The following is a 106758-nucleotide window of genomic DNA, read 5'->3' on the forward strand; positions in this document are numbered from 1 at the left end:
GAGGGGCCCGGGCCCTGCGGGGCAGCCGCCGCCCGCCAGAGGGGGCAGCGGCGACCAAGTTGCTCAAGTTGGCGGCGCGGGCTGGGGCGGCTCCGGCTCCGGCGCCTCCTCCCGCTCCCCCCGGGCCTCCTCCCGCGGCGCTCCTCCCCGCCGCCGCCGCCCGCCCGGTGCGCGCCCAGCCCTGCCCGCAGCCCCGCGCCGCGCCGCCGAGCCGCCACCGCCGCCGCCGCCGCCGCCGCCGGACGGGACGGGCCCCGCCGGGCCGGGCGCGCCCCCCGGGCCCCGCCGCGGGCATGGGCGCGCAGGCCGGGGCGCTGCTGCTGCTGCCCCTGCTGGCCCAGTGGCTCCTGCGCGCGGCCCCGGCGCCCGCGCCCGCGCCCCTCACGCTGCCCCTCCGCGTGGCCGCGCCCACCCCCGGGCCCGGGACCCCCGCCGCGCCCCGCGCCGACGGCCTGGCGCTCGCCCTGGAGCCCGCGGGCGGCGCCGCCAACTTCTTGGCCATGGTGGACAACCTGCAGGGGGACTCGGGCCGCGGCTACTACCTGGAGATGCTCATCGGAACCCCCCCGCAGAGGGTAGGTAGGCGGGCACCGGCGCGCGCGCCCCGCCGCGCCCCGCGGCTTCTCCCTCCGGGGCTCCTCCGGGGCTCCTCCGGGGCTCCTCCGGGGCTCCTCCGGGGCTCGGGGAGCGGGGTCGCCCCGACACCCCGGCGGCGCAGCGGCGTGGGGGGACGCCGAGGGGCCCCGCCGGGCCCGGAGCGCGGCGCCGCCCGCCGAGGGTGTGCGCGAGTGTTGGAGAACTTGTGGGTCCTCCCCTCCTGCGAGCGGGCAGCGGGCGTTGCGCGCGCTGCTGGGGCTCCCCGGGGCTCGCCCTGGGGCGCGGGTGCTGCCGCGGTGCTGCCTCTGGGTGCTGCGCAGCGGCCCCCGGGCGCCGGGGGGTGGGCGCGGGGGCGCGGCGCGCGCGGGGGGCTTGGAGCGCGAGCCCCGCGGGCAGCCCGTGCGCCCAGGCTCCCGGCTGCGGGCGCGGGGGCCGCGCGGCTCTCCTCTCCCGGAGTCGGCTCGTCCTCCCTCCCGCCCGCCGGCCCGGCCTCTCCGCACCGAGCCCGGCGTCTGCACACGTGTGCGTGGAATGTACTAAATGCGCTCAGGCTCCCGCAGGAAAGAGCAGGGACCGAGCGAGGCTGCCGGGGACCCAGTGGCCTCCCGGTGACCAAAGGAAAACAAAGCCCAGCAGCTTTCTTTGTATCTTAATCTGATTTCCACTTATTCGCACTTTCTGGAGGAGCCAGAAGCTGATGGCCCCGGGCTCTGGCATCTGAAACAAAATATCAGGAGTCGATTTGGCTTCCCCCTCCTCCTTCCACACGACCTGATCGAAGCGCGATCTGAAGTCAGGTTTTTCCTATCAATTGAGTACAGTCTCAGGATACTTTTTTTTTTTTTTTTTTTAACGTTGTCATTTGAGTTTGAATCCAGCTATGATTCTGCCCTAAATAGAACATACTCATGACTTTGGTGTAATTCTAATTATTCAAGGCTTTCTTAAGAGGAAAGGCGCGCCATGCTAATTCTTTTAAAAAAAGAAACGCTACTGAATAACTTCTATACTTGCTTAATTAGTTTCAAAAGAAAAAAAAAGACCTTCAGAAATGTGTTCTGCTCTGAACTTTAGGGCTGGTTGCCTTTCAGCTAAGCCTTGTCCCTGCCTGGCCTTCCAGGGAGAATGATGGGCAGGGAGAGGCAAGGAGTCAGCTGAGCCAGCTTAGCCTGGCCCCAGAGGTGGGCGCTCGGTTAGATCCACCACGTGGAGCCACGCGCTGGGGGTGAGAGCCTTGTTCCTTGTGCCTTCCCAAGATTTCACAAGGTTTTGAGGATGAACCTCCTCTGTGGTCTAAGGATGATCTTTTGGGAACCGGAAATGTGCCTGGAGGGGAAGAGCTCTTGTGAGTTTTTGAGTGGAAGGGAAGTCTTTGTGCAAAAGTAAAGATGTGGGTGGTTGGGTGCTGGGATAAAAGGGGTCCTTGATGTCTGTTTCCCCCCACAGAACAGGGGAAGGGAAGACAAGCCTTGAGAAAAATGCAGGGGGGTGGGGGGTGAGGAGAGAAAAAAAGATTTCTCTTGGGCTTTAAAAAAAAAAAAAAAGCTTTCATAAATATTAGCTTTTCTTTATTAATTAAGCCAGTGACCTTTACTTTATTAGTTTTGTAAGTACGCTCTAGGCCCACCATGGGGCTTGAACTCAGCTCCCGGGGATGGAGAGTCTGTTGCTCTACCCAGGTACCCCAGTGACCTTTACTTTAAAATGATGAAGTTTAATTAACAGGAAATGTATTGGATGCCTCGTGCTTGTATCTTTACCTTGGCCAAGGAAGTAGTTCATTCAAGGTTATTTCACAGTTAAAGATGAGCATGTTTCCAGGGAAGGCTGTTTTTAACAATCCAGATTTAATTTTTACATTTGACGGGGAATGAAATATTCTGTTCCTCCTTCTTGGCCTGATTTAGTAATAAGCTGTTTTATAGCAAAATCCGTGTGTACGATCTTTCCAAATGCCTACTATAAACTCTAAGGTGTTAGTGACAAGTGCACCGGGATTCATTTCTTCCCTGTCTGCTCCTGAAATGTCTCTGACCACCAGCAGGGTGTCTGCAGCAGGCCCCGGGGTGACTTCTGAACTCTGTACTGAGGTTTCCCGCTCTATTAATGGCCAAGAGTTATGCATTTATTCTCTGCTGATTCTCCTAAGCCTAAAATAAAACATGCTTAGGTGGAGAGAAAACTGAAATTGTAAATTTAGGCATTAAATAACCAAGAATTTTTGGAGAAGTGATAGTCCTAGATGGTGTGGAGGGCTCCCCTCGTGGCAGGCACCATGCTGTGTGCTCCCATGTGTGCTCTCCTTGGGGATCCTCACAACCACCTCACGGCTCTGATACCCCTTTAGGGGATGGGGAAAGAAGCTTAGAGACGTTGAATGACTGACCCAGGGAACAGTTGGATAAGAAAGAGGGAGCACCAGAAATCCACCCCAGGTAGCTAGACTCCAGAAGCCAAGTTCCAAGTTACCTTTCCATCCTGCCTCCTTTTCTTTTCTTTTGCCTTTATCTAAAATTTTTAAAAAGATTTATTTACTTGAAAGAGAGAGATGAGTGGGAAGAGGAGGGAAAAGCAGATTCCCCACTGAGCAGGGAGCCAGGCACTGGGCTCTATCCCAGGACCCTGGGATCATGATAGAAGCTGAAGGCAGATGCTTAACCCACTGAGCCACTCAGGTGCCCCTATTTTTCCCTTAAATTTTTTTTGGGGGGGCCTTCAACTACCCTGTCCAGCCAGAGGTCCCTGGATCTTCAACCCCAACGTGTCAGGGACAAAATGAATGGTTGGATACAGATATGCGTGGAATAGAGTGGTCAGTCAGAACCAGAGCCATACAGATCCCTGCTCTCCCATGGGAAAGCCAGCTGTTGGACATGTGCTTGTTTCCCTGGATGCTTTAATCAAGAACTGGGGGTCCGTCGTTCTGCATGACACTGTTGAAGACATCACAGGCATCTGCCCCGAAGCCTGAGCAAGAGCAGGACCACGTTGGCATGGAGATGAGTGCCAGGTGTTTGATACCATCACGTGACTCCTTTCTAACAGTAGAGAACCAGCATCCGCTTGAACCATGCAATTTGGTCTTATTAATAATAATAATGGTGTTCTAAAGTGATTATAATTATAGCAATTTCCATTATTTAAAAAAAAAAAGGCTTTCACCCTGACACAATAAATCCAACTGGAGATGCTACGGGTCTGCAGCTCTATACCTTGTAATGGCCTCAAAAGAGGCCTTAGGGGTTTCTGTTGAAAGATTTTTCTGTCGTCTCCGCTAATATGGATGAAACAGACAGCAACACGATTTTCATATTTAAACATTCGAGTGTGAGGAGCTAAGAAATTATTTTGGGACTCACATTTTAATCATGGCGCCTTGGCTTACCACTTCTTAGTACACAATTGTTTGGAAGACTTGGGATTGAAAATATGTGCCAAGTATATGCAATTTAGGAGTTTGTCTTTTTTAGAATAAGCAATCCAGTGTCCCTAAATTACATGAAGCTCACTGCAGGCGAGGCTGGAAAAAGGAAGACGATGAGCACCGAGAATGTATTTGATGGAACACAGTGAGATGGGAAATACTGAGGACAATGGGAAAGATTTCTGGGGTCCAAAGAATAAGAAAGGCAAAGCGAGGTTCCCACCAGCTCTTGTGAGTGGCTCCTGAGCTTGAGTGGAGGAATTCAAGATCCAAGTCCTCCTTCGGAAGGCGGCAGGGCCAGGCCGAGGCATCTGCTCAAAGCACTTTAGGGGGCACGTTCTGAGAAGTCACTAACAACCGTTAATATTAATAGCTCACCTTTATTTCAGGCTCACTGGATGGTGGGCACCATGCTAAGCATTTTGCACAGATCACCTCCTTTACTCCTGCAGACAGCCTTGGTAAGGACGTCTGAGTTACTCGACCTGACTCTCAGAGGGAGAGAGCAAGGTGCGGAGAGGCCCAGTCATCTGTCCCAGGTCCCCTTTGGTGAGAGGCCAAGCTGGGGTATCGGTCTGTGGGGTCTGCTCCGTTCTGCAATCTGAGCACTTGTGCACTTGTTACAAAACAAAACAAAACCGTTTTCATTTACCTGTGGATGACTTGGGTGTGGCGGGAAGCATCCAGGATGCTGGTGGCGTTACACAGGTGGCCGTGGACAGGTGATCAGCTGCCGTGTGCTGCCCTTCCCTTATTGCCTGGTGATCTTTTGAGCTTAGGTTCCAGTGGCTGGTGTCACAGATCACCACAAACCAGGTGACTTAAAACAGAAATGTATTCTCCTGCAGTTTTGGAGGTCAGCCATCCAGAGTAAGATGTTGGCAGGGTCCTGTTCCCTCTGACGCCTCTTCCAGCTTCTGGTGGCTGCCTGTAAGTCTTCCCTGCTCTTTGGCTCTAGGCTGCATCTCTGCAATCTCTGCAATCTCTGCATCTGCCTTCAAGTGAAGATCCTCCTCGTGTGTGTGTGTCTAGGTGCAAATCTGCTGCTTCTTAGAATGATGCCAGTAATTGGATGAGGGGGTTTCACCTTGATCTGGTCTGACGTTGTCTTAGCTTCATTATGTCTGTAAAGACAGATAGGTTTAGGGTTTCAACACATTTTTTTTTTTAAGTTGTATTTACTTTAGGGGCACCTGGGTGGCTCAGTTAGTTAAGCGTCTGACTTTTGGTTTCAGCTCAGGACATGATCTCAGAGTTGTGACATCGAGCACCACATGGGGTTCCCTGCTCAGTGGGGAGTCTGCTGGAGATTCTCTACCTCTCCCTCTACCCCCCCCCCCCGCCCCCGGCAAATAAATCAATCAATCCAAAAAAAGTGATTTATTTAGAGAGAGAGAATCTTAAGCACTGAGATGGACTAAGCCACCCAAACACCCTGATTTCAACATATTTTCTGTGGGGGGGCTATAGTTTTTTAACCCACAAGTTCATTCTAAGTTTATCGTTCTGTGGATTTTCTTTTCTTTCATTCTATCCCATCTTTTAATTGCCAACAATTTTAATTTGGAATTCAAGTCTAATTTTCATTAAAGGCGGTAGCAGATGGTGGTTTTGGTGCTGTGTCAATGTGGAGCCTGCAAGAAGCCAGTGCACGAGGAGGGGACGGGGTGGGAGAAGGAGGCAAGGAGGGGTTCAGCGTCTTCTCTGTGTCTCTGTGTCAGTTTCCTCACTAGAGAGTAATTGCTTAACATTTTTAAGACCTTTCTTGTAAAAAAAAAAAAAAAAAAAGACATTTCTTGTCATGTTACACAAATTCTCAAATTGCCAGAATCACCGCCTAACATGAGCAAAAGTTGGGACGCCTGGGTGGCTCTGCGGTTGAGTGTCTGCCTTTGGCTCAGGGCGTGATCCTGGGGTCCTGGGATCAAGTCTCACATCGGGATCCCTGCGTGGAGCCTGCTTCTTCCTCTGCCTGTGTCTCTGCCCCTCTCTCTCTCTCTCTGTGTCTCTCATAAATAAATAAATAAGATCTTTTTAAAAAAATTAAAAAATAACTTGAGCAAAAATCCATTTGCGCTAGCTCGGGTCACTGGTGTTTTAAATATCTGCGACTGGCAAATACATTGGGAACAACAGAGATGTAGATGGCTGAAAATGTGTATTTTGTGTTTTAAAGACTGTAAGGTGGGGCACCTGGGTGGCTCAGTCGGTGAAGCGTCTGCCTTTGGCTCAGGGTCCTGGGATCGAGTCCTGCGTCGACTCTCTGCTTAGTGGGGAGCCTGCTTCTCTGTCTCCCTCTGCCCCTCCTCTTCCTTTGTGTGCTCTCCCCATCGAATAGATAAATTCTTAACAAAAAAAAAAAAAGACACTGTGAGGCATCCGTCACCCCTCTTTATTGAGTATTTTTGATACAGAATACACACCTCCAGTACTTCTTCTAGTCCTATCCAGCACTTTCTTGACTTCTGATTTCTTTTGTTCAAGACAGGTGGGCATAACTTACTTGAGGCTTCCCGTCTCCTCCTCCTCGGCCATTGCTGGCTTCTCCTAACTAAAAACCAAAAGGGGGGGGAGGTTACGGTTGGCTCTCGTGATGAGTGATGTCTCCACGTGGTAATACCTGCCTTGCTGGACCCGAGGACAGAAATTTCAAGGCTGTGTTGTCCTGTCCTGCTGGTGCCAGGCAGCATGCCTTGGGCTTTATTTCACAGCACCGACCCTGAATGATGGAGCAGGTCAGGCCTTTGGCCCCTGGATTCAGGGCCCTCGTAGGCTGAAGGTCAGGGCTGGTGGCTGCTGACTTTTGCCCCAGCCCCATGCAGGGTGCAGCAGGAGTAGGTGGTGGGTCCAGTGTGATGATGGACGCTTCTGTCGCCAACCCAAGAGCCTCCTTTTATGACCAGCGGTGGGGCTTCTGCTCACACTTGGCTCCATTGCCATATGTCATGATTCCCCTGCTCGCTCCCTTCTGGCCCAGCCTGGGCGTGATGTGATCCTGGGGCTTACTGTGCGTTAGTGACAGCGGATGCTGTGTGGAAACATAATGCAGCTGGGAGGCAGGTGGACGGCCTAGCCTGCCTCTGTGACTTGGTGTAAATGCATTTACGGGTGAAATGTGAGTAAGGGTGTGTGCCCCGTATCCTGGGCTAGGTTCCCGAGCCTTGGAGACTGTGTGTGTGATGCACGGTTGGGTTGCCTGTCAGTTGGCGCCCCTCCGTCCTCTTCTGGCCCAAACGGACTATTGCCTGTTGCTACTCAGTTGCTTCTTCTTGCTCTTGGGATCCTGGAAGAGGGAAAAAAATCACTCTTGGTGTAACATATTAAAGAAACAGAACTGGTGTAACCGCATTAAAGAAACAAAACTAGTAGGTTTGTGTATGAGTTATGCATGCTAGCCGACACAGGTCTCAGGCTGGATGTTCTTGGATTTTTTTATATGGCGCATCATATAGCTGTACCTGGAAATACACAGTCTCAGCACTGCCATTTTCAGAAGATAAAGAGGACTGTCTGAAGAGTAAAGCGGGTGCTGCCCTGGGCCAGCTTCATCATTCGGGGGAGCCATAAAGGGCAGTGGGAAACCTCTCTCCTTCCATTTCACACTAGACCGAGAATGGCCCAGCAGGAGGATTTATACCTGGACTCGCTAACGTGCTTCTACTGCGGAGCCCCTCCGAAGCCTGCACTGGATAAATGGCTTTATTGGCATTAAGCAGGGAACTATTTCAGTTCTCCAGCCGTGCAAACCCCCTGCAGGAAACAAAAACAAAACAAAACAAAGAACAAACAAACAAAAAAAAAACGCAACACTGCAAAACCCCGAAAACCCAGCCCACAAGCCAGGCCCTCAGAGACTGGTGCCATGGGGGGACGAAAGGTGGAAAATAGTGAATCAAACATTTTTCCAGATAGCAGAGAGGTTGGGACAATCAGGATGCTCACAGGAAGGGAAGCTGCCGCTCGGGGAAGGTAAGTGTGGATTCCAGAAGCCTCACTCAAGCAGGCTGCACCCTGGAAACCATAAGCGCTGGGCGGACAAGTTGTTGGGAAGCCAGCGGAGCTGTGCAGTCGTTTGGGGATTGGGTGCTGATCCTAGAGGTGCTGCTTGTTGAGTGGTTGGTGTGGGACAAACCTCTTGGCGCCTCAGTTCACGAGCTGTCCATTAGGAGATTTGGCCAGATGGCCTGATAGCCCTTCGCGGTCTCTAACGCTCAACGGTTACAGTCTGCTTTCGTTCTGAGTGCTTTCCAAAGTTCTAATTTTGGGGGCGCCCAGGTGGCTCAGCGGTTGAGCATCTGCCTTTGGCTCAGGGCATGACCCTGGGGTCCTGGGATCGAGTCCTGCATCGGGCTCCCTGCATGGAGTCTGCTTCTCCCTCTGCCTGTCTCTGCCTCTCTCTGTGTGTCTCTCATGAATAAGTAAAATTAAAAAAAAAAAGGAGCTCTAATCTTCAGCAGCCGTGTGCAGGTTAAGTCACCTGGGCCTCTGTTAAAATGCAGAATCTGGCTCGGCGCGCTGGGGTAGGGAGCGGAGGATGGGTGCCACTGGCTTGGCTCACTGGCCACAGCTGCGGCCCTGATTCCCAAAACAGCTGGCCTGGGAAGGACTAGGAGGTGCTGGTGGAGCTGGTTAAAAATAGTTTCCCAGGACCCAGCCCAGATGTACTGGCGGAGACAGTCTGCACCGGGCCTGAGAATCTGCATTTTACCACGTGCCCGGGCTCCCCCTCGGGCCCCAGCCCCTGGGTGTTATTTGGGAGCCACAGGAGAGAGGGGCCTGGTTCTCCTCTCTGCCTGGTGGTTTCCTGCGTGGAATGGGCAGGTTCTTTTCTCTTCCTGGATGTTGTTGTTTGGTTAGCGTTTCCTCCGCGGGTTTAGCAGATCTCTACCTCAAGCAGATTGTGTTCCAAAAGCTTCCCTGTGTTTGGCAGGTTGGCAACCTGGCGCGGGTTTTCTCCGGGGAACGTGCTCTCCAGGCGTGTGTGTATGTGTGTGCTGACGGCGTCCTTTTAAAATCTCCTCCTGTTACAGAGCAATAATTTATCAATCAATAAAAATGAATTAGGAGGAAAAACCAAGTGAAAACAAACAAAAAACCCCCCGAATAGATACAAAGTGCTGCTGTTTAAGTTACTGGGTTCAGCAGACATCCGGTGTCCCTGGGGGCCGGCGGGGGGTGGGGGTTGCCCATGTCAGGGCGTCCAGTGGCTCCCGTGCTGCCCACCGCACTGTTGGTCGGTGGAGGGTGCAGCCCTGCTCTAGAAAGTGTACTTGGCTCTGCACGAGGCGGGACACGTCGGAAGTTCTCAGGGATGGTTCCTTCCAGTCACAGGTTGGGTTTGCTGCCCCTCCCCTTAGTGGGATGGTGGTTATTTTTGTTTAAGCAAAAAGGAAATGTGACTGTGGCTTTCTCTGCTTCCTGGTCCTCTCCCGTGGGGCTGGGAGGAGAGCTTTGACACCGGGCAGCAAGTAGGTCTGACTCAGAGGCTCTCCGCCCCAGGAAGTTGTGCCGTCTAGGGGACACGTGGCACTGACCTGAGACGTGTTTGGTTGTTGCAGGTTCGATGGCGCCCGTAGCTTCCAGCAGAAGCTGCTCAGCGTCCTTCGAAGGCACAGGACAGCCCCTGCCCCACCCCCTGCCCCTATGACAAATAATGATCTGGTCTCAAATGTCAGCAGTAGCGAGGGGCCAGAAATCATGGGGATCACTCAGCTGGCCTGGGACAGCTGTGACACCTGTGGATCACCCCTGATCTTTATAGCCCGGTCTTTTTTTTTTTTTTTTTTTTTAAGATTTTATTTATTCATTCACGAGAGACACAGAGACACAGGCAGAGGGAGAAGCAGGCTCCATGCAGGGAGCTCGATGTGGGACTCGATCCCGGGACCCCAGGATCGTGCCCTGGACCAAAGGCAGATGCTCAGGGACTGAGCCACCCAGGCCTGCCCCTACAGCCCTGTCTCATTCCAGCATCGTGCTTCTTCTCATTCAGCGCGTTTATGGAGCACCTGCTGCGGGCCGGGCCCTGGGATGCAACAGTCAACAAAGACGGGCATGGTCCTCGATGCTCTAGAACCTGCGTGCTTGTTGGCCAGACAGATTTTAAGAAAGCAGACTTCGTTTCAGGTCATTGCAGAGACCGCACAGCCGGGTCGTGGGCACGGGTGGAGACAGGCTGGTGCTTCGGCCTGGCGGGGCAGGGACGCTCCCTGCTCCCTGAGGAGGGGCAGTTGGGCGTGAGCAGCAGCAGGGGAAGGCCCAGCCTTGAGACGTTGGGGGGTACCATGGTCTGGGGCAAGGCTGGCCAGGTGAGGGCTGCACCTGCACACCTGGCGGGGCGGGTGCCGCGATTGCTGCCCCTGCCCTGCAGGCTTTGGGAGCAGCTCCTCTTTTAAAATGGTGCTTTGGGGTTAGATTTTATTTGAACAAAGTCTTTACAGAGGCAGCTTGTGTGTGTGTGTGTGTGTGTGTGTGTAGGGGGTGAAGAGTTGGGGGAAAGGAGCTGAATATGGTCAGCCAGGAATTTCAGAATTGAAAAGAACTGGGGACGCCCGGATGGCTCAGTGGTTAAGCACCTGCCTTTGGCCCAGGACGTGATCCCCTGGGTCCTGGGATCGAGTCCTGCATTGGGCTCCCTGCATAGAGCCTGCTTCTCCCTCTGCCTGTGTCTCTGCCTCTCTCTCTCTCTCTCTCTCTCTCTGTCTCTCATTCATAAGTAAATATTTTTTAAAAAGGAAAGGATGGACGCCTGGGTGGCTCAGGGGTTTAGCGCCGCCTTCGGCCCAGGACGTGATCCCTGGGATCGAGTCCCACGTCGGGCTCCCTGCATGGAGCCTGCTTCTCCCTCTCCCTGTGTCTCTGCCTCTCTCTCTCTCTCTCTGTCTCTCATGAATAAATAAATAAAATCTTTATTTAAAAAAAAAAAAAAGAACTGAGCTCCGTGTGCCCAGGGGAGGCAGGTGCCAGAAGACCCCTGCCTGTCTTCTCACGGCGTCTTCTTCTCTTCCATCGGGTTCCCAGCACCAGACTGAGGCCCGGGTGGGTGGGAGCGGGTGGTTTATTCAGGAGGTGCACTCAGGAATCCCGTGTAGGGGTGGAGAAGTGAGAAGGCAAGGGAAGCGTGCAGGGAGAGGCTGCAGGTGTGGGCAGCAGGGGCACGGGCCCCCTGAGGATCTGAGACAGGGTGCCACAGGACTCGGTGGTCCCAACTGCAGGGCAAGGGCACTGGGCACCCCCGCCGCCCACCCTGCTCCCACCAGGTGTGGGCCCAGGGCTGGGGCCTCCGCGGCCCTCCTGCCGGAGCCGGGGCTGGCACAGGGAGGCTAACACTCAGGGCATGAGAAGGAAGGAATGTTCTCTGTCACCGAGTGCATTTGAGAGGCATCATTTCCACCGTCCATAAAACCACGTCGAAGCCCCACTTTATTTATTTATTAAAAAAAAACTCTACTTTAAAATCCTAACTCCCCAAAGTGCTCTAGAATCTAACTCCCAGGAGCCTCTGTGATGAGTCAGTCCAGAATGTACTTTCCTTGATATACTTCTACTTTGAACTTTTTTTTTTCCCCAGAAGATGAGGATGTGGGCAGCGAGCAAGAGACAGAGAAATGGTTGGGGGGCAAAGGGAGATGATGTTTGAGGTTAAAAACAACCACAAAACCTCCTTTGAAGACCGAGTGCTCTGAACCTAAGACTCTCAATACCTTTTGCGTGCCTGGCGCCCTGCGGTGCCCGAGAGCAGTGCGGCCTAGGTCCCTAACCCACCGACACTCACGTGTGATCCACAATTTTCCTGATGCCCAAGAATTTGTCCTCCAGGTGCGTGCATATTCTTAGAATATGTAAGCTACTTGTTTATCGCCCTTTGGTCAGTACACGTAGGTGCGTTTTGGCTTCTCAACCCTGTGGGACGTGGCACTTTCTGGTCCCGACCTCCTTGCTTGCTCGGCCCACATGGAAGAGACTGGGGGCTGGTCGGGCTGCAGGCCTCGCGATGGGCCAGGTGGAGCCCCGTGGGCCTCACCTTCCCCTCCACGTCTGAGCTGTGCCTCGCTCGGGGCCTGCTCATCCCAGGGTCGGTGAACACACGCCTCACTGTGCTGGGTTTATGAGCCATGCTGCCGGCCAGAGAATTGAAACATCCTAGTGCTGGCGTTCAGGCCTTGGGGGGTGGGGGGAGAGGCAGGGGCCTGCCCAGCCTCAAATCTCGGCCTCATGCTCCATCCCAGCTTCAGCAGAGCTGTTCATGGAGCTCCCAGCAGTGGCATCATCAGCGGCACACATTTCCCCTGGCTGCTGGGGGCTGTGCAACCTCAGATCCCTGACCCCACGAGGGTGTGTGGGCCCCAGAGCCCCGCAGTCCCGGGTCCTCTGGCCAGCATCCCCCAGCATCCTGCAGAGCTTAACGTTCTCTTAGCCGCTGAGGCTCTTGACAAGCCTGATGCAGTTGTGATTTGTGGTTCTTTGTATACAAAGCGTATGGAAAATGGTGAGCTACGGGAGACACCGGGTACGACATATCCTTAGAGCTGGTGTTCTGAAATTTCACAACAACGTGTCTTAGTTTTTTGGTTTTGTTTTTGTTTTATTTTTTTAACGTTGGGCATTTGGTCTTGTCTGTCTTTTTTTATTTCTTTCTAGTCATGAGAGACACAGAGAGAGGCAGAGGGAGAAGCAGGCTCCCTGCGGGAAGCCCGATGCGGACTCGATCCCAGGACCCCGGGGTCACGCCCTGAGCCGAAGGCAGGTGCTCAACCACTGAGCCACCCGGGCGTCTCCATTTGGTCTTTTCAATCTAGAAGCTCCACATGTTCAGTTCTGAGGAACTTTCTAGTAAAATGTCCATTCTCTTTTTGGACCTCCTGTTATCCGGAGATTGGCCTTCTAGTTCGGGGTCTCTTGGTCTCCGGGTTCTACTCCGTATTCATTTCTGCCACTTACTTGCGCTTTAACTTTTCAGGAGCACTTTCTTTTTTCTCTGAATGTTCCTTTTCATGGTTATACTTTATTCTCGTTTCAGAATTGTGTGTCTGCTATCTCTCTGAGGAAATAACGCTTTTTAAAAAAAATTTTTTTTTTCTTTCCACTTCCTGCCTTATTTCTGTTGGCCCTGAGTCCTTTTTTTGGGGTGTTCGTCTGGGACTGTGTCTCACACCAGTGATTATTGGCTGACTGTTCGTATTTAAAAAGGAACTGTTAGGGGCGCCTGGCTGGCTCAGTCGGTAGAGCATGTGACTCTTGATCTTGGGGTGGTGAGTTCAAGCCCCATGTTGGGTGTGGAGCCTACTTAAAAAAAAAAAAAAGTTAAAAAAAATAAAAAGGAAGTGTTAAAAGGCCAAGTGGAGGGCAATGCGTAGGCCGGGTGTAGAGTACATTTCTTGGTAAAAATTTATTTATTATTTTAGAGAGAGTGGGGGGAGGAAGGGGCAGAGGAATCTCTAACGTGGGACTCAGTCCTGTGACCCTGAGATCGTGACCTGAGCTGAAATACACCTTCCCAGCCGCCTTCACTCTGGCCTGGAGCTTTGCCCTGTGTGATGACGAAGCACTGGGCGGTGCTCAGTGGGACCTGGTCGGGGCCTCCTGGAGGATTTCAGGGAAGCTTATTTTTCCTGATACAGGTGGCAGGTGTGGCTGGGGTGATACTTTCTACTCTTTCCTGCCTTTGATGCAGATGAAAGCCGTGAACGGGGAGCCAACTTTTTTTTTTTTTAAAGATTTTATTTATTTATTCATGAGAGACACAGAGAAGCAGAGACACAGGCAGAGGGAGAAGCAGGCTCCATGCAAGGAGTCTGATGCAGGACTCGATCCCAGGACCCCAGGATCACGCCCTGAGCCAAAGGCAGACGCTCAACTGCTGAGCCACCCAGGCATCCCAGGGAGCCTACTTTGACCTTGAGCGACAGGTGGGGGGAGCTGCAGTGATCTGATGCCAATTTTCTTCGAGGTGCTGACTTCGAGGTACCAACTATCTCCAGACGCATCTTGATGTGGAGAAGAATCCCTGCTTGTTGTTTGAGCTGCTCAAAACTTAGTTTTTACTTGCAGCCAGAAACATTCCAAATGATGTGCCACCATCACTCTTTGGGGAAAAAAAATAGCTTAATACTAAAAAAAATGCTTTAAGGTAATTTATCATTTCTTTCTTCTCCTTGCAATCTCCTGGGAAGAGGAGGACAAGTCTAAAAGTCCTTTTCTTAGTGTCTTTGTTGCTGTTGCTGGCGAGATGCTTGTTTCCAGTGGGCCACAGGTGGACTCTGTTACCGGGACGTAGGCTTTGGCCGTCACAAGGGGGACCCCGCAGGAGATGACTACCGGGAGGCGTTTGCATGGGGCAGACCAGGGTCAGCATAGTGAGGCCCATGGACCAAGTCTCCTGTTTCCGTAAGGTTTTCTTGGAATGCAGCTATGCCGGTTTACAGGCGGTCTGGGAGTGCTTTCATGCTACAGTGGCGGAGTTGAGAGAGATACCGTGTTGCCAGCCTCTAGGATTTTCACTGTCTGGCTCTGAACACAATAAAAAAAGCTTGCTGACCTCTGGGTTCCACTGTCAGATTCTAGATGCCAAGGAGGGAGCGTCCGTGGCCAGCAGGCTGGCAGTGCTTTTGTCCACACCAGCAAGAGCAGGTGGGCGCCCTGTGTGGTGGGAATGGTGCGGGGGAGAGGTGGCTCCCAGGAACCTACTGAATACCCCACAGGAGGAGGGTTGAGTGTGCAGACATCAGCCACACCCAGAACGCACCAGGCATGAAATCAGATGAGCACGTTCTTCCCCCGCCCCTTCCTTCCCTGGTGTTCCAGGCATTGTTGTGAGTCTGGTGGGGAAACAGAGAAAAATCCCACAGCATGCCTCCCCTTCCCCGCCGTGGATTTCTGAGCCTCAGGTGGGCCCATGGTAGTGGATGTCCGAGAGAAGCTTTGAACTTAAGCTTTGTCTTTAGAAAGGACCGGACTTCTAATGTGCGGAAATAAATGAATTTTATTTACATTTACAAAGCTTTTGAGAAAATACAGTCTTTGCCCAAGATTTCATTCAAGGATGGGGAGGAATGATTTACAGAGCACGTTTGAAGGCGGTTGTAGGACAAGAGAAAGTTCTCCTAAAGTGTTATCCCGTCATGCAAAGGCCATGGAGGGGAGTTTGGAAATGTCTAGTAAACTCATGTCTGCATCTATCCTCTGACTCACAAATCCACTTCTGGGGGTTTACACAAAGTTACATCGGGGAAAACTGTGAAAAGCTTCCCCAAGGCTATTCATGTGATGCCACCCGCACCAGCATACGGTTGGAGACGACCCGGATGTTCATAGAGAGGGGCCTGGCGGAGGGAAGGGTCGCACGTCTACACTGTGGGACATGATGCATCTACACTGTGGGACGCCATGCGTCTGTGAGTGAGTGAGGGTGATCTTTAAAGACTTCCAAGTGAGGAAAGCCAGGTGGAGAGCACGCATCTAGCAAAGCAGGTAGACACGTGTAGGCTCCTCTTCCTCGAGATTGTCCAGGACTGAGGGCCCCAGAGCCGGGTGACTGCAGCGCAGCGATCGCCACCTCTGCTCCTGCACCTGTTCCTCTCTGACAGCCCGCCGAGCAGTTTGCAGACTCCAGCACATTATTGGTCTGCTGTGTTGGAAAGGTCAAGACCTCCGAGGATGAGTTACATGCTTTCACTTCCCAGAGAGCCACTGTTCCAGGTTTGCTGGCTTTTACTGTGGTTACAAGTGGCTGGCAGTGGCATGCTGCTGAGCAGAGACTGGAGAAAAACAAAATCAACAATTAAAACAGGTTCCTTTCAGGTGATATTTTCACACCGAGTTAGAAACTGCTTTTTTGTAAGAAACTCCTATGGAGAGAAGTCTTTCAAAGGTGATATCTTTGCATATTCCCATCATCATTTGATCTCCATCGCCAGGAATGATAGGTTTGCCACGTACATAAATACTTTCGGACTCTTAATTTAGAATTTACTACCTGTGTAAAAATCTTCCAAAGATTTTTAGTTATTTTTTAATAAAGATTTATTTATTTATTTATGATTTTAATTTATTTATTCATGAGAGGCACAGAGAGAGAGAGAGAGAGAGAGGCAGAGACACAGGGAGAGGGAGAAGCAGGCTCCATTCGGGGAGCCTGATGCAGGACTCGATCCTGGGTCTCCAGGATCATGCCCTGGGCTGAAGGCGGTGCTAAACCGCTGGGCCACTGGGGTTGTCCAAGATTTATTTTTTTATTGAGAGAGGGAGGGGGGCGTGCAGAGGGGGAGAATCTTGGAACAGACTCCCCACTAGGCCTGGAGCCCAATACGGGGCTTGATCTCACAATCCCAAGATCATGACCTGAGCTGAAACCAAGAGTTAAACGCCCAACCGATTGAGCCACCCGGGCACCCCGAAGAATTTTAGTTCTTTAAAAAAAAAAAAAAAGCCAAAAAACCAACAAAAACCTGGAGAAAAGTCATACCTTCTGGTCAGTTTGCTAGAGGTACTGATGGACCTCAGGGAAGATGAAATTTTAGGATCCATGGCCCCCATTTCACAGATGAGGAGCCCGAGGCACAGCTGGTAAAGTCGCACATTGCATGGGGACAGGGCCAGGACTTGAAAACAGCTGGTCGGGTCCCACCCTCAACCACAGCTAAGCTGCCTTCTAGCACAGAAGTCATATATACACGTATGGGGTTGAGGCCTCAGAAATATTCTTCTTGATCGTTATCCAGAAATGTTCAGAGTCGCTAGTCCGTGAGAATTTGGGAGTCCCATAAGGACTGAGGGGCTGGCTCGATTCCAGAGAAGCTGCTCGCCGACGGGCTGAGTTCACATGCGTCCCGGAATGCACAGATGCCCAGTAAATCGTCACCTGTTGGTTTTTCCCCCCAACCCTTCCTGACACCCGGCCTTCTGGAGGGTGTACCGGCTGTCTTCTTCGGTAGGCTCCCTCCAAAGCAGCCCCAGAACAGCACTGCACAGTTGAAAGGTTTATCTAAACCACAAACATCGCCTTGGCCCTGCAGGGCCTGCGTGTGGCGGGTCTCTCCCCTCTTTCCCGTCGGCCGATGGGAGTGACGCCCGCTTGTTTCAGTGCTGTCCACTCATTTATGGGCGATCTCCGACGTCAGGGTGCAGCTGGGATCTGCTCATCTTCTCCCACCCGTGCATGTGGGGTGACGGGTGGGTTCCCCCTTGCTCGCTCTCCTCCATCCTCGATTCTGGTTCTTGCCCTGTTTCCCACCTTCTGGGAGGTGCCGCTGGAAGCGGGAAGAGGAGGCAGCCAGCTAGGAGCAAGGTGCTAGGGACGCCTCTGTGGGTGGACTCTGGTCTCGGTGCCCGAGTGCAAATGGCACCACACGGGGGGTCCCAAGGAGGAGGGGGTCTTCCTGGGACAAACCCTTCTGTCCTGCCTGTGTCTGCGTGGCCGACTTCTGTGAGCCGCACTGCTCAGGCTCCCTTTTCCCTTGGCTGGGGATTGGGCTTGTTAGGATGAGAGAGAAGCAGGTGTGTAAATCCCACTGCCCTTCCTTCTGGTCTTAGCGTGACTGTGGTTCCCTCCACCACTGCAGCCGCTGGGACACGGTCCACTCTGCCCCTTCACACCCTGGTCAGAGGGTTCCCTGGGCCCCTCAGCTCTGTGATCCTGCCCCTGCCTGCACCTCCGTGGATGGGCCCTCCGGCAGCCTCCTCCCATGAACCCTGGAATAGAATCCCCTGTCCTGCTGCACTCCGCTCACGCAGCTGGTGAGGATACAGCTGTAGCACTTTCCTACTGTATGAGTCTGTCCAAATCTCTGGAGCTTCAGGGGCTCCCGACTGGCTCAGTCAGTAGAGCATGCGACTCTTGATCTCAGAGTCGTGAGTTCGAGCCCCATGTTGGGTGTGGAGCCTACTTAAAAAAGGCAAATCTTTGGAATGTTCAATTCAAGCTAAGCTTGCTGCGGTTGGTCTGTCCTTATAAGAAGAGGTGAGGACACACTGATACGAGGGCACTTGTGCACGGAGGATGGCCATCTACACACCAAGGAGAGAGGGCTCAGAGGAAGCCAGCCCTGCCCCATCCTTGATCTCAAACTTCCAGCCTCAGGGCTAGGAGAAGTGGGTTTCTATTAAGACGCCAGCCAGCGCCAGCTAACACTTGCTATCTCCATCCCAGTTCATGAGGGGAGTCGTAGCCCACGTGGCCATCTGGAGCCCACCCCCCCACCACCACCACCAATCGACTTTTCCCACACTGCTGTTGCTCACCAGGCTATTTTATGTTGGCCAGGAGGGAGGACGAGGTGGGTCTTCCATGAAAGAATTTTCCCTTTGCTCTAAATTCCCACCCGGCTTTATTTTCTGGACCATAAAAAACATGTTAAGTGTTCCTCAGTAAATGAATGCTAAGGTATCCCACCGTGCACCCACCACCACCTGCTCTGGGCACACGGCGGACCAGAGGGAAGCACGTTTAACCGAGTTAAGCTTATTTATTTTTCTCAAATCAAGACACATCCACTTGGGGTAAGATCGTGACATTCAGGTGCATCAGAAAATTATGGCTTCTTTTAGAGCCGGTTCCAGGGCCGGCTAGCTGCCTGCCTTTCTGCACACTTGAGACAAAAAGGATTGGGGTGTTTTGTCCAAGACCTGGCACTTAGGCGCACGAGGCTTTCAGCTGGACTCTTACGGTCTCGTCTCGGTCTCGGCGGTTCATTGATCTCAGACCTGGAAGCCTCCTTGGGGAGAGGAGGTGGAGGACGCAGCGGCCAGCTCAGAGGGCTGTTGTGTCCAGGAGCCCTGGGGGGTGCGGGGGTGCGGCCTAGGTGTGCACTGCTGCTCAAGGCCGCGGCTGCAAGCCCTCGTGTAAATCAGTGCAGGAGGTCGGGAGGTGGAAGGCTTTTCTCCAGTCCGTGCTCACACTTCTTTTCTGACAGTGGAGGCAATAAAGGTGGAGTGAGTTTAGGCAATTTTATTTATTTTTTTATTTTTTAAAGATTTTATTTATTTATTCATGAGAGACACAGAGGCAGAAGGAGAAGCAAGCTCCATGCAGGGAGCTCGACGCGCGACTCAGTCCTTGGACTCCAGGATCATGCTCTGGGCCACAGGCAGGCACCAAATCACTGAGCCACCCAGGCGCCCCATTTTTTTTTTTTCTTTTAAAGACAGTTTAGGCAATTTTAAACAGTAATCAGAACCTTCCAGGTTAGCAAGCCCAGCATTCTTTAGGATCGTTGTCAGTAATTAAAACTAAAAATGGATTGTTTTAAAAGTTCAGTTGAGGGGTGCTTGGGTGGCTCAGTCGGTGAAGCATCTGCCTTCAGCTCAGGTCGTGATTCCGGGGTCCTGGGATCGAGCCCCACGTCTGGGCTCTCTGCCCAACAGGGTGTCCGCTCCTCCCTCTGCCTCTGACGTTCCCCCTGCTTATGCTCTCTGGCTTGCGCGCGCGCTCTCTCTCTCTCTCTCTGTTAAATAAATAAATAAAATCTTTTTAAAAAATAAAAGTTCAGTTGGATGCTGACAGCAACAGGCCCTGATGGAACAGGGCAGTGTGCCTCGGAGGCTTAAAAGCCTTTATTGAGTACAAATCCTATCTTTGATGGTGGCTTTTATATCATTTTTAATGTCTCCAGGAGTTGTGAAATCATGTAAGACAGTTTCTACTATGAGTTGCTTTCATGGGTATTTGTGATAAATCAGCGGAGGTGACTCATCCAGTGTTTGTGGTGTGCATGATGGCACGGAAGTTGAGTTGACAGGTATGGAAATGAGAATCAGATTTTTTTTTTTTAATTGAAGCATAGTTAATAGGCAGTGTTATCCCAGTTTCAGGTGTACCATGTAGTAACTCAACAGTTCTGAAGGTTACTCAGTGCTCATCATCATCACTTTTTTTTTAAGATTTTATTTATTCATTTATTTGAGAGAGAAATCTAGAGAGGGAGCACGCACAGGAGAATGAGCAGGGGGAGGGGCAGAGGGAGAGGGAGAAGCAGACTCCCCGCTGAGCAGGGAGCCCAGTGCGGGGCGATCCTGGGACTCCAGCATCGTGACCTGAGCTGAAGGCAGATGCTCAACCCACTGACCACCCGAGTGCCCCGATCAGTGTACTTTTAATCCCCTGTGTGTTGAAAATACGGAACACTTCATGAATTTGCCTGCATCCTTGCTTAGGGGCCGTGCTAAGTGAGCACGATAATTAGAGGTTTGATTAGCAGATAACTGGAAAGTGATATGAAGGCTGGATATTGACTTTCAGTGGGGTCCTGAGAAGGTACCACGATGAGGAAGGGGTAGGAAGTCAAGTCACGTGACCAACACTTGCAGGCTTCCAGGGAGATGTACGGCCCATCCGCCTGTCCTGGAGGAGGGCTCTAGGGAGGCCAAACCCTCTCACTTCAAATAATCCACAGGCTGCCCCATGGAAGGGGGCATTGCTACAGAGCACAGGCGTGGGTCTGCTGGGAAGTAGGGGTGCCGCGAACTCTTTAGAAAGTTCCATGAGGACAGGCACTGGATCCATCCCAGGATGGAGCATTGCACCTGCACGGATGGGTCCTCAATAAATATTTGTTGAATTAAACTGAGAAAGGAAGCAGGTGCCAGAACGGATGCTCTAGACTTATAACAAGTTAGGACATCAGGTAATAAGCTTCTCATCCCTGAGGATTGTGGCAGAAATGTCAGCGCCTTTTTGGGTGGCTCCGGGTGGCCGTGCTGTGTCATGGGGGATTTGGACTGCGCTGTGGTCCCCAGACCCGGGTTAGTTGTCCGTCACCTGGGACCTGGTTAAAAGCGTGGATTCCAGGTTCTCTTCTTGGGGTTGGAGATTACATAGAATAGTTCCTGGGGTGATACCAAAGGACATAACAGTGACCTGTCAGATTCATTTCAGTTCTTCTTTTTTTGTTTCTTTTTATTTTTTTAAAAATATTTTATGTATTTATTCATGAGAGACACACAGAGAGAGAGGCAGAGACACAGGCAGAGGGAGAAGCAGGCTCTGTGCAGGGAGCCCGATGTGGGATTCGATCCCGGGACTCCAGGATCACGCCCTGAGCCGAAGGCAGACGCTCAACTGCTAAGCCACCCAGGTGTCCCTGTTTTTATGTTTCCTAATTAAAACCTAGCCTCGTGTCCAAGTTTGGTGATTATTTTGTGCAGGCAGTTACACTCATTGCTGCATGACTAACCACATCCAACAGAGAGGCGACGGCTACTTGTACTTGCCAGGCCCTGTTCTAGGCACAGGGGGCTTGGCAGCGAGCCACAGCGGTAACAGATCTGGCCTTCCCGGATCTATGTTTGATGAGAAGATACAGACAAATCTGGTAAATATGCAGTTATTTGGAAGGTGGATTAAAATGCAGACGAAGGCATGCTGGGAGTAGGCAAGTGTTCCTGAGCTCTGTAGGATGTGCCAGGGAAGGGGTCTTCCTGCAGTGACGCACTAGAGTGGAGGCCCAGAGAAAGAGAGAGAGAGAGGGAGTGAGTACGCGGGCAGGGGTGTTCCAGGCCATGGGAACAGCTGGGGCACAGGCCCTGAAAAGGATGTGTGCTTGCATGTTGGAGGAGCCCCAGGGTGGCTCCAGTGGGAGCACGATGGGTGAGCTGTGTGGGACAGGAGGGGAGAGACAAGCTGGAAGGGGGGCCTTGCTGCTGCTGAGAGGTATGTGGTCGAGAAGGTGAAATGAGGAGCTTGGCTTTGGAAATGCCAAAGTGAGACCCCTTTTGTGCCGTGCAAGGTGAGTGGTCCCGGAGCAGCTGAATATGCATGTGGGTCTCCAACGAGGGGTCCCAGACAGACGGAAATCTGAGCATCGACTCCAGAGCAGCTGTGTGAAGCCTCAGTTAGAGGTAGCATCCTGGGGCATGAGCCTGGACAGAGCGGTGAGGTCCAAGATCAGGGCCCGAGACATCCCAAACCTTGGAAGCTGGGGAGGTGAGGAGGCATCGTCCCGGGACCTGAAAAGGAGCAGCAGGGAGAGAGGAGGGGAGCTCGACGGTGGTTATGTCAGGGGACATAGAATCAGGGGAAACAGAGTCAGGAACAGGCCCTCGATGGCCAAAGGATGCAAGGTCTGGCGGTTGGCCTTGGAGCCCTGTGGGTTCAAATGAGAAGGGACATGAGGACTTGGCAGCCGTGAGTGCCAACACCTCTTGTAAGGGGCTTCACTGCAGGAGCATGGCGGCATGGGGCCATGGTTGGAACAAGCTCTGGGGTTGTTGCCTGTTGCTGTCTTTCCTAGGATGGGCGATAGAACAGCCTGTTTGTAAGCAGGCATGATCCGGGGGCGGGGGGCGGGGTGGGGGACAAATAGATGATGCAGAAGAGAGTTGGGGGCATTGGTGGTGTGCTGTCCTGAGTGGGTGATGGTGGGATCCAGAGTGGGTGGCGGGAGTTAGGGGATGGATGGGGTCTTTCTCTACGTTTGCTGCACCAGTGACCTTGAATGATGGTACAGAGGAGCTCTCAAGTCTCTGCTGGAGATCTTGCCAAGGTCCATATGTTGCAGCCTTTCCAGCCAAACCTTGGTGTTTCCTGTTTCTAGAATGTTCTAGAAGGTTTCTCTGTGGCCGTGCTGTACCCTAATTGGGAAAATACTTGTATTTTGCAGAGGAAAAACCAAAGAGGGGTGCATCTGTCATTTCTCGTTTGGGTTAGCATTCTTTCAAAATATCTGGACACCATAAAAATGTGGAGATCTATGGAGATTTAATGTCTTTCCTGAGAGGAATTTACTTGGAAGGGCTTTAAAAAGTCTTTTTTAGCAGAGAATGATCTCTTTGATCACCATATGCCTATTAAAACATTTTTTTCTCCCCCTCATGGGTTTAACGAGAAAAAACCATCAAAGCCTTTTACAAACCGCATAGAAGTAGCTGGTTTCTTAAATGGCTGGCCTGGAATGAGCAAAGGCTGGCAAACCCAAAACAATGGCCTTTCTGTGTCACTCATTCCAGGTTTGGGCCATCAGACAGCAGGCACAGAGAGGATGCAAAATGGAGATAACACTTCAGATTTTTAAGAAGAGGTCATTGTAAATTGGGCTACGTCCCGTCCCGCAGTGAGATGAACATGAGGATTCTTGGATCGTCACTCATTGCGTGTAGTTGTCCGCGTTTGCTAGAAAGTGTTCGTACCTTTGTGACACTGAGGACTTAAGTCACTCTTTCTGATTTCAAAGTCCTTAATGGAGGTCTGGGTGGCTCAGTGGTTGAGCATCTGCCTTCAGGGCGTGATCCTGGGGTCCTGGGATCGAGTCTCAGGTCGGGCTCCCCACAGGGAGCCTGCTTCTCCCTCTGCTTGGGTCTCTGCCTCTCTGTCTGGGTCTCTCATGAATAAATAAATGAAATCTTAAAAGAAAAAATAATAAAGCCCTTCGTGGTAATATTGTATGTGTCTTTTCATAAAATAAACTGTGAGAGGCTCACCTGGCAAACCCATTTGGCTGATCAGTTTTATTTTTATTTTTTAAAGATTTTATTTATTTGACAGAGAGAGAGAGGACAAGCAGGGGAAGCAGGAGAGGGAGCAGCAGACGCCCCACTGAGCAGGGAGCCCGACGTGGGACTCGATCCCAGGACCCTGGGATCACGACCTGAGCCAAAGGCAGACACTTAAGCACTCCAGCCACCCAGGTGCCCCAGCCCATCAGTTTTATTTTTTTATTTATTTTTTATTTTTATTTTTTTTGCCCATCAGTTTTAAATGCAGTACAGGGTGTAGACAAGTACGGGTTGTGTGATCGGCAGTCTGTGGCCCTGTGCTAATTCTTTTGTGTTTCACACAGTATTAAAACTGATTATAGTAGCTTGACAGATCGCATCATAAAACAGAGGGACTTGTTTTTTTTTCTTTTCTTTTTTTCTTAAGATTTTATTTATTTATTCATGAAAGACACAGAAGGAGAGACAGAGTCACAGGCAGAGGGAGAAGCAGGCTCCACGCAGGGAGCCTGATGTGGGACTCGATCCCAGGACACCGGGGTCACACCCTGGACCAAAGGCAAACGCTCAACCACTGAGCCACCCGGGCGTCCCAGGACTTATTTTTTTCTTAAGTGTGTCGAGTGGCAGGGGGCAGGGGCTTAGAAATTAAACTTTAAATTCAGTGGATCAACGTCATATAATTAATCTCTCGTTACTTAGTGTCTCCTTCCTCACTGGTCTCATAGTCAAGTCAGAGACTGAAGATCATGATGAAAGAGAAAGTTGGTTTCCTGTCTCGGTCCTCGGTGGTGAGATCTGGAAAGGGCACCGGAGCTTCTTTATTATCTCCGTGGCCCCGGGGCACGTGGTAGCTGCTCACAAATTATTTATTGCAAAAAATAATCTTCCCCAAAGACTTGAAACAGAATTTTGAAGAGATACTTGTACACCTGTGTTCTTATCAGCATTATTCAGCCAAAAGGTGGGAAGCAACCCGAGTGTCTGCTGATGGATGAATGGACCAACACCGTGTGATGTGTCCATACGGTGGATTATTATTCAGCCCCACATTCTGACACCTGCTACGACGTGGGTCAAGCTGGAGGGCACTGTGCTCAGCGAGATATGCCAGATGCAGAAAGAGAAATACTGTGTGGATTCCACCGGAGTAGTCAGATTCATAGAGTCAGAATGTCAGATGGACGGTGGGTGCTGGGGGCCGGAGGAGGGAACGAGGAGCTTGTGTCTCCTGGGGATGGAGTTTGGCTTAGAAGAAGATGGACAAGTTCTGGAGGTGGACAGAGGTGACGGCTGTACACCAGCGGGAGTGGTCTTCATGGCAGTGACCTCGTATCCTTAAAAATGGTTACGATGGCAAATTTTATGTGTATTTCACCACAATTAAAGAAATGAATCTTGGGCACCTGGGTGGCTCAGTGGTTGAGCATCTACCTTTGGCTCAGGTCATGATCTCGGGGTCCTGGAATCAAGTCCCGCATCGGGCTCCTCGCAGGGAGCCTGCTTCTCCCTCTGGCTGTGTCTCTGCTTCTCCCTGTGTGTCTCTCATGAATAAATAAATAAAATCTTAAAAAAAAAGTCTTTAAAAAAAAAGAAATGAATCTTAATGCCTAGAATAATAGCAAAAAACAGCCATTTTATGAAAACAGTAAGTTGGCAATCTTGCCTCTTGCTGCAGCAGGTGCATATAGGCTTTGTCTTTCTTTTTTTCTTTTTTTTTTTTTTAACATTGAGTAAAAACAGACGATATTTGAATGTGAGACCTGGATGAAGTTTATTCTGTGTCTCTTTTCTGAAAGATGGGATCTGAAATAGCTTTTCAATTGCGGTTACCAACCCGTGAGCAAAAGGGAGCATTTAGCGAACCTCCGGAAATATCTTGAGAGTTAAGATATTACACCTTTGATGAGAATCTGTTTAAACTCCTTTTGGAAAATGTGCAGAAAGAGCTGATTTTTAGCTAACACGACGTCTCCTAAGATCCCTGGAAACCTGTAATGGGTTTTGGGGAGTAGTCAGTTACCTCTCCGGAAGGAAGACGCTACCTTGCCGTCTGGAAATAGAAGTTTCCCCTCCCTCCACAGTCAAATATGGAGACAAATCTGCTTTGGAACTTTTTGGTAGTGCTTTCTGTAAAAAGCACTGTTGGGGGCACCTGGGTGGCTCAGTGGGTTAAGCGTCTGACTTTTGGTCTCGGCTCAGGTCATGATCTTAGGGTTGTGAGATCAAGCCTCGTGTCAGACTCTGGACTCAGCAAGGAGTCTGCTTGACAATCTGTCTCTCTCCTTCCCTCCCTCCTCCCCCCCTCCTCTTCCTACCCTCTCCCCCTCTCCTCTCCCTCTTTCCACCATTTGTACGGACATGTGCACCTGCATGCATGTACTCCACATGCTCCTTCAAATAAATCTTAAAAAAAATAAAAATAAAAAGCACCATTTAGTGTGAATTTTCTTGTCCATGGTAAAGGAGATCATTATTTTCATTGGCATCAGTGAATAAGGCCTAACCTTGTGACTCTTACACAGGACTGTTGAAATATCCACCTTCATTCCTCTGGCAGTGGGGTTGCATCCTGCCACAGGTGGATGACGTAAACCCAGAGGATGAGGAAACTCCAACCAGGGAGGTCTCTAGGCAGGAGGTGGAAACCCGCAGACACAGCTTCATTAGGGCGGTGGGTTTAGCACACTGGGGGAGACCCACATTCCAAATGGCCTGCCTTGTTTGAATTCTCTTTTCTTTTCTTTTCTTTTCTTTTCTTTCTTTTCTTTTCTTTTCTTTTCTTTTCTTTTCTTTTCTTTTCTTTCTTTCTTTCTCTTTCTTTCTTATTTATTTATTTATTTATTTATTTATTTATTTATTTATTTATTTATTTATTTATTTTAGAGAGTGTGCACCCCCTGGAGGAGGGAGGGGCAGGGAAGAGCCAGTGCTCAGATCCAGGTCGAACAGATCCTGAAGTCACTGCTCGCTCCTGCTGCTCCACTTTAGAGAAAGTGCAGAGTGTATCCTGGGACCAGCGGCAGGAAATGAACTTGAGGCCGGCATCCTGTGAATGGACGTCGTTGCTGGCACGTTTCAGGGTTGCGGGCTGTGGGTGTGTGATAAAAAAAAAAAATCTCCCCCACTCTTGGCCTTCTCAATCTTCCTAACAGGGATGGGTTATCTGGAAAATTTCAAAACTCAAAGACCATCCCGTCCCGGCGGTAGCCACCCTCACCACCCCAGGGATGGGTTTTCACTGCAGAGAGAGCAGCAGTGACTGTCATGCCCAGAAGGATTCAGAATTGGGAATGGATGACTTTTAGGGTTTTTTTTTTTTTAAGATTTTATTTATTCACAAGAGATGCACAGAGAGAGGTAGAGACACAGGCAGAGGGAGAAGCAGGCTCCCTGCAGGGATCCCGATGTGGGATTTGATCCCATGACCCCAGGGTCACAACCTGAGCCGAAGGCAGATGCTCAACCCCTGAGCCACCCAGGCGCCCCATGACTTTTAGGTTCTTAAGACAGGGACCCTGCCCATCAACCCTCCTGTGCCCCACATTCTGCTCTTTTCCACCTCCACCTCCAGCATTGACCTGCCAAGCCCTGAGCATTCGTGGGAAACTTCACTGTGCCATCCACTTGTGGCTCCAAAAGAAACTGGGGAATCCATGGGGCTCTTGGCACGTGGTTTTTGTTTTTGTTTTTTTGGTAGAGGCCCCCTTGCAGTCATGAAAGCACAAGTGTGCGTGCACCCGGAGCCTGAATACATTGCGTAATCAAGCTCCTCTTAGCTAAAGTTCTGTAACATCTGGTTGTGTTAAGTGGAGCCCTTTGAAAAATGATCCCCCCCCTTCTTTATACAACAACCTTAATTTTAGATTGTGGAGAAACAGCGTGTGGCAGTTACTCTTGCTTTCTTCCACGAGATGTGTTTAAGTAAATGGGATTCGTCTGCAGAACCGAAGCGTAGGAAGAACCTGATTAACAAGATCAGCGCCTGTAATCACGTGTAATAGCTGTGGGCAAGCAGCCCCGCCGGGCCGGGCTGGAAAGCGGGCGGGCGCTGCCCGGGTCTGCGAGCCGGGCCTGCGGCAGATGGGCTGCTAATGTAATTAGGAATCGTTGTGTTAAATGAGCCATTATTTAAATTATCTGCTAATTTTCCTATCTATTAACCTGCTGAAAAAGAGACAGTGATATCTGAGAACTCTGGCTGCCAGTCGCTAACTAGGCGCGGAACTCACTCCTCTTTAATGCAACAGTTTGCCTTATCGGGTGGCATTCGGTGAGGTTATTGCCCCCGTGCATGTGATGGAGGAGGGACAGACCGAGGGAGATGGGGACAGCCCCTGTGTCGGGTTCAGATGATGTGGAGATCTGCGAGGCTCTTAGATTTCCAGACCGCACGTGTGTGTTATGATCAGGGTCTCTGAGTTTAAGGATATTTGGTGTTTGGGGTGCACGAAGCAAGGTTTTTTGTTGTTGTGTGTGTTTTTTTTTTTTAAAGATTTTCTTTATTTATTCATGAGAGACACAGAGACCCAGGCAGAGGGAGAAGCAGGCTCCCTGTGGGGAGCCCTATGCGGGACTCGATCCCGGGATCACGACCTGAGCCAAAGGCAAGTGCTCAACCACTGAGCCCCGAGGCCCCAAGGCAAGGTTTGCATGAGTCCACCTTCCCTGGTTTCTCCCTGCCCTGGGAGGCTGGTGGGGGCAAGGCAGTGGGGGCAGGAAGGAGCCGTTCCAGCGGTGAGCCGCCCAGCCCCGCGCTGCCGGGACCTCTGGGAGGTGGCGAAGCACGCTCTCCAGCTGTCCACGGGGTGAGGGAGCCAGCGACTGGAGGTCTGGATCTGCCAGATGTTGTATATTTTGGCTCGAGGGGGCTCCCAGGGGCCTTTGCTCCTTGGCTCTTCAGGTCTGCCCTGGATGTTGCTGCGGGGTCTTGCTCTTGATTCTGGCTTTGGTCATCCTTGGCTATCTGAGAGGTAAGCGTGTGCCTGTTTGGAAGAGCCACTGGGACATTAGTAGGCCCGCCCAGGCCATCTCTAGAAAACCAAAGTACTGGGCACACGTGTATCGGGAGCTTGACCTCTGGAACGCCCTCTCCCGCTTCTTCCAGCTTCTTGGCCGCCGTGCCTTCATCTCTTCTCCCAGGTGTTAGCTCACGTGCGTTCTTGCCCCTGCAGGTCAGGTGATTAGCAGATTCCTGTTAGTTGTAGTCATGATGGGGACCTTCAAAAAGACACCAGAAAATGTGTTTTGCTTTCCAGCTCATTGAAAGAAAAGGTATGCAATTGGGCGGCACCTGGGTGGCTCAGCCGGCTGGGCATCTGCCTTCAGCTCAGGTCATGATACCAAGGTCCTGCCCCACGTTGGGCTCCCTGCACAGAGGGGAGTCTGCTTCTCCTTCTCCCTCTGCCGGTCACTCCCCCTGCTTGCGCTCTCCCTCTCTGTCAAATAAATCTTTTTAAAAAAGAAAAGAAAAGGTTGCAGTTTGGAGGAATGGGAAGCCAAGTAAAGACCCAGACCACCAGGAGTGCCTGTCAGAATCACGCCAACACAAAATGAGGAAAATAAAACCCCACACAATGGGCCATCTTAAAAATGAGTGAGCTTTGTCTAGGCAGGGCCTGAGGATGAAGTCCTGAGTGTCCCCGAGAAGACTCCTAAAGAGAACGTCCTGAAGAAACTGCTAGAGTCAAGTTGCTCCAGAACGAGCCCTTGGCCGGAGGTCTGTTGGGTGTCATGGAGTTTGTGTTGGTGGCCACCAAGGACAGTAGAGAAGCTCCTTGACGTGAAGACAAACTGCCCGTTCACATTCGAAACCTGCCCAGTTCCCGCCCACCGGTAACTTGTGCAGAATGGCTGTCCCTGTTTCAGGATTATTTTGTAGGATGGCATCGTGCAGGTCCAGGCAGGACTGGTGGGGCTGGAAGGTATTGTTGAAAAAGTTCATGTCTAAGAGGGAAGTGTTTGCTTTGGGGGTGGTGGGATTCTCACACATCTCTCGTCTCTTAGAATAGATGGTCTAAGAATCTTTTGCCTTCTTGACCTTTTTGTGCATAATTCATAGGTGTGCAGTACAGACTTGTCTAATAAATGAATAACTTTTCCAAAAAAAGAAACCTGTTTCTTTAGCCCAGAATATGCAGATCTGCTACTTCGTGGCCACTCAGTAAAGGTTTCTCTGTCCCCACCATGACGTAGTCAGTGGCTGTTTATTGAGCACCTACTGTGTCCTGGCTGCTGTCCAAGGTGCTGGAGACGGAGCACAAACCACACCCAGGCCCCGCCCTCCCACAGGGTGCCCTGTGCTGGGGAGTCATCTGGAGAACACAGTTGGACTCCATCCAGCGTGGAAATGGTGCACCAGGGTCTGGGGACCCAGAATTCCCAGGAATGATGTGTAAAGGGTTTCCAAGAGCACAGAGGAGGGAGATAACCACAGGGGGGATGAGAATGGAGGGGCTATGGTGGGAAACCCAGGAAGGTGGTGTTTCTGAGGCTTCCAGAAGGCTGGTGAGTAGGGGCTGGTGCTGCTTGTAGCCTCACGAGCAGGCTGGGACCTCGGGGGTCACCAGTGAGCCCTGCCGGCGCTGGCACCGTAAGGCAGAGTTGATGAGGGAAGGGAGGTGAGGAATCCAGACCCCAGCTAACTCACTGATGCTTTCCAGTGACCGGGGTAAGGGCAGAAGCTCCAGAGAGTATGTTTGGGGTTTTGCTGAATCTAAGAAGTGACCAAAAAAACAAACAAACAAACAAACAAACAAACAGACAAAAAAACTTGTCCTGTCAAGTCCTGCAGTTCTGAACTTTCCTGGGCCTTTTGACCTGGACCGTAGGCAGCTTTGAGGACAGGCCTGTGGACATTTCTTTCCTCCCTGCTGGGTTCCTAGCTCTTCAGGGCCTGTGTCTGCTGCTTACCCTCCCGGAGGCCGCTGTGCTGAAGGCCAGCGGCCCTCGGAACACAGGCCCCAGCTCCTCACGTCACACGTGGCTGTGTTCTAGAAGAAACAGAAGGCGACTTCCCCACCATTGGGAGGGAAGAGGGACTCCTACCTCTGGGATGGGCATGTCTGCAACCCTGGTGTGAAGTGGGACGTGGTCTTTCTTCAGCACTTAAAAAAAAAAAAAGATTTTATTAGAGACCAAGGGAGAAGCAGACTCCCCCCTGAGTGGGGAACCTCGATCCCAGGACCCCAGGAGCATGACCTGAGCCAAAGGCGGATGTTTCCCCGGATGAACCACCCAGGGGCCCCTATCTTCAGCCCTAAGTCATTTCCTGTTGTGTTTTGAAAATGCAAACGTTCCCTGGGTTTGAGAGACAATGTGTGCATTTTCAATGTCCCGTGATGGGGCTGGGCGACATGTTCCAGGATTAGGCCATCATATGTGTGGACTTGAACCCAAGGAGGTGGGAGATGATTCGGGAAGCTGGGGATGAAGGAAGCCGAAGAGGTCGGTGCAGGCGTGTGCAGTCAGGCTAACAGGACTGCACCCTGAGCCTCGGAGGTCCAGCCCTTTCAGAGCATGTGGGGGTGAGATGTATAGGGCAGGGGGCACTGAGCTTCTTCCTCTGTGGTTGAGACTCCTACCCGGAGGGAGGCTTGGCTCTGGCTGGAAGTCAACTCCGCTTCTGGCGTCGGCACACGGGAGAAGGTATTGGCTTGTCTGGTGTGCAGAAATGTCACTTGAAACACGACCCGTGGGGTTCACCCTTGGACATCCATCCCTTTCCTGTCTTTGGGCTGCCTCATCTTTTGGGGCGATCTCTCTCCTCAAATCTTAACACTCTAGCAACAGCCGGGGTGGCCTACTTTGCCAAAGCCATGACTCCAAAATGAATTTTCTTGCAGGGTGGCCCCTACTGAAGGAGCTGTGTTGTCCCGAATGCCTGGGCTGGACGGTTAGGATTTGTGCATGTGTAAAATAATACAATCTGTATTCTGGTGCAGCTTTCTCCGCTTTTGTGTTCTCTGCTTTTGCACAGGGGGGCATTGTGTGTTCTGGTAGGAGTAAGGGTGGGGGTGTGTGAAAGCACCCGGTTCTGGTATGATGCGGAGGCTGTGGGAGGGAATCTACCCAGAAAGTCCCTGGTCACTGGGGCCATTATGTCAAGGACAGTCGTCTTGTGTCCTTCTGACCACACCGTGTTGTGCAGGAGCATTTGGTGTAGATGTGGGATGCCCCAGCGGCTGGCCTGTCTATACACGGCCTGCTGGGGGGCGGTGGGGTGCACGGGGACCCAGAAACACTCATGGAGCTGGCACGCTTTCCTGATCGACCACGAGCGTGGGCAGGAAGGATGCTCATGTTCAGGAATCTAGATCTTTGATTGTCTGTGACTTTTAATACTGATGAAGCAGTCCTCACTGTTGTGCAATTGGTTTTTGGTTTTGTTTTGTATTTTTTGGGTGATTGATGTGTGTCTTGCTGCATATACTCAGTCACACTCTGCTTTTTTTTTTTTAATTTTTAAAATATTTTATTTATCTGAGAGAGAGAACGAGCTGTGGGGAGGGGCAGAGGGAGACAGAGAGAGAAGCAGCCTCCTTGATGAGCAGGAAACCTGACGCAGGACTCGATCCCGGCACCCTGGGATCATGACCTGAGCTGAAGGCAGACCCAACTGACTGAGCCACCCCAGGTGCCCCCACTTTCTTCCTTTAAAGGTGTGGAATTCTCTGTTTGGCCTCATGAGGGAGTCCTGTTGGTTTTTCCTTTCTCAAACTTCACCCGCTTTCATCCAGGCCACTTGGAAAGCTCATCTTGCCCCCAGGAACCCTTTAAATCTGGACACAGGACCCTGTGAGTTGCATGGATGAACTTACGTACGCTTGCATCCAGTGTCTGCTCTTGGGACTAAAGCCTTGGTGCTCGACAAGCTGCATTTTGGAACTTGATTCCCCAGATGGGTAAAGGTCCCATCGTGGCTGTTCTCACATTGGCCATATGTGATACTGTGATTTACAGGAAGAAATCTATATTTGGTCTTATTCTAGCTCCTGGCTGAGCTCCAGAAACCTTAAGAATTCCCCCAGGGAGGGGACTGATTAAAGGATTCTTTTGGTATGCATACCAAGCCCCTTTGGACCACACCTGAGTGACTTGGGAAAGCTCCCAGGTTGGGAAACCAGCCTGGGAGGAGAGAAGGAGTCCAGCCTCTCCTCTGGAAGGGCAGAGGTGCTGGAGGTTGAAACCATCACCACCATGGATTTCATCAGCCATCCTAAGTGTGAGGCCCCCGTGAAAACATAAACCACAGGATCAAAATGGAAATGTGACGTGGGAAGCCACAGGATTAAGAAACATGCTTCCATTGGATGTAGACGGGATGAACTCATCCCTCAAAAGAATTGAAGTTGAGGGGATTAAAAAAAAAAAAAAAAAAAACCTGCACAGAAGGGTGCTTGGGTAGTTTAGTGAGTTCAGGTTCTGATTCTTGATCTCAGCTCAGGTCTTGATCTCAGGGTCATGAGTTCAAGCCCCAAGTTGGGCTTCACATGGGGCAGGGATCCTACTTAAAAAAAAAACCTGCACAGAGATTCTGATGCGCTCGCTTTGAGGATCATGTCATGGGGAGCCACTGAAGACGAGAGTGTCCAGGAGCAGAGAACTCTGCCCTGTGGGAATATCTGGCCCGTCCCACTGACCTGCATGCAGAGGTCACCTGTTCTGACTGCTGGGTGCTCACGAGATCCCCCTGCATCGCCAGCTCCTCTCCCGTCAAATCCAAGTACGTGCACACTTGCTTGGCACCCCTTTGCACGTTGATGAGAAACTCAGATGCAGTCCAATCCACGTTGTAGTTTGGGGGCTTAGGGCTGTTGGGCATCAAATATTTGAATGGGGAACCAGGTCATTTTTATTCAGACTACGTGCTGTCTGAAATATGCAGACCTCTCTGTAGGGGAGTGAAGCTTGCACCTCTTCTAGTGACTCTGTTAGTAAATGCAGATGAAGAGCAGAATTCACCTCTAAGGTTAAGGTGTAGAAAGTGACTTCTATCATCTTTTTTTTTTTTTAATATTTTATTTACTTATTCATGAGAGATACAGAGAGAGAGGCAGAGACATAGGCAGAGGGAAAAGCAGGCTCCATGCAGGAAGCCCGATGTGGGACTTGAACCCAGGACCCCGGGATCACGACCTGAGCCAAAGGCAGACGCTTACCCGACCGAGACACCCAGGCGCCCCTTGAATGTACCTTCTTTTCAGGCCTAGTGTGTATTGGAAGCAAAGCCGATCCCCCTCCCTGCTCTAAACTTCTTAATGGATCACGTTCAGATTTCTATTCCAAAGCCGCATTTAAAAAGAATTTCTAATCCAAGTTTTTTCCCCCGAATAATACATCGTTCTTGGGGCTTAGTTTTTGAGAGAATTATTCAAGAGCGTTGCCTTATTCACGCCACCTGATCGTGTCTGTTTTTCCCTTGCAAATCAAAGCTGCAGATTCTCGTTGACACTGGAAGCAGCAACTTCGCCGTGGCGGGCGCCCCGCATTCTTACACAGACTCGTACTTCGACGCGGACAGGTGAGTGAGGGGTGAGCGGCTGGGCATGGCGGGGTTTCGGGGCGCCACACCAGTGCTTGAGAATACGCGTGGACAGGAGAAGCCCAGAGTCTGCATCACTTGAGGGGGGGTCTGTGTATGGCTATGTTTGTGTGTCTGTGTAGATAGATGTCTGTGTGTATGGTTGTGTGCATTTTTGTATGTGTAGGTATCTGTGGGGACGTGTCTGTGGTTGTGTGCATATTTGTGTAGACATCTGTGTCTGTGTGTATGGCATACGTATTTGTACGTGTAGATGTTTGCAATGGTTTATGGTTTTGTATGTATTTGTCTGTGCATGTGGTCGTATATCTGTGTGTGTATCTGTGGAAATCGGCATATGTGTATTTGGTCGTATATATATTTGTATATGGTGGTGCGTCTATTTGTGTGTCTGTACACATCTGTGTATATGTAGATACTTATGTGTGTGTGATTATGCGTTTATTTGCATGCATGTGTGTGTTTGTGTAATTTGCATGTACATATATGGTTGTGTGCATATTTGTATGTATTTGTGTAGACATCTCTGCGACTGTGTGTGTGGTGTACGAATTGTGTGTAGATGCTTGCATGTACTTATGGTTGTGTATATTTGTGTGTATGTGCATGTGGTCATATGTCCGTGTCTATGTATTTGTGTATGTGTATAGGTATCTGCATATGTGTATATGGTTGTGTGTCTGTGTCTCTGTGTAGATCTCTGTATATGTCGATATCTGTGTGTGTATATGATTGTATATTTGTGTGCGTGTGTTGATAGTTTGCATATGCTTATATATGGTTGTGTGCATATTTGGATAGACATCTGTGCATATGTACATATCTCTGTGTATATGGTTGTGTGTCTGTGTAGATGTCTGCATATGTGTGTCTGGTTGTGTGTTTGTGTAGACGTCTGTGTATATGGGTAATGTGTGTGTGTGGTTGTGTTTTTCTGTGGCTGCTGTAGTTGTCCGGGCATGTGTGTATGCATCTGTACGGGCTCCTTCCAGGGCATTCCAGGGGAGGATTCTCCTAGTGGCTGTGGTACGTGCTCATGACATTTACCCTCTGAAAATGCGAGTGTGCTGGAAGTTGTGTAGTTGCACCTGACTGCAGAGCGCACACCGTCCTCTGATGGTCATTGAGGGGCGGTGAGCTGGAGCAGGGACAGGGCATCAGGTGTGAGCACGAGGCTGTTCTGGGCAGCGGCCTGGGGTTCTTGGAGAACCACCTTTGTGTTGCCCCGAGGTTCAGCAGTGGTCAAAGTGTGGTTCATTGAAACCACTTCTGTGCAAGGAGGGTTCCTGGTGTGAGAAATCTGTGGCTCACAGGGGACGGAACGCAGAGCATTCAGGCCAGGGACAGGCTCCGAGCCTGCCGTCCCAGGGCGGGGTGTGCACCTGGACGGAGGTCTCTGCATGGTCTGGCATCGGGGAGCCCGGCATGAGCTCGGGGGAAGCCCACTAGGACCTCGAGGCATCCTTCAGCTCCTGGGGAGCCCGTGGGGCCAGAGTCACTGTCTCCCGGAGGTGCAGGGTGATTTCACATCTGTTTTTGTGACCCTAAAATTGAAACTCAGATTAAACAAATTACCAGTGGTTTGCTTTCCAGGGGTGTGAGCTGTTGCGAGACTCCGAGCTTCCTCACTAAAGTCCCTGCCGTCCCTTTCCTGTCTCCCGGCTCACTTGCCTCGTCCCCCGTCTTTCTTCCAGAGAACAAACCCCCACTTTCGGTGGGGGAATGTAACAACTGAGTAATTGGCCTTCTGGAAATGGCAGGCCACTTGGACAGGGCAGGACAGCTAGCCTGGGGTGGGAAGGGCCCTTCTGTCTTCTCCAGGTAGCACGTCTCGGTCTCTGTTATGGTGGCACCAGAGACGTGGTCTCCTGTATGAACAACTGGAGAGTAGTGGTGGCAGGTGCTAGACAGGCCTCCGGGGGCCACCACGTACCCGGTTAGCCCTTGTTCGAAGAGCCTGTCATTTAGTGTACGACTCTGTGTGTTGATGACCCTTCGTCATTGACATTCCAGGATGAACTTCCTGGCCAGGGACTCCTTATGACAGAGAAGACTCAGATGTGCCCTGAGCATCACTGTGGCCACAGATACCTGCGTGGTGGGGGAAGGGCTGTTTCTGTGTGTGTGCAAGGGGAGGGAGGTCCCCTCTGCCCTTTCCCATTCTGTTGGGCGGTCCTTCCACATCCCCTGCCCCTCCACAGCCACCTGTCCCCAAGCTGGTTCATCATAATCATGGAGCAGAACTTCCAGTTGGTCGAGACCTCGATTTTACTCTACTCGCATAGCATGGGAGATCCAAGTTCCAGCTTCTAGGTCAGCGGTTCCCAGACCTTCAGCCCTGGTGCCACCCCCCTTTTGTAGCAAGTACTCTGTAATGCCCTGAATGAGACGCAAAGGTAGTATCACTTGCCTGCGTACGTACGTCTAAAGGCCCTGATGCCATAATTGAGAGAATGAGAAGAGGTCACGTGGAGGAAGGTAGGTAGCACCTTGATCTGTGCACGCTCTGCACGCTCTGAGTCGACTGCAGCAGGGGTCCGTGAGGTAGGGGTGCACGGGCCGTGAGCATCTCCGGGGGCTTGCAGCATTTAGCAGCTTGAGCCCTGGGAATGAGCATTTGCTCCCCAGTGAGTCAGCCGTAGTTCTTTGGCACACACCTGCAGCCTGGAATCCGTCAAGGCCAAAGGGCACTTTGCAAGCCAGTCACCCTTTCGTCACACGGATGCAGGCACTGAAACACTCGAGGGCAGATCATAGTGTTACAAATACTGTGTACGTTTAATACGTGTGCAATATTTAATCGACTGGAGGCTACTGGTGGCTTATTCACCTTCTACTTTGTTCATGGTTTGGTTGAACTGTGGTTCTGTCTCAGGCTTCAGCGGGACACGTCTTTTTTTTTTTTTTTTTTTAATACTTATTTGTGGCTTAGTGGTCTGCCTTCCGCCCAGGGTGTGATCCTGGAGACCCGGGATCGAGTCCCATGTCGGGCTCCCTGCACGGAGCCTGCTTCTCCCTCTGCCTATGTCTCTGCCTCTGTCTCTCTCTCTCTCTCTCTGTGTCTCTCATGAATAAGTAAATAAAATATTTAAAAAAATACTTATTTGTGAGAAAGAGAGAGTGAGATGGGGAGGGGCAGAGGGAGAGAGAGAGAACCTCAAGCAGACTCTGTGCTGAGCATGGAGCCTGAGGTGGGGCTTGATTCCACGACCCTGAGATCGTGACCTGAGCCGAAATCAAGAGTCAGATGCTTAACCGACTGAGCCACCACTGAGCCACCCGGGCGCCCCCAAGACATGTCTTTCTGACTTAACCTGCTCACCTTGCTGGCCAGGTGTGTGGTCAGGTGGTTCTTGTTTTTCATACTTAAGCGTCAAGCCTGATTAAACGTGAAAACTCATGGGAAGGCCTATAGTTCCGACGATGCCTAGGCCTTCCCTCTTGCTAACTCCACAGGAGAGCTGAGGGCTCCCTACCAGCTTTTGGGACGGTCGGGGTTCTCCTGGACTCCCCGTGCATGGGCAAATAGAGAAGTCCCAGAACCCACTGGGGGGTGCAGGAAGCCCCAGGCTCTGCTGCCCAGATGTCAGCCCGCCTGGTGCTGGCAGGTGTTGCCGAAATGTGCTTAGTACCCTTATGGGGCCGCGCCCTGGGCCTCCGTCCTTCTTTTAAGAGAACTGTTCATCCACAGGGCTGTCAGGTGTCTTCTTAGCCGCATCAGAGGGGAAGCATCACGGTTCTGAGTCTGGGGCAAGTTCCGTTCCATCGGCGGCACCCCTCCTGACGGTGGGGGTTTCGCAGGTGAAGTGCCTGCTGCGATTTGCGTTAACTTTCTTTTCTCTCCCTTTCTCTGTTGGTTCTTTGCCCCCCAATCCCGTGCTTCTCACAGGCTTCTACTGGACACAGATGTCATATTGCGAAGATGGGAACATTTTCTGTGTAAATGATGTATCACTGGTTTGCGTATTACTCTCAGCTGACTTTCCAGTTGGCCTAAGGCATGTGCTTTTCCACCACTGTGTTTAACGGAAGCCACGAGAACGTTCTCACTTCCCTTCCCGATTTCTGACAAAGGGTTCTTTTCTGAGCCGTAGCTCCCTGCCCTGTGATGCTTCTGTGTTTGCTTGTCCCTCTGATCTCCCTTAGTTATAATAAGGTTTCTGGTTGGGTTTGTCAGCTTCTGATTCAAGTCCGTCCCCAGCCCCCCCACACCTCTACCCCCCCCTCCCCCCAGTATCTGGATATTCAGGTTTAATGCTTCCTGAAACATTTCCCAGTAATTGGAGATTTGGCTTGGGGTTCTTTGACAGGAGCTCTTTGATTTATGGAATGAGCCGTCAGGCTACCCATTCATCATTTGTGTAGCTTCTTCCCATCAGAGGCCCTCTTTTCATGGTGGTGAGTGTTCCAATGAATTTCTACATGGCAAAAAGAAGATTGTGTATTCCTTTAGATGTACTTCTTTTTTAGCCAGTAAAATAGCCGCCAGCCAGTTGGCTTGATTGAAGATCCAATATACCCGTTCCCCTGGCCTTGTAGTAAACTATTCGGGGAAATTAAAATGTCTCCTCCTCCCCGTACGCCATCTGGGGGGAAAACCCACAGAGTAGTTGTGGCAAGGGACCAGTTTATTTTCCTCAACTGATGCTTGGGCGTAGTGTTAGGATGTTAGGGAATTACCCGGTGGCCTTCTTAAGGATGCTGAGCCGGACCCCTGAGCCCCCTGAGAAATGCCTCATCTCTCCTTGTGATGATGGCAGGCATTTGTGCCTGATGATTGAGATCATTTCTCGGACCCACCCATTGTTTGCTTGTCCCAGAGGCGACTGTTGGAGTCCACCCAGCGTTGGCCATTGTTGAGGGTGTTGATGAACCTCCAGGCTGGGCAGGCATCAGTGGCCCCGTCCACTCTGGTCTGGTCACTTCTAGACCCTGAGCGGAGAAGAAGGGTAGTATCCGGTCAACGTGGGCCAGTCCACTAACCCTGAAGATAGGTTCCAAACCCCCAAACATGCACGAGAGCCCCTGGCTGCATTCTTTAGGAGACTCCGCGTGCCCTGGGTGGGGCGGCTTAGGAGGACCAGAGCAGACCCCAGGACTCCCCTCTTCTGAAATCGGCCCTTCCACCTTCTCTTTTTTTTTTATGTCCTCTGCAAACAACAGTGGGTTTCTTTTCAAACAATAAATTGTTCAGTGGCGCTCTTCTCCTCTGTTCATTGATTTCACTTTTCACGCCTGTGTGTCCTCAACCCTCCTATCAGAAGCAGAATGCTGCTTGAACTTGGTTCTGTGTGATTTTATTGCTGTGAGTGGACTTTTTCGTGGCTCCCTGCATCCTTGATTGATTGTTGTTTCTGAGCACCCGGAATGAATGCCACGGGAGGAGGCAATCTGGGGTTCTCTCTCAATATAGTTAATTAACGTGCAGAGCAGTTGAGAGCCAGAGCATTTCAGTGCCAACAAGTAGGATGTTGGAGCATGAAGACGGAGGAACGTTTTTGTTTTTTTTAAATGTAGTGCTGGAAACTATACGTCGATAACCCTCAGAGTTACTTACAATTCATCACTGGGGTTTTTGCTCTTTGAGGTTTCGTTCAAGGAGCTCAGAGAGTGCACGTTCACTTTTTCCTCGCGTTATCTAGAACTCTGCTTTCTGCAAGGGTAGCCGCTAGCCACACGTGGCTATTTAAATTTACCTAGCATTAGATGAAGTAAGAAGTTGACCTCTTCAGTCACTGTGTGATCGTATTTGAGGGCTCAGTGCACCTGTGGCTACCGTGTTGGACAGCGTAGATAGGTAATATTTCTGTCACCGCAGCCAGGTCTGTTGGGCGGCACCGCTCTGGACTGTGGGAGAACTCTGCCTTTAGAATCCGAGAAGACCCCTCCACTGCTCCCAGCCACCTTGACGGAGTCAAATGACAGATTTGCCCCTTCCTGTGGGAATGGTTGGACTTCTAAATGAGACTGTTTTGGGTATTCAGTAAGAGTAACTACAGGAGCATTTACAGGAAAAATAATTTTTTAAAGATTTAGTATTACTATTTAAAGATTTTATTTATTCATGAAAAACAGAGAGAGGCAGAGACATAGGCAGAGGGATAAGCAGGCTCCCCATGAGGAGCCCGATGTGGGACTAGATCCCAGGACCCCTGGATCATGACCTGAACCAAAGGCAGACGCTCAACTGCTGAGCTACCCAGGCGTCCTGATTTATTATTATTTTTTTAAAGAGAGTGCATGAGGGAGGGGCAGACAGGGAGGGACAGTCTCAAGAAGACCCCCCCGCTGAGCGTGGACCCCCCACCCACACACACACTCAGGGCTCGATCCCATGACCCTGAGGTCATGACTTGAGCCGAAATCAAGAGTTGGATGCTCAACCAACTGAGCCACCCAGGCACTCAGGAAAAAAACATTCTTACATTTTCTGATAGTAGTTCATAGGTTGAATAAAGGCAGCAGGTGATTGGGTAATTATAACAGTGGTTTTTGTTGCACACCTGCTGTGTCCCCGGGTTTTGTTCTAAACGCTTTCCAGAGCTTACTCTCCTGGTCTTCAAGATTAACCCCATGAGAGGTGTGGTACTACATGGTCTTCCTTTTTCACTTGAGGCGGTGGAGGCACAGAGAGGTTATGTAACCTGGCCCAGGGTCACACAGCTGAGTTGTCGAACGAGGGGTTGAACCCGGGCCGTGTACCATCCATGGCCTCTCAGTCCCGCAAGTGGCACCAGGAAATCCAGAATGCTCCCGCTGTGAGGGGACTAGGGAGCTGGTCCGGATAGTGTAGGAGACACACTCCACATACACCTAAGAGGCTGCGTCAGGCTCTTAGATGTTAGCAGATGCTAACGAGTGTTCTGTAGTGTGGGCAGAGTAAGAATAAAACAACTTCTCCAAAGAAAGTCATGGTAGTTGACACTGTGTTGGGGAGAGAGCTAATCTTTCAGATCAGGGGTTGGCCAACGAGGGCCCATGGGCTACGTCCAACCTGCCCTTTCTGTTAATAAAACCTTATTAGAGCACAGCAGTGCACGTTTGTTCTATGTATCGTCCGTGGCTGCTTCCTCCTCATACTTGCAGAGCTGGGGAGGTCACACGACCCACAAGAGGTAAAAGTTGTTTTCTAGCCCTTGACGGGAAAAGTGTGCGCACCCTGGGCTGGATCCCGTTCTCTGAGCATTTCCAAATCGCCTCTTCTGTTAGCAGTGCTGCGTTTGTGGCCCTGAGGAATGGCCCCACGTTGTCCCGATTCAGTAGGTTCATTGCTGTTCGTAAATGTGTGAAGCCCTGGATGTGTAGCACATACACCTGAATTGGTGCTGGCAGTAAAGTTGGCAATACAGCGACCTTCCAGTCCCCTTGGTTGACTGCCCTGACTGCCCTACCAGTGTGACTTCTGATGGGTGACCTAGCTTTCTGTGTGCCTGGACCCATCCACTCCCGCTCTTCTGTCTGTGACTGCCCTCATGCACACACTAGGCATTCACTCAATGCTGTTGTCTCCCCGCCTCCTTTTTTTAAGATTTTATTTATTCATGAGAGAGGCAGAGACACTTGCAGAGGGAGAAGCAGGCTCCCTGCAAGGAGCCCGATGCAGGACTTGATCCTGGGATCCCAGGATCACGCCCTGAGCCGAAGGCAGACGCTCAACCACTGAGCCACCTGGGTGCCCCCAGATGCTCTTTAAGATCATGGCAGAGTGAGCTAAGACGGCAAATATTAAAATTTCTCATTCTTCATATACTGTATCCCATTATGAAGTTAGCATAAATTAAATTTCTCCAAAATGTGTCTGCCAGACGTTTTTTTTCCTTCTGATTATGAAAGGTATGCAGAAACCCTATAGACAGCCCTGACCACAAAGGGAGTCTTCCTCACTATCCCCACCACCCAGAGGGAGCCGCTGAAAAGTCTTCTTTCACCTTATTTCTGTGCCATTGAGAAGAATGACCCTTTCCATCACATTTTGTGGTGCTACATCATAGTCCATCATCTCGATGCACTATGGTTCCCTGAACTGTTCCCTTTCTCCTGGGCATTGAGGTTGTTTCCAACTGTTTGCTATTATAAATAAAACATAATGACCGTCTTTGTCGCGGGATCTCCATCTGCATCGTGGGTGTTTCCCTTGGGATCAGATTCTCGGAAGTGCCGCTACTGAATTAAAGACTGTTAGCATAGTTAAAGCGTAAGCAACGTGCGCCCCAAGAAGGGGTTGTATCATCTCTGACTTCACTTCCTTCCGGACCCCGGGCAAGATTGCCCTGGTTCTTACAGTCCTATGGCAAAGACGTCGTGTTCAGAGGCTCAGTGTTAAGGCAGTGAGTGAAGACGGCGGGCAAGCAGGAGCACTTGACAGTGATCTGTTTGGTGACCTGACCCTTCTCTTAGGAACTTGACTGTTTTTCCTCGGGTGAGTTCGGTTTTGAGTGCTTAGATACTTGCCTACAGACGTTCTTTGGGTCCCTTCCTATAAACCAGCAGAGTTTTCAAACTCAGATGGCTGGAGGTTTGGATACCCCAGGGCCCTGACACCTACTGTCCTCCCTCCGGAACGTCCTTCCCACGGGACTCACTGTGTTTATGCAGGGCTCACACAGATGTGGTTGGATTGCAGAGGCCTGGGCGACCGCCAAGTCCCTGCCTCTGGGGAGTCCTTCCACTCCTTACGCCCACTTTACGCCCTGGGGAGTCCTTCCACTCTTTATTGCTACCCTGAATGGAATTTTATGTATTCGTGTGTTTACTGTCGGTCTCTGAAAGCCCCAGAGCGGGATTCTCATCTGTTTCAGTAGCTCTTACGCCTAGGGCCGGGTGCATGCAGGACTGCAGATGGTGCCACAGCAATTGGTGTCACAGTGCACACATTCGTGTACGGCCACTAGCTGTACCCCCCTCCCCTATTTTGGTGTTTGAGTGTAATGCGCTTCGGGGCGTGGGGACAGCAGTGAGAAGGAGCCTGTGACATCCGGAGGAAATGTGGGCCTGAGGAGCAGTGCTGTGGTGGCGGAGGCTTGGTCTTTACTTGTCACATTGGTTGCGCGTGGGAATCCGAACCCGAGGCCGCTGCGGGCCCCTCCCTGGGTCACAGAGCAGCAGCGCAGGGACCCTGCAAAGCCACGGGGCCAGACGGGTGCCCAGACTGGCTTGTGCCTTCAAAGGCAAATGCGGTTAAGTAAAGCACCTGGCTTACGGCCTTTACTCGGGCAGATGTTAAACTCGGGGTTATGTGTCGACCCCAGTCCCCCACCCCACCCCACCCCACCATGTGGCACAGAAATACTCCCAAATGTTCGTGATGGTGTGTTGTGGGATATGTCACTTTGTCGACAGGAACACTATCAACTATGAAGGGTTGCATGTGGTCGCTTTCCTGTGCTTTGGAGGGTTGTCTTTGCCATGGGCCCGGCCACCTTGTCTGGACACGGACACGCGGGTGAGGACCAGGCCTTTTCTTTTCCTTCTCCAGGTCCAGTACATACCGCTCCAAGGGCTTTGATGTCACCGTGAAGTACACGCAAGGGAGCTGGACCGGCTTCGTCGGGGAAGACTTTGTCACCATCCCCAAAGGCTTCAACAGCTCCTTCCTTGTCAACATTGCCACTATCTTTGAGTCTGAGAATTTCTTTCTGCCTGGGATCAAATGGAATGGGATACTTGGACTCGCATATGCTGCTCTGGCCAAGGTAAGGCCAGTCTGTGGATCTAAGTAAATCGAAGGTGGGACGAGTCAAACCGGTCATCAGACGGGCGGCAGGTGGGTCCCGGCTGTTGGGAGAGGGTCAGTCAGTGAGAGTCGTGTGGTGGAGACAGACTGTGGTCACACAGTTAATTACGTGTCTAGGCATCGTTAAAATTTAAGGTAAAGGGTGCAGTTCTTTGAACCTTCCTGCCAAGATATACCCGTAGCCTTCCCTTTTTTTCCGCTGGTCTTTGTTTTTGCTAATTTTACTTCTGTAGTTTAAAAAATGTTAACAAATTCTGAATCGCTTTAATTTTGGTGTTTAGGAGCTTTTCTGAGGGGAGGATTAAAAAAAGAAAACACATTTATTAAATTCGTATATTTGCATGAAGACATGGAGCCTGTAGGTGGCCCTGGAACCTCGGCCAGGGAGGCATCCCACTGGGGGTTGGGGGAAGGAGCATCGTGCTGCCTTCCTGTGGCTGCGGACACCCCAGAGAGCCACCTGGAGCCTCACCAGGTGGAGGAGGGGGCCTGAACGTGCATCCTGGGGACCCCCAGCCATTGGCCCAGGAAGCACCAGGGGGAAAGCAGGGGAGCCCTCTCTCTCATCAGCATTAGAAACTGCACCGATGGCCCAGATAGAGTCTCCAAACAGGTGTGCTCAGGCCAACCCAAAGGAAGTGACGTCGGTGTGCCTGAGCGGGGAGGCCAGCTTGCTCGCAGGCTGGGGAATTTCCACCAGGAAGGGATCCCGAGGCATGCAGATTGGATACCAGGGTGTGCCCTGGGCTCAGGCTGGACACACTTGAGCAGAGCAACAGGCGGTCACCCCACCACCCACTCCCCGTGGTGGTGCACTTTGCCCTCTTGTTCAGAGCTTGACTTGGAGCCAGAGCAAGCGTGGAACAGACAGAAGCAGGACTGCAGGAGCTGCAGCCCCGGTGCCAGCAGAGCCCTCCGGCGGGGGCTGTGGGGATCCGGGAGGAAAGGCCTGTCTTCTCTGCCCGCTGGGATGTTCATCCTGGCGTGGGCTCACTAGTAAACGGTGCAGGGGGCGAGGTGGGGAGGGAGTGTTCCCTGACCCCGTGGCTTCTCAAGGAGAAAGGGCCTGTGAGGACATCCTAGGATGTTGGCTCCCGGGGTTCTCATAGCCTCCCCGGGGCGGGGAGGGGAGAGCGGGGGAGCGACTTGTGAGGCCACGCTGTCCTGTCTCAGGATGCTGCAGGCTGAGGGGCAGAGGGGTTTACCCTCCTCGCCCAGAGCCTGTCTGCGGAGCCCGGAGGGTTCAGGGGCCCCTTTTCTTCTCAGTTCCATGGGGTGAGCTTCATATGGAATTTCATATGAAGCATGTTATATCCTAATAAACTACATTCCTTAGTATCGACCGGGCGACCGAGGGCACATTTCATTACCTGACTTTGACAGTGAAAGGTGTGCGTGTGATTGGTTTGATGCTGACCGTTGGGAAGATGGGAGAATAAAACTGGATTGCCCGCGACTGTGATAATACTGATAATAAGCTTCCTTGCAAATATTGACTTGAGAGTCCCCGGGGGTGTCCGGACTTGCCACGTGGCCTCCTTGTGTACAGAATTCTGAGATGACGGCAATCGGCTTCCCATCCCGGGTTTGAGGACAAAGTCACAGGATGGGTCGGATGCGGCGCCGGGGCTGGAAACAGGCCCAGCGGGGCAGGGTGGCCTGGTGGCCCGGAGCCGTTTCAGAAATAGGCCAACTGAGCACACAGTGGTGGCTGCAGCGAGGGGCGGCCCCTGGTCAGTCCCGATGCTTCCCACCGAGGATGCGCCTCAGACCCTGCCCTCCGGGGGTCTCTCTCACCGGGAGGCCTGGGAGCCACTGCACACCTCCGAGTCGGGCTCTCTGGGGCTGACCCTGGCACCTGGATGTTCTTAAAGCTCAAGAGGGATCCCACGGGACGGTCGTCCTGAGGATGACAATGGATCCCTTATAGTGAGCCAGGCCCTGTTCCAAGGCCTCTGTGTGTATTGGCCCATTGCGACCCCGGAGCAGCTCTGGGAGGCTACTGTTTCCCCATTTTGCAGATAAAGAAACAAAGGAACGAGTCACACGGTGAGCAAGTGGTAGGGCCAGAATTCAGTCGCAGGCGGGTGGCCAGAAGAACGCCAGGCGGGGTCAGCACCACACCCGGCCCACTTCGGGAGGGGGGCTCTGTCTCTGTCGTCTGCCCTGATGCCAAGCGTGCTGCACGTGTCACAGACAGGAACTGTGCCGAATCCTGCTCAAGATTCGACGGAAGCAGGAGGCGGCCAGACACAACTGAGCTAAATAAATGGGACAATTTGTGTTTGCCGAAGGGCTGGGCTCTTACTCCCTCCAGAATTACAGTTTTGATTCTTACAACTAGTAAATAGTGGTTCCTGATACTGACCGTTGGTGGTCAGAATCTGCCGACGGCGTCTGTGCCACCACAAGTAAGTTTCCGTCAGGAATCAACAACTCGGGAGTGCTTGGTATCCCCCAGGGGTCATAGTGAAAATCTGTGCACAGGTCCCTGCACTACCCTCGGGTATACCAGCCCTGGAGGCCCACCCCCCAGCTCAGAGCTGCTCGCACACCACGCCTCTTCCTTTGGGTTCCTTTGAGTCCCTGGGACGTGGGGGCGCCCCGAGTGAGTGCTGGCTCCACGGAAGGGAGGCACGGGCCACTTCGGTCCACTGAGCGGTGGCGGCGAGGAATCCAGGCTTTTAAACCCCCGGGGGCGCAGGACTGTCCTTCCCTTCTGCTTCCCTGCTCACCAGAGTTCAGCGGGGCCTGGGGTCTGAGAGGTCTCGTGCTCAAGACCCGTGGTTGGTGTAGTGGACAGCCACGGCCGGGAGACGTGAAGAACATTCTCTGAAGCCACGAAGGCCGCTCCCAGCGACAGTTCTCTCCTTACTTACTCAGGCTGAGGTGCGAGTCCACTGCCCATGTCGGTGACCCACTTGCACACCTCGTCGCATCAGGGTGAGAGATGCGACGACATCCTAATAGCTCTAGAAATACTGTCTTGTGTTTGCGTGTCAGCCTCGCGCAGCATCCACGCGGATCTTCTCTCTACTGTTCCAATTTTAGAAATACTATCTTATTTTTACAACAGAGCCGTACAGACAGGGAAAATAACTGCGTTGTAGGAACAAGGTCTGTTGTAGGCTTCTGCGTTACTGTCCTTGATCAGAAGCTTGTGTGTGGTTGAGCCACGAAAAAGATTAAACGCAAAGAGAAACCGTTTTGTACCTCGGGCCCGGCGTCTCCCTGGGGTCACTCCTCATCTACACCGTGAGTCACGGGGCTGCTGTCCTTGTTTCTCCTACAGCCATCCAGTTCCCTGGAGACGTTCTTTGATTCTCTGGTGGCGCAGGCGAAGATCCCCAACGTCTTCTCCATGCAGATGTGCGGGGCGGGGCTGCCCGTAGCTGGATCTGGTACCAACGGAGGTAGTCTTGTGGGTATCTTTTAGTCTTCAAGGGGGAAAAAAAAATCACAATTTAATCGGGCAGTTTTTCTGTTTTATTAACACCCTGGTGGAAGAATTAGACATAGAAGCATACTTAAGTACTGTGGAATTTGGATAACCCTCGTTTTACGACATTTTTAAAAAAATGGGTAAAATTAGGTATTATTTTTATCTTTCCTAATTATCCTGCCACCCACAAGATGATTCTCATGGCTTCCTCAAATTCCATTAGAGCATTTTGAAATTTTTTCCTTTGAAGGGTGACTTTTTTGATGGGTGGAGGAGGGGCAGTGAGGAATGAGGAACAGTAGGGGCTACTGAGGCAGGTGGGCCTCACTCGGGGTTGGCCCTCTGGTGGAGGGTAATGCCGGTGGTTTCCTAAACTGGATGGGGAGACAGGGACACCTGTGTGTCCTTTCTCTGCACGTGCACTCGCAGCAGAAAGTTTTCTAGTGAAACAAATGGATTGAAGGCATCAGCACTGTGCATGTGCTGTAGCCTGAGTGTCCCCTCTCGATGGACTCTGTGCCCAAATGTTCTAAACCAGGAGGTAACAGGGACAGGAAGGGCCCCTCAGAGCGGGTGCTGACAATCCCCTAATCATCCAACTGTGAGAAACAAATACTGTTACTGGCATTTGCCTACAGTGCACCCAATCTTAATACCTGATGTACCCCCTTTTCAGGATAGAGGACAGCCTAGGATTTGTGGGGTGATGCTTTATAGTGTTGCAACATGAAGTTTTGATGAGGGCAGCGCATCTGTTCTGCTTTCCGTGCAGGTGCGTGAGGTTGTAAGTCCTCCTAAGTCTTCCGAAGAACTAAATTATTGTGGGTCAATGTGGCTCCTCGTTTTACCTCATTTGTTTGGGGGCGAATCTCGGTATTGGAAGGCTACAATTGTATGTACTTCCTTTACATGAGGGAAACCACCAGAGCCTCTTGATTACATGAGGGCATAATATTGTTCAACCCTGGGGTACGTGGCCCTCAAACGTTCCCTGTTTAATTTTCAAGCATGTGTGTTGTGTAACATCATCACAATGGGAAGGTACTGATTCCAGTGAGGCTCCACCCTTCTGATTGTATGCTTCTCTGTGTATGTAACCTGTTGATGTGCCTCCGTATATTTATTCTCTTAGACCCGTCAATATTTTTCTTCTCAGGTCCTGGGTGGAATTGAACCGAGTTTGTACAAAGGAGACATCTGGTATACCCCTATTAAGGAGGAGTGGTATTATCAGATAGAAATTCTGAAGTTGGAAATTGGAGGCCAGAGTCTGAATCTGGACTGCAGAGAGGTATTTACCCTTGTGATGTCTTTGTGTCTCGGTACCTGGGTCACTTTTTAATACTACAGCGGGGACCTGGATAGGAAATTAGAAGGTACAGGGGCGCCTGGGTGGTGCAGCCAGTTTAGCATCTGATTCTTGGTTTCGGCTCAGGTCGTGATCTCAGGGTGTTGGGATTGAGCCCCGCGTGGGGCTCCGCAGTCAGCGGGGAGTCTGCTTGGATTCTCTTCTTTCTCTGCCTGCCCCCCACCCCCCGTGCACACTCACTCTTTCTCTAAAATAAATACATTAAAAAAAAAGAAAATTTGGAAGTACACTACATTATAAGACAAATGAAAGATTCATTATACTAAAAGTTATAGGGCCGTGATAATGATGAACTCCTCCTTCCAGAAAATTTGCTTCCTTCCAGTCACTTGGCTTCATAGGGAGAAATTAGCATAAGATGGTATGTGTGAAGAGCACCGTTTCATTGTTCATCTGGGCCTGATGGTTCCTGGAGATGGACTAAGCAGGTTTTCATCAGTGCAAGGGAAAGAACAGGGACTAGAAAAAAACAAATGAAACCCAAAATGAGTCACCAGCTTTATCCTCCATTCATCCCCCTGCCTCTCAGCTCTCACTCCAGGACAACTGATGCTCTGAAGAGCGGCGTGTCCTGACTGCCCTGACTGTCCTCTGACAGGAGCAGACATGCAGAGCTGAGGCATCGAGTCATGTAGGAACCCCATTCTCACCCTATATACATCTGGCTTATTTGTGGTCATAACAGCATTATGATGAGGCCAGTTTGAGGGAGTCCATCTCCTACAATGTCTGCAGGATGGTTTATAAAAACTGCCAGCATTTCATTCTGTTCCTACCTGCATCACTTCCTTTCTCATGAGCCATCCCCTTCTACCACAGTTCCCATATACACAGATGCTTCTGTAAAACCCATCAGAGCTCCAGGGAGCAGTGCTCCTTCCCTCCGGGGTGCTCCCTCCCAGCATGGTGCTCCCTCCCACTGCAGGGGTTTCCAGTCCTAAGGCCACGAAGCTGGGTTTATCGTCAGAGGCACTTACTTTCCATTAAAGAATCCAGGGGTCGAATCAAAGGGGAGGTCCTGTAACACGACACAAACTCTGTGTGCTGATTTTGTAGGATTTGTATAATGGTAATTAGTGTTGTCATTTTGATCTGGAAAGACAAATGGCTCTTCCATTTGTCTTGCTCTTGGGGGATCCTCGACAAGGACATCTGGGCACCTCCAAACGAGGAAGTTTCTGCATGGGGAGAGCTGTCGATTTTGGTCATGTCACTTCCCTTTCCTCTGTTTCCTTATCTGGGAAGCGAGAACACTGGGCTAGATCCAAGTTCTGAGAAGACACTGTGGGTTTAGCCGGGAGTGAGGTACCCTGGCTGCGGCTGCGTATGGCAGACCCACAGTGACAGCAGGCTGGTATCCCATGTCATGTCGCTCACGCGCCTTTTCCCCACCAACTCTCCTCTGTTGTAGTATAATGCAGACAAGGCCATCGTGGATAGTGGTACCACGCTTCTGCGCCTGCCCCAGAAGGTGTTCAATGCAGTGGTTGAAGCCGTGGCCCGCACATCTCTGGTGAGTCCTCAGAGTGCTCGTCAACCTCGGAGAACACCACCGGGTTATGACCACATCCGGGGGGAGTACTACTGTGTATTCTCATAGTCTTCATCTGAGCATTTTGAGGAGTTGAATTTTTTTTTTTTTTAACTATTACTTACTAAGTTCAGTCTTACTTTTAACTAGCACAGAATTTCTTCACATTAACCTCAGGGGACTTGGATCTGAAGGTGCCATGCTGTTTAGTATTTCAAATAATAGTGTAGTGGATGTAGTATTTTTTTTTAATCTAAGAAAAAAAAAGCCATTTGGTAATGTTCTATATTAAATAGTGAACCAGGAATACATTTGTGGTCTTTAAAACAAAACACATGAACTAGAAAATCGTACTATTTTTTTTTTTTTTTTGATTTTCATCCAAGCCGTGCTGGGGTTTTAATCCTTCTGTAAAAGAATGTGATTCTTTTTACAGAAGACAAAGGTCAATCAGCCAGTGTAGTAATTATTAAAATCACGCTCAAGGGCAACATGCATTTTGGAGAACTGGCTGACAGTATTCCAGTATGGCCCCAACTTTCCAGTTGGTTCGGGGCAAAAGGTGGACCAGAGTTATTGATGGAGAAGAACACAGCTTCAGGGGTCTGGTGGACTTGAACGTAGACTGGTTTCTGCTCTTTCCTAGCTGGGTGCCTGGGGCGGGCTTCGGGCGCCCCGAGTATCCACGTTCTCATCGCGGGGCTGTCGGGAGGGCTGAGGTAGGGTGCGCCCCACACGGTGGTGCCCCCAAAGAGAAGCATCTCATGTCCCAACCACGGTGCTGCTGCTCTTTGTTTGAACGTGAGACAAACATCCCTCTCAGCTTCTTGGGTGTTTTCATAAGCGTCAGTCTGTACAGGGCCACCCTTGCAAGGTCACCAAAACCACTGTCTCCTCCTGTCCAAAGTCTCAATCCTGGTCCTAACGCGGGGCTGACTGCCCCACTACTCCACTGGCCGAAATCAAAGAATGAAGGGAAAATGCACAGCGGCTGCTCTGTTACAGGTTCCAAGCAGAATCATGGGAGGGAGGAGGGGGTTTTTGGTTGTCTTGAACCAAACTTCAGAAGTCTGAAACTGCCCTGGGAAGAGCAGCAGGCAAATCAAGAGAATGGTGAGTGGTGGCAAAAAAGCAGCAGCACAGAGGCCCTTTCTGAGCTTGAAAGGACTCCAAGGCAGCGGTGGTCAAAAGCCAGAGTCAAGCTCTGATCTTGTCTCATATCTGCTGAATCAGAAAAAAACGGCAAGTAAAGTTTTTAGTGCCCTAAATTCAGAATGCTGGCTGAAAAATCAGACCACGCTTAAAATACGAAGCCATATGCTGATCTCCTTCAGTAGTGAAAATGTCCTCAGCAGACCTGACACGAGCATCTTGGGGCTGAGTATTCTGGGCTGTACGTGTGTCAGGACCATCCGCAGGAATGCTCAAGGCGAGCGTGTGAGCCCCGCACGCCCGTGGGCTGCCCTGCCTCTGTGCAGCCCGTGACTCCAGCCCCGGTGGGAGCTGGGTGAGCCCCCCGGGGGGCATCACAGCCCCTGGTTAGTGGCGGCTGACTTTGTGAGAAGGCCACGAGGGAGAAGACATGAGATTGCAGGATTTGTTGGCCTTGTCTAAAATTATCCTCACATTTCTGAGCGTGTGTCGGGAAGAGGAGGACCCGAGAAGGCTCTCTGTCTTGGGCAGGGAGAGTGCAGCCAGTGTGGACTGGGTCCCTGCCTGGACCAAAGATGGGCATGGTCTTTTTCTCCTGTGGTGGAGGAGGGTTTCTTTCTAGTTAAGGGAATGACTGGCTTCGGGGAGTTAGATGCAGTGCAAATGTTGGGCTCTGTCTCCTGGTCTGGTTTGTTCAGATGGGATTTCAGGAATGCATGGTTTATAGGTCTGTATCTTGAAATGGGCCTTGTGGGGAGTTTTGGGTATAGGAACCTGGGCTCCCCCTCTTCATAGCTGTAGCCCCCTTGTGTTCAGACCACTGCTCCCCCATCTGTAAAATCAGATGCAGGATGACACCTGCTTTCAGATGACTTCTGACTCTAAACTCTGTGACCTGAGGGTCAAAACTGTCCCCCAATGACATGTGGCTTAGCCTCCAGGGAGGCCCTTAGATGCACAGACATCTCTTTGGAGGCAGGTCCCCCATCTGATTGGGAGCTGTGCCCCTTAGTTGAGTTACCGGGGCCCCTCGGCCTGATCCTTTATCTGCGAATTAGAGCTGTGCACGAGCACTGATGGGGGGCTCCCTGCCCTGGGTGCAGGCCCAGCCACCCTCATCTTAGCCCATCCTCAGGTCCAGCAAATGACTGCCCCATCCTTATCAACTCATCTGGCAAGGGATTTTGCCCTCTGATAAATATGGTTCAAATCAACGTAACTTTTACAAAAAGTAAAGATATATTCACGCCAACATTACAAATTTTACTAACTGGTCACTAACAGTTTTCATTATGGATGTTCCATGTAATGGATGAAAAACCCTAAGGCATTTTCTCCCCATTGTCTGGCCCAGGAGGGTGGGAGGGTAGGCGGGCTCGCAGCTGCCATATGTGGTTCTGCAGCACGGGGCACCCAGAGTTCGTCCAGTGACCCCTGGTTTTCTCAGTTCTTGCCCTGCTTGGTCTCCGCACCATCCCTGCTTACCTGTGTTACCTTCTCTCCACTTTCATAGCAGCCTCCTTCCTGACTTCCCATCCCTGCGCCCTCTTCATGGGTGTCTCCTTTGCTGGCCTGATCCAGGGTGGGTCCTAGGCCCCTCACTTCTTCCTGTATTCTCTCGGAAGGGATCCCACCCGAGCCACATCGTCACTTCCCATCCGCCCATCAGTGACTCCAGGGTGCGCCTGGCTAGACAGGAGTTTAGATTCAACCGGTGGGTATGCAAGTCCCACTTGGACTCCTGAGTCACACCTGCTTGCCGCAAAGCTCAGATCTCTGACAAATGATTTCTGATGAAGACACCAAGGCCATGAAGATACCCTCGGACCCTCAGCTCCTGCTCCTTCCTATTGGTACACCAGCCCCCCCAGCTGCCATCTGTTTTATCCAGTGAGGCAGCTTCCATGCTCTGTCCGCCCTCCCTCAGTCTCATCTCCTACCACCTCAGGCCCTTAGCTCAGCTTCCTAGGGATGTTCTCTTGACTGTCACCCCTTATTCCCGGTACTTCTCTCCTATCCTGCCCTGTCCCAAGCTCTCCTCGCCCCGCCCCGTCCCCTGATCTCCTAGCCCCACCCCATCCCCTGCTTCCCTAACCCCGCCCCATCCCCTGCTCTTCTAGCCTGCCCCATCCCGTGCTCCCCTAGCCCCGCCCTGTGCTCCCCTAGCCCCGCCCTGTGCTCCCCTAGCCCCGCCCCGTCCCCTGCGCCCCCTAGCCCCGCCCCGTCCCCTTCTCTCCTAGCCCCGCCCCATCCCCTGCTCCCCTAACTCTGCCCCATCCCCTGCTCTCCTAGCCCCGCCCCTGCTCCCCTAGCTCCGCCCCATCCCTTCTCCCCTAGCCCCGCCCCATCCCCTGCGCCCCCTAGCCCCGCCCCGTCCCCTGCTCTCCTAGCCCCGCCCCTGCTCCCCTAGCTCCGCCCCATCCCCTGCTCCCCTAGCCCCACCCTGTGCTCCCCTAGCCCCGCCCCATCCCCTGCGCCCCCTAGCCCCGCCCCATCCCGTGCTCCCCTAGCCCGCCCCATCCCCTGCTCCCCTAGCCCCACCCTGTGCTCCCCTAGCCCCGCCCCATCCCCTGCTCTCCTAGCCCTGCCCCTGCTCCTCTAGTCTTGCCGGGTCCCTGCTCTCCTAGCTCACATAAGCTGCAGGATAGGACTGCTCCAGAACCTTCCCTCACCCTGGTGAGATGGCAGGAGTTATTTGTAGTTAACTTGGCGCCTTTGAGACTAGTGGGCATGTGCAGGTGGCATCACCTGTCCTGGGTTCCGGTAGACCTGTGACCTGAGGCTCAGGTGGGCACGCTTGTGTTCTTGGCTGTTCATTTTCCCCACAGACGTTTCCTGAGCTTCTCCTGCGGGCAAGGTGTCAGACCTGTAAGCTCTAAGACAATACAACCCGTGTCCTTAGAGGTCCTGAGACAACACGATCTCTGGCCTTAGAAGACTCAGATCCTAGTGTGCGAGAGAGACCAGAAGCAGTTACACCCCTGACTGTGGAGCTGTAACTGCTATGAGCAGAAGGACCTGGGGGACAGAGCTACGTGTGGGGTGGGTTTCCTGGAAGGTGGCATCTGAGCTGATGCCTAGAGAAAGAGAAGGATGTTCCAGAAGAGCAGAGAGCCCCAGCCCCCAGGGCTCAGTACCAGGAGGAAGAGTGCTGCGCTCCTAATTCAAAGGAGAGGTGATGCCCAAGAGGGCCGGAGGGCCCCGTGTAGGATGTGTTCCGTCTTCTAAAGGGTCACTGCGCAGTACTGAGACCCTGGGCGGCCTGCAGCACCTCTGTGTGCTCTGGTTTCCTCAACTATGAAGGTGGGGGGTCAGGGGGTGATGTTACTGCACCCACAGGGCTTCTGGAGGAGCATCTGGGGCAGCAGAGGGCTCCCAGCCCGACCCGACACCCACAGGTGCTCTCCGTGCCCGGGGAGCTGAACAGCTAAGGATTTGTCATCCCCGTTCCCCTTCCCGAGGCCGGCTGCCTCGGCCCCACCGTCCGAGGGAAACACTGCTTACTGCTGCAGGCATCTGGCACGGGATGAGGGGGGCCGGGAGCTGTTTCCTGTTGATGCGCCAGACTAGTCATGCTTTCTCACGTGATCTCGTTTTGTCCAGATTCCAGAATTCTCTGATGGTTTCTGGACTGGGTCCCAGCTGGCTTGCTGGACGAATTCGGAGACACCTTGGTCTTACTTCCCTAAAATCTCCATCTACCTGAGAGACGAGAACTCCAGCCAGTCGTTCCGCATAACCATCCTGCCTCAGGTATGAACGGGGACCTGTGCGTCCCTCCCTAACCACGCGGCACCCAGAAGTAATAAGGCGCTTTGTGGGTACTGCGCCCGGGTGGGTACCGCATCTGTGCTAGGTGTCGATGGCCACATGACGCCGTGTAACAAACGGCCACAAAACCGGCGGCCCTCATCAGCTCGTGAGTCCGAGCAGACGTGCTGCTCTCGGGAGGCTGGTCGACACGTCTGGTCAGCTGGTGGCCCACCAGCCCTCTAGGGTGGCCTTGCTCATGGTGAGGCCGCTTGGCGGTGGAGCGATGGGGCCGCTGACTCCCACCTTGGGGGACACGTCCCCTGCACCACGGGCCACCCTGTCCCGCGCTGTGCACCCTCACAGGGTGGAGGCATCCCAGGTTCCCCGGGCTGGGGAGGTGGACCCACCTGCCGGCAGAAGGGGCTGGCCGCACAGTCACATCCCAAGGGCCTGACGGCACAGGAGGCCAAGAATTGAGGACATTTGTGCAACATCCACCGTGGCACCAAAGTATGTTCTTTTATTTATTTATTTTTAAAGATTTTATGTATTTATTCATGAGAGACAGAAACAGAGATAGAGAAGCCATGGGGGGAAGCAGGCTCCCTGCGGAGCAGGAGCCCAATGTGGGACTCAATCCCAGGACCTGAGCTGAAGGCAGATGCTCAGCCGCTTAGCCACCCAGGGGCTCCAGGATATGTTGTTTTAAAGAGGGGACTAAAACTGGACCCTCAGAGAGAGGAAGACGTCCTTTTGTTTTCCACGTTCAGTACATCATTGCTGCCTCCTCCTCAGCGTCTCTCAAACAGAGCATGTTGTGCCCTGCTCGGCCATGCTTCTCGCCTCCCCCCACGTTCCCAAGGCTCTGGCTCAGGTCCCCCTCAGGGACGTTCCAGGTGCATGCCATGTAGTCCAGTCCTCTCCTCACTGCCCTTAGTACCGTGGCAGCCTGCGGCCTCCTGTCGCTGCTATGAGCCAGCACTGAGCCCGGCTACGTGCGTACACGTGCCCTTTCCCTGAGGCACCCCACTCGCCCCCCGGGCCTCGGGGGACCCTTCCCCGGCCTCCAGCCTGCCTTCTGCTGTGCCCCTGACCCTCCACTCACTGGGTCAGCGTCCTCCTGGACTTCGTGCTCGCTCTGCTGCCCTGACCTTTGCTTGTGCCACCCCCAGCCTGAATGCCCTCTCCCCCACACGCCCTCTGCATATCCAGATTCTTCCCATCCTTCAACATCCAACTCAAACAACCCCTCTTTTGTTGAACGTCTGCTGAGCAGAATAACCCATTTGTGAGCCCGCCCTTCAGACGGGTAACGCGTGTTCCCCGGTCTGCTCACCCGGTGTGCGGTCATCCCTTGAGGGGGTGTTTTGTGCTGTTGCCTTTTTCATTTGACTTCTGTTTTTGCTTTTTTTTTTTTTAAAGCACATACACATGCTTAGAGCTCTTCCTCGGTTACATTAATTCCTTGAAGATGAGAACCCTGAGATTGAAGGTCCTTGCTCCTTCCCTGGCATGAGCGCACAGTGGAGGCCAGGGTGTAATCGTTGTTTGTTTGTTTGTTTTAATATTTTTAAAATTTATTTATTCATGAGAGAGACAGAGACACAGGCAGAGGGAGAAGCAGGCTCCCTGTGGGGACCCGGATGTGGGACTCAATCTGAGGACCCCGGATCACACCCAGAGCCGAAGGCAGATGCTCAACCACTGAGCCACCTAGGCGCCCTCACTGGTTTCTTTCTTTCTTTCTTTTTTTTTTTTTTTCTGAACACACAGAACAATGTGTCTTTGTTATGATTCGGTGACTTTGGGATAAAGGGGATGGAATTGGGGGACAAGGAAGGAGGAGTATTTTCAGGAGAAAAAAGGAAGTGCTACTACCACCTTTCCCCTTGTCCACTTCCTACGTGGGGACACGTGCCCTCCAGGAAGGGCGGGTTCCTGGGGAAGGTTGCTTGAGAGGCTCAGGAGAAACAGGGCTGGACAGAGGACACCCGCACACCCCGAGAACCCGAGGCTTGAGTTTCATGCTCATTTCCGCCCCTGACGCATGCTGTAACTCTGAGCAGATCACTGAGCCCTTTCCCCGTCTGTCCCTTTAACCATAAAGGGAGAAATCCTAATACTTGCCAAAGACATTTTCCCTGCATACAGCGTTATGTTCTCTGCATCTTTAAAATAATTTATTTTTATGATTACATTTTGGTGGGTCGAACAGCACGACGTGGACATTATTTCCTCAGTGTGGTTCGTAACTAAAGTCAAAGCCTCACTTCGGGACAGAGATGAGCGTGTAATTGTAAATAAATGGCAGGGGGGCTGGTTGGCAGACTCGGGAACTCAGGGGAAGCAGAAGAAAACACAGGCATTTGGGGGCAAATCTGTTCCATTCGGGGCAGCTAATAGCCACCAGGGCGGGAAGGTCACTGGGGGCTCAGCAGCTGGTCCCAGGACCCAGCACGGCCGAGTGTGGAAATACAGTCCTGGAGCTTTGGGAGCATTGCCTTTGCTTTTTGTTATCTCTGCGTTCTGAGAAATCAGTAGTATTCTCATGAGACTGTAGATATATTTTGGTTGACTTTGACATGTTCACATTTTTGGTTTTTAAAAATCTGCTTTCCCTGCTGTTTTCCTGATTTTTTTTTTTTTAAGATTTTATTTATCTGTTCATGAGAGACACAGAGAAAGAGGCAGAGACACAGGCAGAGGGAGAAGCAGGCTCCCTGCAGGGAGTCCGATGAGGGACTCAATCCCGGGACCCCGGGGTCACGACCTGAGCCAAAGGCAGATGCTCCACCACTGAGCTCAGCACCCAGGCATCCCTGTTTTCCTGATTCCTTACTCAAACTTTACCATTTCGTTTTCTTTCCATTGCCTCTTTGGAAAAGGCTTTGTTGGGCAGTTGTGAACCATCACGTGCCAATAACCTCACAAGCTCCGCGTGCCACTGACACAGCCCTTGGGGTCAGCGCTGGGCGGGGTGGGGGGGTCGTCTCCTAACACTGCAGCTCTGCCTGCCTGCCATCCATCCCTCACATTTAGGGGCAATCATCAGGGCCCCTTCCCTCCAAAGTCTGAGGATGAGGCCCCTGCCTAGGACCTTTTTGGCATCAGCAGCCCTAGATTGGCATATGCTCACTAGTGCAGAAGGGAGCTGTGTCAAAGGCAATTATCTTAAATTTCATCTGTCTCCGTTCTTTCCCCAAAACACATGGGCTGAATCTTTTCTGGCCTGTTTACAAAAGCAGCCCCCAACCCCAGCCCACAGGCAAATTCTGGTTTTCTTTTCCACATAACCCTAAAAATGTAAATAATTTCAGTCTACCACTGGTTGGTCTATTTGTGCTATTTTAGTTTAAGGCAGACAGTTTATTCTGAGATCCAGCAATACTTCAGCTTTCCCAGCGTGTTACAGCATCGACAGTCTGGAACTTTTATTGGCAGTCAGCTGGGACGCACATACAAAGAGTAAAAGATACAAATTCAGTCTGCATATTTTTGCATTGGTATCATCAGTTACATGCTATGTGATAATTGACTGGGTTTTATTATAGAATTAGTTCCTTCTGAGGTAGGGGTGTGTTGTGTGTGTCTGTGGGTCCATGTACATTCCTAGGGTTTGCTTGCAGAGAGGTAGGGGAAGGTGCTGTCGCAGCCCCCAATGTATCCCCGGCCTTTGCCTCATTCATGTTGATCCTGTGAAGTTGCATGTTTCATTTGATCAAGCTTAGGGCTGCTTATTCGTGTCACAGGCACCCTTCGAGGCCCTCCTGTGTGCCCACCATACCCCCGAAGCCTAGACACCAGGAGCAGAGCGAAGCATAGAATGAAGGATTCCTTGCCTCGGAGGAGGGCTTGCAGACAGACGAACCACTCGGGCAGGGTTCTGACTGTGGGCGCGGTTCCCTGGACCCAGCCACCGGCCCGTGTCCAGCCATTGACGACGCCAGGGGCTGCCACACTCTGTCCTTGCTCACCCCCTGCCTGTCAGCCCCTGTCTCTCACATCGTCCATATGCTGGCAAGGGCAGTGAAGCTCATCTTCCTCGGGTGTCAGTTTGATCGTAGGTGCTCTCTCCAGCCCAACTTGCTGGTTTCCTTTCCTGCTCGGGACGTTAAATAGTGCTCCTGTGTTTCCCACTCCTCGTGGCCGGTGCTCCATCTCGTCTGTGCTTTCCTTCCCAGCTGGCACCCCTTCCCTGTCGCCCCTCTGCAGCCCCTAAAAATCCCCACCCCTCGTGCTCCCTCAGGCCCCAAAGCGCCAGGTTCCCAAGCTTGTCCTCCAAAATCTTTCTTTGTGCTTTTACCACTTGAGGGCTGGTCAGTGCTCACAAGAAAGTCCTTTTTTCCTACTCATTTTGCCCTTTATTGCCTTTTTTTTTTTTTTCCAGATGTTTGGTATTTTGCCTTACTAAGCCACTCTATTCTCTTGGTTGCCTGCATTTGAATACTTTGCTGTTAAAAAAAATAAAGGGATTGTTCTTACTGGTGTGACTTCCGTTTGCTCCCTGGTTGTTTAAAGTTTTGACCTCCCCGGAGGACCTCACGGGCCAGGTGTCGTGTTTATGGAGCATGCACAGCCCGTGCAAGAAATGGTCTCCATCCCTGTCGGGGCTTCCTACGTGGGGATGCTGTGTCTTCTCTTTGACACAGCTCTTCTCTCTCCGACTGAGGAAATAAATCATCCTTGCTTCCTCCCTGCTGCCTACTCTTAAGCTCTCTCTGGCAGAGGATGACAAAGACGGCACCCTGGGGCCAGTTAGGAGCCATTGCAGTCTCTCAGAGAGAAGGGGATGCTAATGGTCCAGACTGGGGCTGTAGCCATGGGGATGGGAGTAGTGATTGGACTCAGATTCCATTTCAAAGGAAGGCCTGCAGCCTCTGGTTATGGTTTCCCCGTAGGGAATGAGATACTGGCCTGGTGCTATAGGGCCTGAGTAAGTGGGTGAATCACAGATTTATTGAAACGGAAGACCTTGAAAAATAGCAGATACGGGGAGAATGTCCGGAGTTCAGTTTTTCTAATATTGCATTTGAGATGCCAGTTGAGTGGCGAGTAGGGCAGGTGGACATAAAAGTGTGGCCATGGCGGCAAAGGTCTGGCTGGAGGTCAAGATTTGGGCATCAGCATAGAGCCCCGGAGTATCTTTAGGGCCATGGGGCCACAGGTGGGGGATGGCCACCAGGATGCCGGAGCCCTGGGGGTCCTCTGATGTTCAAAGGTGAGGAAGGCAAAGCGAACCCTACACGGGTACCTGAGAAGGAGCAGCCAGTGTTGGGGTGAAGAAGAAACAATCCCCTCTCAGAGGCCAATGGAAGGAAGGGTTTGGAGGGGGGAGAATTAGCTGGTCCATGGTACCATAGAAGGGCCCATCAGAGCACTTCCCACTCCACATTTACTTAACCTGCCTCCTCCCTGGATGGGAAGCTTCTAGGGCGCAGGGAATATGTGTTCCTCATCCCTGTTGCTGGTACTGAGGGAGGCATGTCTTGGCGATGCCATGTGCTAGATGGATGGACTGATGGATGCACAGCTGTATGGATGCACCTGTGAATATTTACAGGCAGCACACGTGTTTTTTATCCTCTCAGTAACGTCTATCACCACGCTTGTGATGTCGTCTTCCAGATGACAATGTGATGTCATCCCCTTCCCTCCCTGTGTCCCGCCCCCGCCATGGCACCTGGGCAGGTTTGAACACTCCGCGGCCTTGACAACTTGGTGATATTGCCCGATTCATGCTTTGTCCTGTTTGTTTGCTCTTTCCTCGTAAACAGCTCTACATCCAGCCCATGATGGGGGCTGGCCTGAATTATGAATGTTACCGATTCGGCATTTCACCTTCCACGAATGCGCTGGTGATTGGTGCTACCGTGATGGAGGGCTTCTACGTGGTCTTCGACAGAGCTCGGAAGAGGGTGGGCTTTGCAGCAAGCCCCTGTGCAGGTAAGCGATGCTTGCACTAGACAGGGAGCCCCAACTACAGTGCATCATGTCCCTTCACTAACTTGGAAGCAACTCTTGATGATGGGTGAGTTGCCTCTGAATTGTTCCCTGCAGGCCCATCATCCGTGGTCAGTCTTATCAGTGAGACACACCACAGGATTGCAGAAAGGAGTACGTGAGGCCATCTGTGTAAAACGTTTAGTTCCGTGCTTGACACCTGGCAAATGTGTGATCAGTGTTAGTATTACAGTTATCTTGCATTAGACTTAAAACAGTATCTCACACCCTGGAATAAAGGTGGGGGGCCTTGGAGAAGAGTTACAGTTTTTTGATAGGAAAACCAAAATAAAGATCAGGGATAAGCTGTGTATTTTTTTTCCCCTCAAAGAAATCTTGGTTGTTGTACAATAAGGAATAAATGCTTATCATTGCTATTTCTTGAAATCCTAAAATGATGAGATCGAGAAGCATGTTTTTCTCTTACAACCCCATTGAAAAGCTGGTGTGAGGGTGAGTCAGCAGCATTGTTTTGCGGAGCCCAGCTTGAGGGTTGGGCCCGTGTTCGGGAAACCAGGAGGGAGGGCAGGAAAGCTGATGGGTGGGGAAACCCCCAAACTTGAAAATGTCTATGCATGAACAGTTTGCTGGAATGGAGTGTCCACACAGCTCCCGGGTCAGCGGGAGGGTCGGGTACTTCGGGCAGCAGCCCAGGCTAGCACTGCAAAGGCCAGTCCTGGATGTGGGCATGAGCTGGGGTCACTGGGGACGTGTGGAGGGAGCGCGTGAGCCGGGCTTCTCAGTGGGATTTCAGGGGACTGACACATCCTGGCACATGGGATTCAGAGTTGGCGGGGAACATGCCAACGGAGAGAAAAATTAAGCAAATGTGTGGCAGCGAAAAGTACAGGCAGCGAGGACGTGGGACAGGAGAAATTTAGAGGCTGTGGGGCGGCACAGAGTCACCACGTGGTGTGGGGATGGAGGTGCGACTTGGATGAAACGGTCCTTCAGGGACAGGAGTAGTGAGCGACAGGCATGAATGCCAGCTGTGCTGGTCACCTCAACCCCGACTAGGCCTTCAGGGGGATCTAGAACCCACAGGGGCGTCTGGGGGAGAGCCACGGAGATGAGGGTGTGCAGGCAAGACATCAAAGGAGCTCAGCTGATTTATCCCTGAGGGGGACATTTCAGGTCTTACCACCTGACTCAGGTGGGGGTGGAATGGGAGTCGTGGTAAGCAAAGCAGGTCGGGCATGCTTCCTATCCTTGTTTGGACACACCGGCGTTCCTGGAGGATAAAATAACAACTTGGAGCTTGGAAGGAGAGAAATATCGAGGGGAAAATGTAACATCTGGAACATGAGCCCAACTCACGTGCTGTAGAAATGAAACCACTCAACCCCATGTACATATTCGATGGTTGCAAGTTCTATTTTTTTTTTTAAGATTTTATTTATTTATTCAGGAGAGACAGAGAGAGAGAGAGAGGCAGAAACACAGGCAAAGGGAGAAGCAGGCTTCCTGCAGGGTTCAGGTCCCAGGACCCTTGGATCCCGACCTGGGCCGAAGGCAGCTCAACCGCTGAGCCACCCAGGCGCCCCTGCAACTACTTTAAGTGTTAACGCAGCTCCCTCTGACTTTGTATTGGTGGGGAGGCTTGGAATCCTTGAGGTTTGTCATTTTGGCATCTTTGGTGGGAGGGAATATTTACCTTTTCAGAGTGCATTACCTGTTTTTAGCACATGAGGTATCCCTGGGAAAGACCTTTCTCTGTGGTGGGACCTGGGACTGTACAGTCAGAGACGCTACTCTGTCTCCCAGCTGTATTTTTACATCTTGTAACCCAGAGAACTAAGCACTAAGGCAATTTCCCCCACAATTTCTGTTCTCTTGTTAAACACTATTAAAGTAGAGGCTACTATGGCAACAGCCGTCATATCGTCCACTTTACTTAATACCGCAGAGCGCGTAATCGCCGTGTCTCCTTAAGTGAATTGCTGTTGGAAGTAGTTTAATATTAAGTGTCTCCAGGCAAAGCAACGTTCACACCTGCATTTCAACATGAATCCTTTGTGAGGTGTGCTTATAGAAGTTTATTATTATTATTTTGCTACTGTTTAAAAAAAAATATTTAAGATTTTGGTACTTAAACATTTGATTTTTACCAGCAGCGGGAATATACATGGATATGTCTCCTCTTCTGTGCAAACTGTTTAGCCATTAAAGTAATTACTTCCCTCCAAGCTGCAATTAGGAGCCAGACAGTGGTCTATAGCGCTGTGATAAATGGAAGAGGTACACTGCCCTTTTTTTTTCTCTTTAAAAGTGTCTATTTTTAATTTATCACTTGCTTTAAATAACAAAATGATTTAAGTCCTAGGAAATCTCATGTGCTTTGTGCACACTTACGGAACACCCAGATTTAACAAATGCTAACATTTTGTCATATTTTCTTCAAAAATTTATCATAGAAACAGAAAAGAAATACAGCTAAAGCCCCACCCCACTACCTTCCCCAGAATGACCCTTCATCCTGAAACTGGTGTAGATTCTTCTCATAATTACTAGACACTTAAGATTCCACAGCATGGGGCACCTGTGGGGCTCCGTCGGTTAAGCATCTGCCTTCGACTCAGGTCGTGATCCCGGATCCCGGGATCGAGTCCCGCATCCAGCTCCCTACTCAGTGAGGAGTCTGCTTCTCCCTCTGCCTCTGCTCCTTCCTCTGCTTGTGCATGCTATCAAATAAATAAAATCATAAATTTTAAAAAAAAATCACTACATAGTTGTAAGTGCCTTGGATTAGTTGTCTATTGCTTGGTAACAATTTAGCCCCGAATTTAGCAGCACTGTGTGACCTTGTGCAGGCACTGAGGGTCAGGAATCGAGGGGGCTTAGCTGATGGTTCGGGTCTAGGGTCTCTCAGCAGGGTGGAGGGGGTTTCTGCTGGAAGCTCACTCATGTGGTAGGTGAGAGGAGCCCTCCATTCCTTGCCATTGGGACATCACGCCAGGCTTCCCTACACATCCTTTTTTTTTAAAAAAAAAAAAATATTTATTTATGATAGTCACACACAGAGAGAGAGAGAGAGGCAGAGACATAGGCAGAGGGAGAAGCAGGCTCCATGCACTGGGAGCCCAATGTGGGATTCGATCCCGGGTCTCCAGGATTGCGCCCTGGGCCAAAGGCAGGCGCTAAACCGCTGCGCCACCCAGGGATCCCTCCTACACATCCTTAAGATGGGCACCCGGTCACCCCAGAACAAGTGATTCCAGAGAGTGGAAGTGCAACACAGCACCCGGGACAGAAGCCACAGTCTTTGCTCACCCAATTTTTTAAGTGGCATGCTATCACTTGTGCCCTATTCTGTTGCACAGAACCACCCTGGCACAGTGTGGGAGGGGATTATACAAAAGTGAATACCAGGGAGCTGGGGTCATTGGAGTCACCTTAGAAGCTGTCTACTGGATACCTATAAATAAATGCCATACAACAAAATATAGGGTGGTTGGTTGTGGGGTTTGGCATTTTTTAAATATATATGAATGCTCTATAGTACTGTGCCTATCCTTTTTCAGTCTGCCTTATTACTCAGCATTACACATTTACTACATTTTCTGTGTTGGTGTGAATACTAGGTCACTTGTTTTGACTGCTCTATAGTATCCTCTTGTATGAATATCCCCAGGTCACTTACCATTCCTGCCTTGATTACCGTTTGGATTGTTTCTGATACTTGCAATTATAACTTGCAGTGAGCATCTCCCTGCACACTATTAGGATCTTCTGAAGATGTGATTTCTAGATGGTTTGGTTTGCCAGCCATCAGTGTTAATGGCTCCTGTCAGAGTTGTCTTCCAAGTAGCCGGACCATCAGATTACATAAGAATGTTCATTTCCTCAAAGTATTATATTTGTTTTGTTTTTGTTATTTTGCTAATCTGTATGTATGAAATTGTGTCACAGGGTGATTACTTCTGAACTGATGGAACTTTTTTTAAAAAAAAAAAAAAGGATTTATTATTTGAGAGAGAGAGTGAGAGAGCTTGCACACTTGGTGGGGAAGGGCAGAGGCAGGGAGAGAATCTCAAGCATACTCCCCACTGAGTATAAGGCCTTATGGGGCTCAATCTTAAGACCCTGAGATCACGATTTGAGCCAAAACCAAGAGTCAGGGAAGCCTGGGTGGCTCAGTGATTGAGCATCTGCCTTGGTCCAGGGTGTGATCCTGGAGTCGCAAGATTTGAGTCCCACATTGGGCTCCCCGCATGGAGCCTGTTTCTCCCTCTGCCTATGTCTCTGCCTCTCTCTGTCTCTCATGAATAAATAAAATCTTAAAAAAAAAAAAACAAACCCAAGAGTCCGATGCTCAACCTACTGAGCCACCCTAACACCCTGAGATGATGCGGTTTTTATAGGTTTATGGGGTGTTTGAGCTCTTTCTCTCATGGTGAATTTTTCTGCTAATAGCTTATGTACATTTTTCTACCAGTCTTTTTTTAATGTCTATACATTCTTCTTATTTGATCCATTAGGTATGGGGGGCTTATGTGTGGTGAATATCTGCTAATCTCTCTGGATTTCTCCTACCTATTTTTGTTGTCTTTCATTTATATATATATTTTTTTAATTTAGTGAGATAAAATATACTGATCTCTTCCTTATGGCTTTTACTCTGTACCTTATTTAAGATTTTTTTTTTCAATCTAAGAAAATAAAGATTTTTTTTCTCTAAAGATACACTGTACTTTTTTCCATATTCTCATAGAATATGAAATGGGAATCCAATTTTTTATAAGAATTCAATTTTCTCAGTATTATTTATTGAAGATATTTTCCTCTCTAATATTTTCAGTATTATAAAAATTTTAATATACAGGAAAGACTAAAAATAATACAATGATGTCTTACTATCCACCATCTAGATTTGATAATTTTTGCATTTTGCCATATATGTCAGTATACATGTATATGTAGTTTTTGTTGGAACCATTTGCAAGTAGGTTGCAGATATCACGACATTCTACCCCTAAATATTTCACTCTATAACATTTCATTTATAAATACATCTTAAAAATATGGACAGTCTCATACATAACCATAATACCATTATGATATCTAAAAAATCAAAAATATTTACATCGTAGTATGTATTATATAGGTCAAATTCAGATTTCCTCAGGTACCCCAAAAAAATGGTTTCCTTAGCTGTGTTTTTGTTTTTGGTATTTTTGAAGGCCAGTTTTGTAGACTATATCATATTCGGATTTGTCGGGATTTCTTGTAATAGTATCATTTAATATGTTCAACATGTTCATTTAACCTTACATTTCTGTAAACTTGTTTTGCTTTTTTAATATTTGTTTACTTGAGAGAGAGCAAGAGCTAGAGAGAGCACAGAGGGAGAGGGAGAAACAGGCACCCCGCTGAGCAGGAAGCCCGATGTGGGACTTGATGTGGGACTTGACCCTAGGACCCTGGGACCACGACCTGAGCCAAAGGCAGATGCTTAACTGCCTGAACCACCCAGGTGGCCTGCATTTCTGTAAACTTGAACTTAGGTCTGGAGGCTTGGTTAGATTCAGGTTAAATTAATTTTGCAAGATATCTACAAAATTTTAATAACATCTTTGTTATATACCAAGACCCAGTATATACCTGGATCTGTTCTTTCTGAGCATTCTCTTCTACCCTACTGGTATAGTTGCTGTCCCTGTGCTATAATATATGGCTTAATTTCTGTAGTTATAAGACTTAATTTTCAGCAGGGGCTCAACTCTTCTTTAAATGCCCTAGGCTACTTTTGTCCTTTTTTTTCTTAAAGATTTTATTTATTCATGAGAGACACACAGAGAGAGGCAGAGACACAGGCAGAGGGAAAAGCAGGCTCCATTCAAGGAGCCTGATGTGGAACTCAATCCCAAGACTCCAGGATCACCCCCTGAGCTGAAGGCAGATGCTTAACCACTGAGCCACCAAGGAATCCCTTGTCTTTTGTTTCAACTTGTCAGGATCTCTGAACCCTATTGGGATTTTTATTAGAACTGCATTGGATTTAGAGATTAATTTGAGAAGAAATCAAGTCTTTGTTATACAAGTCTTTTCCCTATAAATGTGCTAATTCTCATTTGTTTAGGTCTTTTTTTATGTCCTACAGCAATTTTGTAGTTTTCTCTAAGAAAGTCTTACACACGTAAATTTATTGGTAGATACCTGTTAGCTCTTATTGTTACTATAAATGATATTTTAAATTGCATTTCGGTTGTTTAGTATATAGGCTTGCAGAGTTTTTTGTATGTTAATCTTCTATCCAGCCACCTTGCTGAATTCTCTGTTTAAAAAAAAAAAAAAACAGTTGTTAGAGTTGCTTGGATTCTTCTATGAAAGCAGTCATATAGTCTCATGTACAGAGTAGGTTTGTGGAATTCCCTTCTAATCCTCAATTAAGGGATTCTCAGTTTGCTGAAATTGTTTAGTATGAATGGAAAAACTGACATTTTTACTAATGTTAAACATATTCCTACTCTATGACTCAGCAACTTCACTCTTAGGTATATGCAGTGGGGAAATGAATGTGTGTCCACCCAAAGACTTGACCAGAAGCAGCTTTATTCATAAAATGAACTAAAAGGGATCCCTGGGTGGCACAGCGGTTTAGCGCCTGCCTTTGGCCCAGGGTGTGATCCTGGAGACCCGGGATCGAATCCCACGTCAGGCTCCCAGTGCATGGAGCCTGCTTCTCCCTCTGCCTATGTCTCTGCCTCTCTCTCTCTCTCTCTCTATGACTCATAAATAAATAAAAATTAAAAAAATAAAATAAAATAAAATGAACTAAAAGTACTACATCATTCAGTTATTACATTGTTACACAAAACCACCATTTTCATCAAACTAAAAACAGTCCAAAGTATAATGAAAGGAGAATGGATACATTTTGACACAACAATTTTCCTTATGCTGAAAAATATGCTTTAGGATCTCTCTTAAATTTCATTTTGGGGGCAGCCCGGGTGGCTTAGTGATTTAGTGCTGCCTTCAGCCCAGGACATGGTCCTGGAGACCCGGGATCAAGTCCCACATCAGGCTACCTGTGTAGAGCCTGCTTCTCCCTCTGCCTGTGTCTCTGCCCCCCACCCCCTCTGTGTCTCTCATGAATAAATAAAATCTTTAAAAAAAAATTTCATTTGCCCTGATCCTTGAATCATGGTTTAGCCCTAGCATTCTAGATTGCCCATTTTCCCTTAGTGTTTTGAAGATGCTATTTCAGTGTTTTCTGTCCAACATTATTGCTGGTGAAAAAAACCCCAGTTTCAGGTGTTGTACCTTTAAGGGTAATCTGTTTGTTTTCTCTGGTTCCTGTTCAGACTTAAGTTAAATTTTTCATCTTCTAAAGTTTCACCATGATGTATCTAGACCTAGATTGTTTTTCATCTTGCTCAGGACTCTCTGAGTCTGATAATTCATGTTTTTTTTAATCATCAAGCCCAGAGAATTCTAAGCTGTTACCTCCACCACTCTTGCCTCACGCTCATCTTTACTAGTTTCTCCTGGACTGCTGAGATAAATTTTGAGATTTCTCTTTGTTTTCCTTTACATCCCATAACCTTTTATTCATAGTTTCCTTTCTTTATCTTTGCTGCATTCTGTGTAGTTTCTGCAGACACATCCTAGGTTGTCCTAGTTCTCTCAGGGTTTTTTTTAAGATTTTATTTCTTCATGAGAGAGAGAAAGAGAAGAGCGCATGTGTGAGAGAGAGGCAGAGGGGCAGGGAGAAGGAGAGAGAATCTCAGGCAGACTTCATGCTGGGGCTCCATCCCACAACCACAAGATCACAGCCTGAGATGAAACCAAGAGTCCAATCCGATGCCTTACCTCAACCAACGACCTGTGGCACCCGGGTGCCCCAACCTATTCAGTGAGTTTTAAATTACATTGGCTGTATTTTTCATTTCTAGAAATCCCACTTTGTACTTTTTCAAATCTACTAGTGTACTTTTCTGTAGTGTTCTGTAATAATTTTGTTGTGGCTTGTATTTACTTTGTCTCCATTATTTTATTTGATCTTTGAAAATGGCCAGATAATGTTCCAGTGATACAAGGCATAATATAGTGCCCCACACCCTCAGAGGCAATCATGTATATTGTATACATGTATATATACACAGTGTTCCCACATTATTTTTTGAGCCTTATAATCTTCTGTTATGTGGATGTTCTCTGATTTAACAATTCCTTAATGATATATTTAAGTTGTTTCTAGTCTCCTGTTGTTATTAACAGTAATACCATGTTTCACTCACACATATGAAAGTATATCTCTAGATTAGATTATTGGAAGTAGAATTGCCAGGCTAAAGAGTATAAGCATTTGTAATCTTGATAAATATTGTCACATTGCTTTCCAGGGAGGTTGTACTCTTTTATACCTGGTTGTACCAGTTTTCTAAGAATGTTATATAATGGCCTGAGTTCCCAGTCAGCATCACCAACAGGGTAGTGTCACACTTTCGGGAATTTTGCCAATCTGATAGGTAGAAACGATTATCTCGGTATAGTTTTAATTTAATTACTTTATTACATGTGTGGTTGGGTTTATTTCCCTGTGTCCAAGGGCATTTGTTTTTCTTTTCTATGAACTATGTGCTCATATATTTTCCCTATTCTATTGGGTTTTTAGGTTTTTATATTGATTTGTAGAAGCTCTGTGTAATGGAGTAATTAACCATTTGGAGAAAAAAGCTATAATCCATGTTTTAGTTATACATTATTTAAAAATTTACTTTGCTGTTGAGGAATTTTATTGTAAAAATGGTTTGAGGTATTTAAATATATCAGTCTTTTGTTTTAAGTATATCAATCTTTTAAGTTTTAAGGCTCTTAGGTTTGAAGTCACATTTTAAATGACCTTCTTTATTGAAATTATTTTGTGATTTGTGCAAATACTTTCATGTTTCATTTACCTTGACATAGTCTGTATGGATAGCTTTTTTGCCCCCAAGCTGACTACCACATTGTTCCTGTAATATTTTTCAGATAATCCACATTTTCTCCACTGATCTGAAATTCCATAATTATCATATTCCAAATTCCAGTAAATATTTAAAAGATATATATTTATTTCTGGACTTTCTGTTCTGTTCAATTGATTTATCTTACAGTGCTAGTTTCTGTTCATTACTCTTTTTTTTAAAGATTCTATTTATTTATTTGAGAGAGAGAGAGAACAAGAGAACAAACACAAGCATGGGGAGTGGCAGATGGAGAGGGAGAAGCAAGCTCCAGCTAAGCAGGGAGCCAATGTGGGACTCGATCTCAGGACCCTGCGATCATGACCTGAGCCAAAGGCAGTCTCTTAAACCAAGTGAGCTACCCAGATGCCTCCCATTATTCTTTTTTATTCAGAACTTCCCTGCTGTTCTTAATTGTATTTTCCTTTATGAACTTTAAATCAACCTGTTACAAAAAAAAATCTTGTTAGTATTTTCATGAGGTTTTAATCACTGTAAACACAGCTATAGTATAATCTCAAGCATATTCTGTGTCCCTATCATTTATGGAGAGCTAATCTCTTTGTTTTTGTATCTGCTTACAGTTCTCTCCTGGTGGAGTTTCTCACTTGGTTTTGCAAGTTTTTGTTGTGAGCTTATTGTTAGTGGGCATGCTTTTTTTTTTTTTTTTTTTTCCGCCTTTGGAGAGAGTTCAGTGCACCTTGGGTTGTAAAAATGTTGCTGTTAAAGCAACTCTGCATTTATTTCTGCTGAGTGTGAGGCATCGAGAACTTTTAGGATTTCTACCCCAAGCTGTGTAAATGTAGATGCCCTCCATGCGTGACACTGTGGTTGGGAGACTGTCTTTCTCATGGGAGATTGTTTCTTGCCCTCCTTGCCCTCTGCCCCTCTGGCCTCAGGCAGAGTCAGATTTCTGTGTTGGCAGAATTTTCCCAGCTCCCTCCACCAGTGAATCAGTCTCTGTCACCCATCCATGTGGTGCTGGGGTCAAATCTGCCTCCCTCCCTCCCCCTGTCCCTGGGCATTGGATCTCCAGTTCTAGGGCCTATTTCTAGGCTCATCTACATATTTAAAAATACGAGTTTATCATCTTTTCTATGTGTTATAGTAGGAGGAAGTTCTACCTTGGTGCCAGCTAGCACTTGGCGGAGCCCAAATCTTTGGGAGCTTCCCTTTTCTCTTGATGCCTTTTATTTGGTTTTCGTAATAATTGGTGTTTGTCAGACAACACTTCGCGATAGGATTAGGCTTTTCTATAAGGGTTGGGGCAGGGTGGGAAGGAGAGCAGTGAGTGGGATCTCTTTGAAGACTTTTCCTGGGGAGCTTTTCAAAATACATTATGGCCCACACCCTCCCCTCCTTTTTCAGCCAGGGTGTATCAGAATGGTGGTGGGTGGGAGGGTGATGGTTATTTTGGAAAAAGATCCACAGATGCTTCTCTTATGCTGCCCTGCCTCTCCTCGCCTCACCCACCCCCCCCCCCAACCCCTACGAAGCGTCACTATTCTAGTCTCAGAGCCACATAAATAAGGCGGTGGTCACCATGTGCCATGGAGCTGGCCAACCTGGGGCGTCCGCAGATAGAGAGCCTCCCATCCCAGGGGCAGATGTTAGAGGCTGCAGCACTTTCAGCTGCCTCTGTGCTGCCCGGGCCAAGTATCCTATAACTAGGAAGATAATAGAGTGTTAAGAGTGACAGCTCTCTCTTAATGTATCCAAAGCTTCTGAAATACCACCCATCTCTTTTTATAGATTGAGACATTTAGCACCCAAGAGCCGTATAGATTTCAGCTTTTACAACTTGAGACTCATCATAGATTGTGGCAGTCATTTCACTGCGAATTTTCCTTGCTGCAGGTTGAAAGTGGATCATCTGGTACATATTCATGTTTAAAAATAGGAAACTTAGCTGTTAAGAGCAGAGTTGCAGAGATAGGCCTCCTCCACCTACTTAGAATACAATGAAAAGATGCCAACGCCAGGGGCCCCAAAGACAGGGTTTAGGTCGCCCTCATTCCTCATTTTATAGAAAAGAACCGTGAGAACTGGGGGTGCTGAGTGGTTCTCATGTGGTTGCACAACAAAATGGCCCCGGGCCCAGAATGCCTGTCCTGTAAACTCCAGAACATTCTTCCAGGTGAAACCTGGCTACTCAGAAGGCATCTTTGTATCAATTTAGTCTGTGTGAGGAGATCATTCACTTTATTTTGCATACTGTGGCAAAAAAAAAAAAAAAAGTACCCAGCCATGATGATTTTTTTATGGTTAGCAGATTAATGTGTCTTCCTCTGGTGCTTATTATCAACTGGGTACTGATCTTCCAGGAGGTAAGACAGAGAAACCATAATTAAAAATCGTAACCCAAGATATCGATGAGAGATTTAAAATAATGATTTATTAACAGGAGATACTGACGAAACACCAAGCTTACCCAGGCACGGTGCTGAGTGCCCTTCCGGTTAGCCTAGTGATCCATTGAGCAAGACTGATTCGTGGGTGCTGTTAATTTCTCCATTTTACAGATAGGGAAACTGAGGAGCAGAGAAGTTAAAAATATTGGCCAAGGTGACAACTTCACTACGTGGGAACTTGGACTTGAACCCCAGCAGTCTGACCTGTGCCCTTCACCCGTGCATAGGGTGGCCTCATCAATAATTCCAGTATAAAAACTTAAAATCTACTCCAGGATCATAGAATTAGTAGTATAGGTAAACAAGTGCACAGACCAGCCAATGAATGCCATTTCCTGAAGATATTCAAGAAGTAATTTAAAATCAACTCTAATTTAAAAATATATATATTTATTTATTTATTTAAGTAATATCTGCCCTCAATGTGGCGAACTCAGGACCCCGAGATCAAGAGCTGCCTATTCTGCTGGCACGCGCCCCTCCTTTGATAGGAAGTAGCTGTTGAGAAAATGTGAGGGCACGGTTGTTTTCAGATAAGATATTTTGACTGACAACCTTAAATTGGTGCTATTTTTCAGGAATGTAAACAAATTTTTTTTGAATATAAAAGTAATAGGTGTACTTTGAAGAAAATTTGACTTCGGCAAGGGTTTTGATGCGTTTGTATTGTAGATCTGTTTGTTATTTTTTTGTTCTTGTTTTTGTTTTTTTGTAGATCTGTTTCTGTGAAAACCTGTATATAAACTTGAGCATTGAACAAACCCCCATGTACCTAGCGGAACTGGGCTTGGGTTCATTTTTCTTCTTCTATTTCTTTTTCTTTTTTTCTTTTTCAGCCTGAGTGCAATCCTGTCACATGTGTTGTTCATTGACATACTTTTTTGACTACCTCATTTGTTGGATTTTTTTTTTAATGGTTTTATTGACATATAGTTGCTATAAAGTGGACAGTTTGTGTTTTGGGGACCAGTTTGCTGAATTTTACATATGTATGTGAATTGGAAAAACTCCAGTCCCCTCCAGTGGTTCTCCTTTGCTCTGGGGCTTGCCGCCTCGCTCACAGCGCAGACCACTCTCTGTCACTGACTTCTGACTAAATTCCACTGTGATCAGAGAACATAGCGTGGATTTTAGTTCCTTTAGATTTCTCGATATTTCGGGTTTTTAAAAGATTTTATTTATTTATTCACGAGAGACACAGAGAGGAAGGTAGAGACACAGGAAGGGGGAGAAGCAGGCTCCTCATTGAGCAGGGAGCCCAATGCAGGACTCGATTCCAAGACCCCGGGATCACGACCTGAGCTGAAGGCAGATGCTCCACTGATGAGCGCCCCCTCCCCCCAGGTGCCCCTCACTCCACATTACCTTTGATTAGCATTAGCTTCACGCATCTTTTTCCATCCTGTGTCTTTCAATGTAGTTGACTATCTACATCTAAAATGCGCTGCTTGGGAGCAAATAGTCAGGTCTTGCTTTTTCTCTAATTCACTTCAACAATCTCTGCTTTGTCTTTGGGGTGTTTAGACCAGAGATTGGCAGATAACAGCCTGCAGGCCAAATCTGGCCTGTCGGGTTTTTTTTTTTTTTTTTTTCTTTATATACAGCCTTTGTAAAAAACAGTTTTACATTTTTAAAGGGGTGTGAAAAAAAAAAAAAAGAAATCCGGGAAGAATGTGACAAATCCTCCATGGCCCAAAAAGCCCTAACACGTTTACTTTCTGATCCTTTCTGGAACAAGTTTGCGGACCCCCGGTGTAGATTATAACAAGATGATTGATTGATCGGTACTTTTCCCCCTTTCCTGCCTCCTTCTGGATTGAGCGTTTTTATCTCTCTCCCCCTCGGCTGGTGTCCTGGCTCTCACTCTGGACGTGTGATCGTAGCGGTTGCTCTAGGGTCCGAGCGGGCACCATGGAGAGACCTGGTCTGCTGCTCTGTACAGTATAAGGACCCAGAGCGTGCTCGCACTTCTCACGTCGCCCCTTGTGATGTTGCTGCGCGCGTTTTACTTATGCGTGTGTTACAAACCACCCACGACACTGGTGTTATTTTTACTTGACGCCAGTTATCTCCTTAAGTATTTAAGATGAAAAGTGAGATGATATAATTGCCTACATAGTTACCGCGTCTGGTGCTCATCGTTCCTTTGTGTACATCCCGGTCTCCAGCTGACATCCTTGACCTTCTGCTTGAAGGCCTTCTGTTAGTGTGATTTCAGTGCACATTGATTGGCGATTTCTTCTTTCTTTCTTTCTTTTCTTTCTTTCTTTCTTTTCTTTTTTTTTTTTTCAGCTTTATGGAGGTGTAACTGACACAGAAAAGCTAGGAACATTTAAGGTATACAACTTGATGTTTTCCTGTATGTACGTGTTGTAAAATGATCACCACCAGCTGCATATCCATCATCTCACGTGGGTACCATTGTCTGTCTTCCTTCCTTTCTTTTCCGTTTCTCTTTCCTCCTTTTTTCATTTCTTTTCTTTCTTCTTTCTTTCTTCCTTTCTCTTCTCTTTCTAATTTCTTTCTTCTTTCCCTTCCCTGTCCTCCCCTCCCCTCCTCTCCCCTCCCCTCCTCTCCTCTCTCCTCCCCTCTCTCCCTCCTCCCCTTTCCCCCTCTCCTCCCTTCCCCTCTCCTTTCCTTTCCTGTCCTCTCACTCTCTCTCTCTCTCTCTCCCTCCCCCCACAAGTGAGAACACATAAGATCTACACCCACCATTCCACTCTCTGCTGCTGAGTTGGACTCTTTTAGTTTCCATGTACAGTGAGATCCTACGGAATTTGTATTCCTCTCTCTGGCTCATTTCGCTAGGCATTGTGTCCTCCAGGTGTATCCACGTGGCCACAAATGTGGCAGGATCTCCTCCTTTAAGGCTGGACAAGACTCTAGTGTGTGTGTCTCTTCTCGTGATAAATCCTTTCAGCCTGTGTATGTCTCAGAACATCTTTTATCTTTGCTTTGAAAGATACTTCTGCTTGGTACAGAACTCTGGGTTGGTGAGGTTTTCCCTTCCAGCCCTTAAGGATGTCACCCCCACATTCTTATCACTTGTGTTATTTCTGAGATGAAATTAGTTCTAATTCCTGTACAGAATATTTTGTTTTGCTTGTATTTTCTGTGCGTTTAAGATTTTCTCCTTATCACCAGTTTTCAGCGGTTCACTGGCATCATCTAATTCTTGTTTTTTCGTGCTTGGGGATCTCTGAGCCTCTTGGAACTGTAGGTTTATGGTTTCCCTCAAGTTTGGAAAGGTTTTCGGTATTATTTCTTCAGATATGTTTTCTGCCTCCTGCCCCTCCTATCGGGGTCCTCTGACTACAGGGATGCTGAGCCTCTTCATATGTTTCCACAGTTTACTGCTGTTTTCCCCTTATGTTTTCAGGATTTTGTTCTGTTTCATGGATAGTTCCACTGCTATGTTTTCAAGTTTGCTAGTCTTTTTTTCTCCCCCTGCAGATATATATACTATTAATACCATGCAGTGTACGTCTTGTCTCACATACTGTCAATTTTTATCCCTAGAAATTTGACTTAGGTCTTAATTATAGCTTCTGTGTCTCTACTTAACACATCTGACATTCTTACAGCTCCTGTGTCTCTGATATTCCCTCCAGCGTCCCGAGCAGAATGCAATAACCATCTTCATAGCCCATCTCCTAATACTACCATCTGTGTCATTTCTTGCCATGCTTTGAATGATGGATTCCCCCCCCACCCCCGCCTTGTTAGAATTGTATTTTTTTACTTGGCCATGACTTCTGAATTGTGTTTTCCTGCTTCTTTGCATACTTGGAAATTTTGTATTGGATGCCAGACATTGCAAACTTCATCCTGTCAGTTGCTTTGTGATATTACGATTTACAAGAACTATGTATTTGGTATTTGTCTCCATCTCTGGCACAGAGCTCCAGAAGTTCCTGGGATTTCCTAACGAGGAGGGGGGAGAGAGAGAGAGAGAGAGAGAGAGAGAGAGAGAGAGAGAGAGAGAGAAACTGTCTTTTGTGATGTTAATAAGGTGACTTAAAAGCATCTCAGGGAAGGGCTGGCCCAGCATTAGGGTTAGAACTTTGAGCCCCACCCCCTGAGCTCCAGGGAAGGAGAACCACTGGGGGTTCAACCATTTCCACTGGCCTTTGACTCCACCCATTGTGTCTGTGCCACAAAGCCACCAGAAAAACCGCAAAAGGGGAGGTTTTGGAGCGCTTCGGGGCTAGGGAGCCCGAGGTGGAGCTGTGGGGAGGGTTGGCACGGGAGCTCCACCCCTGCCCCCAGACCTCACCCTGGGCATCTCTTCCCTTTCTGGCTGTTGAGTCTGTCCTTTACTACTAACCCAGTAACCTCAAGTGACCTGTTTCTCTGAGTTCTGTGAGCCGCTCTGGCTAATTATTCCGTCCCAAGGTGGGGGTGGGTTGGAGCCTCCAATCTGTAGCCAGTGGGTCAGAGGCACAGGTGACACCATGGGCTTTAAACTCTCATCTGAAGTTGGGGGTGGGGCTCATAGGACTGAATCTTTAACGTGTGGGATCTGATGCTGCTTCTGAGTAGGTGGTGTCAGGATTGAGTTGAATTCTTGGACACCCTGCTGGTGTGTGGGAATTGTTTATTGGTAATTTGATCCCCAACACATTGAAATTGGGTCCAGGGACCCAAAAGAGTGCCGAATCCTTCTGTGTTCTTACAAGTCTTCTTGAGATTTGTCCTGGGTCACATTTAAGTTGCTTAGGGTCATGCCTTGTCTTGCTTTGAAGCTTCTTTGGATAAGATCAGGGCAGTGTGCAGCATGTGGTTCCTTCCCCCCGACCACCGGGGACAGAGGACCGACCCCTATGGTTTTTTGTTTTGTTTTGTTTTTCCACTCTGGGAAACAGAGTAAATGGGAAGCAGTTGGCAGTAGGTACTGTTCTGAGTCCTACCTGTGGGCTTCAAGCCCTGTTCCTTTTAGTCCTTTCAACTGGTCCTCTGGCCTTCCGTTCATTTTTGGTCAGCACTCGGCTGAAGGCTTGGGGGGGCCCCGAGGAGATGTGTGGGATTTCTATCTGCAGCTGCCTTCTGTCCTTGAACTCCAACAGAGGCCCTGCCCTGCCCCCCAGCCTTACCCCCAGCCCTGCCTTCATCCCCCCTCCCAGCACCACAACCCAAAAATGTTCTCAAAGCACCTGCCGGGCTCCCTTCATCTGTCTTCCATCTGTCGGGGGTTCATGCTCTTTGCTCAGTTGGCAATATCTCCAGAGCCTTTGTTTCTTTGTGTGCTTTGTCCAGTATTTTAGTTGTTTCGGGTCTGGGGTAAATCTGGCCCCTCTGACTCCACCTTGTTAGGAAGTAAAACTGGTTTTGGGTGATTTTTTGTCGCCTTCTGTTGGGCCAGGCGGTGGCTTTGGTGACTTGGCACTAAGTGTTCTTCACTGGCGTGTGTGTGTGTGTGTGTGTGTGTGTGTGTGTGTGTGAGAGAGAGAGAGAGAGAGAGAGAGAGAGAGAGAGAGAGAAAGCGTCTCCGTTCATAAAGCAAGTCAATTTTTAAGAAGACAGATGACCTGCTGTGGGAAGACATTTGCTACTTAAGTTTCTACAACGTAAAGGATTCTTACAAACCAGGGGAAAAAAAGATAGAAATTGTAATACAAATGCAAATAGCCAAGGAGTCTGTTTTAAATGATGGCTTCAGCTGTGGGCACTTGGGCTCTGGGTGAACAGAAGGCCTGCCTCCCCGGGGCCCGGAGTCTACACAGGCTCTTGTGCAGCGCTCGGCTCTTCCAGCACACGTGGAAGCAGCCGTGAATCCACACAAATGTGAGCAAGAAAATGTTCTAATCGAGACTGGTCTTTCCCTCACTTTAAACCATTCTGTTAAGGCCTTCGTTGTATTGTTATTTTACATTTTCTTTCCTCAATTAAAAAAAAAATGGATGTGATTTGGCAGGCCTTCGGGTCTTGAGGCTTTAGTTACAGAGAAACGAAATGCCTAGCAACATTGCTTTTTCGTGTCTAAATGTTCATTTCTGCAATTAAACATGGGTGAGGTGGGTAACAGGGCCTTTTTCCTTTTCCAAGTGAAATGTAAAATGCCACATAAATTCTATTCTAATGAGAAGGGCAGATATGCCTGATGGAGAGACATGAAATCCTGATAATCCCCGAACCTGCTTTAAGAGATCTCTGCGCCGCCTCCCCCCCCCCCCAAGAGCGTTGCCCAGAGCCCGCTGGCAGCTGTGGCCAGGTGGATTGCAGCTGCGTTCGCCTTTGTTACGGGGAGGCAGCGAATTCCCTGTTGCCCTCACGGACCATTCCCGATTCTGGATCCTGCATACGCTGCGGGTGGGACGCGGGACAGGTGTGGGGCAGGGCAGGATCTCCTGGACTGACCGGGCGGTTTAGAGGCCCCTTCAGAGTGCAGGTCGGGCTGATGATGAGGACAGTCATCCGAGCGCACGAGTCAGGTTGACTGCTCCTCCCCTTGCCTCCCAGCTCCCGCTGCACTCCCGACTTACCTCTGCCCCCCTCCCTCCCAGCAGCCGACACCCCTGTCCTCACCAGGCACTGAGCTCTGCACCCTCACCTGTGCCTTCACCTGTGGGGGGCTCTGCGGCCTCACCTGCAGGGGGCTCTGTAGCCTCACCTGTGGGGTGCTCTGTGGCATCACCTACGGGGGACTCTGCGCCCTCACCTGTAGGGCTCTGTGGCCTCACCTGCGGGAGGGGGGGGGGTCTGCGGCCTCATGTGTGGGAGACCCTCTAGCCTCACCTGCAGGGGGCTCTGCGGCCTCACCTGCGGGGCTCTGTAGCCTCACCTGCGGGGCTCTGCGGCCTCACCTGTGGGGGGTTCTGTGCCCTCACCTGCAGATGGCTCTGTGCCCTTACCTGTGGGGGGCTCTGTGCCCTCACCTGTGGGGCTCTGCATCCTGGGCCTCCCCAGAGCACCTGATGCTTCTGTACCAGCCCTTGTCCCCATTGCCCTCCTACCATGTAGGTTCAACACCTGCAGTTCTTGAAACATGCTGTGCTTGGAGGTGGGGGCTGGCCCATCAGAAGGTGCACTGTCACAGGGTGCAGCCACCCTTGGGACATGCCCAGTGCCCAAGCCACTGGCTCCTGCCCCGTGAGGCCGTGGTTTTGTAAAGCAAGTGTTATCTGTTTTGTCAAAGGGTACGGACAGGCTGCTCATTTCACAGCTGTGGATTTCAACCCACCCCCACCCCTTTCTGTCTCCTCAGAAATTGCAGGTGCTCCAGTGTCTGAAATTTCTGGGCCTTTCTCGACAGACGACATAGCCAGCAACTGCGTCCCCGCCCTGCCTTTGAATGAGCCCATTTTGTGGATCGTCTCCTATACTCTCATGAGCGTGTGTGGAATCATCCTTCTTATCCTAATCGTCCTGCTGCTACTTCCCTTCCGGTGTCGGCACCTGCCCCGCGATCCCGAGGTTGTCAATGACGAGTCCTCTCTCGTCCGGCATCGCTGGAAGTGAAGAGTGAAGCCTGAACTCTAGCGGCCTCGAACTCTCTGTTACGAGAATGACGTTTCAGGTGGAGCAGGCGGGGCCGTAAGGCAGGGTCGCTTCCTGTGTCCACTAGTCTTAAATCTGTTCTGCTCCTAGATGCCTTCCAGATTCACTGTATTTTGATTCTTGATTTTAAAGCTTCCTTCTTCTCCCTCACTTCCAAGAAAAGTTATAATAAAAAACACCTCATTCTAAACCAAAACAGAGTGAATTGGGCTTCAGGCTTTATGTGACTGGTTATGCCAAACTGTCTAGGTGTGCCACCCAAAAAAAAAAAAAAAAGGCAAGCTTTGGCTAGTTCTCCTCTTCCGTCTCTGGAGAGATGAGCGCATATGGTTCATACCTCCTCTTAGCTCATGGGAAGCTCGTATTCATTGCATTTAAGGGTATTTTGCACCAGGCCTCAACCTGGCTTGGCTCAGAGTGTACAATGTGGTGGCAGGAGAAGCAGCCTGGGGCCTGACGATCTCACCGTCCTGCCTGCTTCTGAGTCGGAAACAGAGCCTTGTTCTGGGTCTCTCTGTGCTCTGAGTGGGAGCCCGAATCCTTTTGGAGGGGAACGTCACTCAACAGTCTTCACCAGCCTCTTCAGAAGATGGAAAGCCTTTGCCTGTCATGGTAGAGTGGGAAGGAAACCTACTCTTTTGTACTCGGTGCTTCTGTAGTCTTGGTATAAAATAAAAAGTTACCTCTGTGGAGACTTTGCCGGGGGGGCCCTGTGCCCGGGTGGGGCTGCAGGCAGCCTGGTGCCAGCTCTTGCCCTCCTGAAGGAACCCTCCTTCCAACAGGCGAGGGTAACAGGTGCCATTCTGTTGCCAAGCGGGCCATTGTGTCAAATGCTCACCGCTCTTACTTAAAATTAACCAAACGTGTTTTGGTGAGAAAAAAGAAATCCTACTTCACTAGCTTAGTTGTTTGTTTTTCCAAATCTCTGTAGGTAGGTTGATTGTTACCCTTGAGGGAAATGGGGAAATGGCTAAACACCCAGCCTTCTGACCAACTCTTGGGGGAAGGAAGCCACAAGACACATGGAGGACCTGAAGGAACGTCTTCCACGCTTTCAGACTGTATGTTTGCATTTGCAGAAACCCCAAGACTCCAGCCCAGCTGCCCGAATCCACGTAAACATATCTGTGGAGGTGATGACCCACATGCTCCCTCCCTTTGGCATGTTCAGTTTTTGGCGACGAGGTAGGTATCCAGTGCTCTCCTTATTTGGGGAACCTCCCCCTTACTATCATTTACTTGATGAAGAAATTCATTTCTTCGCCAAAAAAAAAAAAAAAAAAAAAAAAAGCAGAATCCTTAACTTGATGTAGTCAGCCTTCTGTGATCAGTTATAATTAGAAGAAGGGTTCAAAGCCAATATCCCTTCTCTTGTTTGTGTGCCAAGTGTAACATTGGCTTTGCGTTGCTATTGGGATGAGTTGGATATACGATAGAAGCCTACTGGAGGGGCTAACGGGAGTATCTCTTCTGGTTGGATTGTCATTTATATTCAAGGTAGGCTGCTTGTGAGTGTTTCAGCCATTTGCTCCACTCACTGGACCAGGGCACGTCCATACTGAAGAATATATGACCAAAGAGATATGGGATCACTTACACATGTCACGGCGTCCTTGCAGACGCTCCAGCAACAGAAGGTTTGAGTTGACTCTTAGAACATGAACCTTCTGGGATCCCTGGGTGGCTCAGTGGTTGAGCGTCTGCCTTTGACCCCCTGTGATCCCGGGGTCCTGGGATTGAGTCCCGCATCAGGCTCCCTGCAGGGAGCCTGCTTCTCCCTCTGCCTGGGTCTCTGCCTCTCTCTCTGTGTCTCTCATGAATAAATAAATAAAATCTTAAAAAGAAAAAGAAGATGAACCTTCTGCATACTCTTCAAAAAACACTTTGGGTATGGTGTGTACGAGGCCTTCTTGACATGGGGTTCTGTTACCAGATGCTCCTTATCATGTCTGGTGTCAGCTAGGTGAGTGGTAGTAGTTTCAAAATACATTTCAGAGTTAGGAATCTCTGAAAGTCTAATTCTCTAGTTCTGTGGGCTTTTTCATGGGTTCCCTTTTTTTTTTTTTTTTTAAGATTTTTAATTTATTTACTCATGAGAGACAGAGAGAGCAGCAGAGACACAGGCAGAGGGAGAAGCAGGCTCCCTGAGGGGAGCCCAATGTGGGACTCGATCCCAGGACCCCAGGATCACTACCTGAGCCAAAGGCAGATGCTCAACCGCTGAGCCCCTCGGGCACCCCTCATGGGATCCCATTTTGTAGTTCACTTTACACAGAAGGGAAAGCAGCCCTCCCAGAGTGGACCTTCCACTTGCTGTGAAAATCCGGACCCTTTGAAATAAAAGGAAGGAGTTGCTGAGATGACCTGGTTCATTTGGCTGCTTATTCCTTCACACAGGCGTCTTCTGTTCCAGTTTCTCGTATTAGGTTTCTGAGCTGGGGAACGTTTCTGCTACAGCGGATCAGCAGGCGCTGTTCCCAGAATACATGATAATAGCACGGCAGATTTCAAGCTAGGGAATTTGAATGAAGTTTGCTATAACGCTCTGTATTTCATATCAGATTTCTCCACCTTTTCATCTCAGATGTCATTGGATGTGACATTTTAATGGAAATACTTAAATTACAAAAGCATAACTTAGCAACAAGAATGAAACAGACAATTGAATGTGGGACATTTTCCTGGCATGCCTTACTGTCGAAAATTGGACTTTGAGTCAAAACCCTGGTTAGTGACACCTACCTCCTCGAGTTATGTAAATCGATGCTGAGCTTGGAAAACCTTCAAAGAGGCTTGCTTTGAACAGGAAAGGAAGTAGCAGTCATCTGAGGGTGTCATTTTTACCTTGTAACCTACTGTGGAAAATGCTGGAAGACGGTCCTTCCCTGAAAACTGCATTTAGCTTTGTGCCTTTGTCAAACCCTGTCAACTCGCCCATGAGAAATGGATGCTTCTTCGTGAACAGTGTGTTGTTTTTTTGTTTTTTAATAAGGTGATACTTTACTGTACACTATGTTGTATTTCTTCTGAACCAAAAAACAAGTACCTGGCATTATAGAAACAGATTCTTGGCATGTGACTTCTGGGAATGTTTTCCGGAACGCGTTCTACTCCCAAACATTTGGAAGGATTTTACCTGACTCATTGTGAGATGCAGAGTTTTTGGTGTGAGATCAGTTTGGGGTCAGTTACGGTTCAAGATTATGGAAGTAATCCCCAGCAGTGCAGCATCAAGAGCTCCGTAGAGCTCGGGTAATAGATTTTGCAAGTTGTTCTGATTTAGGGATCGCATTAACGTATGGAAGAAGTGAGAGAGGACTATTCCATAATTTAATAGGTTCCTGTGCAAAATGAAAATTTGTCACGCTCCTCCTCCCAGGTTCCTGCATGGTGGATTGCCAAGCGAGGTTCAGTTCTAAGTTCTGGCTTAGGGCCACGCGATGTCACGGGGAATAAATCACTGCTCCCCACCCCCCAAAAAAAGCCTGTTCCATAAGCAATACCGATCGAGTCTCACCAACCTCTCCTTCTTAGTGAAAACCAGATACTTGGGTGGACTGAAGTGTGCTTTTTGTCCTGCACAAACTTATTAGAAGATTACAGACAAAACGCTTGCCACTGATTTTTTTTTCTTTTTTAGGAAAAACAACTAAACATCTTAAAATGTAAAATTGGGGAGACACTAGACTTGTGGAGCCAAGGAAACTCCACAACAGCAGACGCTATTGTGTACCTTTCCTAGTGGGTTTTAAGAATTTCAAATTTGGACTTAATGGCAGTTTATCAATTAAATGGCAAGCAGGAAAAATGCATTTTGAGAGCAGGGAAGGAAAATAAAAACGTAATCAAAAGTATGCGGATGAAATAAGCAGAAGTAGCTGTTCTGGAGAAGTTGCTTGAATTAACTCCAGGAGTCCTCAGATTTCTCTTACCGGTAAAGCTGCTGTGTCAGCTGGAGATGTGGTTTATTCTACGCAGCAGCAAAGGCCGAACTTCAGGAGTACTTGAGCTGCAGTCATCTGTCGGATGTCAACACAGACAAAGTGAGAATGTGACTTACGCGTCCCATTACCCGAGCCAGGTGAAGATTGGTTCATTCGAAGAACAGGGAAGGGGATGGTTGGGCCTTGGAAAGTTCTAGAATGTGGGAAGGGAGGTGGGGAAGGAAGTCATATCCTTTGGTCAACAGATGACTGCAAAGGTCTGGGCGAACTATGAGGACGTTCCAGGGTGTGCTAGGCAACTCAACTCCAACGGTGGAAATGATTTTTTTTCACACCCCTATTTTTCAGGAATGTTCCAAAGGAACCTCTCAGGATTTGAAGTTTGTCAAAGAGAAACTTGCTTTGCAGACAGACGTAGTTAGAATACCTGCATTCTAACACAACTAGGGACGCATGAAGTCCCAAGCAAGTCATGGTCCTTAGGCTGTAGGTTCAGGGTTACACACTGGGAAGTTTATAGGTCAGGGACAAAAAGCTGAAGCCAGGGCAGCCCCGGTGGCACAGCGGTTTAGTGCTGCCTGCAGCCCAGGGCCTGATCCTGGAGACCCTAGATTAAGTCCCAAGTCAGGCTCCCTGCAAGGAGCCTGCTTCTCCCTCTGCCTGTGTCTCTTCTCTGTGTGTCTCTCATGAATAAATAAATAAAATCTTTAAAAAAAAAAAAAAAAAAGCTGAAGCCAGAGCAGGTAGTTGGCAGTTACCTTTGGGGTCTGAGCATCTGATAGTTGCATTGAAAGCCAGAGCGACTCAGAGCCGTATCCACCCAACCCTGCCAGGGCAACCCACTGATTCAGAAAGAATGTGACAGGTTCCTGACCTCATTTGTTCTCTAGAACACCTGCTGTCAGAGACACTTGCAGAAACAAGTGTCAGCCCCTGAGCCCCCATGCATCAGTGTGGCCTTGTGGCATCCCACAGGGCCGTGCCATCCTGGAGCTCACCCTGGTCCTAGTTAGAATCAGCAAACGTCATTAGGCTCCCCTGGTGTCCTAGTGAACGCAAGCCGGGGCTTGGGAACATGCCCTGGTTTGGTACGAGTGTCATCCTGGGGTGGGTCAGCCATATTGTGACACCAGTGTGTCTGCAAAACCTCTAGTCACATGAGTTACTGGGGGTAATTCTGAGTATCAAGGACATGTGTCCTCAACCAATCAATACAGTGTTCCTACCCCTGAGCATTCTCTGGGCTTCTTCTGAGTATTACATTCAGATGACCTGTGGGTTTTTTGTTTTGTTTTGTTTTGTTTTAAGATTTTACTTATTTATTCATGAGAGGCAGAGACACAGGCAGAGGGAGAAGCAGGCTCCTGGGTACCTGGATGCGGGATGCGGGACTCGATCCCAGGACCCCGGGGTCACGCCGTGAGCCGAAGGCAGATGCTTCACCCCTGAGTCACCCAGGCATGCCCAGATGACCTATGTTTCTAAACTACGTTGTACCATGTGATTTTTGCAGCACATTTGGTCTTAAAGACCTCCCTGTAGCCAAGGACTGGGGTAGGAGGCACATATAGATTCCTGATAAATTCAGACCTAGCCTGCAAGGACGGCTCCTGGGTACCTGACCTTTGATGCTTGAGGGCCACCACGTGTCCCTGAAAGCCCTTGGGTACTTGTTGGGCACCATTGCCCAAACTGTGAGTGTAGTTGTGCCCAGCTGGCCTCTCAGGATACAGCAAAGGTGTCAGTAAAATCCCTGTCTCACCTCTAAAAGTCTGCTGATCAGGGTTTGTCCACGCCTGCAGGGCGGTGAGGAGATGGGTCAGCTCCCTTTGCAGAGGGAGAGTTATTTGTACAGGATCAAAAGTGGATGAGCTGGTAAAGTGGAAATTGTATGTGACACACGGGTGTCCTCCAATATCGATTTACAATGATATATAATTACAAATGATGGGTTTACAAAAGAGATTTCTAGAATGGTGTCATGATGGGGAGAAATGAAACCTTGAGCATCGGGATGCCTGTGGGTGGCTCAGTGGTTAAGCGTTTGCCTTCAGCTCAGGGCAGGATCCCTGGGTCCTGGGATCAAGTCCCACATCGGGCTCCCTGTAGGGAGCCTGCTTCTCCCTCTGCCTGTGTCTCTACCTCTCTCTCTGTGTCTCTCATGAATAAATAAATAAAACCTTAAAAAAAAAAAGAAACCTTGAGCATCTTTGAAATCCAGCCTTCTTTACCGTTGGGGTTTTTCCATAGGATTTGCTACACTTAGGTTGGAATATATGTACTTTTTCCATGGCACATGCACTGACCAGCGTATCGTGAGAAGGCAGGTGTCTCCCGAGGGCAGGACTTATTACTTTTTCTCCAGGAAATGCTCTATGTATGGGTCTCTGAAAGTTTCCAATAAAAGCAAGGCTTTTCGCTGGCTCCTGTCTACCTATTGAAGTAAAGTTTCACACAAGCCTTACAATTTTGAAGTTAATGCTTCTGAATGAAGGTTAAAAACACATTAAAAGATGATCTTTTGGAGATTAAAAAACCAAAGCTAAAGCATCTGTTCATCATCTATAGTGAAAATCACCAAAAATGCACTCCCATAATTCCATTTTTCTTACACAACTTTGTGTTCTCTCTCGCTAGGGGTAACAACTTGGAATTGCTTTTTCTCCTTTGCCTCAGTGGTGATAATGTGTCATCTAGTGCGTCCCATGTCACACGTTCTTGTCGGCGAGCTCGGAAATCCTGTTTGGCCTTGGAAGTGCGTGGATCACGTGAGGGGAACTGCATGATGATGGAAAGTTCTGGACGTCAGGAATCAGCTGAAATGAGTGGGATTGGCCATGGGCTCACAAAAGCCGAATTTCTATAATCGACGAGGAGGTATTTCCTGCTATTTCTGTTAATCCGTGCAGTTAAATAGACTGCAAGCTGAAAATCCCCATGTTCAGTCCCTGAAAGCAATGACTTATTTTTTCTTAAGAAGGACGTCTTTGCTGCTGCCTTGGTGGGGGGGTGGGGGGGTGGAGGTGGGGGTCTGCTGTGGCCGAGGAGCTCACAGACCTCACCCTCTGAAGCAGTGCTCACTTAGCAGCGGTGCTTTGCAGAATGTATTAATGTGTGCAACTTTCATTTCTGAAAAGGCCTAAATAAGATAGTTTGTTGTTCCCCTCTGGGGCTTTCCCTCTGTTTTTGGCATGCCATGTTGATTTAAAATTAAGCTGTGCTAGGCCAGCAGTTGGGGTGAAAGAGGTATGCACCCCACTTCAGAAGTGGCTCTGCATCTGCAGCCCTGGCTGGTGGGCGCCTCAAAACTCGAGTTTTCTAAAAAATAATCTTATTTTTCTACTTATATGCCCCACGAATTTAAGATGTATACCATTGGAAAGGAAATAAAAGAGTTCGGTTTGTTTGAATAAATAATACTTTCAACTTGTTGGGTTTGGTACTGTTTTAACGCTTTTGTTCAAGTCAAGCTTTGGAAGTTACTGCCCGTGACGAGTCATGATCCACTTGCCTCTGCTGCCACAAAATAGATTCCTGGAAAGCGTCGAAGATAAAACTGTAGGGAGAGTCTTGGCCTGATCACTGCAATGTAAAATGGGAGGAGAATACAGTACTTGGGGACGTGAGAACCCTCAGGAGTGGGAAGAGACCAGGTACAGCTAAGCATGTTTAAGGGGGTCATAAAGATTGGACGGGGTGTCAGTCTCATCCTGGGGACGGACTGTGGCCGGATGGGGTGCTCATGCCACATTCACCCTGCAAGGAGATGGTGTTCTCCGAATCCAGCAGACAAACACATGCCCAGGAACCCCCAGCCCGAAAAGTATCTGCCTGGGCATAGACCCCAGTCCATCCACCTGCGAGCTAACCTCTGCACCACATTGTCTCGCCAGGCGCTGCTAGCCGTGCTTTCCAGGAGCATAAGGGTCCACCTGAGTGGGTCAGTTTCTAGAGCAGGATGTTGCCAACTTTGGGGGAGCAGAAATCATGAAGACAGATGTCACTCATGAGCTGTGATCTGGCTGCTGCACCAAACCTTGTAAAAACACACTTAGGTTTGGTGATAAGCGGGGGGGGGGGGGGGGGGAATTTCAAACCTTTAGGAAGTGAAGCAGTATAGTCACTGGAGAAGGAGAATAGGAGGTTTGCTTTCCATTAATGAAAAAGATCATTTGATTTCAGCTTCATGCTTTTCTTTTTAAAGATTTTGCTTGAAGGTTCATGTGAGAAAGAGAGAGAGAGAGAGAGAGAGAGCAGAGGGAGAAGCCAGCTCCCCTCTGAGCAGAGAGCCTGGTGTGGGGCTTGATCCCAGGACCCTGGGGGATTAACTGTACCACCCAGGTGCTCTAATTTTATATTATTTTATTTTTTTACACAGATTTATCATTTTGCCATTCTTAAGCTATGGGTGACGTTGCAGTTGTGGTTTTGTATGCCTGTCACTAGGTGGTGGTGTTGTGAAACTTTGTGGAATGACATTTGTGCTTTTATTTTTTTGTTGTTCTGTGCATTTGTTGGCAAATTTCATCAAGCGTCGGCATGTAATTAAGCTATACCCAGCAACTACCCAGGGGTGTTTACTCCTCCATCCTGCTCTAAGATAGAATGTTTAAAGTATGCAGGCTAGAGATCTATAGTGAACCTTGGGGATGATCCCCAAATACACGTTTCCAGCACCTGGCCTGTCTTATTTGGCTGCCGCAGAGGGAAGGAAACTGAGTCACAGGGGGGTGCCATGAATGCTCCAGGCTCTCACTCACTGGCAGGTCCAGATTCAAAAACCAGTTAGTCTGATCGCCAGACCTATGATCTCAGCCGTTGTGCTGCTGTCTTTATAAAGGTTAAAATGTGAGAATCGAAAGGGAAAATACTGTTTTTAAAAGTTAAAACTGGGATCCCTGGGTGGCGCAGCGGTTTAGCGCCTGCCTTTGGCCCAGGGCGCGATCCTGGAGACCTGGGATCGAATCCCACGTCGGGCTCCCGGTGCATGGAGCCTGCTTCTCCCTCTGCCTGTGTCTCTGCACCTCTCTCTCTCTCTCTCTCTCTCTGTGACTATCATAAATAAAAATTTAAAAAAAAAAAAGTTAAAACTGACGTGTGCTTAAATAAAAATGCTATAAGGGAAAATATTGCAGGAGATACCTATTTACACGCTTACAAATATATATTTGTATATTTACAAATATAAGGGTGGAAGCTAACGCTTGATGAACAGGGAGTTCTGGCCAGACATATCGGGTGCACTGACATTCCATCCTCGGATCGGGCCCCATCAGGTAGGTAGACATGTTACTAAAAATATTTTTTAAGCTGCAGGGTGGAAGGCAAGGGCACATATTCAGAGAACTCAAGAGGTCTGGAGCAAAGATGCTCCCACCCACAGGATGAGAGTCCATAGGCTCTCATCATGGTAAAAAAAAAAAAAAAAAAAAAAAAAAAAAGGCCTGCTGTCCATTGCATATAAAAATTTCATACCGGTAAGTCAGATGTATTACCCATGTCTTTATTTTCTGTATTCTGACGCTCCCACATGTGGGACCTTGCTGGCCACAGAGAGACTGGACTCCCAGAGTTAGCAGAATTCCCAGAGAAAGCAAGCAGCTCACTGCAGAGTAAACCACACATTTGGGTGCGGACCTTGCAGATGCAAGCCGGTGGTCCAGAACCCACAGCCACACTCTGGGCCGCTGTCCCCTGCCCACATCTCCCCCAGGGTCAGATACCAGGCAACAAAGGATGACTGTCCCTGTGCCCTAGCCAAACCCGAGCCTCTCTACCCTGCCTTACCCATTCTTCCCTCTGCAAGCCACAGTGAAGGCTCATGGAATCTCCTCCTCCTCCTCCTCCTCCTCCTCCTCCTGCCTCCCAGGCGTCCCTGGTGGCTCCCCACACAGCCCTGCGTGCATGCCATGCCTTCTGGTTCCCGGGATCTACTTCAGGACAGTCTCTTCTGCTCCTGCTAACCATGCCTCATTAAAAACAAACCCCTGCTACCCTTAAAACCCCAAAGAACCTGAGAGCCCGGAAGCAAAGCCTGCAAAAGCTGGCAAAAGTGGGACGCGAGTGGTCAAGAAACAGGATCAATCTTACAATGTCTGCAAAATGCTTACATAGTTAGAAATCAAGTGAGCACAGCTTTAATGATGAATAGATGCCTAAGAGGTGAACCGTTTCCTGCTGGGCTGACGAGGGGTATAAGCTGGGGCACTCATTACAGAGAGCCCAAAAGCACCCACATCGTCCCTGAATCGATACTTCTCTTGGAATCTATCCTAAAGAAACAGAAATGTGGACAAGCCCAGAAATAATGGAGAGAGAGAGAGAGAGAGAGAAGTGGTTTGCTGAATGACATGCCCGTATTACATCCATTTTTAAAGAGAAATATGCTAATCGGGATGTGTGTATAAAATACAAGAATCTAGCGAGTGAATTACATTCACAGTAACCTGTGACTCCTAGAAGTGGGGATCCTGGATGATAGGAATCATTTAGGGATTTTTAATTATTTTTATTCAAATCCTACATCGACATCATTATTAAAAATTCAAGTAATCTCAGGATGCTTTTCACAAAAGCAGCGGTCCCCAGCCGCGCCCCTACCCAACTTTAGGTCCTATTGTGCAAATTTTGTTTGCTCTGGAGCTGCTTCTGTGTTTTTTTGTTTGAGATTTATTCACTTATTTGAGACAGAAAGAAACCATGAGTGACCGGGGCCACGGAAGAGTGAGGCAGAGAATCTCAAGCCAGCTCCCTACTGAGCACCGAGCCCAACTCAGGGCCCATCTCACCACGCCGAGGTCATGAGCTGAGCCGAAACCAAGAGCCAGACGCTTAACCGACTGAGCCACCCAGGCGCCCCCACTTCCATGTTTCTAAATGACATATTTGTGCTGTGCATGCTACGTGATTGGTCAATGGGCTTGAGCCTGTTCATTAATTGGCGACCTCTTAGCATTTTCTAAATTGCTGCATTTACTAAGGGCCATTTTTGGACTCTTCTTATCCAGGCGTGTTCCTGCCTTTGCACCTGCGCCCACTGCTTTTGTGACTGTCCTTTACTAATGTGATTTTAGTATAAGGAGGATGAATATAATTAGTATTAATATATGATTAATATATAAAACACCCGCTCCCACCCCCCGTGAGAAGGTAGTCCTCTCACACAAGCGATGTTATATACTTTATCCTCCTGGATGTCCTTTAGAAATATTGGATGATGTCTCTGGAATCATCCAGTTGAGATTTGTTTTGGAATCATACTGAATGTATATGCGGAAAAATTCAGGGAGAATTTACGTCGTTGTGAGCGGGAGGCCTTGAATCCCCTGGAACAAGTAGTTCTGTCTGGATTTGTCCTCTGTCGCAGTCCCCCAGTGGGCTTCATTTCATGTCGATCCACACCGATTTCTTGATAACTTAATTCACAAGGGTTTTGAGTTTTCTGTTGTCCTTATGAATGAGATTTCTTTTTTAAGATTTTATTTGAGAGAGAGAGCGCACAAGTAGGGAGAGGGGCAGAGGGAGAAGGAGAAGCAGCAGGCTCTCTGCTGAGCCCTGTGAATGAGATTTTTTAAATTACATTTGAAAACTGGTTATTGCTGGGATGCCTTGGTGGCTCAGTGGTTGAGCATCTGCCTTCAGCTCAGAGTGTGATCCCGGCGTCCTGGGATCGAGTCCCATGTCGGGCTCCCCACAGGGAGCCTGCTTCTCCCTCTGCCTGTGTCTCTGCCTCTCTCTGTGCGTCTCTCATGAATAAACAAATAAAATCTTTAAAAAAAAAAAGAAAGAAAGAATATTGATTATTGCTTATGTATCTGAAAGCACCTGTTTTTCCCTGTTGATTCTGTAACTGACCACATTAGTAAACTTACTGTTTCTAGTTAATTTTGTTCTGCTGACAAATATCAGGGTGTGTGTGGGGAGGTTCCAAGAATAAAGTTATGTCACCTGCAAATGATGGTAATCTTAGCTCCTTTCTGATATTTGTGCTTTGTATCTTACGTTCTTATTTTTTTTTTATGTCCTTATTTTTTTTAATTCCTGTTATGGTATAAGACACAATGTTGGAGCTGTTGTGTTTCTCCACTTACTCTTTTGAATACATGATATATTTACAGGGTTCAAAAATCAGAACAGCATATGGCGAGAATTCTTCTTTGTACTCCTGACCCATCGTCTTCTCGAGGTAACTTGCCATCGCCTCCCGATTTATCTTTAGGCGCTAATCAGCATATGTGTTTATTTTCTCTCTTGTAATATAAAGACGTAACAAACTATATACACCACTCTGCTTTCTTCTTCTTCCCACCCCCCCCCCCCCACATAATTTACCTTTGGGAGGTTGCTCTGTATGTTTTTTCCCAGATGCGTCATATCCACGGTGCGCCTGTCCCATTCTTTATGTAACTGGCCCCTTGATGACTTCATCTGGGTTGTTTGCCATCTTTTGCTTCTATAGATGTGGCTGCAATGAATAACCTTATGCAAACATCATTATGTGGCGGGGATGTGTTTCCAGGAGGGGAACTGCTGGGTCGGACGACAGCTGCATTTATAATCCCCATGAGCACTGTGAAATTGCCTTTTATAAGGATTATTCCAAATTACGCTCCCACAGTCATGCATGAGTGTGCCTGTTTTCCTCTTCTCTCATCAAGAAGCTGGTGGTGAAACTTGGAAATTTTTGCCAAGCTGACGGGTGGAGAAGGACATATTTCAGTGTAGTTCTAAACTGCAGATCTTTTATGATGAGCAACTTGGGATATCTTTTGCCCATTTTTCCATAGGGCTGTTGGTCGATTTCTAGGAAACCACCCCATAGATATATTGGTGTACATATTACAGGCTTTCCACACGGAGGTCTCCTTACGCGTTAACTTCATAACTCTCTGTGTGATTTGGGCAAATTAACCCTTCCTCCTTGCATTTCCCAGCTGCAGAACGGTGTTCATGCGAATGCTGCCTCACAGGGGCGGTAGACACATGAACTGAGCTAATCTTCGTAGCATGCTCGGCCAGGTGCCCACCCCATAAGCCGCACAGGGGTGATGGTTATGTCTCAAAAAGGTTGGGGGTGCTTATCAGTTGCAGTTTTCTTTGTCGGTTTGTCATGGCTTTTGACTGAATTTGTTAGGCTTGGGGGTTTTTTTGCTTTTCCCTTTGAGAAGGGTGTGTGCCCTCACACATACTCAGATTTACAAAATGTTTTTGATAAGCCTTCTGGATGTAAGTCTGTTAGAAACGTCTTCCCACCTCCAAGTTTTTTTTTATAAGACTTATAAACAGGGGCTTGGGATGCCTGGGTGGCTCTGTCGGTGAAGCGTCTGCCTTCGGCTCTGGTCCCTGCTGAGCAGGGAGCCCGATGCGGGGCTCGATCCCAGGACTCCGGGATCACGCCCTGAGCCGAAGGCAGACACTTCATCGACGGAGCCACCCAGGTGACCCTGTTCTTTTTTCACAAACAATTGAATCAGTTTGTATAGATGCTCCCCTCCCCAGTGCGTATTGGGATGTTTATTGGAATCACATACGTTTACAATTGAACTTAGGGAGACCTTGACACCTCTCTGAGGTTAAGGCATCCTCTCCAAGAAGAGGAAACGTGCTTCTATTCATTTACTTCTCGTTTTTGTTCCTTGGCCTAGGTCTTGCCAATTTCTTGTTAAATTTATTTCTAGGCATTTAATCTTTTGTTGTTGTTGTTATTGCAAATGAGATTTTTCTGCCATTAAATCTCCTACCTCCTCGTTGTTTGTCAATATGAAAGCTGCCTGTTTCTGTATTTTAATTTTGTATCCTGCTTCTTAGTGAATTCCTTTGAGATATTTCAGGTGACTATTTTGGATTTTGCAGGTGTATGTGTCATATATAGTGATAGTTTCCCTTTGTGCTCTCCAATATTTGCACCTCTGATTCCTTTCTCTTGTCATATTACATTGTCTAGTACTTTCAGTAGAGTGTTAAATAGTAAAGACTATCTTATTTCATTCCTGACTTTAAAACCTGATGCTATTGTCTGAGAAAGGTACAACTTACTATGTTGAAGAAGTATCCATTTCTCATGGTTAATTTTGTGTCAGTGTTGCTGGGAAGATATTTTTTAGATGAGCTTAACATTTAAAGTAGTGGATATTGAATAAAGTGCATTACCCCTTAGTCTGCAGGTGGGCTTTGTCCAATTAGTTGAATGTCTTAAGAGAAAACGACTGAATTTTGCCTCCAGACAGCCTGCAGACTCAAGCTGCCACTTTAACTCCCTGGGTCTCCAGCCTGCCTGGCTGCGCTGCATTTTGGACTTGCCAGGCTCCACAATTATATGAACCAGTTCCTTAAAATAAATCTATATGGGACAACTTGGGTGGCTCAGTCGGTTGAACATCTGACTCTTAATCTCAGGGTCATGGGATTGAGCCCCACATCGAGCTCTGATAGGGGCACCTGGGTGGCTCAGTGGTTGAGCATCTGCCTTCAGCTCAGGTCATGATCCCGGGGTCTGGGATTGAGTCCCACATCGAGCTCCCTGTGTGGAGTCTTGCTTCTCCCTCTGCCTGTGTCTCTGCCATTATCTGTGTGTCTCTCATGAATAAATAAATAAAATCTTAAAAAACAAGAATTTTATCATAAATTTTACAATTTTGTCAGGTACTTTCTTATTGTCTATGGAAGATATCATTTCTGTCCTTATAGTTCATAACTTTGTGAATTATACTACCAGATTTCCTAACAGTGAACCATTCATGTTTTCGGAATAACCTTTGTTATTGTGTTATTGTGATGTATTTTTCTTTTAGTGCTTTTTGATTCTGTTTGCTCCTGTTTTCCCTAACGTTTTCCTGACCATATTCACAACTGTGTTTTGTCTGTGGCTTTCTTTTTCTGCAGTCTGTCAGGTGTTATCAATGCTATGCTCACTTCGTGAAAATAATTTGGGTCTTTTACCCTTTTTCCTGAGATCTGGAAGAGCTTAATGAAATTATTCACTCTTTAGAAGTTTAGGGACACCCGGGTCCCTCAGTGGTTGAGCAATGGCCTTCGGCTCAGGGCGTGACCCCAGGGTCCCAGCGTCCAGTCCCGCATTGGGGTCCCCACAGGGAGCCTGCTTCTCCCTCTGCCTGTGTCTGCCTCTCTCTGTGTGTCTCTCATGAATAAATAAATAAATAATCTTTAAAAAAATAAAAGCTTGGTAGAATTTCCTTAGAATTCTCTGTGCATAATACTCTTTTGCAAACTAGCACCTGGTACCTTTCTCTATGTGTTTTATGGAAATAAGCTGCTTAGATTTTCTCTTTATTTTGAAATCAGTTTTGATGGGACACCTGGGTGGCTCAGTGGTTGAGCCTTGCTTTCGGCTTAGGGCATTATCCCGGGGTCCAGGGATCAAGTCCCACATCGGGCTCCCTGCATGGAGCCCACTTCTCCCTCTGCCTGTGTCTCTGCCTCTCCCTCTGTGCCTCTCATGAATAAATAAATAAATAAAATCTTTTAAACATAAAATCAGTTTTGATAAATTACATCTTATAAAATTATGCATTTTAACCCAGGGTTCCAAGTTATACTTAAAAGTTAAGCATAACAGTCTTATGATTCCTTTCCCCATTTTTCCAGTTTTTGTAACTTGTTTTTCCCTCATTCCTCACTTTATGTATCTTTTTATTATATCAAGGTAGCTCATGACTTAACCACTTTATTGTTTTAAGGGTCTATTTTTGTAAAGGTTTTAAGGATCGGGGCTCCTGGGTGGCTCAGTAAGTAAAGTGTCTGCTTTTGGCTCAGGTCATGATCCCGGGGTGCTGAGATCAAGTCCCATGTCGGGTTCTCTGCTCAGTGGGGAGCCTGCTTCTCCCTCTGCCTCTGTCTGCTGCTCTGCCTATTTTGCTCTCTCTCTCTCAAACAAATAAGTAAATAAAACCTTTTTTAAAAAAATCTGATTTAAAGGTTTTAAGGATCAATTCTACTGTTTACTGCTGTTACTCATTTCTGTTTTGTGAATCTCTTTTTGCTTACATTTCTTTTTTTTTTTTTTAGGATTTTCTTTATTTGAAAGAGAGCCCATGAGTAGGGGGAGGAGCAGAGAGAGAGGGAGAGGAAGAGGGAAAGAATCCCTTGGACCCTGAGTCAGGGCTCAGCCCACAATCCATGAGATCATGATCTGAATGAGAACCAAGAGTTGGACGCTCAACTGGACTGAGCCACCCAGGCACCCTCTGCTTTAGTTTCTTGATTGAGGATTCCTTTTTTTTAAATAGGGTCCACACCCAGCGTGAGGCTTGAAACTCACAACCCCAAGATGAAGAGCCCCTAATTCATTTGGTTTCATTCTGTTTCATTGATAAAAGCTTTGTGGCATCAAGTCTTCCTTGAGTGCTGCTTTAATTTGTTTCATAATTTACATGTGGTATCACTGTATTCTAAAAACTATGACTATTTCAGCTTGTTTCCTCTTTCACCAGAGGGAGATTTTTTTGTAAGATTTTATTTATTTGTTCACGAGAGAGGCAGAGACATGGGCAGAGGGAGAAGCAGGCTCCCTGCGGGGATCCCGATGCGGGACTCGATCCCAGGACCCCGGGGTCACGACATGAGCCGAAGGCAGATGCTCAACCGCTGAGCCACCCGGGCATCCCGTCATCTGTGTGCTTCTATAGAGCTCATCACATGTCCGCTTTAGAAACAGCGCTGTTCTATGGCTTTGTCCATACGTGTTGTATTATCGATTACACATTCGTGAGGAATCACCCACTAACAAATAAGGAGAAGTACGCCTCTTCGTAGCATGTAAAAAGCCTTTTGGCTTAGGTGTTATCTAAGTTCTATCTAATGTCTCCTTGACTACTTCTAAGACCCCAGAGCTTATTTCCTGGCTGCGGTGGCCTGCTGGGCTATGTCCATCCCCTGTATTTTTGCCCTTTCCAGATCACCCAGAGTGGAGTTTTTCTGATGACGCATTCAACAAATCTTTTATTTATTTTTTCTTTTCTAAGTAAAGGACTTGAACCAGTTGCATTCATTCCCACGACAAGATGACCTTGTTTCCGCCCTGTGTGTCCTGTGGGCTTATGCCCACGTTTGTACAGGTTGTTTCTTTCACTGTGTAAAAAGAAAGGTTTGCTTTACCTTTTTGTGTGCACTTCTTTTTTTTTTTTTTTTAAGATTTATTTATTTATTGGGGCAGGGGCAGGTGCAGAGAGAGAAAATCTCAAATAGACTCGCAGCTGAGTGCTGAGCTCCATCCCACAACCCTGAGATCATGACCTGAGCCGAAACCAAGAGTCGGATGCTCACCCCACTGAGCCACCCAGGTTCCCCTTGTTGTATTTCTTTTTTTCCAGGGAGCCTCTTCCTTTTTGTTGCCTTTATAATTACAGCTTTATATAATGGCAGAGGGGAAGTCCCTTGGTCTTACATTTGTCCCAGCCTATGGGAGCCTCCCCAAGGTGAGCATTTCCTCCCTGCCCTCCCTCTCAGCCATCACCTCACTTAGTGACCTCAGTACCACGATGAATACGCATGCCTCTCTTGCTTGGTTTGCAGCCCCATTTGATTTCTTTTGGCTCTCAACCGCTACAGACGAGAATCACTGGATTCATTCTACCTTGTATTTGCCTTCCTGCTTCCCTCTGTGGTTCTGGTTTGTTGTATTGTTCCAACATCACCCAGGATATAGAAACACTGTATTCCCTTCCAGCTTGCTGGCACCTGCACTCTGCGTGTCACCATCTTGTTTGCCAGCCTCCCCACCTACCTCTGGATTGGGGAAAAAACTTCTTTCTGGTAATTTCCTCACAAAGGGCTTACAGGAACAGTATCTCTTGAGTCCTTGCTTCTTAAAAACCATTTTGTGGCCTTTAAACTTAAAGTTTGGCTTGTATAAAAGCTTCATTTTGCTTTCTCTCTCTTTCTCTCATACCTTATGGCATGACATTCCTGCCTTCTGGATTTGAACATTGCTTTGGGGGAAACTGACACCAGCGCTCTATCCCCTTCCTATCTGACATGACTTGACCTTTTTTTTCCCTAGCTGTCCTGAAGACTCTTTGTAATTTTTTTTTTAAAGATTTTACTATTTTCATTTATTTATTCTGGAGAGATCGAGACAGAGAGCATATGTGAGACAGTAAGCACAAGCAGGGGACAGGGAGGGTGGAGGAAGAGAGAGAAGCAGGCTCCCCACTGAGCAGGGAGCGTGATTCAGGGCTGGATCCCAGGACCGCAAGATCATGACCTGAGCCAAAGGCAGACGCTTCACTGACAAGCCACCCAGGTGCCCCAAAGACTCTTATCTCTAAAGCCTTATAACTAGGACATGTCTCATGCTGACCATTTGGGGTCAAGAAATGTTAAATGGTTCTTCTGATCCACTGCATTAGCCCCTCCCTGCTCTTAATGTGAACTTCAATTATGCCTGTGTTAACTCCACCTGGCTTGTCTTCTATAGCCATCATTTTACAATACTTTAAAAATATTGCTTTATTTCCATAAATTTTTTACTGACCTCATTTTTACCTGTCTTGTTATTTACTATATTTTCATGAGCATCTCTTTTCCCTGGTGCATCGTCTGGTGGCTTTGTGTTTTTCTTCTGTGTCTTTCGTGAGTTCAGTCAGTTAGAATTTTATCTCCTCCTCTTATTTTGCCATCCTTCCCACCTTTATGCATTTCTTCGTTATGGGCCTCCTTCACTAGACGAATTGCTTCAATGAATTGTCTTTTTTTTGTTTCCATTTGCGATGAAATGCACACTCAAGTTTGTGCATCTGCTCTCTGAATACCTTTTTCTGGAGTGTTCTTCATTAGATGGTAAGCTCGGCCACGCTATTCCACATGTTATTTCTTATAACATCTGCTCATCAGTTCTGCTTGATTTCTTTTTTAGCCACTCACTCACTCACTCACTCACCAGGAAGCTGGGGACCAGCCGCCTGCAGGACATTCCAAGGGAAAGAGCACACAGGTTTCACATAACCCCCTGGCTTTCATGGTTCTGATATTTCCTCTTTCTCTGCTGCCAGAGAGGCAGACTGTTCTCTGGAAATATGGAGCATATGTGTGCTAACTCTTCTGATTCTCTGAGGAAGGCCACCTGCCTCATTTACGCTTCTCTTCTTTTCCAGGAAAAGAAGAAACAGGACTTTTACACTTCAGGGTGAGTGCCTCATCAGTGGACACGGACTTCCTTCTGGTGCCTTCTAAGGCTGGATGCTGCTGGAACCAAGGACCTTGAGCTGTCCTTCATCCCTGCATTTCTTCCCAGGACCTCTGCCCTCACTCAGCTGCTTTTGGCAGCTCCTGTGCATTCTTTGAAGTCTGCAGCTTATCTCTCCCTCCTAGTTTCCCTAAAAATGTGGAGTTCAGAGCTTTGTGGTTCATTTTGTGTTTTTTTTTTTTTTTTGTTTTTGCTTTGTTTTGTTTGTTTTTTTTCACTTTTCTTATTTCACTTCCGTGATTCTAGGACAGGATTACATGCCCCACTCATACTGGGAGTCTGCCTTCAGCTTTTATTGTGTATATGTTTATATAATTTCAAGGTTTTGGGGTTTTGAGGGGTTTTTTGTTGCCTTTGTTTTTCTTTTTTTGCTACAGAAATATTGTAGTTTGGTTATATTTGTTTTTTTTTTTTTTTTCTCTAAAGATTTTATTTATTTGGCAGATTGAGAGAGAGAGAGAGCACAGGCAGGAGGAGCAGAAGGGGGAAGGAGAAGCAGACTCCCTGCCAAGCAGGGAGCCTATGTGGAGCTCCATTCTGGAACTCTGGGATCATGACCTGAGCCAAGGCAGATGCTTAATTGACTGAGCCACCCATGTGTCCCTGTAGTTTGGTTATTTAAATATTTTTAAACTCTTTTATTGAAACTTGGATAGAGACTTATTACAAACATATACATTGTTGTGTTTTTCAAGGTGGAAAAAAGTGGAAATGGTCCAAGTGTCCAGAAGTAAAGGAATAAACTAACTGCCACATATCTATAGGGTGGAATACAAGGTAACTTTTAAAAACCTGTTTTAGGGGCTCCTGGATGGATCAGTCAGTGAACTATCTGTCTCTTGATTTCCACTCAGGTCGTGATCTCAGGGTCCTGGGATCGAGCCCTGAGTCAGGCACCGTGCTGGGCATGGAATCAGCTTGAGACTCCCTCCCTCTGCCCCTCCTCTACTCGCATGCACCCTCTCTAAAAATAAATAAATATATATATATTTTTAAATAATTTTAAGGTCAGAGAGTGATTAAGAGAAAAAGGATACGAATTGTCTATGTAGTAAGATCACCATTTTAAATGTACACACACATACCCCAAACACTCGAAAGAAATGCACTAAAAAGTTGAAGTTATCTGTGGAAGAATTATAGGTGATTTAAACTGTTCTTTTGCAAATTATGTATTTCCTAAATATATTTTTATAACCTGAAGATACCATTAAAAAACAAATTTGGAAACCTTGCCCATTATTTTCTTGCTGTGCCTCTCCCTTGATCCTGCTCTTACTTCCTTCTCTGTCTTGGTGGATGGCAGCGCCACGCATCCACACCCTGGGCGGGAAACCAAGTCATTCTCACCTCTTCCCACTCCCTGGTTCCCCATCCTCAATGGGTCATCAGTCATTTTAGTTCTATCTTCTAGGGACCTCATGTTGTACCCCCTTCACCAGAGTTGTTCTCATGATCTGTCTTCTAGGCTCTTGAGTTGGCTCCCTTATTCATCTCCTGGCTGTCTGCTTCTCCCACCTTGAAACCACCTTCTCTCTGGGTTGGATCAGTCCCAGCCTAAACACTTCCCCTGGCCTGCTGTAGCTACAGGAAGAAAATCCAAATTCAAGCACTCAAGGCCAGCCTCAATCTGATCCAAATCTACCTCTCCCATGACACACCGGTCACGCTCGTCTCTAGGTACCCTGCAAGCTGGCACCATACCTGAAGTCAAGAATGACCATCAGATTATGTAATAACAGACTCCAGACAACCAGGACCAATGCTGGCTGGGCTGGCTGCTATGGGCTGGCTGGATCTGCCCCGCCGAGAATACAGCAGGTGCTTGATAGACGCGGCTGGAGTGCATGAAGCAGGGAGCACCCGGTTGCAGACAGAACCAGTTCTAATCCGTGCTAAGCAACGGTGACTTGTCCTAGCCTCGTAAGTGTGGAATAGAAACCCCAGGTTCCTGCGTGGCAACCATTAAAATACCCAATTCCTGTTTTGATTGTTTGAGTAGTGTTGGGGTCAGGGAATGCTCCTTGGAGCCCTCTGACAGCTTCGTGACATAGTTGGCACAGACAGCATCCCTGTGTTCTAGGAAACAGGCAGGGCCTGTCTGCTCCATCAGCGTTTGGATACTTTTCCATGAGGATTTCCAAATTCATACTCCTCTCAGCAGCGGGATGAGACAGGTCCCCTGACTTACATTAATATTATTTTTTAAACTCTGGCTAGTTTTAGAGCCATCTGCCTGTTTGTAAGATTAATTTTTTTCTTCTGTGTCTCATGTATTTTGCAAACAGTTGCTTCATTTCCTGGGTCCATTTTTTACTTGTTCTGCTGGAAGAGCCCTGTTCTGCTGGGTGGGTCAGCTGAACTCTGCATATGTGAGGAAGAAACGTGCAAGGAGTTCACATCCACGGCCCCACAGGCCAGCCACTGAAAGAGCAGAGCTCTCTGCAAAGCGTCTGTGAGTCAGTATCTTGTTTATTGACTGCACTCCATGCGCTAGAGACGTAAGCAGACTGCAGCAGAGGAGAAAGAGGGTAAAAGTCCCAGCTGGGTGAGGGAGCCAGGACACTCCAGTCCTGGGCTGCTGGCCCCTTAGGACAAGAAATAGAACCAGAGCAGTCGTTTTCTTCTTCTTCTTTTTTTTTTTTTTTAAGATTTTATTTATTCATGAGAGATTCAGAGACATAGGCAGAGACACAGGTAGAGGGAGAAGCAGGTTCCCTGTGGGAAGCCTGATGCAGGACTCGATCCCAGGACCCTGGGGTCATGCCCTGAGCCGAAGGCAGCCTCAACCGCTGAGCCACCCGGGCATCCTCAGAGCAGTCATTTTCAAGCCTATCGGCACTCACTCACCTGCCCCATGCGCATTCCCATAATGCCCCAGACTCTCTTACCCCCAAGACTGTAAATATTCTTTGCACAGAATTGTCTGGGTCAGGGCTTCTCCGAGTTTAAGGTAACATGAATCACACTGGAACCCTGTTAAAATGCACATTTAGATTCTTGGAGGGTTGGGGGGGGCGAGGCCTTTCCAACAAGCTCACAGTGATCCAGGGCTGCTCCATGGGTCTCACTCCGTAAGTAGCAAGGTCTGGGTTACATCCTCACCCCCAATGGCACCTTCAGGAAACACACTACTGCCTCTCATCCTCAGACCCCAACCAGGCTGCACCCTTGGGTGGAAGGCCGTCTCAGCAGGACCTGAGATTGGGTGAGGACCTAACGCTGTCCCCCTGAGGATGTTGGTTAGCTTGGCCGGTGTCCTAGCCTGACTGTTACCTAGTGGGAAACAGGCCATGGGAGCCTACGATCACACCAGGCTTGGGGAATATAAGGACTCTGTTCCAGATCAGTGAATGCATGCTTGTCTGTATTTCTCTATGGTTTTTACAAGCCCATTAAAACGTTTTGAATTCCTAGACGGTATAAATCTTCAGTGTATGAGGGGTGTGTGTTGAGATCCATTCCAGTACCACGGCACTTGGCAAAAACACCTCAGTTTCACTCTTGGAGAGCTGCTGTGACCCTCCCCTTGAATCCACTTACTCCTCCAGCCCCTTCCATGCCCCCATGCTCACCCACGCACCCATCTGTGGGCCTAGCAGGGAGCAGCTTTTGAACTCACCTAACCCTCCAGAAGGCCGAAGGCCATAAGCCTGGGCTACCTGCCATGGTCGGGGCAGCCTGTCTCACAATTCGTGACATGGTCAGCCATGCCTCACCTGTCCATAAGGCCTTCATTTCCCTCACCCTTTAAAACTGGCCCCCATGCCGGCTCTTCTAGGCTTCCACGGAGCAGCTGTATGAGTGGAAGAGGAAAGGGCCCCTCTGACAACGCCTCCCTATAAAACGGGGATACAACACCCAAGTCACATGGCAGCTCAGGTTTACAAGACTCGGCTTTTTTGCTCACCTCTGTCCTGGCACATAGCTTGCTGCCCCATGGATGGCAGTTCTTTGGGAGATATCCTTTCACTGAATAGATGGATGGATGGATGGATGGATGGATGGATGGATGGATGGATGGATGGACAGATGGAGATATCCTTTCACTGGATGGATGGATGGATGGATGGATGGATGGATGGATGGATGGGTGGATGGATGGGTGGATGGACGGACAGACAGATGGAGGGATCGAGGGATGGATGAATTAAAGCATTCGCTAAGCAAAACTTGTAGAAGAAGTAGGAAATGTTAATACAAGCAGTTTCTAATGTCTGTGAAAGAGAAGAGAGTGTATCCAAGAGACAAAACTGCCCCCTGGCATTGTGGCATGAGGAAAATGAAGACACCCCTCTTGGTCCTTTGCTAGGGAACCTCCAAATAATTTTTCCAGAAGCAGGTAAATATAAAATGAATCAAGTCATCAGAGGAAGAGGAAGAAGGAAGAGGTCACTCTTGCAGTTATGAAAATAAACCTGCTGCATCTCTACCTTATTTGCTTATTCATTTATTCGGTCCTTAAACAAATATTTAGGAAGTGGGGGCTCTGATCCCGGTCCTGTCTGAGGCCCTGGTGACTCAGCTGTGAATGGGTCAAAGACCTTATCTTCATGGAGCTTGCAGTGGCGGGCAAGGGTTACACTCCAGGTAATAAGTTCACAATGAAGTGCCTAAAACACCACCAGGTAGTGGTCAGCGCTGTGGGGGATGGGAGAGGGTCAGGGGAGGGGAGAGGGTCAGAGGGCTATCCACCCATCCATCCATCCATCTGTCCATCCATCCATCCATCCGTCTGTCCGTCCATGCATCCATCCATATATTCAGTGGAAGGATATCTCCCAAGGAACTGCCATCCGTGGGGCAGCAAGCTACATGCCGGGACAGAGGTGAACAAAAAAGCCAAGTCTCATAAACCTGAGCTGCCACATGACATGGGGGCGGGAAGGGTGCCAGTTGGATATTGGATTGACATCACGGGGCCACCATCCTGTTTGTGCAAATCCCCACAGGCTGCCCTTCTGTGGCTCCCCCTGCCTTTCAAAGCTAACCTTGACATCTATGCTCCTGCCAGCTCTCACCTGCGGGGATGTCTGGGGATAGAGTGGGGGGCCGGCTGCAGGTCGGTTCCGTGCTCCCCAGCAGCTCTGCAGTGGCTCTTGCTGCCACCCTGTGCCCTGATGGCCCTGGCTAGGCGGGGTCAGCCTCTCCCATGCTCCCTGACCCACCAGGGGGCAGCCCCTTCACACACCTGGAAAAAGTGGCCTCACCTGCCTGTCATTTGCAAGGTGTCTGGGAGGGAGATGTGGGAGGAACAGGTAGTCTGTGATAGCAACGGGCTTGCTCACCCAGTTCACTGATTGTGACGGTCATTAAGGCTCCTCTCCCTTGGCTGTCCCCACCCACGGCCCTCCCATCCAGGAAGGCCCACCTTAGGTACACTCTAGGTACACCCTCTCATCTGGCCTCCCACTGTCTCTCTCACCTGGTGGAGCTCTCCTGTAAGGAACCCAGCCACCTTGGGTCCTTGTCTGGGAGGTTCCGACACCGCCCACCATCACGTCCCTTCCACACTGACCTCTGGCTCTGATCTCATGTTGTCTGGATGCAGATGGTGAATTGCTGTTTCAATAAAACTGCTTCCAGGGGACACCACACCGGTGCCCTGGCCATATTCTCAAACATTCACACAGCGATCTTGTGAAAACCAGCATCCCACTTCAGGTGGGGTGAGGGGTCTGCAAGTCTGATGAGCTCCCAGGTGGTGCAGGACCTAGGATGACCCAGAGTATCAAATGCCATCTCTCCTCCCAGCCTCATTGTCAAATTCAGTGGCTCTCAACCACTGAAGTTGGGGGGCTGTTTTGCCTCCCAGGAGACATCTGTGGTGGTCACAATGGGGGTGTTGCCACTGGCCTGCCAGTAGATGGAGATCAGCGGTGCTGCTAACTGTCCCACCCTGTCCAGGACAGCCCCACGGCAGAGGATTATCTGGCCCCAAACATCAATAATGCTGCCCGGATTGAAAAACCCTACAAAAAAAAAAAAAAAAAAAAGAAAAGGAAAGGAAAACCCTACATACCAACTCAGTAAGATCTAATTTTGCTCATACAGCGGAGTTACCTACATGTTCTTCTAAAAACCTCACTTCCGGGGATCCCTGGGTGGTGCAGCGGTTTGCCACCTGCCTTTGGCCCAGGGCGCGATCCTGGAGACCCCTGATGGAGTCCCACGTCGGGCTCCCAGTGCATGGAGCCTGCTTCTCCCTCTGCCTGTGTCTCTGCCTCTCTCTCTCTCTCTCTCTGTGGCTATCATAAAAAAAAAAAAAAAATTAAAAACCTCACTTCCTGGAATCTCTCCCGGGCAATGACTTGGGCACCTCGGGGGTGAGACCTTGGTTCTGTACTTTCCAGATGTGCTTGGGGTTCATCGTGCAGCCCCAGCTGAGAAGCAGGTCTCCCCCCAGCACTATGTTGGTGTAAGTCGCAGGCTGGGGAGAGGGTTGGTATTGGGGAACATTTCGCACCCCCTGCAGTTGCATGGCATACGCTTTAACCCACAGCAGCTGCCAGGGTGCAGAGCAGCCTGCAGACAGCCCGCTTTTTGTGCTCTGCTCCACCAGGACCTGGGAAAATCCCAGGCCTCCATGTGCGCATTTGGGGGTTCAGCTTCCGCCTGGGGTTGGGGGAGCCGACGGTGCTCCGCTGCTCCCTCCCCCTTAGACCCGTCAGCATTCCACTTGTCTGCGTTGGCTTCCCCCTCTACAAGAGGCTTTCACTTCATTTTTGTGAAAACTGGGGAGGTGGGGGTGGCGGTGAATGGTTAATAACGGTAACCGTCCTGTGATTGCGCAGGTGACAAAATGAAGGGCTGGCTAGAGAAAAAGCGGAGCCAGGATTGGGACCTAGAATTTATGCATTTGAATCATGTGATGTCTCTGCTCTAGCCCATTTTCCATAGAATTTGTTCACTCATTCATGCTTTCGTTCATTCAAGTGCATTAAGAATTGCAACGTGCCAAGGATCATTTTAGCAGCCGGATACACGAGTCTGGGAGAGTTCTTGCCCACGGGCCACTCACGGACCTGGACTGGTAGGTGGCGAGCTGAGGGGACCACGTCATTATAATGCCGTGTGACAGATGCCCAAACGATAGGCCGAGTCCCACCAGCTGTGGGACATGGAGCAGCCCACCGCACTTCTCAGATCCTCAGCGGCCTCGGCGGCCCCATCTGTGACATGGGAGCAGCTCTACTCTGTTGCACCGTGTGGTTATAAAATGAAGTCATCGAAGTAACAGGCGCATCAACATCAATAGTGAAACATTTAATCATCCACTCACCGCCTCGTTAAGACACTGGACAGAGAGGCTAGCAGTGACCAAAAGATCATGAGTCAGTGAAAAAGTGAAAACTACTTTTGTTTTTCCCTTTAGAAAGAAAGCAGATGGGACACCTGGGGGGCTCAGTGGTGGAGCGTCTGCCTTTGGCTCAGGCCGTGACCCCGGGGGTCCTGGGATCGAGTCCCGCATCGGGCTCCCCGCAGGGAGCCTGCTTCTCCCTCTGCCTGTGTCTCTGCCTCTCTCTCTGTGTGTCTCATGAATAAATAAATAAAATCTTTAAAAAAAAAAAAAGTGGCAGAGATTTTTATTTAAGGGATTTTGAAAATTCTCCTGTAACCTCTAAAATAGGCGTGTGTGGATTTAACTACTTGCCACTGTGCTGATCGCTGTTTCACTTTATAAGGGAAAAGCAGCTTTTTGCTCATGTCTAAAAGGAGGTTTCCAATGTCAGGTTCCTTGGCGTGATGGCTACGAGGCAACGTGACCAAGGGAGTCTTTGCTT

At 49.0% G+C, this 106758-nt stretch overlaps 1 protein-coding gene and 1 long non-coding RNA gene across 2 annotated transcripts; one reads left to right on the forward strand and one right to left on the reverse strand.

The window, feature by feature from the left end:
• The first annotated feature begins 253 nt into the window (after positions 1-253).
• On the forward strand, positions 254-80024 carry BACE2 (beta-secretase 2). Its single transcript, XM_025449756.3, has 9 exons — positions 254-575; positions 33880-33968; positions 43465-43681; positions 47015-47143; positions 48321-48455; positions 49945-50046; positions 54820-54969; positions 60744-60912; positions 79536-80024. Exons 1-9 carry the CDS (start codon positions 294-296, stop codon positions 79787-79789), a joined length of 1527 nt encoding a protein of 508 aa, XP_025305541.1. The 5' UTR covers positions 254-293; the 3' UTR covers positions 79790-80024.
• Positions 62049-104538, reverse strand: LOC118352984 (uncharacterized). The gene is made up of 3 exons (XR_004811056.2): positions 104400-104538; positions 83761-83847; positions 62049-67243 (listed from the first exon to the last, which is right to left on the reverse strand). It is a non-coding gene; the product is annotated as an uncharacterized LOC118352984 (long non-coding RNA).
• Positions 104539-106758: the final 2220 nt, after the last annotated feature.

The sequence above is a fragment of the Canis lupus genome, chromosome 31 (assembly GCF_003254725.2).
Source record: "Canis lupus dingo isolate Sandy chromosome 31, ASM325472v2, whole genome shotgun sequence".
Lineage (NCBI taxonomy): Eukaryota > Metazoa > Chordata > Mammalia > Carnivora > Canidae > Canis > Canis lupus.

Excerpts from the sequence above, each read along its gene's own strand:
- BACE2 (XM_025449756.3), top strand. The coding sequence starts at position 294 with ATGGGCGCGCAGGCCGGGGCGCTGCTGCTGCTGCCCCTGCTGGCCCAG. Across the intron at positions 50,047-54,819 it reads CCGTGGCCCGCACATCTCTG|ATTCCAGAATTCTCTGATGG; the intron begins GTGAGTCCTCAG and ends CGTTTTGTCCAG. Across the intron at positions 60,913-79,535 it reads TGCAGCAAGCCCCTGTGCAG|AAATTGCAGGTGCTCCAGTG; the intron begins GTAAGCGATGCT and ends CTGTCTCCTCAG.